A 142,129-nucleotide genomic window follows, 5' to 3' on the forward strand; every position below is an offset into this window, starting at 1 on the left:
GCTCTCTCCTCTCCCGCAATCTCTTTTTTTTTGCCTTTTTTTTTTTTTTTTTCCTCCCCAAGCTGTGCAAAACCCACCTGCGAGGGAGGCGGGAGAGCAGCAAACAGGTGCTTTGCAGCAGCTCTCCCGTTGCTCCGGGGCTGGCGAGTAAAACAAACCACGCCGGGTTTATTTATTTTATTATAGATCTAATTTTTTTTTTTTTTTTCCTTCCCAAATTTTTTTTTTTTTTTTTAACACCTCCGCATGCAAAAGGAGCCGTTCGCTGCCAGCCAGGCAGATGCGAGCTGCTAATGACGGCTGCCGAAGGCGCGGGGAGCCGCTGTCTCCTGCCTCATCAAAGCGAGCGGAGGTATTTTTAGCAAAGGCTTTGCGCTGCGACTGAAGCATCGTCGGGAGAGCGAGAGATGTGCGTGTCTTTCCCCCCCTTCCCCGAGGCTTTTTCTTTTTTTTTTTTTTTTTTTTTTGCCAGGAATGTTCAGAAATCAAACCCTTAACAGGTTAAAAAAAAAAAAAAAAAAAGCCCCCAAAACCTCAAAATGGGCATCCAACGGGCATCGGGCATCGCCTCCTCGCCCTGAATTTGCTGGTTTTGGCCCCGTTTTGGCCCCGCGGGTTGGGAGCGTCGCCGTCTCGCTTTTTGGGGTGCATCCCTATGGGTTTGGGGGTTTATCCTGCTGTGACAAGAGGGGGATCGTGCCCCAGGGATGTGCACGGGGGGGGTGGTTGGTGTGACCGGCTGTGGGACCCTGTTGGCTTCTGCTTTGGTACCTGTTGGGTATTTCCCACTAAACTACCCCAAAATGGGAGTGGGGTGGTTGGTGGGTCTGAGCAGCCAAGTACTGGGCTGGGGGAACACTGGGAGCTGGGGGGGACATTGGGACCTGGGGGGTCTGAGCATCCAAGTCCTGCGCTGGGGGGACTTTGGGATCTGGGGGGACATTGGGACCTGGGGGGTCTGAGCATCCAAGTCCTGGGCTGGGGGGACATTGGGATCTGGGGGGACATTGGGACCTGGGGGGTCTGAGCAGCCAAGTCCTGGGCTGGGGGGACATTGGGATCTGGGGGGACATTGGGACCTGGGGGGTCTGAGCAGCCAAGTCCTGCGCTGGGGGGACATTGGGATCTGGGGGGACATTGGGACCTGGGGGGTCTGAGCAGCCAAGTACTGGGCTGGGGGGGGAAATTGGGACCTGGGGGGGACATTGGGAACTGGGGAGTCTGGGAATCCAAGTCCTGGTCCGGGGGGACATTGGGACCTGAGGGGTCTGAGCAGCCAGAGTCCTGATCTGGGGGGACATTGGGACCTGGGGGGTCCAAGAATCCAAGTCCTGACCTGGGGGGACATTGGGATCTGGGGGGTCCAAGAATCCAAGTCCTGGGCTGGGGGGACATTGGGATCTGGGGTGATACTGGGACCTGGGGGGTCTGAGCAACCAAGTCCTGGGCTGGTGAGGGAAATTGGGACCTGGGGGGGACATTGGGACCTGGGGGGACATTGGGACCTGGTGGGTCTGAGCAGTGAGCATTGGGACCTGGGGGGTCTGAGCAACCAAGTCCTGGGCTGGGGTGGGAAATTGGGACCTGGGGGGACATTGGGAACTGGGGAGTCTGGGAATCCAAATCCTGGTGGACACTGGGAACTGGGGGTGACATTGGGACCTGGGGGGTCCGAGAATCCAGCTCCTGGGCTGGGGGGACACTGGGACCTGGGGGTACACTGGGAGTTGGGGGCTTTGAGCATCCAAGTCCTGGGCTGGGGGGGGACATTGGTATCTGCCGCTTGCAGAGCTTTTCTCCAAGGTGGGGGGGGGGGGAGGGGGGGAAGAGAAAGGGGGGGGAAAAAGAAAGAGCAAAAGAAGGGATGCAATCGCATCTTCCCAACGCACAGATGGTGCAATTAGAGGACAAATCCTTCGCCGAAGATGATACCACTCCAAGAAAGCAAACAGTTCCGCGGGGGGTCCTTTCCCTGGTTTAAAAGGCTGCCAGCGGCACGTAATTCCTCGATGGAAATTGTATATTTAAGTACTTAAGATGGTTATGAGAACAGCGGAGGACGCGGCAAAGAGCGTTTTCCGCCCCGCCGAGTTCAACAGAGCATCGTTCTTGGGGCGCAGAAAAGTGACGAACCCCACGCGGATCATTGCAGCAAGCCAAAAATCTCAGGGGGGGGGGGGGGGGGAAATAAATCAAAAAGAGCAATATTCAGGTGCATCGCCACCCAACCCGACGGCTGGAGGTGGATTTGGGGTTCAGGGGGGAGAGGGGGGGGGGCGGTGGGTGCAGCCCTATCACCCTTCTCGCCTTCTTCTGTCATCTTCGGTCGCCGGCTCCGGAGACCAGAAACAATCTCCCAACGCTTTAAATTAAGTGCTTCCTATATGAGAGTTTAATTAGCACATTATAGGCCGCTTACCGGGCATTAGGATTTTTTTATTTTTTTTTTTTAATAATTATTAATATCATATTCAACAATGAATTATCGCGAACAATTAAAATTAATTACATTTCTCTAAGTTAATTAAATTATTCCTATACTAGGGAGACGAGTGTGCTCCACCATAAAAATTAGTGTCCCTCGTGGGAGAGTCGAATGAGACGTGTCACCGGCAGGAGCGGGGAGGGGGGATATCGCTGCTCCCCAATTTCACGTCTCTCTTAATTTCCCTGCTCATCCCGGTCCCGTCGCCGCATCCTCCTGACGTCTCGCTCCGCGGGCTTGCGTAGGGCGGGTTTTTCAGCTATTTCTCCAAGAAAAGGTTAAAACCCGATGCCTTTGAGGCCATCTACAAGGAAAAGGGTTTTATTTAAAATAAACGACGATTTTTACGGCAGTGGGTGTTGAGCGGAGGCTAAGGGACATGCCCAGGGTCACTGGGGGAGCGCTGTAGCGGAGCGGCCGCCCGTGGTAGCGCGTTTCCAGCGCCACAAGTCCCCAAACACCCCTAATTCAGGCAGTTTTCCCCCGCCTGTGACCCACGCTTGGTTTTTCCTGCACCGACGCGGGTTTAGAAAATTGCTCTTCGCCGAGGGGCTGTTTTCAGAGGCTCAAAGTCCCCCATTCCCCGTGAAAAGAGCCGCGCGACGTTAAACGCAGCGGCAAGGCGGCGTTGCGGCAGGATCAGGCCGTTTGACCTTCCCCGTTCTTGCCCGTAATAACTGTTATCCTCCATAATCGCTCGGAAATAACTTGGGGTCATTATGCACCTTCTTGCAATTTTCCCCCATTTATCCGACGGCGGCTTGTCCCGGCAGGGCAGGGATGGGATGTAATGGCTTTCTTTGATATTTTTTTATTATTCTTATTTTTTTCTCTCCCTGTCTTGGTGGAAATGGCTTAACCCTTTGTGGGTTAAAAAAAAAAAAAAAAAAAAAAAAGAGATATTGAAGTTCTCCACTCCATTCACGAGTTGACCGGTCCTCCGCGAAAAAAATAACCCCGAGGCTCCTGACCTCGGTGGTAATTCCTATTTGGGAACGCCTCTTTTTTTTTTTTTTTTTTCGGTTTTCTGAGTAAATTTGGCACGAGGACCTTAAGAGAGAAGGGGGGAAAGAGAAAAGCTGCAAGTAATGGGAAAAGGACGGTTTTTTCTCTCTCTCTGGGTCTATGATGCCCTGAGATGGAACGGCACAAATCCCAACAGGACGGGATGTTGCAATGGGCTGAAATGAGCATATTTTTGGGGTGTACTGGGTAGCTGGGGGGTATCTCAGCCCCCAAACAACCTGGTTTTAGCTTCCTTAATTGCTTCGAACCTCTCCCGCTGCCGGATTCATCCCCCTGCCCTGGATTTATTTACTTCAAGGGTTTTTTTGCCGCTTAATGACTCGCTTTAAATTATCTCTCTATTTACCTCATCTGTAACGTTCCCATTACACAGCCAAGGGGAAAAAAAAAAAAAATAAAATAACCCAAACCCCTCAGATTCCCAAAAGCCCCATAAATGCGGAAAAAAATCCCGCTCGGACCCAGCCAGCAAAGCGCTTAAGCACCTCTGCGGCGATGCTAACGTCGCTGCTGCGATTAACAAGGAAGAAACGCCTAAATTTTGGCCGGATCCGGCCCGTTTGCAGGCGCTGGGAGGCGAAGGAAGAGCGGTGGGAACGAGTCCCCGTGCCCGGGTGACGGCTTGTCCTTGTTTTACAGCCTGACCTATTTGTTTCCAGCCGCGGCGCCGCGCGAGCGTGACGCTCCTCTTCGCATCGGTGTCACCGAGGCGGTGACACGAGTCGGAGCCGGCCCCGGGGAAACGCCAAAAAAAACCAAACCAAAACAAAAAAAAATATCAAAAATCGCTCGTAATAAAGCACTGGGTGTGCTGAGGGTGGCGCGGGCTCTGCTAAAACCTTGTTTTTATTGCAGCAAAATGTCGCGATAACGGTATGTTTCGCTTTGCAATAGGGCGGAACCACGGGGAGGAAAATGCATATATTGCAAGAAAACGCATATATTGCAAGAAAACGCTTCGGTTTTTCCCTCCGCCCTTTTACAACGCTGCGATTTTCATAACACCGAGATTTTGACAATACGGAGCTCCTTACGATCCTGAGGTTTGTCCCTTTTTCGAGCTGCGACGGGCACCTTGAACACGCGCTCCTGCCTCCCTAACCTTTGAAAGTCGATCTTGTTAAAATGCAACGAGGGAGAAGAGTTTTGCAGCAGGGGAAGAGCAGGAATAGGGGAGGGGGAGGGACGACGAGGAGCTAAGCTCAACCTGAGCTGGATTTAGGTGTTGGGTTTGACCTCAGCAGAACTGGAAATCCTTCCCCAAGGGGCGCTTGCGAAAGGAGGGGACCGCTCCTGCTTAAAAAGCAGTTGTTTTCTTCACTTTCCCTTTAATTTTGGCGGTTTATCCATTAATTTTGGCGGTTTACCTTTTAATTTTGGCAGTTTACCCTTTAATTCTGGTGGTTTACCCTCTAATTTTGGCGTTTTACCCTTGAATTTTGGCGGTTTACCCTTGAATTTTGGCCGTTTCCCGTCAATTTTGGCGGTTTCCCGTCAACTTTGGCAGGTTCCCTTTCATTTTGGCAGGTTCCCCTTAATTTTTGCAGCCCAATCAAGGTGGGGAGGCAGAAGCTTATTGGTTTCAGGTGGAACATCACCTGCAGCTCATCGGGAGTAGGTGGTACCTGTGGTGGTTCCTGAGCTGAAGAGGCTGTTTGGGTTCTTGTTGCTGGTCTATAAAGTCTTTTTTTTCCCCCTTAAAGCTAAGGAAACAAACAAAAAAAAGAGTTCCATTGAACCTAATCTTCACCAGTTTGCTTTGCCCGGTTGCGGGCTCGTGCCTGGAGGAGCTGAGCCACTGGTTTTGGAGAAGAAAACCTGGGACTCGTCTTCCAGCGCTTCACCTCCCGCAGCGAAGGAAGCACGGTACGTTCCTGACCGTCGTTGAAATCTTGGGCCTTTTTGGAGGTGATGATTTTTAGGAAGTGGGTATCGCGTGGCTTGTTTTTTTTTAGGAAGTCTCTTGGAGGAGGTGGGGCTGTGCTCTGTAGGACCTTTCGGAGGAGGTGGCCTTCAGAAAGGAGGTTTTTGGACCTTATCTCATGGGCTTTCCGGGCTGTGATGGGTTTCGTGCCGACTGCCTCTCCCACCAGGGGGGCATTTGCGTCGTCTGGTTGAGCTGCTCCGTACATCCCAGCTCGCTCTGGAGCTTTTCCGAGCTATTGGGATAAACTCATCGGATGGGGGACGTGTCCCTGGGGGTGTGTTTGACGTCCAGACCTGCTTTTTTGGGGTCCCCCCAATGACACCAGTGTCCCGGTTTTTGGGCTCCGCTCTACTTTGCCCTTCCTCGGGCTCAAGAAGTGGTTTAATTAGTGGGCGCTGTAATTAGGGCATTTAGCTGGGAGGTGGGAAAAGCCGCTCAGCATCCACTCCCTGAGGGTGCATCGCATCCCTTCGGCCGCATCCTGCGCTGCAGCCTCCCGTGGGCCCGCCGTGCCGCGATGCACCAGCTCACGCTTGCAACGCGTGCAAAAAAAAAAAAAAGTCAGATTAAATTAAAACTTAAAAAAAATAATTAAAAATGAAATTAAATTAAAATCAGCCCTTTTTGCCTCGTTTCCACCACTCTGAACTGGGGTGAAACACTGGTGCTGGGTGAGGTTCAGTGGAGCAAAGCTGGATTTTTTTCCCCGAAACTCATCCCAGGGCGAGGAGACAAAGTTTCTATGCAACCTCCAATATTATTATTTTTATTTTATTTTTTTTTTTAAATAAAAGCTTGAATTGGGCTGCAGAGGAGGAAAACGCTGCGTTTTCTGCAAATTTAAGTCCCTCCTAAATGCGAAACGTGCCGGGGAATAGTCGGGTGGGAACCGGTGGTGCCATTTAGAGCCTCTGCTAAAAGCTTAATTCGTTTCGCTAATGGGCGCCGAGGTAAATGGGAAGGGATGTAATGGTGCGGGTTCGCCGCAGAAAAGTCACAGGGCTTCGGTAAATGGGGAGGAAGGAGTAATTAATGGGGTAGTTTGGAGGGATTTGTAAGCCAGCTAATGGAGGTGTTACGGCGTGATGTGCTCGTTTAGGACTTGAGTGAAATCGGGCTGTTTTTTTTTTTTTTTCCCCCCTAAAATAGCCGCAAAGTTGGTATATTGAATGGTAGGATGCTGGTGTGAAACTGGGTGTACTGGGCACCTGCCGCCAAACTCATCTAAACTACATAGCCTGGCTTAGGGGTGATAATTTTGAGATTAAAAACTGCTTTTTTTGTTTGTTTTTTTTTTTTTTTTCTGAAAGGATAACCATCCTTTTTATGATATTGTCTGTGTGTCCTTCCTTGACCTCCCGCAAACCACAACTTGGCTTTTTGGGATAATTTTCCTTCTTCCAGGTCCCCAGAGGGGATGAGATGGGGATGCTTTCCCAGTGCTCGAGCTGCCCGGCTCCTGCGCTGGATATTTGTCCCCTCAGAGGTGCTGCAGACCCCAAATTTCGGCTTTGCAGGGAAAATAAGTGTAAATTAGCAGAGATGGGTGCGATTTTAGTGCTCCGGGAGATCTTCCACCTCTTTTTTGCCCGAAGCATCTCCCCACCTACTTTACCTGCGAAACCTGCTTTTGCAAATCTGCGTTATATAGCGATTTTCTCGCTCTTATTTCCACTCCTCGCACCCACCCACGGGGTTGGGAGACGCCGGGAAGAATGTCGGGATTGCCGCCGGACCTTTTTCCATCCCGTTTATCCCCCTCGCTGCCCGTTTATACCCTCTGCGCCTTTTTTTCTTCCCTCTTCTTTCATTTCCCCAGAACACGGTGTACTTTGCTCGCTGCTGGATCAGCACAGGTGTATATATATAGACGCAGGTGGAGTTAATTTATAGACAGCTTTTCTCGGCTCACCCTTGACCGTGAGCGTTTCTGTCGGCGCTCCCTCGCTCGTACCATATAACTTACAATCCTCTATTATTGTCTGCTTTTTTTTTTTTTTTTTTTTTTTTTTTTCCCTACCTATAGTTTAAGTGTTTTATACTAATGTCCTCGATTCCCGGGTTGAATCGTTCGCTTCAAGTGTTACCAGGCGATGGCAGGAAATAAATGCCAAGAACCAGGCTTTTAAGCGGGGAGGAAAAAAGAAGCATCGTTTCATTAAATTAAAATCCACCAATGTAAATACATTTTCATTATCGGGAGGGAAAGTGCAGACAAAGCAAAGGAGACTTTTAAAGATGAAAATGTCTTTATCTAGAGGTCCGCACGCGACGGGGGAACGGGAATTGCAGTAGACGAAGCTTTTGCTGGCTCTGTTGGGGCTGTATGCTTCGGGATTTGGGAAAAGATGGATATTTCCATACTGCTTTACCCCGCCGGAGCCCCGATGGGCTTTTTTCTGGTGCTCTCCAAAAGGAATGAAGAATTAAAGGTTTTGCAAAGGGCTTTGGAGTGGTGGAACCCGAGTGGTGGAACCCGAGTGGTGGAACCCGAGTGGTGGACACCATGGCTTGGTCTGCTGTCTATATGCCTGGAGAAATTGGGGTCTGGGGGTGCTCAGGGAGGGGTTTTGGGTGCCCTGTTGAACGTATCGCAAAGCTCCTCTTGGATTCGATGCTCAAAGCTGGGGATGCGTTGTTCTTTTTTTTTTTCTTAACCTTAAATATCCCTTTCCCAAACCAGAATGAGTCTTCGGCCGTGGGTCACTGGTTCAGCACAGGAGGTACCGGCCCTGGAAAACGCCGGCCGGGATTACCGGCGTGCCCAAGAGCTGCTTTGCCTAATCTGGTTAGAGGGGAGAGAACTAAACAGTCCCTTTGGATGCGTCGTTTCACGCGGTAAATGGTTTAGCGGCGGCTTGGTGGGAATTAGCTGGGCTCGGAGATAACGAGGAGGAATTGCAGCGCGTGGAGGGTCTCCCCGTTTATCTTCCAGCTCGGGCGCATTTTGGTTGAATTCCCAAGATTTTCCGTGTAATCGCAAGGGGGAGAAATTCACATTTCTCTTCCCAAAGCCTGAGCCGCTCGTGCGATGATGAGATGCCGGGAGCCTTAAAACCACAGTAATCACGAGAGCTGTCAAACAGCACATTAAAGTAAGTAATTACAAGCGTGGAGGGTTCCCAATTCTGCACAAATTTTAGCTTAACACAATTTTTCATTAGGGAAAAAAAAAAAAAGAAAAAAGGAGATTGACTAGATTGTGACTGGCTCCACTTGCAGCCTGTTTTACACCTGCGTGCCCTAGACCAGTGTCCCCTTCCTCCTCCTCCTCCTCCATCCCCTTCCTCCTCCTCCATCCCCAACCCATGAGCAGAGCTGAGATGCCATGGCACATGGTCAAGAGGAAAAAAAAAACCTAGTTTGGGTTTTTTTTTTTAAGCTGTAGGGGTCTTTTTCTACTCTTCATCGTCGCAAGGAGAAGTTTGGCTATGGAGCCAAATGATCCCGTGATATAAAAAGCTCCGAAACCTCAAATACAGACTCATAAGTGGTTCAGTTTTCAGAAAAGATCTTTTGATTTGGGAGACAGAAGAGCAGCTTAAATTTTGTCAGTGGTTTTGGATGAACCTTTTTTTTTTTTTTTTTTTTCCTGCGGAGTGCTTTTGTGGAGGTAGAGCAGGGTGATTGACTGACAGCGGCGCTGCTTTGAAGACGTTTCGGAGTGATTGCAATAGGTTTTTATGTTCTGAAATTGTCAAAATGGAGCAGCTTTGTAGTTGCAAATGATTTGCTTTGGAAAGCGAAGCCAGTGATGGGAGGAAATTGAAATCAGGAATGAGCAGAAACATGCCTGGGAGCTGGCGTGCCTCTAACCGATGCAAATCCATCCCCCGTCGTGGGCCTTTAATGCAAGTCTGGGTTTACCTGTTGGCTCAGGGGCAACCCCCTGCCCTCTCTTTGGGAATGCTTCGGGTGACAACGGGGTTGTCGCCACCCCAAAAGCTGTGCCGTGCCTTGTCTGTGGCCTTCTGGTCTCTCTTGGTTGGCAGCGCTGGTGGTGAACGTCCTGGTGATGCTGCAGGGAGCTGCTGGCTCCTGGTTGCACACCCAGTCCCGGTATTTATGTCCCAATTTGGGGGTGTTTCTGCTCACGGAAGGAGGTAGCCATGCTCTTACCTCCTCCACCAGCATCTTCCCCACAAAACTCTTTCTCCTTTCCTTTTTTTTTCCCAGTAGGAAGAGGTTTGCTGGTGCTCAGAGAGCAGAAAGCACCTCCTTTACGACGTTGCAGGTACTGAAAAAGATGCAGTTGGGTAACGCCACGATCCACCAGCTTGTGCTTTGCCCAAAAGTCCCAGCATCCCAAAAAAAGCTCCATGCAACTCAGCTCAGGAGTGTTGATTTACTGTTCAACCCTTGGAAAGGCTCCTGGGTGACCCTGCTTGTCTTCCTCTCCTGCTTGGCCTCTTATTTGGCATCTGGGAAGGAAAGAAAGGGGAGAAATAATCCTCAGTAATTTGGGGATAAACCCCCTAACGGAGTCGGAGGCTTCAGGAGGACCAAGTACCGCCTGGGATGTTTGTGGGATGTGATGCAGACGCCGTCCCTGCCTGCGTCGAGGTCGTTAATGACACTTTATATGCATCCTTCCAGATTGCATACGCTGAAGAAACGGGGAAAATAAATTAAAATGAAATTGGGAGGCTCTTGAGTACGAGCGGCGCGAGGCGAAGCCCCGTTCGAGGCTGTTTTCCTCCTGTCTCAAGTGCGTGGGATTTGCATGCCTGTTTGCTTTACCCGCTCGGCATCGCGCGGATTTAAATGGTTTACGGGGAGAGGAAACGTTTGGGGTGAAATGTTGTATTTTTGGAGAATAATTAGTCGGTAGGGGGCTTGTGCTGCCTGGGGTCCTGTCCCATGACGTGCTGGCTCTCTCCTCTCTGCAGCATCTCGTGTTTGTGGTTTGTCGGGGTTTGTGTCGTTTGGGGTTTCTTTTTTTGTAAACCACCCCATCGGTATCCTACAAAAATAAGAGTAATTTCCTTGTGGGAAGGAAAAGCTTTGCTCGTCCTGGAGCATCGCACCCACACACGAGGATGCACCTCTGGGAACCGGTGCGAATGCTTCGCCAAGCCAAAACCTGCTTTATTATAGATATTTATTTGTTTATCATGATTTAACCTTTTCTTTCCTTTCTTCTTTGGCAACTGATCTATTTTTCATCCCGCTCTGCTCCGACGCTGCTGCCGGACCTCATGGGATCCCCGCCGCACGCGCCAGCAGTGTCGCATCGCTCTCCGCATCTTGCGCATGAATTATTCACGCCGTTTGCAGGCTGCCTTGTGCATCCCGCAGTCGTCCCGCCGTTGATTTTAAGGCTTCGTGACAGGTTGAGGACTGGATCGGTTACGTTAATACTCGGGCGTAGAGCACGGCAACGCGGCGGAGCAGATGTTGTGTAAGTCACAGCATGTTAACGCCGTGATGAGGCGTTGCGGTGACGCTGCGGAGATGATACCACCCCGGAGAGTAAATGGGGCGTAGTGGTAATTAAGGATGCTCTGCACCGGGAGCATCTCTGATGGCCATGCTCTATTAAACCCACTTGAGGACCCGATCCCAGAAGCTTTGGGAGATGGGATGCTGTGGGAGGAGGATGTGCTTTGCCTGGGTTTAGGTACCTGCGGTGAAGATATTGGTACCAGGGTAGGTTGTGCACCTTCCATAAGGATCAGCAGAGAGAAATAAGTGCCTTTAGAGTGCTGTTATCCTGGGCTAAAGTCCTTTTTCTGTGCTTTCTTGCTCACACGTCTCCTTTTTTCTCAGTTAAGAGAGTGAAGGTCATGGCCAAGATGTGAATATTTAAAGACATCTCGGGTGGTGAAGGTGAAGCCCACCTTGCGTTTCTCCTTCGGTTGGGTGCCAGGAGGGCCAAAAAAGTCAAGGCTTGAAAGGTCCGCTCCCCTTGCTGCTTGCGAACTGCCTGTATCCCGCTGGCATCTCTGTAAGGAGCGAGTCAACTGGAAGGAAGCAAAATCTTGAACTTGGATTCAAAGCAGAAACCAAGCTTTGCTGGTGCCAGGCTTGGAAACGCTTGCTTCTGTCACAGCGTGGGGGTTTGTCTTTGCAGCCTTCCCTGCCAAAAAGAGAAAAAAAAAAAAAAAAAAAAAACCCAAACCAAAGATAAAATATCCCAGGATTACTAGAAACCTCACGGAGGACGGCTCACGTTATTTCCAGCTCCTTCACAGGAGGATGGGATCCCTTCCAATGCCCTCACCAGCATCCGGGGTCCTGTTGAGCATCTCCAGTTGGGTTTGGGGGTCTCTCGGAGTCAGGGGAGCTCCGTACCTGGCAGAGAGGGATTTGAGGAGCAAACGACATGCAGGTCTGCTCCAGCTCAGGCGGTGTCCCAAAACCCTCATTAAAATTGCATGAGCTTGGCAGTATATAAATATGAAACTTGGACAAAGATGTGGTTTTTTCCCCCCAAAGTACAATCAATTCCTTCAGTCGAAGTAAGAGCATCTATATATAGCGATGGGAAGATACTTAAGTAGTGCAAAAGGCTCTACTTTGGGGGTGGGTGCGTTCGCCAGGCATGAAGAAAAGCCCCCAAGAGCTGGAAATTTGGGGCTAAAGACCCCCCCCTTTTTTTTTTTTGCACGCTGGCTCTGCAAAGGCGGCTGTGCATCCTCTAGCACTCGTCGTGCAACCTCTTTGCTTTGCTATAAGAGGCGAAAGGAGCCCAGCGGCTCCCAGTTTGGAGGAACTGAGGGTTTGGTTTTTATTAAAAAGGCTTTTTATTTAAAATAGACGTCTGCGAGAAGCAGAAGTCCATAATGGGGTTAATGACTCAGTCGCCGGTTCCCCGCGAGCCGGCAATAACCTGATAAATTGCTGAGTACACTCAAGCTCGCTTCGCCCCAGTCCCGGCTCAGGTTATTTCCTGCACGGTAGAGACCTCCAAGTAGGTCATTACTGCCTAATTACTGCCTAAACGCTCTCATTTGTCCTCCTCTTGTCAGCCGAGGCGCGGGACCGTGCCGCCGGCAACGGTGGAGATCCCTCCTGGCCTCATCCTTCTCCATTTCCCAGGGCCAACAGAACACAGGGAAAAGAAAATAAAATCAAAGGTTTTTAGCTACTTTAAACAAAATTAATTCCATCCCAGCAGGGGCTAGAGCTTTTTCTTTTCGACGCAAGCCGGGAACGAGCGCGTCGCATCTCGCGCGCTCACGGCAAGGCTTGTCCCGTCTTCTTGCTTGCGTCTCCGCAAGCGCCGCCGGCAGCTCCTCCAGCCAAAACCGCTGCAAGTTATGGAATATCTTCCCAGGTTTCATGTTATTGGGATGGATCATTGTGGTTTTTTTCCCCCCATCTTCTTACTGATGTGTGTTTTTTCGCATTGCGCTCACAGCCCGGCTTGTTGTCGCTGGGTGACAAGTTGATGAAAGCTGCTCTGAAAAAAGAGGGCGAGGAGATGGATTCGTGCAAGGGAAAAAGAAGGAGAAAAAAAAAAAAAAAGGGAAAAGGAGGGAGGGGAGGAGGTCGCGGAAGGAATAACAAGACGTCGAGATGCCACTTTGCTGCCAGCGCTCGCCTTGATTATCCGATTGCGGCTCTTCGGAGCTGGAGTGCGCGCCGCCTCCCTCCTCCTCGCGTGGCGTGATTAATCCCTTCCTTCGGTTCTGGTGGCTTTTCCTATTTATATATATATATATTTATATACTTTTATATATTTATATATACATATATATAAGCAAGAGCCATCTGGGCGCCAGCTGCATCCGCGCAAGGTGGGGATGGGGAAGGACAGCCGTGGGTCCCTTCCCTCCATCAAACCTGCAGCACGAATATCCCCAGGAGATGGCAAAACACTGGGCAAAATGCATCTTTTTGGCTTAAAATAATGTGGGTTTGGTTTTGTTGTGTGTGGTTTTTTTTTTTTGTTTTTTTTTTTTTTCTTCTCCCCCCGTTGGAGAAGGGAGGAACTTTGCAGGTTAAGTTAATAGACTTTTATTAATAATATAGGATTTAGCAGAAGTTCAGCTGTGGAAAATGGTTTTCAGGACTCGGGTTTCCATCCGTGGGGCAAAGCGCGCAGGGAATCGTGGTGGGATCCGGAGGGGGTTTACTTTCCCCACCGTTCCCTTGGGAACCAGGCGGCATCGTGCCCTGTGTCTAATCCTCCGTGGGGTTCTCCATCTGGATTGCGGGGAGCTCTTGGCTCCCCAAAACCCGACCCGGAGGTGTCGGTGCACCCCAATTTTACAGCCAGAGGAAGCCCAGCCTCCGATTTTGTGGCACGAGGGTTTGGCAAAGGATGGGATTTCTCTGTTACGCCGGTGGGAGATGATGCAGAAAAATGCAAATATATATATATTTTTTTTATCATCATTATTATTATTTTATTATTTTTATTCCCCCTTTTCTTCTTACCTTGCGCTTCCCCCAAGCTGTCGCTGGCAGCAGCATCCTCCCCAAGGCAGCGGCACCTGTCTCGGGGATTATTTTTACCATCTCTTTTTGGCATCGCTCTCTCCTCCCGCACAAAACCGTGTCCTATAAATAACTCCAGCCTGCGCTCGTGTTCACTTCCCCCCCCCCCCCCCCCCCAACCCCCCTTCTCCGCCGTATCGCTCCATCTTCCTTTCTCCTTGCCTCGTCTGTCCCTTCGCCTGCGGAGAGGAGATGCTTTAAGAACCGGGAGCGGGGGCTCCTCTTATCCAACACCCCCGTGAGCCTTTAAATCAGCTGCATCTATGGCACGTGGGGGATATGCTGTAATAGGATTATGTGCGGAATAACCCGCCCTAATTTTCTCCCCAAACCCCCATAATGATCAATGAATATATGGGATTGACTTTACTTTCTCTCTTCCCTGATGCTCCCAAATCTGGGCAGTTTCTCCCTTCAGATTTCCCACCGTCTGTGTAATTGCCTGTTTTTTCACCCCCAAAACCCCTAAAGGTGAGGTTTTTCCTGAAGGAAAATGCTCCTAATGATGTTTTACAGCCTTTCCCGTACATGATAGAGCCTGGTTTGAACAGACTGGGGGGGAATAGCTGCGCCTGGATTACGAAACGGGGTCCCTTGGCCTGTGGGAATACATAAGATTTCCAGGAACGATTGCTGAGTCTGGATGAACACATAAAGCTTCAAGAAGTAAAAAATACCCCGGTGAAAGCGTGTTAATTTTTGGACCCATCGGAAAAAGCTAAAAGGAACTTGAACTGGGGGAGAATGAATAAATCGGGGTTTGGCTAGCGGAAACTGTCGCACCCCGTGCGACCGCAAATCCATTTTGGGAAAGGAGCCCAATCCCTGGGGAATTGCATGGATCGCAAATTTGGCTTTTACGTTGGATTTTTCCGAAGAGGAAATTTGCCGGGGCTTGGTGGCGGAGGTTGCGGTAATGAAATGCTGCTCACGCCCCCTAATGAAGTGCCGAAAGACTCGGCGCCGGGCTCCCGGCAAATTAGATCTGGATTATTGAAGCAATGAGAATTGAACGATCCGAGATGTTATCGGAGGGGGCGGGAATGCCTCGCAGCGCCAAGCGGCGTGTATTTAATTACCTGGAAGGAAATAAAAGGTATAAAACCCCCTCCAAAATCCGGACTCGAGGAGGATGGGAGGGGAGGGAACATCACCTGCGCTGGGGATGGTGGGTTGAGCGGGGGATGCAGCAACCGCCGTGTGTAAACCAGAGCATCTCCAGCTCTTCGTGAGCTGCACGTCTCCAAATTTGCTGGCGAAGGAGCTTTCCCCCCCCCCCCCCCCCCCCCTCCAATTCCCGGCTGAATTTGGCTCTGTGCTCCTTTCCGAGAGGTCCGCGGGTGCGCCTGCATCCCGGTGTGTGGTCCAAAAGCGATGTGTTTGGGATACGGGATGCTCAAGCGCGCGCGCCGTGCTTGAGTTTCCCAGAAAAAAAAAAAAAAAACAAAAGTGCTTCTTCTTCAAGTTTGTGCCCAGTTCAGCCCCTTTCACCTACGCGTGCTCCCCCGTGCCCCAACGCGCTTGGGGCAAGCAGGATGAGGCCAGCATGTTCCCCGCTTCTCCCTCGCGACTGCGGTCCCCGGGGAAGGGAGGGCACACGGGGAGCATCCTCCCTCCGCCCAATAACGGAGGCTCAGAGCTCATTTAAGAGCAGAGAAAAAGGAGATTTAATTAAACGTAACCTTCCCTTTAGCAAGAAAATAAACCGCCTTCTCCTTATAGAACAATTAGTATTTACAGCCCCCCCCAACCCCCCCCCCCTCCTTTGCCATACTTCCCCCCCCCCCCCCCTCTTTTAATACCTCTCCTTTATTATCCCTGGCTGGGAACAGGCGCCGTTTGATTTCCATAAATTAGCATGAGGAATTGATGGGGGGGTGAGTGGGGGGGAGGGAATAAAAGCTGGGAAAATGGTGTTTTTAAGCAATGAACTCGCTACAGAGAAAGATACAACAACACTCCCCGGCTGGAGGAGGGAGATGGCAGGAGGAGGTGGGAAATGATGCTTTTTTTTATTTTATTTTTCTATTTTTTTTCCCTTTTTAAAGTTCACCCGGTCCCTGGTGTTTCGCGGGAGATAAAAGCTTTCGCCGGCCTGGGCAGGGAGCCAAAATCCGTGTTTATCTGAACACAAATATAAAATATGATCTGCATGACAGCCACTAATTCCCCAGTTTGGTTTTTTGTTTTGGTTTTTTTTTCGTGGGGAGGATCTTCCTCTCTCTGGTTTTTCTGTGCCGGGGAAATGTCAGCTCGAAGCTCCGGGTGTTTTGGCATAAGGAAAACCCCTTCAGAACCCCCCAAGGTGGAGCTTTGGAAGCTCATTTTGCTGCCGGACCGGCTCGTGCCGGGGATTTAAGTGAGGCCGCGTCACGCAGGTGTCACCCAGGTGGAGCAGAGGATGCTGAGCATGGAGGACCACCATGGTCCCATCTCTCAGATGGGATCTGAGTTGAACAAGTCGGATTTATCCGCGTTGGGTACACTGTCCTCCCCGACATCCTGGTCTCTAAATGGGAGAGACACGGATCTGACACGTGGACCACTCGGTGGCGAAGGAACTGGCTGGATGGTCACACTCGAATTGCTGCGGTCAACGGCTCCATGTCTGTCCAAGTGGTGACCAGTGATGAGTGGTGTTCCTCAGGGGTTGGTACTGGGACTGGTGCTGTTTAACATCTTTGGTGACACGGACAGTGGGGTGGAGCGCACCCTCAGCAAGTTTGCTGATGACATTGAGCTGTGTGGAGCAGTCGACACGCTGGAGAGGAGGGATGCCATCCAGAGGGACCTGGACTGGTTTCAGAGGTGGGCCCATGCCAACCTCATGAAGTTCAACCAGGCCAAGTGCAGGGTCCTGATTGTGGGTCAGGTCAACCCCAAGCACAAATCCAGGCTGGGGGGACAATGGCTGGAGAGCAGCCCTGAGGAGAAGGACTTGGGGGTGTTGGTGGAAGAGAAGCTCACCATGAGCCGGTGATGTGCGCTGGAAGCCCAGCGAGCCCCCGGCATCCCGGGCTGCATCCCCAGCAGCGTGGCCAGCAGGGCGAGGGGGGGATTGTGCCCCTCTGCTGCGCTCTGCTCTGAGGAGACCCCCCTGCAGTGCTGCCTCCAGCTCGGGGGGTCCCAGCATCAGAAGGACATGGACCTGGTGGAGCGGGGCCAGAGGAGGCCCCGGAAATGCTGGGAGGGCTGGAGCCCCTCTGCTGGGAGGACAGGCTGGGAGAGTTGGGGGGGTTCAGCCTGGAGAAGAGACGGCTCCAGGGAGACCTCAGAGCCCCTTCCAGTCCCCAAAGGGGCTCCAGGAGAGCTGGGGAGGGACTTTTTTGTAAAAAGGGCATGGAGTGATAGGACGAGGGGGAATGGCTTCAAACTGGAAGAGGGGAGATTTAGATGAGATATCAGGAAGAAATTCTTGGCTGTGCGGGCGGTGAGCCCCTGGCGCAGGGTGCCCCGAGAAGCTGTGGCTGTCCCATCCCTGGAGGTGTTCAAGGCCAAGTTGGACGGGGCTTGGAGCAACCTGGGCTGGGGGGAGGTGTCCCTGCCCAGGGCAGTGGGGTGGAATCGGGTGGTCTTTAAGGTCCCTTCCAACCCAAACCTTCTTATGATTCTATATTGAATAAAAATGACTTAATGTCCCAATTTGCACAGGCAGAGAAAGCTGAATCCCAAACCTGCTCTGTCCTGACCTTAAAAATAAAAATGCTATTTAATATCATTGTGAAGGTGACCTGCTTTGCTGGAAGATTTCACTGCTAATTGCTGGTGACAGAAGACCATCAAGATCTGGGAATTTTGATTTTTATTCTTGGTTTCCAAAGCAGTTACACTGTAATTACAGAGCGAGGACGTGCTGTACTCATCCCTGTCTCTTCATCAAGCCCTTCGGTCCCCAATTTCTAGGCCTTAGACTGGAGCTGGTGCATCAGCAGCTGATGTTCCCCCCTAGAAGGATTCCGTTGTATCGCGTTTACGTGATGTCCCTGTGCAAAGTGTTTGCAATCACACACAAACACACAAAAAAATATATATATATTTGCAATTGCTGCTTTTATGGGTTCTTCTAGCTGCTGTGCAACCCGGCAATGGAGAAATGTGCAAGGCAGAGCTGGATGTGCGTGGTTTTTGGGGGGTAGTCTTCCTTCTGATGATGGTTTCTAGGGGATAAGAGCTGGGAGGTTAAGGCTTGGCGTTGAGGAGATGTTGGGATGATGCTTGTTCCTCTCCCTGGGAGCCCATCCGTTGCCACCAGCCGCCTCTAAACGATGCATCTTTGCGTATCTAAAGACTTGATGGTGGTGGACCATAGTGCATCTATAAATCCTATTTCTAAATCCACTATAACAGTGGTTATTTGGACGCCCTGATGAAAAGCCGCTTGCGGAAGAGCAGCTCAGAAGGTTTTCCATTCTCGATGAGAAATCGCTCCCTCAACCCAATTCATTGCCAAAACCCCGTTGTTTTTTGGGCAGAGATGGACGTGGAGCAGCTTTGGGAGGGAGATCACACCAAATAAGCTGCTCCCTGTTACACGTGTCTTAAAACCGTTGTGTTGTTTGTTCACTTTACCTATAAAGTGGTTTTTTTTTGTTCACTTTACCTATAAAGTGGTTTTTTATTTTCATATTAGAATGTATTATTTGCAGTGTATCTGTTTACGCTCTTATCCCAAACTGTCAATCAACTGTTCTGATTGTGTAGGTGTGATTGATGGGTGCGTGGAGGTGACATCACATCCGCTCACAATATTTGCGGGGGGGATAATGAATGGCGTGCAGTGATTTATGACGACGCCAATCAAGGCGCGTGGTCACGTCGGAAACCCCCGGGCTGTTGCTCAGCCCCCGTCTCGGCGACATCCTTCAGACAGAATTGAAATCTGGGAGATTACCGGTGGTTCAAAAGTTATGGTTTATGTATTTTTGTCTGTTTTGATGACGGGGAAGGTGTAAAACAGCTGAAACGTGTAACTGGATTTGAGGAGTTGTTATAGGAACACCAGGACTCAATTTGCTCTCACCCGAAAGGAAGAAATTCCCAGAAAGCCAATTTAACTGACACGTCTGAATGAGTTTTTAGTTAAAATAGCACGTAAATGCCATTTTCTTCTTTTTGAATGACCTCGGTGAAAGACGGCTAACCTGACATCGCCTTTGGCTGCCCGGGCAGGCCCTCGCCTGTAGACATGTAGAGACAGCAATTACCAAAGTCTTCTTCCCCCAGAGCTTGCCCATCCCCTGACGGAGGGATGTCCTTCGGGGACAAGGGTAGGAACATTTCTCGGGGGGGGGTGTTGCTGCTCTATCTCCTCCTCTGAGGCATTTTTGGGGGATGCTGGAGCATTTTTCCACCTCTCCTTTGGTTTTCCAGGCTGATTTCCCCCCCCGTCCCCCGTCCCCATCCCCTGTCCCCGGGAGGCTTTAATTTGGGCTGCCAGTTTGGGGGTGTTGCTAGGGATTTTTTTTCCTTTTTTTTTTTTTTTTAAATCTGGGCTCGAGTTTGCTTTTCCCTGCGGAAACGCAGTCCTTGGAGGCAACGGCAGAGAGAAAAAGGGATTTTATAGAGACGCTCTCTACTCCCAGTTCTCTCCATGGTCCCCTGGCCACACGCACCACCCTGACACAGAGAAGAGCATCCCATGGGGAAGAAAAAAAAAAAAAAAGGGAGAAAAACATAATCTTTCAAACGAGAGAGAGAAAAAAGAAGGGGTGAGGAGCTGCAAGCTGGAAAATGCCCCTTTTTTTGGCACACTGCCACGCTCAGCATCCCTAAAACTACCCCGTTTCCCTCCAGTTTGTAGGATGCTGGGTCATCCCTCAACTTGCCCTCCCTGTTTTTTCTCTTGGTCCCTATCTTTTTTTTTTATATATATATATATTAAAAAAATATATAGATATACAAAATATAACTAAATTTATATATGTGTAAAAATATAAATATGCAAGATATATAACTAAATTATATATAAAATAAACATGCATAAATATATATACACACATCTCCACATGTGCCTGCGATTTCTCCAACCCTCTCTTTTTTTTAATTTTTTTTCTTATTTTTATTTATTTATTTATGTATTTGTTTGTTTATTTATTTATTTATTTTTAAAGCGAGTTGATTTTTTCACTTGATAATCCTTTGAATGTCGCCTCTCTTCCCCACACAAATCCCTGCAGCTGTTAGGACTTCAAATCCTTCATCCATCAAGAGAGGCAAGGAAAAAGGCGGGGGACGGGGGGGGGGACGACGAAAGAGAGACCTGACACGCACAAAAGCACCAGAGCCTGGGAAAAAAAAAAAGGCAAAAAAAAAAAAAAAAAAGCGCCGGCGATGCGGTTGATGCATAAACTGGGGAAAATTTCTGGCGCTCGTCGTATCATTAATCTGTCTAAAGTGGCTTTGATCTCTTCTGCTTTAATTAACTTATAATTATAATGTGATTATATTATGGTGTGGTTTTGGGGTTTTTTTTTTGTGAGTGAAGTGGTTTTGCGGCAGGGATGGGCTCTGCCCGTCACCGTCCCCGTGGGAACGGGGGACCCTTCCCAAGGTGCCTCCATGGACCAGTCCCTTTGGACTGGGGGACCTGGTTTCAGATTCCTTTCCATTGAGCATCCCTGGGGGACTCGAGCTCCAAAATACCTTCAAAAAAAGACCGTTTAGCAAGAAAACGCTCGCGGCGATTCGAGTTTTGGGGTCACCCATCTCAGCACCTAGCGCCGGCGGCAATCGCCCCGGCGTCTCCCGTACCTGGCAGCAGTTGAATTTGGGATTTGGGGCCAGTTCGCTGCAAAAAAATCTGATTTCCGCAGCGTTGAAGTGATTCGTGAATTTGCCCAGATTTCTAAAATAAAGGGAAGGGAGGAAAGAAATTGGGGTGAGGTGCTCCAAAAGCCGTGCCCTGTGCTCCTGGGGACCTGGACCACAAATAACCCTTTACGGGAGCGACTGCCGCGGGGATGGGGACCAGCTCGTGCTCGTCGGTAGCTCAGTGGAGTTTTTAAACCTTATTTTGGGGTCAGTTTGCCTCCTTTCACATCTCCTGCGTGTTCCGGATTGCTTCATAAGCCTGAGGGCGGATATTTGGCTTTTCCAAATGGGACACCTCAGCCGTGCAAATTGGTTTCCTTTAGGAAGAATTAAGGGGGACTGTAAGGCTGGAGCTGCCGAAAAAACCCAAAACAAAACAAAACAACCCCAAGTCATCCTTTTTGCAGGTGCTGATGGGGTGTGTTTGCCCCTGGGAAGGGGAGAGAGACAGGATGATGTTGGATGATAACCCTTTGGGTGATACACATTCCCTCAAAATCGCTCTCGAGCGGCTGCTTTGCGCCGGCGTCTGGGGTTTGGCGCCGTGGGGAACGCAGAAAATACAGCAAAAAGGGGGATTTGCACCTCATTTTTTGCCTGCAATGATGCGACACTGTTTTGTCCCGAGTTTTTCCTCGTTGGTTTTCCTCGTCCCGCCGAACCGATGGGTATTAGAGCCGGGGATGGAGGGATGCAGAGCTGTGTTGCCATCCTACAAAATACGGGAGCATTTAGAAGCCCTTGTTAAAACCAGAGCCTGAATTAAGGTTGAGTTTGGTTGGGGGTCTTGCTCGTTTTCCGTGACAGCCGTTCGCATCCCTCCAACGGCCCCCAAACCCTCAAAGCACCGGCGGCTGCTCCTCACCTGCATTCTCCCCCCACTTCTTTTTTTTTTGCCGCCGTGCGAGTGGTTTCTGCATCCAAATTGCAAATTAACGCGGGCGGTCGAACGAGTCGGTATCGATTCGCTTTGCGCATCTGAAATTTCGCGTGCCGGTCCGTGGAGGCAGATGCAGGCAGGAAAATTAGGGGGTTTAGCGGGTAATATCTTCAGCAGTGGTTGCCGGGGCGTGCTGGTGGATGCTCTGCGGGGGTTGTATGAAGAAAGCAAAAATGGCATCTCTCCAAAAACCTCTTTGGCATAACCAAGGGCTCAAGGCAGGTCTAGTTCCTCAGAAACTCTTGGAGCCAAGAGCCAGCCCCAACACAAAGACATGGACCTGTTGGAGTGGGGCCAGAGGAGGCCCCGGAGATGATACGGTTGGAGCCCCTCTGCTGGGAGGACAGGCTGGGAGAGTTGGGGGGGTTCAGCCTGGAGAAGAGAAGGCTCTGGGGAGACCTTTGAGCCCCTTCCAATCCCCAAAGGGGCTCCAGGAGAGCTGGGGAGGGACTCTCGATCAGGGAGGGGAGCGGTGGGATGAGGGGGAATGGTTTTACACTGAAAGAGGGGAGACTGAGATGAGATATGAGGAAGAAATTCTTGACTGTGAGGTCAGGTTGCCCCGAGAAGCTGTGGCTGCCCCATCCCTGGAGGTGTTCAAGGCCAGGTTGGATGGGGCTTGGAGCAACCTGGGCTGGGGGGAGGTGTCCCTGCCCAGGGCAGGGGGATGGAACTAGATGATCTTCAAGGTCCCTTCCAACCCAAACCATTCTGTGATTCTATGATGGCTATTTAAGGGATATATCACTGACTGGAGCCTCCTGGATCATCTGCACCCATGGTGCAGATGTGTAATCCCCATCCTTACGTCTTAGAAAAATAAATTATAGCTCTTGTGTTGCCCCAGCTCTCCCTCTTGCAATCAGCGCCTGGACCCTTTGGATGAGCCTGAAGCTGGTGGCACCAGCAAGAGGATGTGGTTTGGGTGGGATAGGAGAAGAAAAGTGAGATTTGGGTGATTCCAAGCTATTCTCGTTGATGAAATCATCTTGCCCTCAAGTCCATGGGCTGGTGGGCTCACCAGAGGCTGGATTGACCTGAGTCATTGACTTGTCTGACTGGGAGGGGATGTACGTTTGTCTGTCTACACCGCAGCCCCTGCACAAGAAGAGAGGCGGAAGCGGTTCCAGATTTCCTGCCCGGCTCAGAAATTCAATTAAAATGAAACGCCTATTGATTTTGCAATCAACGTTTCAGGAGGGCCCTTCTGCTCGCTCGCCCTGAGATAATCGGCCCCGTAGGAAAGCTGGTGCTGCGTGGCCAGGAGGACGCAGCAAAAAGCAGTTGCGTGTCTCTGTTGTGTGCCTGGAGCACTTCCAACGTGAGGAGCAGGGCCAGGACATCCACCTTGGCATCTCCTGGGGATGTTTGATGGTCATATTGCTTTTGGACCATGGGAAATTTAGCTGTTCCTGTCCCGTAAAGGATTCTGTGGTGCGGTGGTGTCCTGTCCCCAAACTCCAGGTCATGGAAGAGCCCAGTTGATCGCAGCTTGAGGAGTCTGGGGTTGTCCGCAAGTATTTGGAGGACACATATATCAGCACCAGGGTGGCTGTGGGACCCGGTTGAGCTACTCCAGCTCTGAATGTTGGCAGCTGGGGAGAACATGGGACTCTCCACCAGGAGAAATGCTGCCGTCACAGCAGCACGGTGCCCATTTCCAAGGCTGTGACATCTCGCCAGAAGATGCTCACGGAGGAGGTTGCGATGAAGATCTCATTCACACCTGACAGGCTGAGAAATAGACATCTGCCAGCAGGAGAAACACCATATCTCACCCCAAAATTGTATTTGGTGGTGGTGGACAGCACTGGGGGCCAGAGCTGGGTGACACGGGTGAGACCAAAAATTAAGGGACGGAGCTTGTCCCCATCATTGGAGCCACCCCCGCTTCACGCGGGCGCTGCGAGAAGGTCCCATTTATAATAAGCATCTCATGGGGGTGTTAATATATTTAGAATTATAATTTGCAAAAATTATAGGAGCTGGTTCCTAAAGATGCGTTTGGGTCCCCGGGTAATTCGTGTCAAATCCAGCCCTGGAGACAGACTTGCGTGAAGGTGGCAGCGGGTTGGTACATCTAACAGGAGGCATCTCGATTGAATTATCTGTATTTTAAAAAAAAATAAATGCCAATACGTTGCGAAAATACTGCTGGTTTTGCCAGGACCCTGTTTGGGGGAGAAAGGTCTGGAGAGAGCAGAAATGCTTTGTTTCATCTTTCTTTTTTTTTTTTTTCTTTTTTTTTTTTTTTTCCCCCAAAACCTAAAGACTTTATTTATTTATTTCCCCCCACTTTGAAGCGTTCGGGTTTCAATTTGGTTTTGAAATACAGAAGCCGACATTTCAGAAAAGCCTAAACCAGCGCTTGCGGAGGAGTTTTCCTCCGGAGAGACGGGGAAATCTGGATTTTTTTTTTTTTCTTTGATTTTCTTTCTTTTTTTTTTTTTTTTTTCTTTGAGGACATCAGTGAAATCCAATTTTCGCGTTCACGGGGCGTGCATTTCTGAACTTGGCGGTTATCTGCTCAGGATAGGTGTTACTCATCGGGCAAAAAAATAAAAAAAAAAAAAACAACCAACCAACCCAACCCTGGATTTCTTTGTGCCGCCTGCTGCTCGCGGGAGATTACAGGTACCCCAAGGAATTTATAGCCATACAGGTCACCCTGCAAGGGAAAGGTGGAAAAATCCTCCCTAGAGAAAAGATAACCAGCTCCTGAATTTTTTCCCTCTGTGCCCAGCCCTAATTTTTTTTTTTTTTTTTTTCATGAGAGAAATTCACATTTTTGGGGTTTATATTTTGCCTTTACCCGCCGCGGAGCAGCTCCTGGGTGGGTTTGCACCCTCAAGAACAACTTTGGTTCGTCTTATTGCCGTCTAAAATTCAGTAAAAGCTACTTTCTCTTCCTCTCCGTGGGACTAATGCCTGCTTTGATTTATTATTAATTTGGGATTTATTGATATTTATTGGTGGACTGTGATCCGCCAAAGGCACGTAGCAAATATAGAGGAGCCGTTCCCCCAGCGGGCGTAAATTGGTGTCGCTCCGTGGCAGTCAATGGGAACTGGAAGGGATTTACACCAACTGCTGCCCATACCCACAAATTGACTGATTTTGTCATATTTTACATGGATTATTGCGCCCTGCTCCATACCAGCGTGTGTGGGGATAGGTAGGGGAAATGGGCGTTTTCTTGCATTGCCCAAAAACATTGGTTCTTGCACAATTTGGCCAAGGTGGATGGGTGTCAAGTTAGGCCGTGCTCCTCCTCAAGGTACCGGGGAGCGGAGGGACCACCGCATCCCAGTAAAAATCAGGTTACTGGTGTGGCTGAGCTGGAGATAAGAGCCTGCATGATGCGATTTGGGATAAAAGGGCTCTGAAAAACCTCTTTGGTGCCCACAGTGGGAGGTACACAAAAAACCCCAAACCCATTGCATGGCCAGGAAGAGATGGGACCATCCAAACACAGCAGCAAATTTCACAAAAGAGAATATTAAAAGGCAAAAATATATATTTATATATTTTATTTTATATACATATAAACCAATGGCTGAGCTCTTGCAAACTCAGCATAAATCCTGGGGCGAGCCGTTACGGGGTCTCGCAACTCGGCGCCGAATTAGGAAGCAGATCAATGTTGGTTTTTTGTTGTTTTTTTTTTTTTTTTTTTTTTCTCTCCCCGAGCAGAATTCATAACGGTTTATGGCAAAATCAATGCAAAACTCCATGAAAAAAAGCAGTGGCACGGCATAGAAAAATAAGAAGGGGACCGAAGGCATCCAAGGGCACGTTGCTCTTGGATGAAGGGGTTTTTTGGGAGCAAGAGTGATGTCAGCCCCGAAATCGCATCCCTACCTCAGCTCATCCCTGGGGAACTGAGACCGAACCCAACAGATGGGATTATTTTTTTTAGGTGAAACAACTCCTGCAGCTTTCAACCCTGTTTTTTTTTGCTTTTTAGCCCCAAAATACTCAGCGGGCTGCCTCTTTCCCGCTCTTGGGATGGAGCTGTGGGATGTCGGGCTCCTTTGCAAGGACACTGGGAAAGCGTTGCGTCTTCTTGCCTGGAAATAGCCAAAATAACCCGAATATTCATAAATCTGGCAGCGCTTCGAGAAGCGGGTGCGGGGTGCTGCCTCGCATCGGAGGAGGCAGCCGTGAGCTTGCAGAAAGCCTTATTTTTGGGAAATCCATCCTGAATCCATGCAGAAAATCGGTTGCATGAGGTTTAACTCCTGGGAAGTAATGGCACGTTGCGTTTTTTCCCCCCGTAAAAGCCACCCCAAAGCGTCAAATTATCCCAACGAGGGATGGGCACGTTGGGATTTTGGGTCAGAGGATGGAGCCTGTTGCTCGGCTGCATCTCCTGGGAGGTGTTAAATAAAAATAATTTTTTTAAAAAAACCAGATTTTTAGCGTGCAAAGGCGCTTGCGGGCTTCGATTCCTGCCCGGTGAGATATCGCCTTCCCCGGGAGATAGCGATCGGGAGCGAAATGCGGCGTCCCCGCTGAAACGGGGCCGATAAAAGGCAGCCGGCGCCAACGGAAATGCGGGAAATGAGGATGGATAAGGGATGGAGAGGGGCTACTCCCGTCCCGCCGCCTCCTCCCGCAGCCCGGCACCCGCTCAGCGCGCGTCTCCTCCTTATTCATCATGATTAAGCCTCGAAATTGGCCCAAAGACAGGGAAAAAGGTGCCAATTAGAAGTTTTATTTCGGCTATCCGTCTTCCTTTCAGGCCCTCGGCTCGCCGGAGAGGGACCGGCGGCAAATGAAGAAAGACTTAAACGCCCCCAAATGACTTCCAAAATGTTTAAATAAGACTTCCATCAGTCTTTCCCCTTTTTGACCAGGCGTTTCGGCGGGTTGGGAAGGGGATGATTTACAGCTTGGCGGCTCCCTAATGGGCTCAGCATCGCCCCGGCGGCTGCGGAGGGGGGAGGAAGAGGAGGAGCGTGAGGGTGATGAAGGCTGAAGGTCGAGGGGGTGGGGGGGGTGTCCCAAACTTCAGAGGAAAAAAAAAAATCAATTAAAGGATTTTTAGGATTCCCCCCCCCCAGGCAGCTGTGTTTAAAATTTGGCGATTTTTTTTCCTTGGAAAAAAATGAAAAGGAAAGGGAGAGAGGGGAAGCACGAAATGCTTAAAGCCGCAGCGAAATGCATTGATTGAACCGTTCAGTTTTTAAAAGCTTTCAGTAGTCAGACTATCTGGAGATTATAAATATATATATATATATTTTTATTTATTTATTTATTTTCCCCCTCTGATTCAGGACAGAAACATTTATCAATATCCCGCGGAGAAACCGCTCCCCTGGTCCCATCCTCCTGGGGCGGAGCTGTGGCTTTAGGAAGCAGAAACCAGCAGCATTTTGTGGCGTGGGGACACGTTTATCCCAAAATTTGGATTAAACCCAACATTTACACCACCCAACTGATTTATCTCCATCACCTATGTTGTTTCCCCTCCCCTTTTTATTTTTATTATCCCATTAAAGACAAGGTTGAATCTCTATTAACAGGATTTGCCGGGGCTGGCTGTGTTTGAACCCCCTCCTTGCCTTAACTCTTTGCCTTTAAAAAAATGGGAATTTTCACCCCAAATTGCCACCCGGTAGCGATTTATACCGTTTTTCCATCACCAGAAATAATACGCAAAAACAAATATTGTGATGGGGAAATTGGGAAAACTGCTGCGGGGTGGGTGACCGCAACCGCCTCCGAGTTCCGGGTGATGGGGGAACGTTGGGAATTTGTGGAAAAAGGGGATTTTTGGGGTGTGGTTTGTTTTATTTTTATTTTTTTAAAAGGCTGCGGGATTTCTTCACCTCTACCAGTCCCTTTTGCCCGTTGTGCTCATGGAGCAATGAACAGAGAGCAAATCCTCCGGCGACCGATTCCCGAGCCGGGATCATCAGTAACAGGAGTCAAAGTAGCCGGAATCAATCTTGTTGGGAAATTAAAGCAGTTTAGGAGGAGACAGGAAGGGTCGGAGGGGAGAAAAAGGCCATTTAGGGATTTCAACCTGAAACGAATGAATCCCGAAGAAATGCAGGGAGAGGGGTGAGATAAATGTGGTTTTGCTGCCCGGGCTGAGGACGCGCTCCGCAGAGCAATATTCCGTTGCATCCCTGCGGGTTTGCTTCATCTCAGCCCCGATTTATGCAAAATTTAGCTCCGAAGCTTTCCCTGGCGTCCTCCTCCCTCTCCCCTTACCCTCAATGGAGGCCAAATCCATATTTTTTTCTTTTTTCTCCTCCCCAAATCCATCTTTTTTTTTTTCCTCCTCCCCAAATCCATCTTTTTTTCCTCCTCCCCAAATCCATCTTTTTTTTTCCTCCTCCCCAAATCCACCTTTTTTTTTCCTCCTCCCTAAATCCACCTTTCTTTTCCTCCTCCCCAAATCCACCTTTTTTTTCCTCCTCCCTAAATCCACCTTTCTTTTCCTCCTCCCCAAATCCACCTTTCTTTTCCTCCTCCCCAAATCCACCTTTCTTTTCCTCCTCCCCAAATCCACCTTTTTTTTTTCTCCTCCCCAAATACATCTTTTATTTCTCCCCCAGATTCACCCCATTTTCTCCTGTGGCCTCTCCACCAACTTGCATGGCAACCCTAGGTTGGTTTTGGGTTCAGAAAGAGGGTTTTGGGGGTTCGCAGTGAGGCTTTTTGGGTTTGGAGTGGCGCTTTTTGGGTTCTGAAAGAGGCTTTTGGGTTCAGAAAGAAGATTTTTGGATTCGGAGTGAGGCTTTTTGGGTTTGGAAAGAGGTTTTGAAGGTTTGAGCGAGGCTTTTGGGGTTCAGAAGGAGGTTTTTGGGTTTGGAGTGAGACTTTTGAGCTTTAGAAAAATTCTTCTTGGGTTTGGGGTGAGGCTTTTTGGGTTTGGAGTGGCACTTTTTGGGGTCAGAAGGAGGTTTTTGGGTTCAGAAAGAAGTTTTTGGGTTCGGAATGAGGCTTTTTGGGTTTGGAAAGAGGTTTTGAGGGTTTGGAACAAGGCTTTTTGTCTTCAGAAAGAGGTTTTTTGGGTTCGGAGTGAGGCTTTTTGGGCTCAGAAAAAGGCTTTTTGCATTTGGACTGGTACTTTGGGGGTTCAGAAAGAGGCTTTTTGTGTTCGGAAAGAAGTTTTTCGAGTTCGGGTGAGGCTTTTGGGGCTCAGAAAGAGGGTTTTTTTGGGTTTAGAGTAAGGTTTTTTCAGTTTGGAGTGGCACTTTTGGGGTTCAGAATGAGGCTTTTGGGTTCAGAAGGAACTTTTTTGGGTGCAAAGGAAGGCTTTTGAGGTTCAGAAAGGGGGATTTTGGGTTCAGAGAGCAGCTTTTGGGATCCGGAAAGAGGATTGGGGAAGGATAGGAAGGTTCTGGGTGTTTGTTGTTTTTTTTTTTTTTCCAGGTTCAGCTCCTGAGCCGGGTGGGCAACACAACCTCCCCTTGGGGAGCAGAAAGGCGGCCGACCCCAAGCTTGCAGAGTTTTGGGGGTCTGCTCCTTAGCCGGGCCATGGCGGTGAAATCCTGCAGGGCTTTTTTTTTAGGCGCTGGGCTGAATTCAAGTCGAGTGTGGACCCCCTTTTCTCTTCCCCCAGGGAGTTTTAGCTGCACGCGGGTGCAGTGGGTGGATCTATCCATCACCGGGTTGCAATGGGATTATTTCCCCCTCCTCTTTTCGTTATTTATAGGCATCCTATGGGGGCTGGAAAAATCTTAATATTGTGGGGTTATATAATGCCTTGCGTGCCAAAGTGCTTGAGAAGGTGGGAAAGGCTTCACCCACCAGTGAAAAGGAATTGCTGCAGGAGTGGGAAGCTCCTCGGCATGCAGCGAGCAGCTGGGATGCTGCAAGTAAGAGTTTTGGGGAGATTTTTGCCAATTTAATGTGTGTCATAGGGTAGGGTTGGCTTTTCCTGGTGTGGGATGATCCGTCCAGATCTGTCCCCAGCAAACCAAGGGGAAGGGTTAGGGCTAACGGTGCCGACGTGGAAAAGCAGGAGGGGAGAAGTTTGGCAGCAAATTTGGGTTCTGTTTGGTTTTTGCAAGAGCAAAGCAACTAATTCGTGCTGGGGCGGCGACAGATCTTGTGTTACTGTAAGTTTGAGACCACCGAAGATGGGATATTTTCCCTCTTTTAATTAACCTGAGCGAAATTGAGAGCAAGCGTTGCAGGGGAGAGGCATCCTGCTGATTCAGCATCCTCAGGAGCTGTGGTTTTGGGCTCTCTGGGTTTCAAGGCTTCAATATTTTTGGCGTCGAGCCCTCGGCAGAGATGATGCTCTGCCAGGAATAAAGGGCAGCGATACAGACCCGGAGGGGAGACGGGGCGCTGAGCCCCTGATGCCTTCATCACACGGATGGGAGTGCGGAGAGCTGCCGGTAACGGGAAGACTTCCAAGCGGGGAGAAATTATATCAAGCCACTGGTGGCTTGAATTAGTTATTCGGAGATGAGGGATCGATGGGCCCTGATCCTAAATGGAGCGTTAATGCATTTGCAGCAGTTCTGCGGAGCGGTGGCGGCCCTAATGTGATTTCCCCGGGCTGTGGCCAGCTGCCTGTCCTGCCCGCACCCCATCCCTGCCTGCTTTCACCTACCTAAGACTAAATTCCCTCTAACTCCATGCTCTCACGCAGTTTAAGAGGTATTTCGCAGCTTTCGGAGGTCTCCTGCACCCAGTTGGGTTGTTTTTTTCTTCCCCTTCACGTTGGGATGTGTGTCAAAAAGCATTTACCTAAACTATTTTCCCTCCTCGTATATCAGATCAGTGTGTCCTCACCCAAGCAACGCCGAGCTAATTAGAGAATTACTGCGTGATGGGTTTTTAAAAAAATACTCAAAATCCAAACCAATATCTAGCAGAGGAATTAATTTGGCAAATGTTTGACTCGGGCACCGTCATCCTATCCTTTCCTTCTCGGTGTCAAAACCGGCGCTGGCTAAAAGGACTTTGAGTAATTTCCTATTAATCAATCTCTTTTTAAGAGGAGCTCAAAGGACATTCAAGGCCAAGGATGGAAATGAAGGCACGGGGCCAAATTAATCCCTGGCGGAACGTTACGGACTCCAGTGAAAGGAAGGCAGCGAGGCACCGAAATCGCAGGGGCCGGGGAGGAACTGAGCTTCCCAAATTCCCCGGAGCACAGTGTGCATGGAAATATTCCCAAGGCAAGGGGAAGAGTAGAAACACGGAGCGATGCTCGGCCGCGATGCTTTGTCGCTGCTCCCATCGGCTGCGGTCCAGCAGCGAACCTTGGAGGTACCCGGGTTTTAGGGATGCTGGGGCAAGCGGCATCCAGTCTAAAGCTGATTTTAATTGAGGCGATGGCGTTCCCCTCGCAGGGAGGCACAGCCCGAGCCGGGAATAGGGCTGTGAAGGATGGAGACGGCCAACCGAAGCTGAAATAGTGAAGAGGATGATGAGTAGGGGAAATAAGAGGTCAAAGGCAGTGATACTCGCACTGCGGGGGACCGCCCTGCACGGGATGCTGTTGGAGCCTTGCAGTGATTTTGGGGGGAGGTGCAAGGGGATGGGGTGTACCTTTGCAAAGCCCAATTTTCCAGGGAGGGTGGGGGGGGGAAAACCCACCACTCCGGCTTTCACGCTGCTGCCTTGCACGGCTTTTGCTGCAAGCACGGGGCTGCGGGGAGCCGAGTTGCGAAGGCAGCGTCGAAACGTGGTGGGATCCTGAGTCATAGGGAAACGGGGCGAGCTCGCGGCGTGCCGGGGGACGCGGTGTGCGTGGGGGAGAGCAGCTAAATCAGGCTGCGCGGTGAGTCACAGCACGAGGGATTTGCTCAGCCGCCTCGGAAGAAGTTTGCTTTCTCTGGGATACCAAAACTCAAGCGGAGAAGAGAGGCACCGGCGATTTCCTAACGGAGATGTGTAGAAGGATGGCTTTGCCCCGGCTGTGCTTCCAGCTGGGGGTTGGTTAGTTATTTCTCCTTGGGTTTTTTTTTTGTTTGTTTGTTTGTTTTTTAATTATTTTACTTTATTGTGTAGTTTCTCAAAGCTGGAAAAAAGACCTGAAAGGAGCCGCAATCGGCTGTTTGCAGATGTGGCCAGAGATGCAGCCACAACCTTCAGCCTCAGCCCAAATTTACCCCCAAAAAACCTAAAAACCTGCTTTTAGGTGAGGTCCCCCCTCGCGGCTCGATGCCGTTTCTATTGTTGCGATACGAAGCATCTCGGCTGGGCGAGATGGAAAAAGGCAAAGTTGATGCACCGCTTTACGGAGAGAGCGGGATTAAAGGATGAAGAGGGGAGTTTCCGTTGGATATTGGATTTTTCTTGGCAGCGCCGTTGCCCGGCCCTGCCCTCTCCCCGGGGAGGAAGGCAGCAGTTCTCCGACAACAAGGAAAACAGTCCGCTTTTGTGCCCGGCCCTTTCTTTTCCTTGGCTGCCGGAGGATTTACCAATTAAATGGTTGTTTAGGGCTCTAAAACCACTAATCAGATCTGCCAAAAGCCTTAATGAGAGCTTTTCACTTCCTTTCCTCTTTGTTTTATTTTATTTCTTTTTTTTTTTTCTTTTTTTTTTGGCGTGTTTAAAGGTTCATTAAAGATCCACAAAGGACGGCAACGAGTTTCTCAAGCCACGCTCCTCTTCCCAAAATAATTGGGCCAGCGGCTCTTGCTCAGCCCTTGCCGCTGCTGCCGCTCGCTAACCTGCCCACTGCCATGCTGGTGGGAACTGGGGATGGGATGCTTTTCCCTGGGAAGCGTTTTGCTCTTCCCTTCCCTTCCTCATTACTCTCCCCCCTTTTTTTTTTTATTTTGGGCCATTTTCCTCCTTTTCTCTTTGCTGTTGCGTGTGCAAAGGTGGCAGCGAGCCCTTAGGAAAAGGGTGGTCGGAGGAGGTTGGGTTGACTCCATCCTTGACCTCCAAATTTCTCCCGGACTTTTTTTGCTGCTCTTATTCCAGCTCCTCTTGCTGCTTCCAGCTTTGGAAACTAAACCTCTCCCCAAAGAGCACGAGCCCTTCAAGGGTAGCAGATGGCTGACGAGGAGAAAAGTCGTGGGCAGAAGGATGCAAATGATCTTGGATGTCTTTGCAATATTCATCTCGTCAAGGCCGTGCTGCTGGGGAAATGCATCATCCAGCTTGGCTTCGGGCAGGTTCTGCCCCCCGACCACCCAGCTTTGGGGTATTTAATGACTATTTTATGTTTTTGCAACCCTTTTAATGTCTCGGCCGCTATCGCATCCCGCGCTAACGAAATATTAAAGCCATTTTGTAACATCACCCAGACTTCGCTGGAGACGCTGCTCCAAAACAGAAGCCCCCTCCGTGTCCGTGGGCAGTTTTGCAATATCTTCTTCATCAGCTGGAACAAACCTGCAAATTTCAGGATGTCAGAATTTCTCCTGGGATTGAAATTCCATGTTTTGACCAGCTGTAATTATTGGACGGCACCGTGCGTTGCTTGTGCCATCCGAGCGTGTAGGCGTTACAAAGATCCCAAGAAAATAACAATCTCTAGTGGGGGTTTAGCTTTCAAAAGTTGGGTTTATTCGCAGCGAAATGGGATCTGCCTGCATCTTGCTAAAAGAAACTCTCGCTGCTGGACCCACTGCCAACTCTAAGCGCGGTGCCGAGCGGATATATTTTGATATTGAAGGGAAAAAAAAAAAAAAACCCAACACCATAATAACGTATGCAAAAAAAATGATGGGGAGTTTCTCAAAGCTACTTATCAGCTGCAAAACTTCCCCAGCCCTCTTCAAAACTGCAAAACTCTGCTCTCAGATGAGCATATTGCACATTTAATTCTCTCCGCACAGATCTCCTCTGCATTGCTAGGCGGCTTAAGATACTTTAATGTGTGCAGCAAAGGCTGGTGGTGACACATGTAATTAAGTCTTGCGGAACACCCTTCAACAGTAGAGATCAAAGCAATTTGCAAAATAAATGTGCGTCATTATCTCGACTTTACAGGGGAAACTGAGGCTTAGAAAGGGGAAATCTCCCAGCAGACAAAGGCTTGGAGGCAGCCAGGGGAAAAACAGGATTCCCAAATCCCTCTTCTGCTGACGAGGCAAAACTGCGGAGCGCTAAAATTGCCGGTGAACGTGTTTGGTAGCCCACGAACGACGAAGGGTCCGATGGGGGAATAATTTGGCTTGGAAGAAGAAACCAATTGAGATGCAAGCAGATTCTCCCCCCTCCCCCCCCCCCCAAAAAAAAAAAGTGACAGCTTGAAAGAGGGACTTGACTTGCTGCGTGGGAAGCTATTTCAAGGAGAAAAGTCAGCATTTGAATGTGTTGATCCAAGGAGCCCCATCCTGCATGAACAAACTCAACCTGTCTCTGGTTTTCATGCTATGAATTGGGGTCCCCCAACCTGTTTGAATCCTGTAGGCTCTACTTCACCCCAAAACTCCTGCTTGCTGCTTTGGTACGGCACCTCCATAGACCACATCTCCAAGATGACGCGGCGGAGATTTAGGATGCATCCACACGCTGGCTTGTTAATGGGTCTCTGGGACCATGTTGGCCAAGTAAGAGTGGACCAAGCCAGGGCTGTCCCTCAGGTCCCCATTTCTTGTCCCTGTGTGGTGGTTCATTGCTCCAGACAATATTTCTTATTCCTTGTTGAGCAGAGCTGGATCCACCGCTTGCTGGCTCAAGGCTCTTTGTTTCCAAAAGCCCTCCAGATAGTACCCCCACGCTTTCTTTGCCATAATTACATTTTGCTTTGCAACCACCAAAAGAAAAAAAAAAAAAAAGAGCCTCCTGACAACGAGTGAAAAATAATTAGCAGCACATTGTGTCATTAAACACTAGACTTTAATTAAATTGCATAGAGATAACTGCCTCTAACGACTGGAAGTCTGGAGCCTCCAGACAGCCAAGCACTCGGCAGAATGGAGTAAAAGACCTCATAAAATAGACACGTGTCAAGTCCTTTCCTCTGGCTGATGAAGCACCTGCCTAAGTAGGGCATCACATTGTATCTTCCACCTGAAAATAGCTTATTACCCCTTGTCCTCCCCTGCTTTTCATCTCTTTGGAGCTAATGGGCTTTTGTCAGGGTTGGGTTTCATCCTGGGAGGACGTGCTGCTCTTCTCATGTTGGCCTCCTCACGTTAGGCAAGTTCTTTTTCAGCTTTGTGCCTTGGCAAAAGGCATTTCCTCTGAGGTGTGAGGTGGTTGGACCTGGACCGACCGTGACAGCAACTCAGTGGAGGTCACCCACAAAATTGCAAGCTCAGAAGTAGTGGCTTTGGTGGGTTGACTACAGAGAGGGCTTCTTGGAGCATGTAGGCCACCGTGTCCTATTGCTTGCCCGTGTCCTTGATGGACTTGAGCTTCTCTAGAGGAGTAGGAAATCTTCAACGGACCAATTTTCAAGGTCGTTTTGCACCTACCCACGTTTCCAAGCTGATTTCCAAGCACGCAGTGGCTTTACTACCTAGCTAGAAGCCTCTCTGCTTGACCTACGTTGGGATCAGTTCGTACCACTCGTGAACTTCTTGGAGTTTCTATGCGCGTTTAGTGGGTAGAAAGGCGGCAGTTGGATTAATAGGGGAGGGAGAGAGGTGCTCCCAGGCTTGCACTGGCTTTTTGAGCTGAAAAGCGTTACGTTTCTCTAGTATTATTGCCTTGCCCTGAATACAATTGCAACCCCCCCCGTCGTTGGCCCACCCCGATGTTTTATGCTGCCGTCTCCCAACGCGGACGCGAAGCAGAAGCCTTCTTCCGCGTGAAAATTTAATTACTGCTTTCTCGCATCTCGCTGCCAGACCTATAAAAAGAGGCTTATCGAGAACGATAAGCCCAGCGGCCTCGGAAATCGCACCGTAACTCATGCACGCAGCCGAAATGCAGAGGGGGCAGCTCCTTTTGTGGCCTTTTTCCAACCGCCTTCTCCTGGCAGCGTTACAGCCAGGCACTTTGATGCAAATGGCCAAGGTTTTGAGTTTGGTTGGGGTTTTTTTCCCCCTTTATAAATAAAGTAAATGTCATTAAAATTCAACTGCTTCTCTCTTGCTTTTTGCTTCGTCTTTCATCGTCACCTCTCCCAGCCGTAACAATGTTCCCCCCCCCCCCTACTATTTCGGTTGTGAATCCTCTTGGGAGAAGGTTTATTTTGAAGGGATCCCGTTGCTGGTGTAGAGGAGCAGAAAGGATCTGGGTCAGACGTTGCCGGTGACTCTTTGCTCGCCATCGTCTTGCAACATCCCCAAAAGCCACCTCTTTGCGAGCCAGATGTCTAGTCAAATCTCCAAAGAGCTCGTAAATAGAGAAAGCCAAAGGAAAGTGAGATGCCTCCTTGCTTAAAAGTGAGTTTTCTGCAAATTCTTCAAGGTGCTTTTCCTCCTCGTAAAACTGCCCATTACGGCCCAAGGTTGGGTCTCCAAAGAAAACAGTCGTGCGCTGGGCAGGGTTGTGGATGTGCCCAGAATTGATACAGGCGCACCGAGCACGATGCTCGTTGTAAAATTGCTGGAGGGAGGGCAAGGTCTCTTCTGAAAGGCTTGAGGGGAGGAAAAAATCCCACGTAAAAAGCAGAATTCCCTCTCTGAGCTGGAGGTGAGGGGTTGCGCTCGTGCAAAGCAACTGGCTCCCGGCCCCTCTTGGCTTTTTTCCTCCCCACGCGAGCTGGGTCGTGCTCTTTCCCTTTTGCCTCCTCGTTGCTTCACGGCGGGTTGCGGCGGGTTGGCTTTGATTTATTATTGCTGGGTTTGCTCAAAAGCGCCGGGGAACGCGGTGCTCTGGCTGTTGTTTCACTAGGACCAGCGGAGGAGCGAAAAGCTCCATGCGGTGCCAAAATTATTATTCAGTATTATTTTTTTTGGAAAACAATTTTATGAAAAAATAACCTTTTTTTTTTTTCTCTGAAAAAAAAAAAAAATACCCAACCTAAAAAAATAAAAAATACTGCTTGTTTCTCTGATTGGTGGGGGAGATGCACAGGACCTGGCTGCTCTTCTGCATCGTTTAAGGTCAGCTCTAGACATTTCCGCTTGCAAAATTTGGCTGCCAGCACCACGGTTGGAGCTGATGCCGAGTTGTGCGTCCAATCGACCAAACCCCTCCTGTCTGAACAGCTCCGTCGTTTCTCTCTTGAAAGGGTCTGGCTCGTTTGCGAGGTCGTTTTTCGGCTCCTCGCCTTATCCCAAACTGCTGCTGGCTGTGATGCACGGAGGTGTTCTGATCCTCGTGCAAAGCATCGCCGCCTCTGTTATTTTCTAAAGGATTTGGGTGGGGGTTTTTTATTATTTATTTAGGGTTTGCTTCCATAAGAGCAATCCGGCAGGAGCACGGTGGCGCGGGTCTTCTCTCCAGGGATGGGCAGGAGCGGGCAGCGATGGGCCATCTGGTAGAGGTTTGTGCGCAGGCAGATCGCTGGCAGGGGGAACGCTCGGTGCTTTCAAAGAAAAGGGGAATAAAAAGGCATTTGGGTCACTCTTGGAAACTTTTTGCGGGCTGGAACGTCTGACATTTACGCCGGGTTTGGTGGAAACATTTTCTTCCAACCTTTGCCCAAATCTAGTGATTCAGAGGGCAAAGGTAGCAAGCGCGGTAACTGGTTGCAACATCGCGTGGGATAATCCCATAAATTGACATTTTGGCTTCAAATCTGAGCTGCGCTCCTATTCCTGCCGTCTCTACGGATGCCAACCTTCCTTGGGTTTGGGAGTTTTGGGGGTGAAAAACAGGGGAAAATCACAGCGTGCTCAAGAGCGTGGAGCGATAAGACACCTACGTGCGCTCGCCTGCCTGTTCCCCTATCAAGGTTTTGCTCGGTGTCGCATTTATTTTGGCTAGCCAGGGGAGGGGAAATAGCGATTTATTCTTTAGGGGAAGCATTTATCCAGTTTGCCTGCCTTGGAAAAAACTGTCTCTGAAGAGCGATTGTGAAGATTGGACTTATTTATTCAAGAGGAGAGCCTGGTAGGAAGGATATTATGGGCCTGGGAAATACAGAATAGGGTAAAGATGAGAAATCAGGCGCCGGCAGTCCTGGAAGTCGGGGGCTGAGAAACGCCGCGAAAACCCAATGGGGAAAACCTGACTTGATAAAAGGAAAAATTTGTGCAACTGGTCCCTAATGAGACTCTCTGCTGTGTTTTTAGCTGTTTTCTCTACCGGTTCCCAGAAATTTTGACCGGTGGGTGCTGCGGCACGATGTATCGGATTTGTTTTTCAATGAGAAAAGCTTCCTCGCCGCCATCAGATGCATTTCTTTCCCCTTTTTTTCCATGCAAACTTCAGCTCTGGTTTATTCCGCTCTTCTCCAGGTACTTGGCGGTGAGTGGATTTAATACTTAACTACAGCCCATTCGCGCACCTCACCTGCCCGAGGAGATGCGGGGAGTGATTTGCATATTTATTAAATATCTTTTAGGAGGATACACAAGCCGCATTGCTACATCTCGCTCGCGATGCTGGGAGGTGAAGCAGCCGTGGGAGGGGGGAGAAAACCCGCCGCAAAAGGGCACGTTAAAAAAAATACCGAAAGTAAAATAGGCAGGGTTGCTCGAGGAGTCAGGATCTTGCTTTTTTCCGCCGTTATTTCCCCTTTTTGCTAAACCTCGAGCAGCGAAACCATCCCGGGTCTCCCAAAGGAGTCGTCTGGAGTCGGAGCAGGCGTAGACGGGCGGTGCGGAAAGCAGTCGGGGTTGTGTTTTTTAAGCTCGAAAGACCTACGCTGTGCTCGAAACGCGGTGCTTAACGTGGCCTTAACGAAGAAGGAGAGCACCCGCGGTGCTGGGATGCTCTCGGAGATCAGAGGGTGATTCATCTCGCTGAATTTTTGACGCCGGCCGCGCGGCTGCTTCGCAGCTGAGCTCATCCTCCGGCTGCTTTTGCATCTGCCGCGGGCGAAGGCGATGGGCAACCCCCGGGGCGGGAGGATGTAGGGTTTTTTCCGCCCCTCCCCCAAATCTGGCAGCAATTTCTATATTCCAGTGCGGCAGCAGCAATGAACCACTGAGCCCTCTTGGGCTTGCCCAAAAAACTTACTTTTATTTTCGTTTTTGCTTCCGTCTGGGTAAGGGGTGAGCCATCCCATAAGCTATTTAGAGGGTCTGGAGTGGGGGTGTTGGAGCGCTTGTTTTAGCTGATTTTCCCTAAGGAAACCCATGTTGTGCCACTGCTCCTTGTCCCTCCTTGTGCCCAAAAACCTGCAATTTGAGGCCGGCTTGGTCGGTCATCTCAAAACCCCCATTTTGAGGCTTTTGAGCCAAAAAACATCCTTTCCCTTTCCCTCACCCCATCCCTCACCACCGGGAAGGCTACAAGCACCACCACGGGCTCGTGCGGCTTACCTGGATGTCGAGGAATTGACCTACATGCCTTCAATTTGGGTCAAAACTGAGGTTTTTTCTGCTCTCTTGGTTGCAGTAGTGTTTGCTAACCCGGCTGCTGGGAGAGTTTGCATAATTCACCTTTCTTCCAAGGCAGAAAGTAAATATATTGCTGCTGGGAAGGAAAAAAAAAAAAAAAGGCAAAAAAAAAAAAAAAAAAAGCAAGCAAACAAGCAAATCCCATTTACACCTTTGGGAAGGAGCCTCAAATGTGTGGAAATAAATGGAAAACCTGGCTGAAAACTTCCCCAGTGCCCGAATTTCACCTGTTTGCCTTGGCGTGCGTTGCTTGTTAGCTGTATTTCTTGCTGGGTGATGGACAGTGCTTAAAGTCAGCATCTCGAGCAGAAAACACACGCTCGCGTCTGAGATGGATGGATGCTCCCCGCTCCGTGAAACATCTTATGTGCCCAAGGTGATACAGACATTGTAAGAGCTCCCCTGACACTACGTAAAAAAAAAAAAAAAATTATAGTTGCTTCAAACCTGCAGATTTATGGGCTGGGGAGGTAAAGCCGCGGGAAAGCGAAGCGGGTAGAGGGATGCGGGAGGAGATTGAGGAGGAGGAAGGTCTGGATGATGCGGCTGGCGTAGGTGGTGTTAATACAGAGGGGGACTTGGAGCAGAGGTGAATTGCAGTGAATTTGGGGGGGGAGAAAAAAAAAAAAAGACAATTTTCACCCCGGCAAAGGTCAGGCTGGGCGCTCGGGGCAGTCCCTTCAGGCTATGGAAGGCAGGAGGGAGGCAAATCTCCTACCGGGGGCGACAGGAGGGGGATACAGAGAGAATTTAGGAGACAGGGCTGAGACGTGAGACGAGCTGACAGCCGGAGGGGAGTCTCGGGTGATATCGCTTCTGCAGGAGCGCAAACAGGGAGGCGACGCGCCCCACAGCGTCTCCATTTAAACAGGCGCCGGCTGTTCTTTGCTCCCGCGGAGTTGGGCCGTGGAGAAGCGTCAAAAATGCCGCTCGCCCCTCTGCCGGCCGGGATTACCCCCAGAAGAGCCCCTCTGCCGTGGAAATCCCTCCGCGGACGTGCTGGGGGGATGTATTCGCCTTGCGCCAGGCAGGGAAAAGGGGGAAGGGGGGGAGGTAGGAGCCAGCCACCCCCCCCCTCTGCTCCTGCCGTGCCGGGGAGATGGGTGAGGGCTGGAGGGGAACCTGTCTCATCGCATTTGGCTGGGTCCCGGTGAGCACTGCCTTCCCAGCCGTGGTTTTTCCCAAGGTTTCGGGCAGCGGCGGAGGAGGTGAGGTCGAAAGGGGACGCAGGAAGGGCTGGAAAGGCTCCCGCTACCATCAGCATCCCTGCCCGCTCCCTGTTTGGGGAGGAAACACCGCTCCGGGTGTGAATCCACCTCGTTGCCCGAGACGCGGCCCTTCTATTAAGTGATTTTTCCATGCCAAAAAAAAAATATATATTGTCCTATTCACGTCCAATAAACCCCCAACCTGGGTTAGATAAGCCCTGGATCAGCCCCCCGAAATACAAGCGAGCGGAACAAGGCACTAGACGCAAAAAAGACCTGACAGCCTTTTGCGAGTGAGCGATAACGACGGCCACCGGTAAATAAATAACGGAGTTCTCCGCACGCGAGATGGCAGTGGGGCCGGGTTCTGCTGACCCTGGCATCTTTGCTACCTGAAGGAAAATAAAAAGGCTCTGTACAACATGGGACAAAAATAAGTAATAGGCAGGAGGAGAGCGCCATCCCAATGGCTTATGGCCACGTGCAGCAGCCCTGAGTCCGTGGGGAGCTGCCTTCTGCTTTTAAAAGGCGGTTGTCCCTCCGTCTGCGTGTCTGTCCGTCATCTTCCGCTGCCGGAGGTTGGAAACACATTGCCTGGGTTGGATTTAGGGCTGGCAAAATGCTTGGGAGGTTTTTCCCCATTGTGCAGAGGAGCAGCTGGGTTTTTCTGCTTTTGCGCTCAAAATTTCCCCCCGTGAAAGTGGCCCTGACCGTTAAGATAAAGAGATTTCTATATTTATTTTTTTTTTTCCAAAGCTGCCAAGCGCCAGGTCTGCAGAACCAGGTTGGGGCTCTGCAAACTCTCGGGATCCACCGTCCCCCCTCCCTGCGACGTCTCCATCCCAAAGGATGCCCCATCCATCCACTGTGGTCCCATTTTATCCCCAACATCCCCACGCCAACGCTTCAAGCCCTTCTCCCCAAGCGGGGATCGATCCCCCGGCACCCATCCGAGGGCAGACTGCTCTCCAGGAGCCCTCAGTGAATATCAAGGATAAATTTGCTGTTATTCCTCAGCCCCCAAATTATAGATATCTATGTTTAAATCCCAAATCCACCTTCCTATGAGGGCGGGAGCTTTGAGGTTCAGCTGTTTGGCTCTGCTTTCCTTCTAACTGCTCACCGTGCCTTGTTGCAACCGGGAAATATTATTTACTCCTTTTCCTGCTGTTTTCTGGGATCCTCCATGCCCTGCCAAAGCCACCATCAGACTCAACAGGATCCGTCCCCGGGGGCTCGTAGCTCGGCTGAAACCCCCCAAGGGGAGCTGTAGGTAGCTCCGACCCAGTGCCAGCTCCATCCTTTACCCTCTCAATTACATGGTAATGCATGTTAAAATTACAAATTTATTTATAGCCTCTATTTTTTCCTCCCCCCAAACTCTACGATTTTTTACAGCTCATCCGCCGTAACAAATTCGACTTCATAAAGCGAAGGCGCAGGTTATTATTGCCTTATGGAAATAAACGGGAGCAGCCGATCTTTATTCCCGGGCCTGGCATTTGTCTCCCTGAATGCTCAACGTGGTCTCGGTCGACACTTCAGATTTGTTCCAGTCACTAAAGACGGCGACAAGCTCAGCTTGGGGGGGAGAGAGGGACAGTATTCCCTCCCTCTCCTCACTCCTTGCGTCGGATATGGCTGGTGAACACCCTGTTGTTTGTTCACTGGGGGGATGCTCCATCAGAAAACCCCTCTAATTTGTTTGCTGGGAGGGTGCTCCATCGCAACCCCCCCACTATTTGTTCAACGGAGGGATGCTCCATCGCAAACTCCCCGTTATTTGTTCGCCAAGGTGATGCCCAGTTGCAAATCCCCCGTTATTTGTTCAAGGAGGGATGCTCCATCGCAAAACCCCCGTTATTTGTTCACTGGAGGGATGCTCCATTGCAAACTCCCTGTTATTTGTTCAAGGAGGGATGCTCTGTTGCAAACCCGCCACTATTTGTTCGACGGAGGGATGCTCCATCGCAAACTCCCTGTTATTTGTTCACCAAGGTGATGCTCCACTGCAAACTCCCCGTTATTTGTTCAAGGAGGGATGCTCCGTTGCAAACTCCCTGCTATTTGTTCGAGGAGGGATGCTCCATTGCAAAACCCCCGTTATTTGTCCAAGAAGGGACGCTTCATTGCAAACCCCCCGTTATTTGTTCACTGGAGGGATGTTCTGTTGCAAACTCCCCGTTATTTGTTCAATGGAGGGATGCTTCATTGCAAACTCCCCGTTATTTGTTCAAGGAAGGATGCTCCGTTGCAAACTCCCCGTTATTTGTTCACTGGAGGGATGTTCTGTTGCAAATTCCCCATTATTTGTTCAAGGAAGGATGCTCTGTTGCAAACCCGCCACTACTTGTTCAACGGAGGGATGCTTCGTTGCAAAACCTCCCGTTATTTATTCGCCAAGGTGATGCTCCGTTGCAAACCACCCGTTATTTGTTCAAGGAGGGATGCCCCATTGCAAACCCTCCATTATTTGTTCAAGGAGAGGCGCTCTGTTTCAAATTCCCCGTTATTTGTTCAAGGAGGGATGTTTCATTGCAAACCTCACGTTATTTGTTCGCCGAGGTGGTGCTCCTTGGAAACCCCCCTGCTATTTGTTCACTAGAGGGATGCTCTGTTGCAAACCTCTGTTATTTGTTTGTTGGGAGGATGTTCCGTTGCAAACCCCCGGTTATTTGTTCGCCGAGGTGATGCTCCATTGCAAATCCCTCGTTTTCTTTTGTTCAACTGAGGGATGCTCCGTTGCAAACTCCACGTTATTTGTTTGCTGGGGGATGCTCCGCTGCAACACCCCTGCTGTTTGTTGACCGGAGGGATGCTATGTTGCAAACCCCCCGTTATTTGTTGACCGGAGGGATGCTCCGCGAGGAGGCAGCAGGGATCCGTGCCGGCTCTTTTTGCAAAACTCTGAGGTTTTGGGGTGGTTTTCTTGCAACCCGCTGATGGAGTAGGGGATGTTGCTCTGGGTTTGGTCACTGCAGGCTTGTGCTGGGATGGAGCTTGCCCCAGAATTGCAAGGGTTGAAAGAGGGATGGAGCCAATGGGATGGATACATCGAATCATAAAATGGTTTGGGTTGGAAGGGACCTTAAAGACCATCTTGTTCCATCCCCCTGCCCTGGGCAGGGACACCTCCCACCAGCCCAGGTTGCTCCAAGCCCCGTCCAACCTGGCCTTGAACACCTCCAGGGATGGGGCATCACCCACCCCCTCTGGGCAACCTGCTCCAGGGACTCACCACCCCCACAGCCAAGAATTTCTTCCTGATATCTCATCTCAATCTCCCCTCTTTCAGTGTCAAACCGTCCCCCCTCGTCCTATCGCTCAGTGACATCTGTGCTGTGCCCCATCCGTTGGCCACCGTGGCATTGAGATGCCCCAAAAATCAGCAGGGTTTTGGGCATCACCCCATGGCGTGGTCCCCTGTCCCCTTCTCCCAAACATGGAGGGGTGATGGGGGAAGCAGGTGATGGCCTCTCTCTGCTCTTATTTTCTCCGCTTGCTCATTTTTATGGCGATTTTCTTTTTTTCTACCCATCCCATGGAGGGAAAAGCCAAAGCGAGCGTCCGGCGTGGTTGGCAGCACCAGAAACAGATCCTAAAATTGTTGCGTAATATTTTTGAAACCCATTTTCAAGGCTGAGGGCCCCTCAGTTGGGCGTTGGTGGGTTGTGTTTTTTTGGAACTGGGATTACTGGAGGAAAACGGGGAAAAAAGGAGCATTTTTGTCTGCGTCTAACATTGATTGGTGACAACAGGCTGGTCCTGAGAAGGTTTTGAGGCCATTTAACCCACCTATGTGCAAACCTCAGTGCAAAAATGAGGTTTGGAGAGGCTGGAGGATGGTATTTTCCATCCTCTCTGCAAGATGTGGGGGGAGGAAAACGCCGTGGAAAGGGTGCCTGCAACTTTTAATCTTATTTATATCCACCCCTTGGCTGTCATCAGCCTATTTATACGGCTGCGAAGACGTCTTCTCCAACGTCTTATATATATATATATCTCGAAGCATGTGCACTTTTATATTTATGTAGCTCCTAGGAGGACTCATTTAGCGATGGGAGATGTTTCTTGGAGGGAATTTAGGATCGTGGGCTGATCGAGGTGGTTTGGGGATGAGTATCGTATTAAAAAAGCAAAATATTTCCCGTAGCGGTTGATGTTAAAGCGATATTTATTTTTTTTTTCCCCCCCTTCCAACTTGGAGGTGCTGCAGGAGCATCGGGTACACTGGGCAAAGCACAGCCCCCAAATACCGCAAATAATTTGGGGGGAATATTTGGGGGAGAAGGGTTATTCTAGGATGGAAAGAAAATACGAAAGTTTCTGGGAAATGGTGGGTTTGGGGGGAAAAATGGGAGCAGCTGAGAAGTTTGGTCTCAAAGGCAGCCGAAATGGTTCAATTTGGTGGGGGTTTTTTAAGGCAGAAGTGAAGGGATTTCTGTAACAAAATGTTCTTTCCAGCTGAAAAACTGAAACCATCCATTTGCGGGGAGGGAGAGAAAGGCCACGCTAATCCTTTCAAAATACTCCCCATTTTTCTAGAAACATGACATTCAAGCCCAAACCCCCTCCCTGAGTGACTTACAGGCATGAAATACTGCAGTGTTTTTAAAAAAAAAAAAAAATAAATGAGGTTTTCTTCACTCCCCCAGATCTTCGGTTTGGTGGAAAACGGCAAATCCAACCTTAATATTGACTCACGGCCTCGGAGGAAGGACTTCTATTCGGAATTTTGCCCATATAGAAGGGCTGTTTTTCCCCCTTGTGCGATGGTATATTTAGTTATCGGATCCCATTTTGGTGCGTAGATGAACGAAATAAGGATTTGTAAAATGTATTAGCCACTGGCATGGATTTATAATTATTATGAGAAATAGTAACGGAATAATTACGGCCCCAAACACCAGTCCTGGGATTTACTCAACGCGCGACGGAGCTGAAGCAAGAGGTTGGGTTGAATAATAGCTTCTTTTTTGAGAGAGATTTGGGGCTAAAAAGCGCGTTTAGGCGCATTTAGGCTGCGGGTTCGGGGGCTTTGGGGTTTGCTCCTGCCCTTCCGCGTCCATGCCGGAGGGTATTAATTATAGTTTATTAATTACGGCGCGCCTGCTATGAAAAGCCCCTTGCCAACGCGCTGATGCTCTTTTGCTCCTCGCGGTTTTCCACCGCTCGGCTTTGTCAAGGGAGGAGAAAAGCATTGGGAAAAAAAAAAAAAAAAATCACTTTAATTCCCCTCCCTCCTCGCAGGACTCGGATGCTTCCCATTACCTGGCCGGAGTGGGCTCGGTCGAGGGCGTTCAGTACTTAATGATACGCTAAAAATAAATGCCATGAGATTATTTTATTTTATTTTTTTTTTTAACCAGGGAACGGGCGCTTTGGCTCCAGCTGCTTTGCTAAGAAAAAACTTCTGGCAGGGGACGCCGGCAAAGCCGCGTTTTGGAAACGTGGTTGTTTCCTTTTTACAATGGCTTTTTATTGTGGAAAAAAAGTAAAAAAAAAAAAAAAAGAAAAAAAAAAAGGAATAAAAAAAAAGGAAAGAAAAAAAAAGGAAAAAAAAAGGAAAGAAAAAAAAAAGGAAAGAAAAAAAAAAAAAAGGAAATTAAAAAAAAAACGGATGTTCCGGGTAGGAAAAGCCGGACCTCGGGCTACTGCGGCGAAGGAAAATGTTTTGGGTTAAATGCAGCGTGTTTGGGTCATCCCACAACGATGTTTTGGGTTTTTTTTTCCCTTTTTGACTGCCGGCGTTTCTATTTTCTCCACGCTTGCGAGGAGAAAAAAATGGATTATTTGAAGTCGGGCACCTGCGACTTGATTTAATTTTTTACCCCGGGTTTTAAGCCGTCGAGGGATGCAGAAAGGGATGAACTGGGATTTGGGAATGCTGGGGGAGGGGCGTGTGTTTTTCCATGGAGTAATTTAGCCAAGGGTAACTGCTAATGGGAATGATCTGCTGTTAATTACCCCTTCGCGTCTCACGGCTTATAACGGGAAAACAGACGGGAGAAGTTTTGCTCTCCAGACGACGTGGGAAATATCTCCTCTCCCTCCCCATGGCTTTGCGATGGGGATGGCGGGATGCGGCCGAGGCCGGGCGCTGGGATGCCAAAGGATGCCCACGCTCTTGGGGTGAATTGATGTCGCTTTAGCTCATAAGCGACGGAGCTTTGCGGATGGAGGACCAGAGATGAGCGTTCTCCATCTCACCTTTTACCGCATAAATTAACTTCTTATTTTAGCCCCAAACAAGCGTTTCCCAGCGCTGGGGACGGGGCAGGAGCGGAGCGTTAGGGACCGGCTGAGACCCTCCATGAGTTACATAGAGATTTCCCACCTACAGGGAAAATTTGGCTTGTTCCAGGCTCAGTGGAGACTTTCTCCACCAGTATCCCCCCAGTTTGGGATTCGCCCTGTTTTGGGAGGAGCTCAGGTCTCCCTGTAGGGCAGGGGGAGCCGCGTGCTGCTCTTTGCCTCTTTCCTCATTAATCTTGATTACGGAGCCCTCGCGCCCGAGTTAATTTTCTTGTAGATGCATATCAGTCATGTAGCTGGGAATCTCTCAAAAGCTAATGAGGAATCGCATCCTCGCCACGTTATTACTCGGCTAATTAGTACACGGGCTTCTTCTGGAAAGGTCAGGAGAGAGGAGTTGAGAAATTTTGCCTTTTTGGAGCCGAATCGGGGTCACCGAGGACAGACGGAGGAGACTCGCCCGCAATACTCCGTCCTGGATTTAAACCGCTCCCGAAGGATGTCGGGGATGAGGCTTCGGACCTCGTTTTCCAGGTTGGATCCATCCCTCAGGAGGATGGGAAGGACTATTTATTCGTATTTTTTGACCGATCTACGCAGAGCCTGATTTCTTTCAGGGTGGCTATTTAAGAAACAAACCATAACCCGCCGGTTTTCATCAGACTGGTGGCACTGGTTGGGCCGAGTCTCAGCACAGGGGTTGTTCCCTCATCCCCATCCCAGCGGAACCTTTCACCCTGACGTTTTTTTTCTGCAAGAATAAGCCCCCAAAGAGGATGCTGGGGTTGGTCCTTGGTTTATTTTTCGCGTAGGTCTGGCTTTGTGCTGCTGGAAACGAGGGGTAGAGTTAATCCGTGCTCGCGTGACCGCACGGGACGGGAAAAAATCAAAAGCCAAAAAAAAAAAAAAAAAAAGCGGATTTTGCGAAGAAAAGAAGCGTGTGCTGAGGAAATGTTTCTTCTCGTGTGGAATAGCAACAGAAAGAGGCCTCCAACCTCGAGGAAAAGCTTCCTCCTGCTCCCTAATCCCTTCTTCTGCCGTGGCTGCCTGCAAGCCCCGGGCCATCCCGCTCCCTACCTGGCTCCTCATAAATAATGCTTGCCCCTTCCCCGGTGTCCAGAAACTAATTAAATCGGGGGAGTTGGAGGAAAATAAGGTCATCTGCGAAGCAGGGCCACGGAGGGGTGCGCATCCCCTGCCGGAGTGGGATTTTGGGGGGGGAGGGGGGGAATGACAGGCTCCAGGGCAGGATCCTGCTGCTGGGGGGTGCAGGGAGAGAATTGCTGAAGGAAGAGGGGGTCCAATGGAAACTGCTGCCCCGGGGCTCCCTCTGCCTACCTGCGCCTGCTCCCCGCATCCCTGCCTGCTCTCCCATCCCTGCCTGCATCCCCCATCCCTGCCTGCATCCAGCATCCCTGCCTGCATCCCGCATCCCTGCCTGCATCCCGCATCCCTGCCTGCTCTCCCATCCCTGCCTGCTCTCCCATCCCTGCCTGCTCTCCCATCCCTGCCTGCATCCCCCATCCCTGCCTGCATCCCCCATCCCTGCCTGCATCCCCCATCCCTGCCTGCATCCCCCATCCCTGCCTGCAGCCCCCATCCCTGCCTGCACCCACCATCCCTGCCTGCATCCCCCATCCCTGCCTGCATCCCCCATCCCTGCCTGCAGCCCCCATCCCTGCCTGCATCCCGCATCCCTGCCTGCATCCCGCATCCCTGCCTGCATCCAGCATCCCTGCCTGCATCCCCCATCCCTGCCTGCTCTCCCATCCCTGCCTGCATCCCCCATCCCTGCCTGCATCCCCCATCCCTGCCTGCATCCCCCATCCCTGCCTGCACCCACCATCCCTGCCTGCATCCCCCATCCCTGCCTGCTCCCCCATCCCTGCCTGCATCCCGCATCCCTGCCTGCATCCAGCATCCCTGCCTGCATCCCCCATCCCTGCCTGCACCCTGCATCCCTGCCTGCACCCCGCATCCCTGCCTGCACCCCGCATCCCTGCCTGCTCCCTGCATCTCTACCTGCATCCCGCATCCCTGCCTGCATCCCGCATCCCTGCCTACACCCTGCATCCCTGCCTGCATCCCCCATCCCTGCCTGCATCCCCCATCCCTGCCTGCATCCCCCATCCCTGCCTGCACCCTGCATCCCTGCCTGCATCCCGCATCCCTGCCTGCATCCCGCATCCCTGCCTGCACCCTGCATCCCTGCCTGCATCTAGTATTCTTTCAATGCCCTCCCCCGCCCCCCTGCCTGGATCGTGCTCCCCTGCCTGGATCACACATCCCCTTCTGCACCCTCCCCTTCCGTGCACCTCATCCCTAAACCACCCTTCTCCTCCTGCACCCTCCAAAACGCCTCACACCCCTTCCTGCACCCCCTCCCTCCTCCTGCACCCGCCACACAGTGCCCCCCTCCTCCCGCGTCCCCTCACCTCCCCCAATACACCGCGTTCCCCCCCCATATACCTCTTTACCCCCCATACACTGCGCAACCCCTCCTATAACCCCCCGTCCTGGACTGCGCATCCACTTTTCTATCTCCATACACTGCTCCCCCCTTCCTGAGCCCCCCCAATACACCTCACATCCCCTCTATATACCGCCTCAATCCTCCCCCCCCCGGACTCGGCATCCCCTTCTTCATCCTGTATCCCCTCCTGCATCCCTCTCTACATCCGCCCCCCTCCCCCATATACCGCTCCCTCCTCCCCTCCTCTTCCCCTTCCCGGACCGAGCTTCTCCTCCATCCTGCATCCCCGCCTGCATCCCTCATCCCTTTCTGCACACTCCCCCCCCCCCCCCCGTATACCGCTCCCCCCCCCCGCCCCTTCCCGGACCAGGCATCCCCTCCTGCATCCCCTCCTGCATCCCGCCTCCATACACCGCTCCCTCCTCCTCCCTCCCCCCCCCCCTTTCCCGGACCAGGCATCCCCTCCTGCATCCCTCTCTGCATCCCCCCTGCCCCCCATATACCGCTCCCCCCTCCTCCTTCCCGGACCAAACATCCCCTCCTGCATCCCTCCCCCCATACACCGCTCCCTCTTCCTCCCCCCCCCCGCCCCTTTCCTGGACCAGGCATCCCCTCCTGCATCCTCTCCTACATCCCTTCCCCCCGTATACCGCTCCCTCCTCCTCCCCCCCCCCTTTCCCGAACCAGGCATCCCCTCCTGCATCCCTCTCTGCATCCCCCCCAGCCCCCCATATACCGCTCCCTCCCGACCCGCGGTACAGCTCTTCCCCCCCCCCCCCCCTTCCCCCGCTCCAGCACCTCCCGGGGGCCGGACTGGGGGCCGGGCCGGGGCGGTCTCAGCGGCGGGGGGGGGGGGGGGGGGGGGGGGGCCGGGGGCGGGCGGCCGCCAGTTCGCTCCGCTCCCGCTGCAATAAATCGGCTTAGGGCGGCAGCGCGGCGGGAGCAGCAGCGGCAGCAGCGGGGGGGGGACACGGGAACCGGGCTGAGCCCCCCCTCCCCCCCCCCCATGGCGATACCCGCCTGCCCCCCGGATAGGGGGCTGGGGCAGCGGTGAGCCCCATGGGGCTGCCCCCCCCGCGGGCATCATGCGGACGATGAGCCCCCTACCCCTCTGCCTGCTGCTCTGGGACCTCCTCGATCTGGTGCTGGGTGAGTGTCATCCCCCACCCCAAAACCACCCCCCAACCCCCCCCACCCCATAGCCGCAGAAATAATGGGGTGCCCACCCGCACCCCCATAAGTGTGCGGCGGCTCCGGGCTCCGCACCCCCCGGGACTTGGGGGGTGATGGGGCGGGGGGGGGGGGTCAGGCACCCAGTTTGGACCCGTTAATAGGACACTGGTTTTGGAGGGGGTAATAGGGCGCTTGCACCCGGTTTGGAGCCGCTAAAGGGGCACCCCCTAAGAGGGAACTGGTTTGGAACCCATTAACAGGGTGCTGGTGTTGGACCCGTTAAATGGGGCAGCTGTTAATAGGGCAGCAATTAATAGGGCACCTGTTTTGGACGCGGTCATCGGGCACTGGTAGACAGGGGGAGAAGATGGGGTGGGGGGAGATGCTCATCCCTCGCCCCCGAGCCAGCATCGCTGCGGGGGACACACACACCAGTGTCCCCCTCCTTCCCCACCGCTCTGTACTGGGGCTCCAGCTGCGAGTCCCAGCGCCGGCTCCGCTCGCTCTGTACTGGGAGGGGGGGTCTGTGCCTTGGGGACCCCCATGAACTATGGCTTTTTGGGGGAGGGTCGCAGCACCCAGGGGCACCCCAGCCCTTGGGCATGGGGGGATGGGGGGGGCAGTCCCTACAGATGGGAGGGAGGGGGTACCCAGGAGGGAGAAGCAGCCCCCCAAATCCCCACCAGCCTGGGGGTTCGCAGCTCGTTCAGCTCCTAAACGAACACCGTGACTCCCCGCTTGGCTCCGCAGAGGCTTTAATAAGAGCCCCCCCCCCCGCCCCCCCTGCGCCGTCCCCAAAAGTGGGGCTCCCAGGAGGGGAAAATTAGCGGGGCAGGAAACTTTCCCCTTCCCGCATCCCGGCGACCGAGGGGTACCCGTGCAATTTAATCTCTTCTACCTTTGAATGCAGTCGTCTTCTTTTTTTTCCCCCCTTTTCCTCACGTCCTCCTCCCCATGCTCTGTGTCGTCCGTCCGCCCCCCCACCGCCCCCCAAAATAACCCGCTGTGGGGTCTCAGGTGGCCGCTCTTTAATGAGCACAGCGAGACCCCGCTGCTCTCTCCGGAGGCTTTACCGAGCGCTTGAGTGATGGAGGGATGAGCGGAGCTTGCTTGATATCTCTTTTATTTTATTTTATTTTATTTTATTTATTTATTTTATTTATAATGTACTTTTTCCTCTCCGGAAAGCCACCGTCAGCTGCTGCAGGGCGCTGGGAGGGGGGGGGAGCGGTGGCCGCGCTCTGCGGGGTTGAACGGGGAAAGATTGACACAAAGGAGCCGATTCTTCCCCCCTTTCCGCCCCGGTGTCGCGACCGGCTCCAAAATCATCCCTGCGGGACCACGGAGCGTTGGGATTAGCCGGGGCCCAGCTTGGATTCGGCTGCACCGGAGGGGGGTGGGGGGGTGGGATGGCATCGTGCATCTCCCGCATCCCTCTTTGCCATCCCCCTGATGGGTTTTATACACCGCCGGGCTGCGGCTGCTGCTTTCCCCCCCTCCTCCTCCCACCTTCCCCGCTTCGCTCCGTGCATCCCGAGCATCCCGCCGGCACCGTGCTGCCGAACACACGGTCCATAATAAAACCCGCACGGCTCAGGGCAGTTGGGGAGAGGGGGGAAACTTGTACCAAATCCAGTCCTACCTCCCACCTGGAGCTCCCCTCCACCCCAGTTTTAAGGTCACGGGTAAATAATTTTCAAGGAACAAATCGTTCTCCCGCCTTTTCCTCAGCGGCGAGCTGTCCATCACCAGCGCGCGGATCATTTTTCCTTCCTTTCTCTTTATTTTTTTTTATTTTTTTTTTTTTTTATCGCTGCAAACCGGGCAGTTGCTCTTCCGCTGCTGATTCGCGAGAGCGGGTGGGGCGGGTATGGGATAAATCCGCGTTTGGAGGGGAGAAAAAGAGGTAAAAGTTGGGTTGTGGTGGGTCTGGAGGAAGCGGGACCCCCGGTGATGGGGGGGGGAGGAGGTTTTGGGTTATAAAGCCATGTGGGAGGAGGATCCCGGCCATCAGCAGGGTCTCGGGGGGAGGGGGGGGGGCTGGGGGGGGGGGTGTAAGTTCGATGAGCAGCGCTTGGGACATCCGCGAGCCGCGTTTTGGCTCTTAAAACCACACTGGGACTTCGCTGCTTTCCCATATCCTAAGGATCTGCTGCTTTAAGGATCTCCAAGCCCTCGGTGGAAAAATGCTCTCCCCCCCCCCCCCCCAAAAAAAAAAGCCAGTTTGCTCTCTGTTTTATCAGCAAAGAGCTAAAAAATCCTGATAAAAACCTGGTTTTGGGGTGGGTGCACCCATCCTGGTGCCTCCCTTCGCTCCGGGCAGCGGGAGGCTGCGGAAGGCCGAGCGCTGTTCCCGAAATTCGATGGGCAGATGGCTTTTCCGTGGCTGAGAGCATCCTTGGCTGGAGCCGCCGGCGTTGTGGCGGGGAGGGAGAGGACGTGCCCGCCGAGGTCCGTCCCCTCCTCAATCCCGACGCTTCGTTCGCACGGGATGGAGCAGGATCCGGCCGCATCGCCTGGGAAGATGCCCGGGGGGGGGGAGGGGGGGAGCACGTGCCCAACACGCAAACTCCCACTGCTCTTCCCTACAAGTGCGTTCGCTCTCGGCGTCTTCCGTACGCCTCCGAAGCTATTTTTGGGGGGAATCTCGCCTATTTTTCTCGGCACTTTATATATTGCGTGGTGCCGGCACGGCGGGCAGCTGCCCCCATCGCTGCCGCATCCAGGAGCAACAAAGTCCCACTCCCAGTACGGAGGAGGGCACCGGAGATCCATCGGAAGCGCATCCCATCCTGCAAAGCCTTCATTGGGAGCGTTTTGGGGGTTTCCACCCGTCGCCTCGTAATGAAAAGCCCTTTTCTTTCCCCGAACGAAGCTGCTTGCTTCCTCGTAGGGCAGCCGGATCCTTCCCGATGTGTTTTACATCCCTCTGGGAAGCATCACCCCTTGTAATACAGCTTTTTGTCCGCGTAACGAGCTCCATTTCTCCTCTTGGCCAGAAAAAAAATAAAATAAAATAAAAAAAAAAAGCCTCTCGGGGCAGGGCTAAGTGGGTTAAGGAGCCGTCAAGATGGAAAAAACGAGGGCACGCGGAGGAGGCGAGCGGCTGGACCACGGATAACGATGGAGCCCCAGGGGCTCATCATCCCAACCCAAATCCTCCCTGGATTTTGGAAAGCCCCATCTGCGAACCGGGGCGACGGGGTTTTTTGACGCGGCCCAAATCGGGGCCGGTTGATGAGCCGGCGCTCGGCTTTGTCGCCCGAAACGGGCGCCCCGTAAACCGCTGGTCGGGATTTGGTTTACAGCCGTGTAAAATCAGAGCTGCGTTTTGCCAAGAGGAAAGGGAGGGCCAAATATGTCAAGTTTCGATCTCGGCGAGATATTTATATAGCCCTTATCGGGGCGATTGGCTTCGGCTTCTCTATTGCCACCCCCGGCGCCTCCTGCAACGGGGGTGGGGGGTGGGAAAAAGGGGGGAAAATTGAAGCGTAGCTCTTTATTTGAAGCTTCTTCTGGGGTTTTTGGGCTTTGCCCCACCAGGGCAGCTTGGCTGGGGCTGGGCTATCCCCTTGCCGCTCCTCCAGCTTAGAAAAACACCTTTACAGTTATCGTTTTTATCAGCCGGTTGAATTTTTCCCTCCTCGGGGACCGCTCCCCCCCCCCCCCCCTCCCCTTCCCCCCGAGGCTTTTCCCCGCAGGGATTTTTCCCAGCTTGCGTACGACCCCCCCTGGGGGGCGGCTCCTCCTTGCGAGCCTGGAAAAGCTCTTTTTTTATTATTTTTTTTTTATTTTTTATTTTTTTTCCCTCTTTTGGGGAGGAAAATAAGGGTGTGTGGCTTTTCCCGGGGTGATGGGAACCACCTGCTCCCCTCTCTGCTGCGCTCATTTAAAGAAAAAGAGGGGTTTTTACGGGAGTTTGTGTGCTGAAAGGGGGGGGGAGAGGGAAAGGAGAAGCATCCTCCGCCGCCCCGCGGGAGACAAAACCCGCTCGAATCCACCTGCAAACGCGCGGCACTGACCTGGAAAGCCGTCCCGCGCTCCCTCCATCCTTTACTACTCGTGCTTTTCCCCGGCAAATTTTGCGTTGGGCTCAGGCTCCCTTCTTTTTTTTTTTTTTAAGCCCTTTCCTACTATTCCCATGAATTCCGCTGTTCCGTCAAGCCCGGGCTTTGCACGCCGGGTAAATCCGGGCCGCGCAGGCAGCCGAAACCCCTTCCGAAAATCCTCCTAACCCTTGCTAATTGCCCTTCCCCAATTAGCCCAATTTTTCTCTTTCCCACCAGCTGCGTTTCGTAGCGGTTTAGAGCTGCCGGTTTGAACCCAAAGCTCTTTAAAGAAGCTTTAAGGCAGGCGAGGACCTTCCCCTCGCCTTGTACCCCTCCCAGCTAATAAGCCCCTTCGGGGTGCCGAAATGCTCCGGGTTTCGTTTACTCCGCGGAAGCCCCCATGCATTCAATCCTGACTGGTCCCCGACCGTCCCTGAGCGTTTCCTGAGCTCCCCGCCGGGCGTCTGAGCTCAGTTTTGGGGGATTTACCTCCCAAATTCCCTCTGCTGCAACAAGCAATCCCTCGGTATTATTAGCACGCGCCCCCCCCCCCAAAAAAAGCCGAGGGATGCTGTATGCCAAACGCTATATGCAATGTGTTATGTGCTATATGTGGTGCGTGACGTGCTATATGCTAAATGCTATATGTGATGCGCCACGTGCTGTGTACTAAACGCTATATGCAGTGCGTTGTGTGCTATATGCCAAACACTATATGCAGCGCGCTACGTGCTGTATGCCAAATGCTATATGTGATGCGCTACGTGCTATATGCTAAATGCTGTATGAGATCCGCTATGTGCTATATGCTAAACGCTATATGCGATCCGCTATGTGCTATATGCGATGTGCTATATGCTAGACGCTATATGGGACGTGCTATGTGCTATATGCCAAATGCTATATGAGATCTGCTATGTGCTAAATGCTATATGAGATCTGCTACATGCTATATGCTAAACGCTATATGTGACGCACTACATGCTATATACTAAACACTATATGAGATCTGCTACATGCTATGTGCTAAACACTATATGCGACACACTACGTGCTATATGCTAAGTGCTATATGCGACGCACTACGTGCTATATGCTAAATGCTATATGCGATGTGCTACGTGCTATATGCTAAATACTATATATGACATGCTATGTGCTATATGCTAAAGGCTATATGCGACGTGCTACGTGCTATATGCTAAAGGCTATATGCAACACGCTATGTGCTATATGCTAAGCACTATATGTGATGTGCTACGTGCTATATGCCAAACGCTATATGTGATGTGCTATATGCTAAACGCTATATGCGACATGCTATGTGCTATATGCCAAACGCTATATGTGATGTGCTATATGCTAAACGCTATATGCAACGTGCTACGTGCTATATGCCAAACGCTATATGTGATGTGCTATATGCTAAACGCTATATGCGACGTGCTATGTGCTATATGCTAAAGGCTATATGCAATGGGCTACGTGTTATATGCTAAATGCTATATGCGATGCACTACGTGCTATATGTCAAATTCTATATGCGATGTGCTATATGCTAAACGCTATATGTGACACGCTATGTGCTATATGCCAAACGCTATATGTGACGCGCTGAATGCAGCGCGCTGCGTGCTAAACGCAAGGTGCTCCATCGAATCGTAGAATCGTCTAGGTTGGAAGGGACCGTTAAGATCATCGAGTCCGACCATCAACCATGCTATATGCTACGGGCGAAAGGCAAGGTGCTACGCGCTATACGCTACGTGCTAAATGCGAGGTGCTACGCGCTATACGCTACGTGCTAAATGCGAGGTGCTACATGCTGCATGCTAAATGCACGCTGCTACATGCTATGGGCTAAACGCACGGTGCGATGTGCCGTATGCGAGGTGCCGCATGCTCTATGCAATACGCTAAATGCTCTATACATCGCAGCCCTCCTATATTCCCGGTGGCTTCTCTGATGCCTCCGAGGCGCTTCCAGGCGAGCTCTACCCTGGGCGTTGCGTCCGGGCTTGAGTAACGTGGAAACGCAGCTCCTCGCATCCGTGGGTTTTCGTGGAGCATCCAGAGGTGACCTCAACCCGGCTCTCACAAGCCCCCCCCATTCCCGTGGGGATGTCTCAGGGCTTCACGTACCCCACCTGCCCTTTTTTTTTGGGTTGTTTTGTTTTGTTTTCGGTTGTCATAGCAGAAATGGTCTTTTCCATCAGAAAATCCTTGACTGGGAACGCTTGACCGGTGCCGGCCTTGCTCCTTTCGCCGAGTGCTTTAAGATCCGCCCAGGAAAAGCTCTCCACCGCATCGGGATAAAAGCAGGTTTTATTTAATCCCGATGCGCTAATGGCTCGGGAATTAGGCTGAGACGGGGGCGAGGATCCTGCTAAGGCTCCTGCAGCGCTTCCCGAGGGAAAAGCCTTCCAGGGAGGTGGGGATGGAGCTGAAACCTCACCCTGGCAAGGATGGAGATGGCTGGGACCTGCCCGGGACCGTTTATAGGGAGGACGACGCATCACCCCACTCGGAACCCGCCCGTGATGGGATTTCCTCAATGCTTTGGGGTTGTTTTTTTTCCCCGTATTTTCTAAAAGAAAACGATTTTCAGTGACGCAGAGTCAACTTTTTGGCTGAGACGTCGGCGAAGAGGAAAATCAAGGGAAGGAGCCCCCAGATCCCCGTTTTTCGGAGGCGGGAGGTGCGGCTCTGGCTTTGCAAACTGCCCCGGCTTGTAAATCCCGCTGGAAGGAGCCGGAGAGCGAGCGGGAAGGATGCAGCTGATGTGGTTGGTTTTGTTCCCGTGCCAAGCTGCTCTCTTTGCCCTTTTGTTTGCTTTCTGCCGAGGCACTTGGACTACTGATGGGCTTGTTTTTAACTAATCACTGCCGCTCACATTATCTCTCCCCACCATTATCTCCTTCCCCCCTTCCCCGCGCCCCGTCTCCTTCCGAAAATAAACCGTCAATCACGGGCTTGTTTTCAACGCTTTTGGGACTGGATTCCCGGCGAGTGCCAAGGGCAGGCGGGCTCATAGCGAAGCGCGGGGACAATAACCCACTGCCGTTGGTTCCTTCTATGGAGTTATTATATAAATTTAGGGGTTTAGGGTCTGCAGAGCCATTTGGAGCAGGGGAGGTGAGCGCCCTGCCTGGTTTCGCTCTCGGACGGCCGACAAACGGGGTTCATCCCCCCTCCACCCCCCAATGCTGTGTCAACGCCGATGTTCTCATCGAGTGGGGTGACCCTCGAGGCCTTTTGGGGTGACCCTCCTTGCGACATCCCGGCGGTTTCGCGGGGTTATCGCTTGGGGTCCGCCTGTGTTTGTGGCAGAAGCCAGCGCTGGAGCCGGTCCTTTGAAATGCAATTAGCGCTTGTATTTAGCTAAAAGCAAAACTATCGTTAATAAGGTCCGGCCAGCCCCGGCGAGGGGGGGATTGAAGGGGGGAAGGAGGCTTTTTCCAGCCCTGGGCTCAATCCCCAGCAAAACCCTGCCTGCTGGAGACCACCTTGGAATTTGGGGGAGAATTTTGGCTGCTGGCTTCGCCGGGGTTTATCCCTCGACTCCAAGGAGGTTTGGGGAAAGTCAGAAAAAAAAAAAAAAAACACATTTCCCAGCAGGGGGATATCGCAACCCAACGGAAAGGGGCTATGGAGGTGGAAACGTGGCATCGCCAAACCCTTCCTGGCCTCCGGACCACACAGTTTGTCTCTCCCGGTGCTGGGAGCGCATCTCCAGCTCAAAATCCTTCTTGGCTGGAAGATTGGGCGTCTCGGAGGGCTGCCGGCATTGCGAAACGGAGCCGGGGAGGTAGGGATTTAGCTCCTCTCCTGCCCAAACCTCTGAATAATTTCCTGTTTATATAATGCCTTCAACAATATACTTCGGAGGGGAGGGCGAAGGGGATTAGCAGCGGTTATTCCAGCCCCGCTCCGCCTCCCCGCGCTCCTAGATAAATCCTGATGTTGCGTCCTATCTGCCCAGGATAGGGAAAACGGGAGCCGGAGACCCCTCCGTTGGGATGCGCCTGCTTTGCATGTGGATTTATACTTATTTGTTTCTTTGCAAAGGGATCCGCAGCGACGGGGACAGGCTGGAGCGATCCAGGGATGCTCCGTGATGGGGGTTTGCGTCTACCCAAATGAGCAAAGCGATGGGTGGGATGCAGGGTGGCAAGGAAGGACGTGGCGAGTGGCACTCGGGTTCGCTCCATAGGTGGCCTGCTGTGCGTGGAAAGGCTTTTTTTCGGGGAGGGGTTTCGTGGAGAACCCTGGGTTGGCTGGTAGCGACATTGCTTTGGATGGCGCTCGCGCTGGGGAGAACATCTGGCTTGTCCCCAGGGCGAGTTTTGCTCTTGGTGCTGGTAACGCTTGGGAAGAGGAAGATGATGAAAGGGGTGATTTTGGCGGGCGGTTGTCATCGTCACGGGCACCGAGTGGTGGCTTTGGGAGCTGCTGGCTCCTCGCAGTGGGCTGAGACGGACCATAAGAGCAGGAGGGGGATGAAGAGACTCCAGTTCAGCGGGATATCACCAAAAGCACCAGGATCACCCCAATTTTGAGGTGGGAGGGATGTGGGTAAGCTGAGCCCTCTTGTAGTGATGAGCATCTTCTTCATGACCAGTTGGTTGTGGGCTGCGTCTTTCCTTCTGCAAATATAAATAAATCCTTGGTTTGGTTGGAAAGGGTCTGGAAGGGGATTTTAATGGCCAAGGGATTTAGGTTTCCATCCCAGCTTTGCACCTTCCGAGAGGGGGTTCAAAACTTGCCTCTAAGTCGCGCTTAGGCAGATTTCCAGCCTGAATTCGGGCAGTCCCTTGATGTGCCGGGATCTGAGATACTTTTTTTCTGCTCCATCGAGCATCTTTCTGGTATCGTAAGCCCAGAAAAGCCCCGTTCCCTGCGGATTTAGCTTCTGCGCAAGCTATTAGAAGGGGACCACACGCACTGCCTTTGCCATCCCACCCCCATGCCCTGCTTGCATCACTGAGAGCACCTCCAGTGGTTGAATTTGGCTGGTTTTCTCACTTTTCTCCTAAAGATATACCTACCGAGTTGCATTGCAGAAGGATGGAGGTGACTCAGAGCAGGGTGGGAGGATTTGGGCAACTTCACCGCGCCCGGCACCCCAAAATATATACAGCAAGCTGCCTGGGAGTGGAGTTTTTTCCATGTCGGATGAATAACAGACTACATCTGCTGATGCAGAAGCACCATACGATGGGTAGATATCGCTCCGGAAAGGATGCAAAAGATGTATCACCAGCAGGAACAAGGCTGGGCGATAACGCTGCTGGTGCGGCTTCCAGACAGACCATCGCTCATGGAGAAAAACCTCCAACACTTCATCTCCATTCGGGCCGTCTTCCCCTTGTGACTTGATGATGAGATGTTTTCCATAAGCGTTGGCCGAGGTGGCTCTTTTTAAGCTACGCTTACGTCTTATTGCGTTATTATGGCTTTTTTTTTTCTTTCTTTCTTTCTCTTTTCGCTTTTCTAAGGAACTCCTTTGCAAGCCGGTGATGTATGCAAACTGGCTGGAGATAGTTGGGTTTCCTCCTGACGGAGAGCGAATTTACGCTGCGGTAATTATAGCAGCGGCGTGGGAGCGGCGTCGACGCTCAAGGAAGCGCGGGCGAGCCCGGTTTCCAAATTAAACCCTTCTGCTCCTAGAAATGTGGCTTTTATATATATATATATATATATATATTTTTTTTTTTTTTTTTTTTAGAGCTGGAAATCACATCTGGGTGACTTCATGGTGGGAAATGATTTGGAGGGGGCAGGATTTGGGCTCTTGGATGCCAGGGATGCTCGTGCCCCTGGGTTTGTTGGCGCGTACCATCCCTCCTCCGCCTCCTGATCTGCTCAAAGCTCCCCGCCGCGAGAAAACAACCCGGCTCTTTAAAATGGAAAGGGCTTATTTAAACAATGTTATCTCCCTGGTGAAGGGAAGAGAGCATATTGAATGGTTATATTTAGTGCCGGGTGTAGGACAAAGCAGATGCAGAGAGATTTTTAACGCGGGAATGTTAATCGCTTACGCCACACCGCCTCAGAGATGTGTGTATATATATATATATATATTTATATATATATATATGCACCGCGCACGTGCTCAGGTGCCCGTGTACTTGTTGAGGATGAGGATGGGAGTTGAACATCCCTCCTTGATTTGCTTTTTGACCCTTTTTCCACCCGGGAAAACCTGTCCCGGCAGGGCGAAGCGATGCTGCTCTGGGAGCAGCCCTGAAACACGCAACAGGAGGGATGCGCTTTGACTGTATGGGGGCATGAGCAGCCCCCTCCTCTTTCTGCCCCCACCCCTTCCAAAATTGGGATGAGGATGGGAAGGAGAGCACTTACAGCCTTGCAAATGTGCTCTCCCCCCGCCGGCGAGCCGCGAGGAAAGCCTTCCGCATTATCCAGCCTCTACTGCCCACCCTCGCGGGAGCACTGAATTAAAGGAAATATTTTATGATCCTACGCTTCGTTATGTTTTATTAAAAGCAGAGCATCGGCTTCCCCTGCCACATTCATCATATCAGAGGCTCTGTTGGGTTTTGTTTTTTTCCCGCCCCCCCCCCCTCCCTCCCAAGCTCTGGCTGCCGGCGCTGTTGTTCCCAAAGCATCCGACTGCTTCGGTTGGCTGTAGGGCCGGTCCAGGGTCTCCTGGAAGAGGAGGAAAATATGCAATGGGGTGAAAAATGGGGCTGATTGGTGAATCTAAGGATGCTCCGTATCCAAACTGGCTTGGGGCTGTGGAGCCGTGCCGCAGCAGGAGCTGGTGGATGCAGGAATAGGGCTGGACGTGGGAAAAGTGGAGTCACTTGGAGATGTCATCCCACGGAGGGATTTGGGTCGTGGCTGGAGATGAGCACACCCCCGTGAAAAGATGCTCAGAAAAACCTCCCCTCCTTTGTCAGCTTTGCTCCATCTCGGGGAGATCGAGCCCGGGCTGGGAAAACCTGCGGAATATCGTTGTTTTGGGGGAAAAGACCTCCAAAAATCCCTTTTGCAGAGCTAAAGGAGCGAGCAGGGCTGGAAGTTTGCTCTATCAACCTTTGAGATCAGACAAATATAGATAGCCAGGCATATCTGGAAGAGGTTGGGAGACAGAAAGGTATTAATTAGCAGTTGTTTCTCAATGGTGCGGAGATGGATAGGGATTAAGGTAACAGCCATGTGCATCCTCTCCGTAAGAGCGGCGAAGTAACGGTAAATCAGCGTTATGAATCAGTGCTGTAAGAGGGAGATATGTTTTAATCTTATTAGCAGCGCGGCATTACTGGGAGAGCAAAGGGATTATTAATCACGGAGCATAAATCGGGGAGAAGAGGGTAGCTTCAAATTAGCACTACCGCTTTGTACAGCTCAGAGGGGTAGTGGAGAGGGAGGATGAGCCGGGGGGGATGTACCGGGGGAAAGGGCAAAAAGCCCGTGCCGGGGGGATGAGGGAGAGGTTGGGATGCGGCTGCCCCCCCGCCTCCGCCAAATCAGTGCCTGGGAGTGCGTGAAGGGGCATCTCTGGGCGGGTGCCAAAAGCTCAGAACTGGAAATCACTGTAGGTTGTGGCTGTTATATTGTAGGATATGCAGGTATCTGTCCCACCAACCCGTCCGTCTGTCCCTCCCTCCATCCCTCCCTTCCTTCCTCCATCCCTCCCTCTACTGATCCCTGTGTTGCTCCCTCCCTTTCTCCAGCTCTATCCCTCTGTTCTTCCATCCATCCTTTCCTTCATCCCTCCATCCCTCTATTCCTCCATCCCTCTGTTCCTCCATCCCTTCCTTCATCCCTCCCTCCATCCCTCTATTCTTCCATCCCTTCCTTCATCCCTCTCTCGATCCCTCCCTCTATCCCTCTATTCCTCCATCCCTTCCTTCATCCCTCCATCCCTCTATCCCTCCCTCTATTCCTCCATCCCTTCCTTCATCCCTCCATCCCTCCCTCTATTCCTCCATCCCTCTATTCCTCCATCCCTCCCTCCATCCCTCTATTCCTCTGTCCATCCCGTCCTTCATCCCTCCATCCCTCTACCCCTCTCTTCTTCCCTCTCTCCCTTCCTTCATCCCTCCCTCCATCACTCCTTCCATCCCTCTCTCCGTCCTTCTGTCCCTCCCTCCATCCCTTTTCCCCCCATACACAACCAGTAGCAGACACCGGCTGCCACCAGAGTGCTCCCAGTGCGAGCCCAGAGGGTTTTGCAGCGGTGGAGGAGAGGCGCAAGGCGGCTTTGGCTGCTTTTTATCACCCAACTCCGCTAACAACGGTGCCAATCCGGCTGCCCCAGGCTCCCCCGAGGTCATTTTGGGGGTAAAAAGCTGAGCATCACGCTCTAAATTGTAAAAAAAAAAAAAAAAAACAAACCAAAAAAAAGAGGATTTTGCACCTCTTAGGACTTCTGGGTGGCACCGGGCTTTATTTTCCCCCTTGTTCTGCCCAGGGTTGTGCCTTTGGAGAAGTCGTTCAGAAGGAAAATGGGGAAAAAAAAATTAATAATAATAATAATCCCTTTCCAGTTACCCGGCGCAGGAATCGATGGTGCGGGCAGAGATCGCTCCCGGCAGACACCCGGGGAGGGAGGGGGAGAATCGATGGCTGCCTCGTTTGTCACCAATCAGAAATATGGGATAATTGGATTTCCTGCAAATAGAGAAATAAATAAGCAAATTCATCATCTGGGTCATGGTCACCTCCTTCTCCCGGGCTACCTTGGCACGGCAAAACCCTGCCTGCACCTGGCTGGGACTCTGAACTTGGTGGGAAACTCGTTGGCAGCATCTAAACCTAAATTTTCACTCTTAATTTTTGGTGAAATTAATTCTTTTTCCCCTTTCTGCCCCCTCCCCACTCTCCCCCCCCCGCCTGTGTATCTCCTGCTAAAGCTGGAAGAAGAGAAGGTTTAAGGAGGATTTGGGGGTTTCACATGGGGAAAAGTCAGAACTGTGCTTATTTTTCCAAGGAGCAGCATCTCTGATAACCCCTGTGGTTATCGCGGGTTGGGATTTTTGCCGGATCTCAGATGGGTTTGTAAAGGGTCTCGCCTTCCTTCCCCCTTGCAAATGGGGAAACTGAAGCACGGAGCAGGACTCGCTCCGAAAAGCACCTTCCGAGCAGCTCCCTGCTGCTTCCAGCTCTGCTAATTAACCCTGGCTGGGATTACGCTCCAGCATAGATTAATGCCACGAGCAGTGGTTTCAAATAATTAGCTGCTGGTGGCGTAATCCTCACCCCGCCGGAGGGCGAAGCAGCAACAAAACCATCGGCTGCTGCCGGCAGGTCCCTCCCCAGTTCGCCCAAGAAGCGGATCAGGCTTTGCCGGGAGCTCGGCATCTTTTTTTCCCGGGTTTCAACATCTGTATCGAATCCATCAGCTCCAGTTTGGAGCTCTGACAAACCAGGCCGGATACAAAGAATTCGCTTATTTATTTATTTTCTTTCCTGAATTGCATCTCCGGGATGGTTTTCGCTCGCCAGCGCTTTCGGCGCTGGCTGGAGACGAGACCCGTCATCCCAGGTGAGGTTTTCCATAATCCCCCATGCTCGGGGGCAGCGTCCAGATGTTGCGTCTTCCTGATGCCAATGCGGAGAGCGATGCCAGAAGGGATCCGGCTGATGGGGGGATTCTCTTCTGTATCGGGATGGAAAGCCGAGCCCCGTGCTGGAAAAGGGGATCTGGGTATTTGCTGGTGGGGGGAGCGAAAAAACCACCATTTCCGATCCTTTGCAGAGCAGGATTACAATACGGCATCTCCTTCTCCTGCCACACTTAATTCCGGATTAAACCCCACATCTGTACTGGGATGGGGCCGGGGGGGGGTGGGGGGAGCGTTGCTGGAGCTTAGGAGATCCCGCCGCCCTCGCCGTGATGCTGCTTGATTAAAGATAACCAAAAAAAAGCAGAGGGGGTGGGAATTCGGAGGCTGCACAAGCCCTGCGGAGGATGCTAAATTAGACGGGTACGTGGACATCCCGACCTCCAGCGCTAACCCGCATCGTGCCCGGGCGTTGGGGAGGTACCGCCGCTCTATTGCCAGTTTTTTGGGAGGATGCTCTACCGTCCCGGAGGCGTTGCGTTGAATTTGGTGGCCGGCGATGGCTCCCGCTCTGCAAAAGTGGGATTGTAGGAAAATTCCTCGTCCCGGCGAGCTCGGGATTTGGTGGGGGAAGTCAAGACCCCGCCACAAGTCTCCGTGGAAATACATGCAATTACCGCAATCGGCGGAGAAGCGGTCCGCGTTGCGCGGTGCAACACGGGGGAGAGCTGGTAAAGCGATACCGGGGCAAAACAAGAAAGAATTGGGGTTTTTTAGCAGGTCGCGAGGTTAATTAGGATCTGCAGCGAGGCGCTGTTAGAAAAAGGAGAAAGCAAATCTCTCCTGGGAGTTATTAGCAGAAGTGGCGCGCGGGAGGGAATTATTGCTCCGCAGTTGAGGTTGGGGGGTGGCAGCAGTTTTGAGCGGAAAGCTTTGAGGGAAATCCAGCTGCCGTGGAGGAAATCCGCAGGAGAGCGAGAAATCCTGCAGGAACGGGGTTTGCTTAATTGGGGAAGGGGAAATTTGGGGCGGGAGGGGGAGAGATGCGCAACTTAGAGCCGGCGCGACGCGGCGCGCGCGGGGGTGGGTGGCATCTCCCACCCGTTGCACCTCGTTTTGCCAAAATCGGTTGGCTTTGGCTCACGGGGTGGGAATAAAATTGGGGTGCAGTGGGTTTAGAGGGCTCTGCCTTAAATAGCTGGTGCGGGGTTTTTCAAATAATGTGAATGGCAGGCTGCGCTGCAGGCAATCAGCCCCGATTTGCATATATGCATACATGCAAATGAAGAGCACGATCTCCATTTTAAAAAAATGGGGCATCTGAGGCCCAGGTTGACCCGGGCGCGTTTTGGGCTTCATTTGGCACCGGCAGCTGCTTGCACAGCTGGGGAGAGACCAAGAGGTGCCAGCAAAGCCATTGCTCTGAATCAGCGATGCCACCGGGTTTCGGGGGGAATTCAGCTCTGCCGGACTCGGTTTCCCTCCTCTCCTGGGACGAGACATCATTTGGGACTCTGAAACCCCCCCAAAAAAAGCACTCAGGATGGCCAAATCCTTAAATAACCCATAAATGGGGATAAAGGAACAAGACTGATGAGCAACGTAACGATGACAAACATCCTCCCCTTCCAAAAAAACCCAAATCCAATGACCCATCGCAGGTCACGGCCACCAATTTTAGCAGCTACAAAACGCAGCCCGGTGCTTCAGCGCTGCGCTAAAGCATTACGGTTTAATGGCCATATCAGTAGTGTGAAGACGCGGTCGTAAAATCTCCTCCTCCCCGCCCCAGCATCGTTAGGAGACGGAGGCGTGCGACGTAAGCCGTTGGCTTTACGGCGATGCGCTGAGCACGCCGGCGAGTGTGTGTGTGGTGGGGGTGGGGGGGAGAAATTATAAATAAAACTTTACTGCGCTAGAGTAAACGCTGCTAAACATACTTCACGTCCGCGCGGCGGCGGGAGATAAATATTCAATCTATAATTTACGTAGACGGCTTCCCAGCCTGTGCAGGGGGGTCCGGGAGCGGCTAATAAAATACGATATATCAAGAAGACTTATCAATGCAGCAAGCGCAACCCTGCTGATAATCTGCGTGGGGTGGCGAGACCCGTCTTCTTCACGTTGACTGCTCTTTTTTGGGGGTTGATTTATGAGGTTTCGGGGTTGGCTGGGTGTTTCGCCAGTGGCTGCTGGTTTTGGTTGGGTTTCTGGTCTTTCTTCCTGCGTGTGCGTGTAGAGAAATGCTCATTTAGGAATGACCTCAGTCTTCAGCCTTTGGGGTGTTGAAATGTTACCTATATGGAGGATATTTCCTGTTCATCCCAGTAAGGTACCCACAAAACTGCTCCCAGTTGTCCAGTGCCTGTTGCTTCCCTCCAAACCTCCTTTTTCTTGCATTCACTCCCAAATTCACACTTAACCATCTGGAGCATCTCTCGTTTCGTGGGTTTGGCTTCCCAGTGGCTCATGTCTCTCGGGGTGGGCAGGATGAGGACCTTGGCTTCATGAGTCCAGGATTTATGCCTCCAATGTTGCAACTCTGAGTGTCTTTCCGGGAGATCACCTGATTTTTAGGTTGAGGGATCCATTGAGCATCCAAATGATGCATCCAAGGTCATCCCGGGTGTTTGTAGCAGGGCATGGGCTTGCTCTGGCTGTTTTGCCTCAAAGCTTCCATCTTTTTGCTGGAAGAACTGATTTCCCGAGGATTTCAGGCAAACGCCTTGACGGAGATGTAGTACAAGCACTAACTTGACGCCACGAGTAAAAAGAAGTGGAGCTGGAAATGGGCTTTCTCATCTTGCGCTCCGATGAGCTGGAACAGCCTTCCCGATGAGCCTGAGCTTAGACAAGGTACGATGAAGACGTTAAAGTGGGTTTTGTTTCAGTCCGCGCCCGAGCCGCGGAGCTGATACGGATGGCTCCGTCCAGCACGGGTTTGTTTGTCGGGAGAAACGCACCGAAGGTGGCAATGGGCTTGTAAAAAGCTGGCGGTTACATCGATTTTATTAGCCGGTGCTCGGTGATGGATGAAGTTGGTGCTTGAGTAGTTGATAAGAGTCCCAGGAGAGGGAAAGGTGGAAACGCTGGAAGGAGGAGATGGAGGAGAGATGAGAGATGGGAGGAGAAGGAGACGGAGAAGGAGGAGAAGGAGAAGGAGAAGGAGAAGGAGAAGGAGAAGGAGAAGGAGAAGGAGAAGGAGAAGGAGAAGGAGAAGGAGAAGGAGAAGGAGAAGGAGAAGGAGAAGGAGAAGGAGAAGGAGACACCGCAGCATCCCAAGGCTCCCACGACCCAAACCACCATTGCATTTGCGTGCCCGAAGTGGCCCAAACTCTCCCTTTCTGTGTCCAAGGTCATTTACCGTACCGAAGTTGTGCTGACATGCATGAAAACCCCACTGAGCCAAAGCATTTGTAACATGGTTTTAGCCCAGCACGATCCATTTTGAGCCTCGCTCTTCATTTCTCTGCGGCCTGCGGTGTCGCTGCACCATACCAGGGTTCAGCTATAGGCGCTGGTATATACGAGCCAATCTCTGCCCTTAAGGATGTAAAAATGACTGTAGTGTTCGTAATGAGGGGAAAACTGGTCTAAAAATTGATTTTTCTGAAGATATATTGACATAACTCTTTGGGAAGCCCTTACGTGATCGCGCAGTGTTGAAGATGCTCTCCGGGATGTTGCGATGGCTGCACGCAAGTGACGGCATGGCACAAAATTAGGCTTTATTTCTTTTTCTTTCTGGCTAGGATATATTTTTTTCGGGAGGAATCCAAGATTTAAGGAAAAAGGGAAAGCTGCGGGCAGTGTTCAAAAGTCCCAACTCAACTGGATTTTGTCACCAGCGTTGAAATTGTTGAACGTTGGGTTTGGTTTTTGCATCGTACCCCCCCCAAAACTAAGGAAAAAGGTTTGGATTGGGACCTGGTGATAAATTTTGACCAGTAATGCTTAAAAACCCCATCATTGTGTAGAGTTGTGACAGATTTTGATCATTAAATCCTAACCGCAGCAGACCCCTAAGGGTCTGTCTGTTCCCAGCAGCCCCGATGAAGTGGTTTTCTCAGTTAATCTTGATTTAAAAGGGGTCGAAAGGCCAAACCGGCCACGCTCGATCAATGTATCGATTAAAATTATTGATTTACATTACAAAGAGCTAACAAGACGCATCCGTAGGATCTGTCAGGTCCGACGTGCCTATTGCATCTTATTTAGGTAGAGAAAAAAGTACCAAAGCGTATTCTACACCTACTCCCTATATATTCCGTACGTTTTCTCCCCGGCTCTGCAATACCTAAGGATTTAGGAGCTGGTCCAGCAACCCCCGTAAAGAATAATTAGAGGTACAGCTGCAAAGTGTTTCCTCCCACTTATGCAAATAGGTGAGGTAAGAGGCATCTAATTAAATGTTCGTACTTTAATTCACCGCGGTGTGAAGGAAGATGAATTTTAATTACCGGCTCTTAATTGTTTGGTTGGCCTGTTAATATCCTATTTACTCAGTATTAATACAATTTGCTCTCTGCCAGCAGGGCTCTTCCTCGTGGCGGGCGATGCCGGGTTTGGTGGTTTTATCTCACGCAACAGCCCCGTTTCGCAAAAGCCAGCCCAGTATTTGGGTGGGCAGCGGTGGGTTTGGGGACGCTCAGCCCTCCTCTTGCTCAGCTTTTGGTTTTCTTGCAGGAAAAGCTGGAAATTCAAGCAAAACTCAAGCCATTCGTGCCTTTAGAAACACAAACGGGCTTCCCCCAGCCCCATTTTTTCCTGTGCAAATGGACCATCACCTTTGGAAGCGTGATGCTGACTCCATCTGTCACATCCCATTCCACTTGCTGTTGTTAAACCTGTGTTAAAACACTTACTCCTCCATTTAAAAAAAAAAAAAAAGAAAAATCAATGCAGCAGCTTTCTAGGAGGAAAACCTCAAGATTCAGCAAAATTTGGCCACTCCGCATTGGGACAGGTGCAAATCCTTCGCCGGTTCGTGGCCCTCGCAGCCCTCCTGGGTTAGCACGGAGAGGCAGCTACACATTATAATTGTAAATTGTCCTGGAATATCATAAATAAGGCATCGCCGGAGCCGGGGAGGGGGGAAGAAGGCATTTGCTGTGCTCGCAGGGACGAGAGCAACTGCTGGCGTTTAATCTTTAATGAACAAGATGTTGCAAAGCGCTGCGAGTCAAAGCGCGTTTGCTTAATGCTCCTCAGCCCCGGCGTGCGGCGGGTGACATCCCTGTCCCCGGGGCGGGCGTCGCGCACGGCCGTGAACCCTTGCACACCCGTGATCTCGCCTTGCGCCAACCATCGTCTTCCTCCAGCTGAGAACGGGGAGCGGAATCGCTCCCCGCTTTTTTGGGGGGCGGTTTGGAATCCTTCAAGCAGTCCTGTCGGCTCTCTTGCGAGAGGGAAAGCGTCTCCTCCAGCAGCAAACGCCTTAAATTCTGGAAAATTATGAAAATCAGCCCTGCGCTGATGAGGGGGGGGTCGTCCTGGTCCCCTTTTCCCCCCTCCCTCCTCGTGTTTGCACCCCGAAATACCGTCCCGGCCCCAGCTTGGAAAAGCGAGTGCCGGAAGGCGGTGGAGGAATTGGTGTGAATTATGTATGAGCCCCACTAATCACGGGCTGATTAAAATGATGATGTGTTAATATTATCTCTCCCCGTCACCTCCGCTGAGGGGGACGTGTCGGCACCTGAAGGATGGGGGGAACACGGCGGGGGCAGATGGGGCAGCTGCGTCCCCACGTGGCCTCTCCTCCGACTCCATCCCCACGCGTTGCTCCGCTCTGATCCCTGGAAATGCCGTTCGACCGTCCCCAAATGGAAGGATGGGAACAGGCTGAACCTCGGGGACATGTCCCGCAGGGGTAAAGCCCATCAGCGGTTTGAGGTTAACTTGTTGGAAAGCGCTGGAAGGTGAGAAATCAGGGAAGAGGAGCGCCGGTCGGGATTAATAAATTAATATTTAATTTATATGTAGCTTAAAAACTACCGGGCACGTGGGGAAGATGGGGTGGGGTTGTTTTGCGGTGCTGGGACACGCTCTATCCCCCTGAGGTCTTCAAGGGCACCCAGGGGTGTGGAGGTGGGTGGCCCATGGGTGGCTGTCAGCCGCCCACCCAGCCGCTCTCTCGCTCCCCCTGTCCTCGCCAGGACAGGGGGAACCTCAGCCCCTTTGGGGTGGGGAAGGGGGTTCAGCCACGCGTGCTGCATCCCGAGAGATTTCCATGGGGCGACCGGTTGGTCCCGTGTGCAAAAATCCCCCATGGGATGCTCAAACGGGGCAGAAACGGGGCTTTCCACCAGCGCCGCGGTGGAAGCACCCGGCCGCGTCCTCCGCTCGCACGGCCGGGGCGAAACCTGCCTCCTCCCTCGCAGCTATTTTGTAATTGAAAGCGCTGAGCATGTTACAATGTGCTCCTTTTATTAATGTGTCACTCCTGATTTAAAAGGACATTTCATTTATCTCTCCCTTCCCCCTCCTTTTTTTTTTTTTTTTTCCTCCCCTTAAACTGGATGGCGCAAGAATTCCCACCGCTCACTGGCAAAAATACTCTTTTCTCCTCAGGGATGCGATCTAATCAGAGGGCTGAATTTCCATAGGTCAGAATCTAATCAGAGGGTGGCCCGGCTCAGCTTTCAGTATGAAATATGTCTTATTTAAAAAGAGCAAAGGGGAAGGAGAGGAGCTTCGGGGTTCAGAGCTGCCTTTGGGATGCCGATAATGTGAAGGATGACGGAGATGTTGGGTAGGGCTCCTCCTTTGGAGGTGCAAATCTGGTGCTCAGCCCTCCTTAAAGTCCTTAAAATTTAGCGATACCCATCACCGCTGGCTTCTTCCTCCCAGCAAATCCAAAAAAGGGACAAACCCAGGGATTTTGGGGACCGGTGACACTTCGCCATCCTCCGTTTTTGGAAAGCAAAGGGAAGGGAGAGGACGAGGGATGAGATTGGCACGTCAGCCGCAGCAAAACAGCAGGTTTTGGACAGCTCCATCTGGATTCCCGCTTTATTTTTCAACACCTGGCTTTATTATCCCTGCTTTTCCCTCTCCTCTGTACACATCCTTAGCGTTTTGGGAGCTGGCTCCTCCGGGGACCACACATCTGTTTCTCTCTCTGTTCCTCTCGCTCGTGCTCTTTCCCTCTTTCTTTTCCCCATCTTCTGGGGTGATTTTGCTCTGAATTTGGGCCACCTGATGCTCTTCGAGTAGGTGGGGGGTTTGCCCTCCCTCCCTCCCCTTCCGGGCATCACTGGGGCTCTGGCACCAGTGGTCCCTGTCCGTCCCCCCATCACCGGTTCAATAAATCGCAAAGCTCCAGCTCTTCGGCTTTGCCACGCAGGATCTGCTCTGGAGGAGAAGCGCAGGAGCATGCCGGGTATTTTGAAGGACCTGATGTTCTCCCAGCATGGCCGAATCCAAATTACTGGGCGTAGAGGTGGGAGCTGGTGGGCTGTAGCCTGGCTGATATCTCAGAGCGGTTTTGCAACACGTGGAGGGAGCAGAGCGAAAATAATAATGATTAAAAAAAAAAAAATAAATAAATAAAGCCTATTTTGGCTTTTTTTGAGCCATCTAGAAAGTGCGGGTTTGAGGATGTGTCTGCAGGGGAATTTGCCCAGGTAAATCCTTGTGCCGATGTATTTGCTTGACGTGAGCGGAGGTGGGTGGTTGGGGCCACCCCAAGCTTGGCCATTTTTGACTTTCAAAAGCCGCCAACCGTCAGGAGACGGTCGAAGCGCCGCCAAAACACCTGGCTGGACCGCGATGGGGGATGCTTCAGCTTCCCATTGCCCTGCACAGGGTGGGAAACGCGATGCCCCCGGGGAGAGGGATGGAAAACCATCCGGAGATGCTGCGGTTATGAGCCGGGAACTGCCGGATCTCAAATAATTGGCGGCTGCGAGGGAAAAAGCAATCTTAGCTCTGCCTTTGTCACCCCTCGGTTCTGCCGCCGGCTTTGTTTAATCGCCCCGTTGATCCGCGCCGGGGGCAGGAGGGAGATGTAATCTCGCCCGGCGGCTCCCAGCGCTGGTTGATGAAGAGGCAGAGCTTTTCCCGCGCCGGTGGAGCCTTCGTCCCCGGCGCGGATCCCTCCCTCCCTCCCTCCCTCCTTTTGGGCAGATGCCACCGCGCTGCGAAACATTTGCTCATCCCCACCCCCACCCCTCCCCCCTTTGCTTTTGTGCCTGTTGCTCATCTCCCTATCGGAAATGGCAAAAGCAAAGCGGGAAGGAATGGGGGCACCCGCCGCGAGCCCTCGCCTGACCTTCCTCCTCTCCCTCCTCTTCCTCCCTCTCCCATCGCTGCCTCTCCACATCTGCGACGCCCCGAATTCGAGGGGACCGCGCGCTGCGTCGGCAGCCGCAAGGAATTAATCCCTGCTTTAGCCTGCTAAAATAAACCCTGTCCGGGCGAGGAGAGAGGCTGGAAAGAAGCCGGCTCCCAACGAGCGGGGCCGCTAGCGGGGATTTGGGTCGCCGGCAGCGAGGACGGAGGCGTCGGGCCGCAATTTGCAATATTGCCAAGGCGCAATATTAAAACCCGTCTGAGAAGAGCCCTTAATTTAACCCCGTGTCCCTGCTCAGCACCGCTGCCTCCCACGCGCCCACGGCATGATGCTGCACAACCTCCTCCAGTACTCACCGCCACCACCCCCCTAAAAAAAAAAAAAATCCCCTTTTTTCCAAATTGCTTTGCAACCGGGCGCTTGCGGCAGCCAAGCTGCTTTTGCGACCCTCCCTCCTCTCCCTTCCCTCCCCCCCCCCCCCCAAAAAAAAAAAAAGCAGCGCAAAGAGGGTTTCTTTTGAATTTTACAGCCCCGCGCTCAATATGCCGGGCCACGCGTTGTCGCAGCAGGCACGCGCGCGACGCGCTCTCCCGCAGGTCACGGCCGAGATTTATTGCGAAAACACCAGCAACTTGTTTTACAAGTGCTGCGAGCCTCCAATCGCCGGCTGCGGGACGGATAAAATCCCCTTCCCCTCTTTCGGGGGAGGGGGGGGTGGGGGTGGAATCTCGGGTTCCAAACCTGCTCCCCTTTTTCCAGGCGCTCCAGGGTTTTTCAGTGTTGCTTTTCCCCCAGATGCGAGCAATAATTTAAATAAAAATTAAAAAAAAAAAAATTAAAAAAAAAAAAATGGATTTTCCCAAGGAATTGAGGGCTGTTTTGGGGTGTCCCCGTTGGAGGTGGTGTCAAACTGGTGCAAGTCAAGGCAAGGATGCTCGAGAAAGGTCTGCCGGGCTGTCAGTCTGCCGTCTTCCAGCAGTCAGAGGAAATAGGGGGGAAATAAAATTGAAATGCAATCGCCTGCCCTCCTGACCCTGCCTGTTCCACGCTCCGGCAATAGTTTTGCGGCAAATCAAGGGGAAACGGGCAGAAAACGGCCAGACGGAGCCTCCCGCGCTCTGATTTTCCCTCTGCTCCGAGGCCGGGTCCTGCCTGCCGCTATGGGGGAGATGGGGAAGGAGCAGGCTGTCGGCCAAAGCTGGGCTGGAAAAACCACAGGTTGGGCTTTGCCCGTCTCCTGATTAATCCGTTGGACCCGTTCCCGTAAGAAATGAGTAATTTAGAGGGTTTTAAGGCAAGCGTGAGTGGAGGAACTTGGTCCTCCATGGGGAGGGAACAGATGCGGGGTAGGCGATGGTGGAGACAAAGTCGAAGCCGATATCTTCGTGGGAAGGATGGGATGAGTTTGCAGGTGGGGAACGGTGGCCGGAGGGAGGAGGGCTTGGTGTACGAATCAAGGCGAGCCTCAAAATCCGGGCGCTCGGGATTTCTCCGGGCAAACGTGGGCAAAGCCGAGGAGAGAAGCAGCGAAACGGTCGGTCCTTGTCTTTTGGTGCCGTAAACTGGGAAATAAGGTCAGGAAGGATTTTTTCTCCCGGGGTGGTGCTTTTTTGGGTGCTTTGGGAGCAGCTGAAATTCATCGCTGCAAGGGGGCGAGACGTCACGCCGATGGACTTACCCCTATGTGGGATGCAGCCAGCGTTTGCTCCCTGTGGCGGAGCTATTAATACCATAAAAGCATTTGCAAACAATATTTTAACCCCCTGTCCCATCCTTCCCCGGCAGCTCACGTCTCTTTTTTTCTCCTTTTTTTTTTTTTTTTTTTTTTTAATAACTTTTCCAGCCTACCTGACGGTCAGCATCGAGCCGCTGCCGCCCGTGGTGGTGGGAGATGCCGTCACCTTGAAATGCAACTTCAAGACGGATGGGAAGATGCGGGAAATCGTCTGGTACCGGGTAAGCGGCGCCGGGTACCTCTTTTCCGCCCTTGGGGACGGGGACGCGAAGCCACCCGGCTGCTTTGCTCCTGTCCAACAGAAGGTCAAGGCTGGATGGCGGAGAGAAAGGCAGACGGCGCTCTCGCTGATGGGAATATTGATTTTGGCGGAGCAGGCGGGCGGGCTGGCCTTTGAAAACCCGGGGAGGGGAGAGGAGAGGGGGGGGTGGGAGACACGTAAAATGGTTTTGCAGTCATCCCGAGGGCTCCGTGAGGCTTTCTCCAGGCGTTTTGTTACGTTTTCCGGGTGGATTTGGGGGTTGGCAGGCTCGTGCGCGGCACTGGGGGGGGGGGGGGTTGCGCCCAGGATCGCGGTTTGGGAACCGGGGGTCGGGGTCGGCACCGCCGTGCAAAGAAGGTCTTCTTGTTGGGTGTGAAATTATGCAAAAAAAAAAAAAAAAAGGTGGTTTTTGTGCCGCGGGGGAAATTATGCAAACTTGAGGGTGTTCGGGGCTTGCGGAGCAGCGCTGAGCTCTTCAAGCCTCCCCCCAAAAAACTTGCCCCTTCCCATCCCCGTCCTCAAAATCCTCATGGCTGTAGGATGCTGATCTGGAGCAAAACAAGAGCTTACAGCCTCAGGTTTTATTTGGGGAGGGGAGATTCGGAGGCTGTAGCTTTGCCCCCTCCCAACATCACTCCCATCTACACCGAGCCTGGATCCAACCTCAAATATAACAGCCCAGAGCAGCATATTTTGCCTTTTTTCCCGGGGAATTTCAGAGTAAACTGCCGAAACGCGAATAAAAACCCCCCAGCGGTTTGATCAGAGAAAACTCAAAAAGTTTTCCAGGACGGGGGGGGGAAAAAAACCTCAGCTCTTTGCTTGCGCGTTGGCTCGCGGAGGAGGCAAAGAAAGAGCTCATTTGGCCGGTGGCCTCGGCCCAAGCGGTCGCCCTTTGCTGTAAAATATTTTTTCTCGGTTTTACCCTCTTGTTTCCGCTCCCTGAATAAGGAACGTCTCTGCCTTAAAGCTCTTCTTCGCATCCGGGCGGGTTTCTAAATAGGAAAAGGTGCTCTCGGGACTGATATATATTCAGTTGCCGGAACGCGGTGCGTGCACGGGAATATTTTCACCGAGTGCTGGCTGTTCGCTATAAATATGTGTATTTAGATGTGTAGGGAATGCAAGCAGAGAAATAGCAACGTATAAACCAAAAACTGACCCGAATCCTAAATTCTCGCTGTTGGCTTCGTCTCCCTCTTTTTTTTAGGGGGGAGGGGGGAGAGGGGGTGAAGGAGGCTTTTTGCGTGGTGCTCCTTCCGCCGGCACTGCCGTCTCCGCCGGGTTTTTCCTTCCCTTTTCCACTCGGTAATATTGGATTAACCCACTTTCTCGCGAGCTGGGGCTGGATTTGCATAATCCCCCCCCCTCACCCTGCGCTGAGGGATGCTGGAGCCCTCGGCGCGAGGCCGACGCGCCGGGGCGGCCGAGCAAATTACGCTCCAAGAAACCACGGAGAGAGAGGGAGGGGGGAAAAAAATAACCCGGCTTTTATTTTTATCGCTGCAAATCCCTCTTTCTTCCAGGTTTTTTACCACCCCCACCCCACCCCCACCCCCTTCCCTTTTTCTCATTTCCCGAGGAGCTTCCCGCACTTGGCAAGTTGGGTTTTTCATAGAGCATCTCGGGATTTCCCAAATTCCCTCCTGATTTTAGGGTTTTTTCTCATTTCTCCCCCCCCATCTTGTCTCATTCATGGACTTTTGCAGCTGCCCGAACCCCCACTCGCAGCTCCCTGCGGCAGGAGGTGACGGATGGTGTCGAGCGAGCCGGGGGGGGGGGGATTTGGGGGGAGACGCTGGGGCTGCGGAGTTATATTTATACCGTTTGTAAATCATCCTGACAGCATCTTTGTACGCGGCACCGGAGCAGTGGAGTGCGGTGGTGTGGGGACTCGCTGGGGCTCCCGTTTCCCCATGGTTTATTTTACAGGGAGGGGAGCGAGCCCGTTGAGTTGAAGGATGCGGAGATGCTCCAGCGGCACGCGTCGGGTTGCCGGGGGGGGGGAGGGGAGGGGGAAGGCAACAGAGGGGGAGCATGGCAGCAAACTCAACGGCAGCAGTTGGGTGTAGGGCGTTGGGTGGGTGCATAACCCATCAGGGTGGGTGCGTAACCTGTGAGGTGGGTGCGTAACCCATGGGGGGCATGCATGACCCATGGGGGGCATGTATAACCCATCGGGGTGCGGGATGGGTGCATAATGCGGGGGGTGCGTGTGTAACTCATCCGGAGTGTGCATAACCCATCGGGGTACATCCGTAATCCATCGGGGTGTATCCATAACCCATTAAGGTGCATGCAAGATCCATGGGGTAGGTGCCTAACCTGTCGGAGTGGGTGCATAACCCATCAGGGTGAATAACCTGTCGGGAGAATCCATAACCCATCAGAGTGCATCCATAACCCATGGGGCGTGTGCCCCAACAGGGTGCATGCATAATGAGTCAGGAGCGTGCATAACCCATCGGGGTGCATCCATAACCCATGGGGTGCATCCATCACCCATGGGGTGCATGCATGACTCATGGGGAGCATGCATAACCCATCAGGGTCCATCCATAACCCATGGAAGTGTGGGCATAACCTGTCAGGAGGTCATGTAACCCGTCGGGGTGGCTGCATAACCCATTGGGGTGCACGCATAATCCATCAGGAGCATATATAACGCATGGGATGTGTGCATCGCTCATCAGGAGTGTGCATAACCCATCAGGGTCCATCCATAACCCATCGGGGTGCATCCATAACCCATGGGGTGCACGCATGACTCAGCGGGAGCATGCGTAACTCATCAGGGTGCACGCATAACTGGTCAAAGTGTGCGTATAACATGTCGGGAGCTTGTATAACCCGTCGGGGTGGCAGCATAACCCATTGGGGTGCATGGATAACCCATCGGGAGCGTGCACAATCCATGGGATGCATGCATCCCTCATCCGGAGTGCGGATAACCCATCAAGGTGCCCACATAACCCATGGAGTGTGTGCATACCCCATCGAGGTGCGTGCGTAACCTGTCGGGAGTGCGCATAACCCATCGGGGTGCATCCATAACCCATCGGGGTGCATCCATCACCCATGGGGTGCATGCATGACTCATGGGGAGCATGCATAACCCATCAGGGTGCATGCATAACCCATGGAAGTGTGTGCATAACCTCTCAGGAGTTTGTGTAACCTGTCGGGGTGGCTGCATAACCCATCAGGGTGCATGCATAATCCATCAGGAGCATATACAACGCATGGGATGCGTGCATCACTCATCAGGAGTGTGCATAACCCATCGGGGTGCGTGCGTAACCCAACAGGGTGCGTGCGTAACCTGTCAGGAGCGTGCATGACCCATCGGGGTGCATCCGTAACCCATGGGGTGCAGGCATGACTCATCAGGAGCATCCATAGCCCATGAGGCGCGTGCATAACCGGTCAAAGCGTGTGTATAACCTGTCGGGGGGTGCGTATAACCCAACGGGGTGCGTGCATAACCCACGGGATGCGTGCATAACTCATCAGGTGCACGTATAACCCGTCGGGGTGGCTGCATAACCCGTTGGGGTGCAGGCGTAACCCATCAGGAGCGTGCGTAACCCATGGGACGCGTGCATCGCCCATCGGGAGCGTGCATAACCCATGGGACACGTGCATAACCCGCGGGAGCATGGGGTGCACGCGTAACCCCTTGGGGTGCGCGTGTAACTTGCCGAGAGCGCGCATAACCCACCGAGTGGACGAGTAACCCGTTGTGGGGTGTGCTGTGAGGTGCGAAGGGGCTTCTTACGGTGGGGAAGGTGGGTAAAACCCCACGGCGAAGCACGGCGCTGCAAAGCGGTACCCCCCAGGCCACCTCTCCCCGGGAGGAGCTCCCCCCGGGAAGCCCCACGGCCAAGGGCCAGCGGGAAGGGGTGGCAGCGAGGGACAACACTTTTCTGGGGTCAGGAAATCCCCTCGGGGTGAGCCGCAGCTCCGGCTGGCTTGAAACGCAGAAGACTTGAGGAGAGCTGGGATGAGCGAGGGGGAATTTTCACGGCATAAACAAGAAGAGGCACCGTCTGCAGAGGTGTTAATTAACACCCAACCACCCCCCTCCGCGGTCGATTCATCTCCAGAAGGTGTGATTTGCCCAAGAACATGTACAAACATGGGTCCCAACACCTCGCACGTTAGGCGAGCGCCCAAAAAACCCTCGGAGGAGACGTGGGTGGTGGCGATCCTTCCAAACGAGCTTGGAATGAGTCTGGGAAGACACAGAGCCGTCAAGCTGGCTCCCAGCGCAGGCGTCCCCCGGGGGGTCGCGCTGGAGACCTGATTAGTATGGTCGCTGCCACGCCGCAGCGAGGGCTGGGGAGGGAGAAAATTACTTTTTGCAGCAGTGCAGAGCTCTAAAAAATAATAATAATAATAATAATAAAATAATGCAGAAGCGGGAGAGGGAGGGAAAAGCCTCCGAGTGTGCGTTCGGGCTGCGTAGGGCCAGCTGGCAGCGGCGGGGGGAAGCAGGCAGCAGCCAGCCCGTACGCACAGCCGGGGGCTCACAGGAGATGATGGGAATTGTGGGGAAAAAAAAAAAGAAACAAGTGTTTTGCAGGTTTTTTTTGGGGGGAGGGGGGCAAGGGCTGGTCACAATTCCCCGGCTGAGAGCAGCGCTCCCACGCTCACCGTCCCTCTGCCCGGTGGGGAGTGGGGGCTCGGCCTGGGGATGCTCGGCAGCGAGAGGCGGGGAGGGACGGGACCCCTCAGGTCCGGGGGGAGTCGCTGTGTCTCAGTGAATTAGGGTTTGGTGCTCCGTCTCATTAGCAAGAAGGAGGATAAGTCAGAGCCGGGGTTGGGGCTGCAGGCAGTGCACGGGCGGTGCTCCCCATAGCACCCATCGTACATGGGCATTGTTCTCCGTAGCACCCATCGTACATGGGCATTGTTCTCCATAGCACCCATCGTACATGGGCATTGTTCTCCATAGCACCCATCATACATGGGCATTGTTCTCCGTAGCACCCATCATACATGGGCATTGTTCTCTGTAGCACCCATCATACATGGGCATTGCTCTCCATAGCACCCATCATACATGGGCAGTGCTCTCCATAGCACCCATCATACATGGGCATTGTTCTCCATAGCACCCATCATACATGGGCAGTGCTCTTCATAGCACCCATCATACATGGGCAGTGCTCTCCATAGCACTCATCATACATGGGCTGTGCTCTCCATAGCACTCATCATACATGGGCATTGTTCTCTGTAGCACCCATCATACATGGGCATCGCTCTCCATAACACCCATCATACATGGGCAGTGCTCTCCGTAGCACCCACGGCACACGGGCATTGCTCATTGTAGCACCCATGCATGAGCACTCCTCTCCATAGCACCCATCAAGGTGGCCTTTGCGGGCGAGGGAACATCCACCAGGAGCCTGTGGGTCCCCTTCATCCCTTCTGCAAACCGTTCTCCCCATCCTTCCCGCAGCAGCTCTTGTTTTTAAGCTCCCCAACTGCTGCGTGGGCATTGCAAAGCATTTTGCTGTGTCGAGGGGCTCGTTGGGCCGGTCCCTGGCTGGCAAATGCCTCGGGCTCCAAAACCCATGGCCGTGGCAAGCGGGGGCCGATGCATTACAGACGTTGGCGGCGCCGCTCGGAGCCGCCTGATCGATGGTGACAAAGCGCGGTCCCCGCAGGGGCTTCCTCTGCCACTGCCCATTAGGAGAAATGAGACGTTACAGCCCCGGCCCGGTGGCTCCCGCGGTGGCTCCGAGCAGGAAATGTTGCTGGTGACAGTGATAAAATCACTGCTCGCAGCAGCATCGGCTCCAGGAGAGGGCGAAGACGGGATGGAGGAGCCAAGCAAAGAGCACCCCACGTGCTGAGGCTGTTGTAAGCCCTTCCTACGCTGTACGGTGCTGCTGGGAAAGCCCAGAGCCTTGGCAAATTTGGGGATGCTCGGGAGGAACCAGGCTGGAGGCACTGGGATGCCGTTTTTTTACCTGGAAAGCAGCTCCCAGAAATTCACAGCCCCCTCCAAATTTTCAAGCCAACCCAATTCGCGGCGGGTTGTGCCTCCGATTTATAAACCTGCTCCCCTTTAGGGAAAAATCTCGAGTTTTTATGGCTGCAGAGAAATTGTCTAAAATCTGAGCAAAACCGCTGATGGAGAGATCTTGGGCCGGTAACAGCAAGAGGTCTGACTCGTGCCATTCATCTACACGCCAGCTGGGTCGGCTCTGCGCCTCGGAGATGATAATTTAAATGTCAGGATGGGGAACTCTTTTAATTCCTCATGCTCAGGCGGGGAGAGAAGGTCACAAGCATCAGCACGGTTTATTGAGCTCTCTATTACTGCCGGGCGAGGGCACCGCTCCGGCTCCGGGAAGGCAGCGGGGAGCCTGGGCTGCTGCTCCCAAAATTCACGACCCTCTTACGACATCAATTCCATCACACACGTGGCTTAGCGATGCTGGAGAGCGGGTACCAGCACGGGTGCTGCCCTTTGGGGGATGGAGATGGGTCGCGGTGCTCATCCTGGGATCGAACCATTTGGGTTTGGGCAAATAAATCAACTACTCTGTATTTTTAGAAGCTAAATTCACCACTGGTGGTGGTTTGGGTGGCTCCAAGCGAGGTAGGACCGAGGGGTCCAGCAAGCTCAGGGTGAGAGGAGGAATTTCAGCCAGCTGAGCTGCACTGGGGAGGGGGGCAGAAAAAAAGTTTAAAAAGGGGGTTTCCAGTATGATGCGTTTCTCCCAGTGCCTACAACATAAAGTGATAGAATCATAGAATGGTTTGGGTTGGAAGGGACCTTAAAGACCATCCAGTGCCACCCCCTGCCCTGGGCAGGGACACCTCCCCCCAGCCCAGGTTGCTCCAAGCCCCGTCCAACCTGGCCTTGACCACCTCCAGGGATGGGGCAGCCACAGCTTCTCGGGGCAATGTGACCTCACAGTCAAGAATTTCTTCCTCATATCTCATCTCAATCTCCCCTCTTTCAGTGTAAAACCATTCCCCCTCACCCCATGGCTCCCCTCCCTAATGAAGAGGCCCCCCCCAGCTCTCCTGGAGCCCCTTTAGGCCCTGGAAGGGGCTCTAAGGTCTCCCCGGAGCCATCTCTTCTCCAGGCTGAACCCCCCCAGCTCTCCCAGCCTGTCCTCCCAGCAGAGGGGCTCCAGCCCTCCCAGCATCTCCGGGGCCTCCTCTGGCCCCGCTCCACCAGGTCCATGTCCTTCTTATGTTGGGGACTCCAGAGCTGGACACAGTTCTCCAGGTGGGGTCTCCCCAGAGCAGAGCGCAGCAGAGGGGCACAATCCCCCCCTCGCCCTGCTGGCCACGCTGCTGGGGATGCAGCCCGGGATGCCGGGGGCTCGCTGGGCTGCCAACGCACATCACCGGCTCATGGTGAGCTTCTCCTCCACCAACACCCCCATGGGTGGTGACATGGGACGCTGCAAATCCCGGTGCAGCCCTCCGAGGATGCAGTCACCCCTTGCAGCCCCTTTAGGGTATTTTCCCTCTTGCCGTAGCAAGTGCCTGTTGCATTCGCTTGGACAAAGGGTCTAAATTCCACCCCAGGATGAGGGCGGTTGAAGGAGACTGGACCGGAGCCCAGCACCCCCCACCCTCCTGGGGCGATGCCCCGTGTCCCAGGGTACTACGGAGACCTCCTGTCCTTTATCAACCCACTTTGGCCTCCAAAACCCCTCGCCCCCTCCCCTCGCTCCCCCATCCGTCGCTCCCCGATGCTTATCTAACCCACCGAGCATCCCGGTGACAGGCTCCAGCAATATTAATAGTGTCAGCCTATTTTGGGGACGGCAAACCGCCGGGTAGCCGGCGAGGTGAGAGTGCTGGGGGGGGAGGGAGAAGGGGGGGGGAAAAGGCAGGAGGGGGGACCGCCTCTGCGCCAGCGGGAAGGAGCAGGAGGTTAATGTCTCCCCGCGCAGTGGCAATCGCCGGGTTTTTGTCAGGAATAAGATTTTTACTGGGGTTTATAAATAATGCAGCAGGCAGCCTTGGGCTGCCCGAGCTCGGCTCCAAGTGCCTTAAATGTGCCTTTTCCTCTCCCCGTGGCCCCTTTTCTTCCCGTTCCTCAGTGTGGGCACATAATTTGGGGCAATCACCATCGGATGCTGCCAAATTATCATCCTTTTTCTCCCCAGTAAAGAAGCGTTGGGCTTGGGCTGCTCCTGTCCCCCCTTCCCGGGGGGCTGCAACTTTATATGTAGCTCCTCTCCAAAAAAATTGACCCCAGGGCGCAGATAAAAGGCTGAAAGTAGGTCTAATCCCTGGAGAGAGACTATTTTCTATGCGCCTTTTCATCGGAGCCTATTAGCCGCCTGTAATCCCTCGAGGATGCGCCGGGGCTGTAGCATCTTCCCTTGCCGTGCATCCTCGGGAGGATGCGAGGGGTCCCCCGGGGGGGGGGGGCGGGGGACGAGCGTCAGCATGAGCGATGCTTAGAGCTGCATTTTTCCCATTCCCATCCTCGGATCTAGCTCGATGCTTGCCTGCTTTGCCCACATCTGTCCAGATGTGCTGGGGCGGGGGAGGGGAACCTGTAGCTGCAAACTCCTGGTCCACGGGCATCACCTCCACCTCGCCCCGAGCATCCCCATCCTCTCTCGCATCCCCAAAATAACCCCTGGAAAAGCCTTTGAGCTGCTACGTGAAGAGCTGCTGGATGCGGGAGCAGCTCCAAGGTTTCTCCCCAAAACTCACCCCGGGGCGTAAATAAAACTCGGGAAAAAATCGGACGTGTCCTTGAAAACTTCCCCTCGTTCCCAAGGCTGGAGATTTACAACTTGGATAATTCTCCTTGCAGTTCCTTACCCCGTGTCCGTGCCAGCGTGTATTTTCTTTGCAATAAAAGCCTCAGCCTCGGCTAATAAATTTGAAGAGGTGGTTTTAGTGACAGCTCTTTTTTTTTTTTTCCCCCTTTTTGCCATAAAAAAAAAAAAAGGGGGGAGTGGGGGGAAGAGAAAATCTGGAATGAAAGTTGATTTTTGCCCAAGTGGGGAGAGCAGTGCTGGGTGGGGACAGTGGGGTATCCCCTCCTGAGAGATGCTGGGTTTGGGGGGTTAATCCCCAAAATCCCCTTCTCCTGTGCCTGGGCTTAAAAAAAAAAAAAAAAACAAAAAAAAAAAGCAAAACCCCACAACTATTCTAACCCTCCAATGGATCGATCTGAGCTGTTCTAGACCCAAAATGTCCATCTCTCATCGGCATTGCATTCTTCTGCCTTTTCCTCCTTAATTTTGTACTAAACTTTGCTGCTCACAAGAGGGGGAGATAAATCTGAAGGCACTGGGGGACACAGGGAAGAAACGAGTCCTCCCCAGTCCCCAAAAGAGCCTTTTTCCACTTAAAAATTACAACCCCAGCAAGCGGCTGGAGACAGGAGGTGGTGATGCCATAACCGGATAGAAACGCGCGGGTTTTGCTTTTAATCTCAGCAGCTCATAATAAAGAACTAATATTTATTGAAGCTTAATCAAAATGTTGAAAATAAATATATCAAAAAGAAATATAATTACAAACAACAATCTTATAAACAATTAAAAAGCCGATGCGAACTTCTTTTGCGTTTGCAAAAGTGACCACGGGTGTCTCATATATGTTTTTTTTCTCGCAGGTGACCGATGGTGGCACCATCAAGCAGAAGATCTTCACCTTCGATGCCATGTTCTCCACCAATTTCTCACACATGGAGAATTATCGGAAGAGGGAGGATCTGGTCTACCAGTCCACTGTGCGGTAAGTCACCCTCATTATCGCCTCCTTTGACACGTCGGCTGCTTTTTAATGCCTATTTTTAGGATTTTGTTCCCCATTTTGGGGCAGTTGAGGGTGTTACGGCAATGCTCGACGTGTTCTCTTTGGCTGTCGGTGGGGATTTGTTGCGTTGCAAAGAGATTATTGTCCCTGAATGAGCTGTCACCAAATATCCGAGGTCTGTCCCCATGGTCCTGCGTGTCCCTAGGGAAAAGGTGATGGCGGCGGCGATTTCCAGGGGTGAAAATGGGCAGAGATAAACAAAGCTTGGGGAAAAAAAAAAATTATATATATATATATATATAAAACACAGGCAGCATGGAAGCTTGTCTTTGCTTTTCTTCCAAGTGCGAAATCACTTGCAGGAGTGTCAGCTTTATTACTAATTACACACTTGCTTTATTGCCGGTGTTATAAAAACAAAACTGGAGCCTGAAAAAAGATGTCAGGGGGAGACTTAATTCAAGGCAAAGAGGCTGGGGTGAAGTATTCATTTTTCATGATTTTTTTTTTTTCTTCTTTGTTTCCTTTTTAAATTAGAATTTACCGATCGGATTTCAAAGCTAATTTTTTCCCAGCGTGGGGTAATAAAAATTCTGGAAATGGTGGGGAAAATGAAGTCGTTTCCTCAAGGTGATGTGACGCTTTGCACCTGCAAATGTCTGTGTATGGGTTGGAAGGGGCTCAGCATGGCTTGTCCCATTGGATGAGCATGAAATTCTTTCTAATTCTTTGAAATCTGAATTTTATTCTTTTTTTTTTTGCTGGTTTTTCTGCTACGCTCAGAGCTATGTTTTATTATAAGCACAAGCAATTGCATTAGATGGCTGCATGGGAATAAATGGGAATACAGAGTGGAGAAAAGAAGCAGGAAAGCAGGGCTGGAGAGGAGATGATTGGGGTTACTCAGGAGATGCTCAGAGGATGCTCAAGGGTTGCTCAGGAGGATGCACAGGGGTTGCTCAGGGCCATGCTCCAAGGATGCTCAGAAGGGTCAGGAGATGCTTGGGATGCTCAGGAGTTGCTCAGAATGCTCAAGGGTTGCTCAGGAGGATGCTCAGGAGGATGCTCAGGGGATGCTCGGGCAATGATCAGAGATGGCTCAGGGAGATGTTCGGGAGATGCTCAGGGGTTGCTCAGAAGATGCTCAGGAGGGTCAGGGGATACTCAGGTCACTCAGAAGGTGCTCAGATGATGCTCAGGGGGATGCTCAGGGGCTACTCAGAGATTGATCAGGGGGATGTTCAGGAGATGCTCAGGGGTTGCTCTGAGGATGCTCAGGAGGGTCAGGGGCTGCTCTGGAGGATGCTCAGGGGTTGCTCAGGGGATGCTCAGGCAATGATCAGAGATGGCTCAGGGAAATGTTCAGGGGTTGATCAGAGGATGCTCAGGAGGGTCAGGGGATGCTTGGGATGCTCAGGAGTTTCTCGGGATGCTCAGGGCATGCTCAGGGGATGCTCGGACAATGATCAGAGATGGCTCAGGGAGATGTTCAGGAGATGCTCAGGGGTTGTTCAGGGGATGCTCAGGAGGGTCAGGGGATGCTCAGGAGAGGCTCAGGAGAAGTTCAAGATGCTCAGGGGTTGCTCAGGAGGGTCAGGGGATGCTCAGGGGATGCTCAGGGGATGCTCAGAGGATGCTGAGGAGATGCTCAGGGGGATGCGCATGGGATGTTCGGAAAGATGCTCAGAGGATGCTCAGGAGGGTCAGGGGATCCTCAGAGGATGTTCAGATGATGCTCAGGAGGGACAGGAGATGCTCAGGGGGATGCTCAGGGCATGCTCAGGTGATGATCAGAGGTTGCTCAGGGTGATGTTCAGGAGATGCTCAGGAAATGCTCAGGAGGGTCAGGGGATGCTCAGGAGATGCTCAGAGGGTGCTCAGGATGCTGAAGAGTTGCTCAGGAGGATGCAGAGGGCTTGCGCAGGGGAGGCTCAGGAGAAGCTCGAGATGCTCAGGGGTTGCTCAGGAGGGTCAGGGGATGCTCAGAAGATGCTGAGGAGGTCCTCAGAGGATGCTCAGAAGGGTCAGGAGATGCTCAGGGGGATGCTCAAAGGATGCTCAGGAGGGTCATGGGATGCTCAGGGGATGCTTAGGAGGGATACTTTGTTGCTCAGAAGATGCTCAGATGACACTCAGGAAGGACAGGAGATGCTCAGGGGTATACTCAGGGGATGCTCAGGCGATGATCAGAGGTCACTCAGGGGGATATTCAGGAGCTGCTCAGGAGCTGCTCCATTCCTTGAGTTTTGTTCCCCCAGGTAGCACAGGCTCCGCTCCGCTGCTCACTCGGATGTTGTACAAATTTCTGACACGGCTAATTATTGTTTAGAGGAGGTTTTGGCAGCTTCACAAACAGATTACACATTCCCTAACTCAACACCCTTGCTTCCCTGCCATAAACCCAGCGGTTTTGCTCGGCGCTGGATTTAGCCATTGCTCTCCTCTAGCAGGCAGCACTGGGAAAATTGGGGAATTGAACCAGAATAAAACATGCCCCATGCGCAGAGCAAGACATCCCAACCACGAGCATTCCTTGAGGAAGGGACAAGGGCATTGCACTGTCCCGGTGAGGCAAAGCAGATGATTTATTATTTTTTTTTTTGCTCAGAAACCTCCGTTTTTCTCCCTTTCACCGCATATTGTAGAACTAATAGAATTTGGGAGCAGAAAATTTGGCCGCCCTAGGACCAGGCACTTAAAAGCGTTGGTAATCGTCAACCACGGCGCCGGCAAATTGTCCGTGGAGCCGGGGATGTTCGCGGTAAAAGCGTTTTCACGCGGTTGTTTTCAGAGGAAAACAGCAACACGCCTGGGGAGAAAGGAGATATTTCTTGGAGGGTATGAAAAGAGCTTGTTTTCTGACTCGTTGGCTTGATGGTTTGTTTTTTTGGGGGGGGGAGGGTGTTCCTGCCTTATTTTGGGCTCCGGTTAAGAAGAGGAGCAATATTGGGAAGTGTTTGGTGACAGGTCAGTCGCTTTACAGCCGTTTCCGCTCAGGTTTTCTCCCCCTTTCATTTTACCCTTCTGTATTTTCACCTTTTCTTTTCTTTTTTTTTTTTTAAATCTTTTTAATGGCACGGTCACGTCAGTGCCGTCCCACGGAACGTTATCCCGGGCGGCGCAGCTCTTATCTGCGCGGCGCAGAGGGCTGCCGGGGCTGCCTCTTTTCATACCGGCTTTGAACGCCGCCCGCTCAGATGTGAAGAGCAAAGCCGGGAGATATCCAACCCTGGATTTTTTTTTCCCTTCCTCTGATTAAAATCCCACCCTCGTCGAGTAAGGCACCGCTTTATGAATATCTCTATAATTTTTTCCTTATTTCCACTATGCTTAGAGGACGCTAAGGACACGATGGGCAGCATTTTGGCTTTGCAGGGCTGGGGGGGCCCCTCTCTCTGGTCCCTACCGATGGCAGAAGCATCAAACCAACCCGATTAGGACCGTTTTAAACCCAAATCCGTGCTCAAACCCAAAGGGCTTGTCCCTCACGGCGAGGGGCAGCCGCCAGGATGGAGAGGGTCCCCAACTTGGCGGGGACCGAAACCGCCAGCGCCGCTCTCGCGTGCCGCTAACGAAGGGTGTGGATGATTTCCCGCTCGGTGCGTGGGTAATTAGAGGCTGGAACAGATGGCGAAGGCTTAGTTGAAAGCGTCGCAGCCATTAAAAGGAGCTGCCAAGCGACTGTTCGCTTCGACGGGGGCTCGTTCGTGCTGGCGGGGGGCTCGCATGGTGAGGAGGAGGTGTGGGAAGGCGGCCAGGGGCTTTCAGAAAGGATCCGGCAAAGCAGCACTGGATTTTCGTGCCCCCCCTCCTCCAGGCTGGGGAAGCTCCGCAAGGTGCATGGCTGGGTTTGTCTGGAAAAGTGAGGGGGATTTTAAGCCAGCGGGTGGTTTGCCAGGTGCTCGGTGTGGGAATTGCCCCCCCATCCTCATTGCCACAGTGGGACGCTGCCGGTGGGCAAAGCGGCTCCTGTGCAGCCGGCGGGAGCAGTTCCACCTCCAGCAGCACCGATCCTTTCACACATCTCTTCCTCTCCTGTTTGTATATATATATATTAAAAATGTATTATTTTTTTAATGTGTATATATATAAATGAGGATGAGGATGGAGATGGGGATGGATACGGGGATGAGAAGAGGGAGGGGGATGGAGATGAGGATGAGGATAAGGAGGAGGAGGAGGACGGGGACAAGGATGGAGATGGGTGGGTGTGGAGGACACCATGCGAACACCCCGGCTCTGCTCCCCGACAGCTCCTCTGATGTGTGTGTATATATATATAAAGATTTTAGCTAATGTATCGATCGAAGCGCGTTCTGGATTTGCGTGGAGTTTGGGCTTGTGACACTTTTTATCCGCCGCGCTTCGCTACAGCCGTTGCATCGCCCAAGCGGTCTGTAACGTCCCGCGCTGAGCCTTTTACATCGGCGTTTTGCAGGCGTTTAATGTCCACGCTTCGTGGGTTTTTGCTCTCGGCAGTGCCTTTACCTCCCGTATGCTTCTCCTTTCAATAATGCAATTACTTACCCTCCCGAGGAGCTGTCAGTGCCGGTAAACTCCAGCTGCTAAACCGCATTACACAGCTCTCTCCAGCAGCCTTTGCAGTTATTAATAGTTTATTGATCCCCATCACCAGCGAAAAGCAACCCCATCCGACGCCTTGATATCCGGATGCCGATTGCTGCATCCCCCTGGGAAAACGGGTTTGGGGTGGAGCGGGGAGCAAGCAGTGAGCCCCCTCTCTCCTCCCCAGCCTCCCCGAGGTTCGCATTTCGGACAACGGTCCCTACGAGTGTCACGTGGGGATTTATGACCGAGCCACGCGAGAGAAAGTGGTCCTGGCCTCCGGGAACATATTCCTCAACGTGATGGGTGAGTGCAGCCCCCAGCTGGGTGGGACCGCAGGGGAACCGGCTGCGGGGTCCTTGGATGGGGTGACAACCAAATGCTCATATTCCCATATCCAGGGATGGAGACAGGGATGAGGACGGGGACAGGGATGGGGTCAGGGACGGGGACAGGGATGAGGATGGGGATGGGGTTGGGAATGGGGTTGTGAACGGGGACAGAGATGAGGATGGAGATGGGGATGGGGATGAGGATAGGGGTGGGGACAGGGACAGGGATGAGGACGGGGATGAGGATGAGGATGGGGACAGGGATGAGGATGAGGATAGGGATTGGGATGAGGATGGGGATGGCGTCAGGGATGGAGATGAAGATGGGGGTGGAGGATAGGGACGGAGATGGGGATGGGGGTAGGCATGGGGATGGGAATAAGGATGGGATGGGGATGGGGATGAGGACAGGGATGGAGACAGGCATAGGGTTGGGGATGGGGATGGGGACAGGGATGGAGACGGGTGGGTGTCAAGGACACTGTGCTAATACCCCGGCTCTGCTCCGCGGCAGCTCCTCCGACGTCCATCTCGGTGCTTGCTGCCGACACGCCGGCGCCCTTCAGCCGCTACCAGGCACAGAACTTCACCCTAGTGTGCGTGGTCTCTGGCGGCAAGCCCGCCCCGCTGGTGAGCCCCCAGCATCTCTAATCTTTCATATATATATATATATATATATATATGAAGCAAACATAAAAATATATAAATATTAAAAATATATATGTGCTGCTTTTGGAGGCAAAATAAGGCAAACAGCTGCCTGCTACCCAAATCTTGCCCTGCAGCATCTTTCCCTGGGGACCTTGGGAAGGAGCCCAGTGCAACGCTACCCAAAGGGATGGGTTGGTGGGGATGTCCGGGGTGGTGGCTGTCCCCATTGGGCTTACATTCCCTTTTGTCCCCACGCAGGTGTACTTCAAGCGGGATGGGGAGCCCATCGAGGCCACCCCGCTGCCGGAGCCGCCGGCCGGCGCCGGGAGCTGGGCACCCCGTAACCTCCTTCACCGTGACCTGGATGACACCAAGGTGCCAAAATCATTGGCGGCTGAAGGGGAGGTGGGAGGCGGGCGACCCCTGGCCACGGCGGACCCTCCGCGAGGGCTGGCGGCTGAGCGGGGTCCCGTCACTGAAACCATCCCTGAAACAGTGGTGAGCCGGGAATTCCCACGGTGGGTGCATGTGGCAGAGCCCATCTACTATTTCCGTCACACGCACGCGCCCGTCAGCGATGGGACGGTGGAGGCGCGGGCCACCCTCACCTGGACCCTGAACCCCCAAATCGACAACGAGGCGCTCTTCAGCTGCGAGGTGAAGCACCCAGCGCTCTCCATGCCCATGCAGTCCGAGGTGACGCTCGGTAAGCACCGCCGCCGTGGTTGGGTTTGGGGGGATTTGTTGGCTTTTTTGTAATTTTTTCCAATTTTTGCAATTTTTTTTTTTCAATTTTTTTTTGCAATTTTTTTGAGGGTTGAGGTCGGTGGGTTTTGGAGGGGGGGTCATCAGGCAAAAGAAGAGTTTTGCTGTGTGTTGTAGGGGAGACAGAGCACGGAGGGGCTGTGTGGGGCAGGATAGGGTGCAGGGGAGAGGAGGACAAGGGCAGTTTGGGGGGGCTGAGCCTGGGCTGGGTGCTGGCAATGGGGGTGTTTGGGGGGGTTGTCCTGGTGTCTATGGGGTGCAGAGCCCCTCGTGCATGGGGGAAGTAAGGAAAGAAGCTATGGGGCTGCTGTCCCCCAGGTCCTCATAGCCTCAGGGTGCCCCATAGAGGGGAGTGAGACCTGGCCCTGCAGAGGGGGGTGCAGAGGGCCCCCCCAGCTGTGTGGGATGCTATAGGGTGGGGTTTGTTGGGTTGATTGAGGTCTGGGGTTGGACGGGGGCTGTTGAATCATGCTGTGGGGGTTTGGGGTGATGTGTGGGGCTGGTAAGGGGGGAATTGAGGTTACTGGGGTATCAGAGCAAGGCAGTGATGTCAGTGGCAGGGGGTAATGTGGGCACAGCTCCAGATTTGGGGGGTAGAAGGGGCTGCGCTGGGATAAGGCCCCTCTATGAGAAAGGGATGGGGATGGGGGGTGGGGGGCATAGGACCGGGTCAGGGGGGACAACAAAGGGCTGGTTTGGGGGGAGCCAGGGCTGTGTGGGGTGTAGGCACGAGCAGGGAGGGGGGTGTTAAAGCTGGGGGTAGAGGTTCTGTTGGGGGACCAGGTGTTTGGTGGATCTTTGCCTTGGTTGCCTGCAGGGCAGGTGGGGAAGTTGGTGGCCCCTTAATGTTACCTCCTATGGGGTGTAACTCTGGGAGGGGATGGGACGGAGGAGCTCCCCTGGACTGGGGTCATGTTGGGGTGGGGGGAACACCTTCACCCCATAGTGATGTCACCTCCATCCATCTATACTCCATCTCAGGAGACCTGAGGACATGCCATCACCCTTGTTGGCCATCACCACCCAACTCATCCCAGCGGAGATTGCTCAGGAGAGGCCAGGTTGGCCCCTGCGCAGGGGCAGCCTGTGGGGCTGGTGAGGCCCCAGCTGTGATGGGGTGGTGAGACTGAGGTTGGCGCTGCCCTGTTCTCTCCCAGCATCCCCAGGACCCTAGAAAAGCAGAAGCTCCCCAAGTTGACCTTGGGAGCTGGTGAGCACAGTAGGTAGTGAAGCCACTCACTTCTGCCCCACCTTGGCTGATCAACTTGCCCCCAGGTAAGGCTGTGGCTCCACTACCTTATCCTGGTTCCCCATCAGAAGCAGCTGCCACCAGCGTGGCCCCAGCTTCGGGGCACCCTCCCGGGCAGGCTGCTCTGGCCTTCCTCCCCTTGAGCTGGGTGGAGAAGACTGAGCTTTGCTCCTGGCCAAGTAGGGCACTTGGCTCGCTGCATCAGCGATGATGCACCATCTCCTGGAGAGTTTCGCCTCGTTGGCTTTCCACCCGTCTTTGGCACAGGCTTCAGTGTGCCCAAGCCTCTCGGCGCTGGTGCTCCGTCTCTTTTCCTTCAGCTCATCAACCACCTCAATTAGTGGGAGGTTGGCAGCAATGAGGAGGTCAACGGGAGGCTGGCAGTCAACAAGAAGCGCAGCAGCTCTCTTGCTAATAGATGGCCCTCCATTATCTGTTCCTCCCCACTGAGCATTAAAGGTCTCTCCCAGCATACAATTGACCAAAAAATAACCTAAGTCCTGCATTTTCACATTTTCTGCAACTTCGGTGTCCACTCTCTGGGCCTCCCTAGAGATTTTGATGGCTTGCTGCTTCGTCCCAAATAGCGCCAATACCTGTAACAGCAAAGCTCACCCCACACAGCCCCCCCCCCCCCTTCCCCCAAATCCACAGCTCTTCTCATCCCCTAAGGTGCCTCCAGCCTGTGCACCTCACTGGGCGCCCCACCACCACCATCCACAGACAGTTTTTTGGCACCCTCACAGTAGCTCCCCCCATTAACCCCCTCCCTATCTATAAATAGTATATATACACTCAGTAAAAGCCACATTGAAACCAAGAGAAACCATTTGCTTCAGTAGAGAAAGCATTCTTTCGGTACAGACCCCAGCATGGTGTAATCACCAGCAGCCCATCACCCCTGCTTTAACACCAGAGGGCCAGATCCTGCATGGATACTGCAGTCCAGGTGCACAACCGTGGTTTCTGGCGCGTGTCCATGCACAGCATCCTGGGACATGGATGCCCTTTCCAAGGGCCACCACCCCGCAATGCAGACCAATGTGTTTTCTGGTGGCTCTTTGTCCCTTTGTGTCACACTGTGGTGGTGGCCAAAGTCATCCTGTCCCATCCACAGCGGCACTTGGATGAGACACTCACTTTCAGCAAAGAGCAACCCCCTTCCTGCTCATTTTTCCCCTTCAAGCTGCAAAGGCTCCTTCCATGCCAAGCCTAGGCACCTCCTGGGGTTGTCCCATCCCACCCATGGCCTCAGAGGAACATCCACACAACCCTGACCCAGCTGGGAGCAAAGAGCAGACCCGATGTCGTGTCATCCCACCATGGCTGGTTGCATCACTGCTTCTCCCCGCAATGCACCAGGCAAGGGCACCCCAGGTCTGGTGTGGGAAAAGGGGCCCCCTCCTCTTTACAGGGCTGTGCTTGGCATTTTGTGGTAGCAAGTCTTTGTGGCTGTCTCCCATGCCAACAGCGCTTGTGTGTGACTCACCGAGGCCACCTTGTCCTGGGGCTGCTTTTCTGAGGTGTCCATCTCCATGGCTTCGAACCAGCCTGACCTCTCTTGACCCCTGTTTCTGAGCAGAGAGGGGCTTCATTAGGAAATATGTTCTTCACCACCAATGCATCCCATTACAGTCACCCATCAATCTTCCCGTTCATCCACCTGTAGGATCCTTGCCTACCTGTCTATCAGTCATTTGGACGTCCGTCAGCTTGTCCATCAATCACTCAGCCATCAGCCCCATCGGCTGGCACACACTGCCACCCCCTTGCCATGATTGTTCATCAAACCATCATTAACCCCGGCCAAGGGCACCCACCAGCTCCAGGAACCCCTTGCTTGGCTGATGTCCCTTCTTGTCCCCTTCCCTTGCAGTTGCTCCCAAGGGCCCAAAGATCACGATGACCCCGACGAGAGCCCGTGTTGGAGACACTGTGCGGATCTTGGTGCAGGGCTTCCAGGTCAGCATCCCCATCCATCCCCATTGCTGTGGGGCGATGCCGTGCCAATAGACAACCTTGCATCCAAACCAGCACTTTATGGGGTTGGCTTGGTGGCCTTGGGTTGCATATCGTGGTCCCTACATTGGTGCACCCCTCAGCATTTGGGTTGTACCCCATCCTTGCTCCAGTTGTGAGATGGGGTTTGCTCACCTCCTACACCCATCTGACAGCCCCTCATCTCCCTACAGAATGAAGTCTTCCCCGAACCCCTCTTCACCTGGACCCGGGTGGGGAGCCGGCTCCTCGATGGCAGCGCCGAGCACGATGGCAAGGAGCTGGTGCTGGAGCGGGTGCCGGCTGAGCTCAATGGCTCCATGTACCGCTGCACCGCCCAGAACCCCCTGGGCTCCACCGACACCCACACCCGGCTCATCGTTTTTGGTACGGTGGCACCGTGGGGGGGCCACCCCTCCCTCCATAAATCCTCACTCATCTCCCCCCCAATAAAACTGTCTCTCTGTTATTTCTTCCCCATTAGAAAACCCAAATATTCCCAGAGGAACAGAGGACTCCAACGGTGAGTAGTGGTGGCACCGGTATTTCAACCCAAACCCGTCCCAGGGAGGGAAGGACCATGCAGAGAGCATCTCTCCTTGCATCACCCCAAGCCCTTGAACATCTCTTTGCATCACCCCAAGCCCTTGAGCATCTTTCCTTGCGTTGCCCCAAGCCCTTGGCAGCAGGGATGTCCTTGTGGATGCTGCTCCCTGCACCTGACCTGCTGCCCACCCCGCACGAGCTCCATAGCAAGTTTGGGGGCGGGATCCCCTCCAAAAAAATTGTAGTGACCCCATCCTAGTTCAAACGCAAGCGGCAAAACACGGCTCCCTAAAATCTATCCCTTTTCTTCTCCTGCCTAGGTTCTACCAGCCACTGCGGCTTCAGACTAGTTTTGGCGCTCACCCTAACAGTGATCCTGGAGCTAACGTGAAGCTTCACCTGCCTCTTCCTCCTCCTCCTCCTCCTCCGTACGGCTCCACCTGGCATTTACACCTCCGTCAATCGGTTCTCTTGCTCTCTTTTTTTTTTTTTTTCTATACTATTTACAGTCTCGGTCTCTTTCTGTCTGTGTCTTGGCTTCCTCAGACAATTTAATTAAAAGGAAAAAGAAAAAACTCCCCTGGTAGAAGGCTGTGCTTAATGTTTTGCCTTGCGCTGGGGTAGCCAGAACCATTTTGGGGTACCCACAGGCTTTGCAAGGTCTTGGGGGGAGGGGAGAGTGTCTATTATGCAAGGGCCAGATTTCCCCTGCAAAAATCTATTTACAGTATTCCCACTGCACCGAGTTGCTCCAGGTCTCAGCTCCCCAGGGTAGGGACCGCACATGTCCCCGGCGTGAGAGCCGTTGGGGACGAGTCCTACACATGGACGACGACACTGGGAGCCCAAAAGCCGCGGATCACTGGCCTTATACCCCAGGACCTTAGTTGGGGCAAATCAGCTTTGCTGGAAGACGGGTGCCATGCGCGACACTTGTCCCAGGCTGGACAGTCAATCTCTAGTGACAGACGGCTCCCGACCCCAAATGTCAGCGCTCGCACATGAGTGGGCAGCACGCATCCCGTCGGGCAGCGCCAGCACGGAGGCACCAGCCGAGTTTCAAGCACTGCACCCACGTTTGGTCCATGCCACCCTCCCCATCCCTCTTGGCTAATTGTCACCATGGAAACAGATAAAGGTGCAGCATGGCCAGATCCTGGCCATTCCTAAGGTACCCTGTGCCGCCGGGCATATCCCGGTACAGCATTAATCCTGCTGCAGGATAGCTCTTTGCAAAAAACAGGTGGGTTTGCCTCAATCCCGCCCAGTGCTGGGGGATGCTGGTGGTTTGCCCGGCTGTTTTCCCTCCCTGTGGTGCCCTGAGAGCATCCAGCCCCGGGCCGGGATCCCTGGGGAGTGGATATGGGGAGAGAGGAGCCCGAGGACAGGGCTCTCCCCTGCCTTTTCCTCCAGGAACTCTTAATCCTAGAGGATTAGCCAGCAGCCATGTGGCGCTTCATCTTTGCAAAGCCCCGTACGAGTGCTAAGCATTATTATTACTATTATGATTAATTATTATTAAGCAGATTCAGTCCCTACCATGCTCCATTGCCAACCTCGCTGCGAGCGATTTCCTGGTCTCAAAGGAGCTGAACAAACACACAGCAGCTCAGGAGTTTCTTTCCATACGCAATAATTTGGGCTGGCAGCAATGCAGGGACAGACTGGGGCTGACTGGGATATAGGAGGTTCAGTGGTTCTGCTTTCATCCCGGAGCAACAGCATCCGAGCATCTGTATCCCTTCGGACCAGCTGCCCGAACCCCTGCTCCCTCCCCAACCGCTGTCACTGCTCCAGCCCATTGCACCTCCCTGGGCGAGAAGGAACCTTCATTTTTTAGATGAATCTTCATCTTTTAAGGGAACCTTTATTTTTTAGGGAAATCTGCCTGATTTGGTTTACCCTTATGCTCTCCAAGCAGGCAGGAGAGCTCCCACCACCAAAGCGTGGGTGCTTCTCGCCCTCCTTGCTGGATTGGAGGTGCTCCAGGGGCCTCATCCCAATGTGATTAAACAACCATTAGGCCTTCTCGCTTTGAAAAATGGGGATTTACAGACTCCCAAACCTCCATTTAAATGCAAATGTGGTGATTTTTAGCCCGGAACCATGGACATGAGGAGCATTAGAGAGGCAGTGCCACCATCAACCAGCTCAGCTTGGTTCCATCTCAAGAATGACGTTACCTCCCCATCCAGCGGCTGGGAGAGGACCGATGGGCTCGGAGGTCCTGCATACCGAATCCACCCCTCTTTCTGCATTTGGGATGCTTAGCTCTTTTCCCATGGTGATGGATCAGGCTATAGGATGGGACCTTCTCAGCACCAGCACAGCCAAAGCAATGACCGAGGGGACAAAGGCATCACTCCTCATTTTGGACAGAGATGCTGCCTGCTTTCCCAAAGTACCCCCAAGGTGCCACGGGACATGAAGAGATGCCACCTCACCAAAGTAGTGATCCAAAGAAAACCTCCCATGACGTGCTGGACCATGCCTTCACCTTCTGCCTCCTTTCATCCTTCACCTACCAGCCCTGCTTCCCCATCCCCATCCACCTTCCTACAGGTAATTACTAAGGACATCAATTAAATCCCTGGGTCGTCCCCCCCCCGCCACACACACCCCCGTTGTTTGAGGACCTGGCAGTGAATAATGCAGAAGGCTGGAAGGGGAAAGAGCTGCTCAGGTTGTTTCATTATTGATGAGAGATGACAGATCCGCGGCTGACAACCTGCCTAAGAGATATGATTAGCTTGTAAAAAATTAATCGCGCTTCTTAGGGATGACGCGAGCTGAAAACCCCAAGGAGCGGCGTTATCGATGTTCCCTAATTTCAGGGGACTTTGAAAAGGTTTTAGCAAAATTTGGAGGAGGCAATTACATTCAATTAGAGTCACAAGTGCCGAGACGTCACCGCTGCTCGGAGACGCCACGGCCGCATCCCCTGCTCCCCTACGCTGCCGCTCATCCTCCTTACCGCAAGGCATAGATAAATATACGTTTCTACGGCGGACCTGCATTTTTGCTGTGGGGCTCCTCCTTCCCCACATAGCCCCCCCCAGCTAAAGCTCAGTGGTTGAGGTCTGGTCCTTCCCATCCCACTATTTGTGACGGCAACAGCACCAAGAGCATGCTGCCCACCGAAAACCCCCTCGCCTCCCCCTGCGCTCCCTGTCTCACCCTCCCAAGGTCCATAAAAACCCACCAATGAGGAGGATAACCGCGCTCAGCCTGGCTCATCCAAGCCCCCAGCCCTTTGGGATGTTAAGATGGGGATTACAAAACGAGGGATGCTCAGGCTTGACAAGGCTGGGAATGCCGGCGGGAGCAGCGGTGGGCTTTGCTCAGTGCTTCCCCTGCTTCCCTCCACCTCGTTACCGGGCACAGTCACTGCCGTGGCCAAGTTCACAGGGCCACCAAGCGCATGCATAATTCATACTTCCCAGCTCACGGACGCAAGGATCTTTGCAGATCTACCTGCAGGTTAAAAACCGCAGCAGTGAGAGATGAAGAAACCCAGGGTCATGGCCACACGTAGGTGGCCAGAACCTTTGCCAACGAGCTGAGCCCCAGAACACATGCCCAGCCTCCATGCACATCCCCGGTGCCCCAGTTCAGGACACTCCACATTTGCAGACAGGCAGAATATGCCTTCCCTGAGGTTTTGGGCAGACCAAGCCTCCCCACCCCCAGCCCAGCAATGGATCTTTGAGTCCCCATGCCAAAGAGGATGGAGGGGAGCGGCTGGGTGGGATTTGGCTGGTGATGCTTTGGCCCCTGCTCCAAGCTCAAGTTGCAACCAAGCAGGATGCATCAGTCCAGCTCTTAATCTAAACATCCTCATTCCTCCAGCCTCTTCCTTGCTTGCACCCATACAAGGTGACAACCTCCCAAACAACCCCCTAAAAGCCGCTGGTGGGCTCTCCCCATTCACAGCAGGGATGTGCACAGGTGTCTCCAACTGCCGAGCCATTCTCTTTCTATATATGTATGAATATTACACCGCTTAGCACGTGGTCCTCCACCTCACAAGCATCCATGGCAAGTCTAGTGGCACATATACAACCACCCCCATCTCCTTTGGCACCACCATGTCCCAGTGTGACACCCTCAGGTGAAAAGCAGCATCTCAGCATTGGTAGGGAGGTCACCTCAGTGCTTGCAGATGGCGGTGACGGTGGGGAAACGTGCCCCAAAGAAGTCCTGATGCTCCTCCCCGTCGCAGAAGGCAGTGCCTGATCTCATGCTGGTGAAGATCAGCAGCTGCACGGGATGCGGTTTGGGAGGCTGCAGACTCTGGGCATGAGCTCACGAGCACTCACCACCCATTAAAAACCCACGGCAAGACCTCATCCCACCGCACCAGCCCATGCAGTCAGGACCCATCACACCCACACCTCATACAAGGAGTTGTTTTTGCATCCCCTGGGCTCATTTCACCAGCAAATCCCATGGGATCAGGACCAAGCTAGCGAGGAGCGAGTCCCTGCATGCAAACAGGAGCAGCTGCCCACCCCCACCCACATTTTGGCTGTTTCTTTGCTGCCTCTCAGGGCCTCGTTTCTTTATGCATCTCTCAGCATGCGAGACATTCCCCTCGGGGAAAAGGAAATTAATTTTATCCCTTTGAATTCAGCTCACTTAGCGGCAGTTGCAGAGGGATGCCATTCCCCAGGCCCCCTCCTTTCCAACCCCCCCCCCCCCTGCGCTGTGGTCTAGGCATGGGGACCCAGCTGCCTCGGGGGGACGATGAGGATGACAGTTCCCTTAAATCTTTGAAATTCAGATCAGAACCAGCCACATCACCAACATCTTTCCAAGGGGAGAAAGAAGCAAACACGACACTGTCTGGCATCCTCCGTGCCTCAGTTTCTCCACAGCGACTCCAGTCCCCACGGACAACCCACACGCAGCAGCACGTCGCTTCAAAACGATGACTTGCACCTTTCCCATCCCTTTCCATCCCAAATTTATTCCCAGTCCCAATGCTTTTGTTCACTTTAGCTCATCCCTCTCCCTGTGCACAGGGATGCAGCTCTCTGAACAGAGTGGTCACCAGCAGCAGTTTCACTCCTGCCTTTACTTGCTCTTCGGTGTCAGACTTTACCCCCTCCCAAAGACCCCAGCTCCTTTCCCACCAGCTCTTAATTCCCCCGCCGCTTCCAAGCTGGCCCCAAAGAGACCCCCAGAAGCTTTCGGGCTATTTCCCGTCACCCTTCGTTAGCTAGTGTGCCGCAAACGAAGGCTACCAAATTAGTCACCCGCCTCTGTCATGGAGCAGCTGCTCGGCATCAGACCAAAGGTCTGCCAGACACTGGGCTGCTTCTCCCTCCCTTCCCCACGCCTGCACCCAGGGATGAGACACCTTTCCTGGACAAAACTACTTATTTTCCCCTTCCATTGCATGAGCCCTTTTAAACAGCAAAAGAAACGAGGCGGCAGCACCATGGGGCTGCTCAGAGGAGATCCTTTTCCTCCCTTTGTGCTTCCTTTTGCTTTTCTCTGAGCCTCTCTGTTTACCAGGCTAATAAAGCCGGCTCTGTGCCGCCAACTCTGGGCTGCACCTTTTCCCGGGAGCCCAGCCCAGCCCAAACATGCAAAACTTCTCCGGAAACCTCCTACCAGCTTTACTCGCTCAAAGTCACCTTGCCCCGAACCTTCAGCCGCACACTCCGGGCTCGCTCGGCAATCATTAATCGGCTTCTCTGCATTCCCGGCATGGAAAAATGCCCCAGCGGGTAACCCTGCCCTGGCAGTCCGACATGCAGCTGGCCAGCAAGCTCGTCCTCTCCGCCGCCGCTCTGCTCCTCCTGACTTTGGCGTACAGGTTTTATAAGTCCCGCTCGCTTGCCGGGGGCAAAATCCCACCGGCCGAGGCGGGAGGAGAGCAGAGGGAAAACACTGCTCGGGATGGGGATGGGGATGGGGACGGGGATGGGGAAGGGGCGGTGGGTCTGCGACGAAGGAGGGTGTGTGTTGGGGAGGAGAGGAGGGATGGTGGGGTTGGACAAGCGAGCAGTCAAGCGAGTGTCCCCGCAACACGGCGCACACCTCCCCGGGGGGATCGAAGTCTGCCAAGGGGTGAGGAGAAGGAGGAGGAGGAGGAAGGACAGGAGATGGTTTCAGATCCAGGGCTGATTGGCGAGAAAGTGGGGATGGCCGGGAGGGGAAGTGAGCTGGGAAGCAAGCCGGGAAGCAAGCTGGGAAGTAAGCTGGAAAGTAAGTCAGGAAGCAAGCCAGGAATCAAACCAGGAATCAAGCTGGGAAGCAGTCTGGGAAGCGAGCCAGGAAGTGAGCCAGGAAGCAAGTCAAGAAGTGATCCGGGAAGCAAGCCAGGAAATGAGCCAGGAAACAAGCCGGGAAGCGAGCTAGGAAGCGAGCCGGGATGTAAGCTGGCAAGCAAGCCAGGAAGCGAGCAGGGAAGTGAGCCAGGAAGCGAGCTGAGCTCTTATGACCTTTGGGATGCAGCCGAAACACCGAGCAGCCGCCGGGAGGAGGACACTGGGCTTTCCGCTGGGATTGCTAATGCCCAGACAGCAGATGACGGACACGCACAAAGCACAAAGCAGGATTTGGCTGGCGGAGGCATGAGCCAGGAGGCCGAGGGGTACAGGGGGACGATCCAGACCCTCAGTGTCATCTCGGACTTGGGTCTAACAATGACAGCAAGCAACGTGGGGTTGGACACCACCTACTCTTTCTCCTCAGTCGCGAAGATCCAGGTGGAGGAGAACTACATCGCCGAGCGGCAGGTGAAGGACGGGGCCAGGCAGCCAGTCCCCGGCCTCAGAGGCAAAGTCTATGACTACTATGTCCAGTCCGTCTCCGAGTCAGTGTCGAAGAAGAGGTCTCTCCCCTACATCCCTCCAGGAACATCCCAGTGCCGCAGCTTGGAGCAGGTCAATGAAGAGCTGCAGAACTTTGCAACCCAGGAGCTGGACCCAACTTTGGCAATGCGGGATCCCACCAACTCTTTCTCCATAGTTCCACCACCTACACAGAGCTTGGAGATCTCCCCTGAGCCACCGTCTCCTGGCCGCAAGGACAGCATCCTCCAGATCGCCGACAGCCCCCACCTCCAGCTGCCCATGGAGGGTTTTGGGGTCACGGTACCAGCCAGCACACCACCTGCAAGTCCCCGGCCAGGGCTAGCGGCCAGTGCTGACCGCTTCCAAATGCCACCACCCACCCACCTGGACCTGGGGAACTGCTATGAGGTCCTCTGCACAGCCAAGGCGCAGAAGCTTGGTGACCTCCAAGAGGCTGCCTACAAAGTGATGAGTGACAACTATCTGCAGGTGCTGAGGACACCCTCCATCTACAGCCACCTCAATGCCGGCGAGCGGGAGCTCATCCTGCGGCAGAGGATGAAGGGGAAGATGTATGTGGCCGTGGCAGATGTCAACGTGCAGGAGCCCGGCCTCCACACCAGCCGCCTCTGCTACTACGATGACGAAAGGGACTGCTGGCATCACCTCTGCCACGTGCCACCAGAGGTGGTCTCCCGGGGGTGCGCCATGTGCAGCATGTTCAACTACCTCTTTGTGGTGGCTGGCTGTGAGGGCACAGGCCGGACACAGAGACCCTCCAACCGTGTCTTCTGCTATGACCCCCTGACCAACATCTGGAGGGAGATCTGCCCCCTGAACCAAGCACGGCCGCACTGCAAGCTCGTGGCCTTGGATGGCCATCTCTACGCCATCGGCGGCGAGTGCCTCTACACAGTGGAGCGCTACGACCCCCGGCAGGACCGCTGGACCTTCACCGCACCCCTGCCCCACGACACCTTCGCTGTGGCCCACACAGCCACAGTGTGCGATGGGGAGATCTACGTGACGGGGGGCACCTTGCGCTACGTGCTGCTGCGTTATGCCGCCCGCTCAGACAGCTGGATGGTCAGCCCAGCCGGCGGCAGCAAGGACAGGACGGCTGAGATGGTGAGCACCAATGGCTTCATCTACCGCTTTGACCTTCACCGCAGCACGGGCATTGGTGTCTACCGCTGCAGCGCCAAGGCCAAGCTATGGTACGAGTGTGCCACCTACGCCATGCCTGACCTCTCCAGCTTCCAGTGCACCGTGGTGGGCAGCCTGGTCCACTGCATTGGTCGGCACTTCCACATACGTTTCCTGGCTGACCACATCTCACCACGCTTTGGGACCAAGGAGCTGCAGCCCTTCCCATCGCCCCGCGGCAGCCTTCTCCCGGCCATCCTGGTGCTGCCGCAGGGAGGGACACCACAAACACAGGTTTGAGGGATCCAGGCTAGGGTCTCATGCAGTAGTGGTGGTGGCTCAGATGTGACATGATGGTGAAAGCTGGTAGAAGAAGTCACCAGCCCACACTAGACGACTTAGCATGGGACCAACACTACCAGGGCAACGTTAACCATACCCACCATTAAGCAGGCATCCTTCCAGTCCCCGTAAGTAAGGAAGGAGACAAACTGCCCTTGGACACTGCCAGTAAACCCAGCCTTAAGACACAAGGAAGAGCAAAGAAGGAGCTGGGTGGACTTGTTTGCTTAGAGGTATTTAAACATAGGCGTGCTTGCTCGGATACAAATAAACCACGTCTCACTGCAGGTTCCCACCTGTGCACTGCCCAATCAGTAGCTACTTTACACACCGGGTGTTTAATATTGACCTGGACACGCAACACGCGGGATTTTAGGGTGGAGGAACACAGCAGGCAGGTTTGATAGCTAAGGAGGTATGACCTAAAGGTCAGCCCATCGGCATCAAGCCAACGTTGAGCCTTCAAGCTTGACCGTACCCATCATCCCGGGGTTGAAGGGTGGGGGCCAGAGGGTGCACTGCTCCTACCACTGCCTTGTTATCTGTTTCCTTCTCCTCAGCACAGGATTATATATCAATATATATATATTTATATGCACCTGATGTAAATAGGCGCTATAGATTTATAGACAGCTGGTCTTAAATGAAATTAAAGCGAACATTTGGTAAAATTAACCACGGGCTACTGTTGCTCATCATTTCAAGCCGTAGCCAAGTCTAATGGGAACAAAGAGGCTGATGCATGTTTTACATCGCTAATTACTGCACAAACAATGTCTCTGAGGAGGCAACCAAAAGCAAACCAGGGCCTTGGATGTGAGCAGCCGGTCTTTCATCCCCTTTTCCCCGGGTTTCACCAACCTCACTCTGCCGTCTCTGTGTCCTGCCAAAAGCCTACTTTGGGTAATTGCATTTTCTTCCCCTCAAATGGCTTGTCATCCGTCATCTGTCAGCCCCAGACAGACAAAAACAGCTCCCAGACAGACAAAACCCTCCTGTACCTGCCTCCTTGGTGGCAGCAGGTCATGAGCATGAAGTCACGGATGCGCTTGAAGCGCTTGAAGATAAGAGACGGTGCTGGAGCAGCCCATAGTATCACTATTTACGCCTTGCTGCTCAGGTGGTTTAGGAGAGCTTAAGTTAATGTTCTCCTAAAGTGCTCCCAAAAGTATTTATTATTTCTCTCGGCTACTGCCTGGAGACCCCGCGATTCTGCCTTCAAGGGCTTCCTACGAAGGTCAGTGTCATCCACCCATGTTAGGACACCTTGGGAGGCTGCATTAATTGAGGTTTACTCATTAGCTGTAGCGTGTTGCTTCTGCTGATGGAGGGTGGGTGACGCATCTTCTCCTCATGCTAAAAGCTGCCACAGTCCAGCCTCTTTCACCACTCCTGGGGCCACCTCCTCCTACCTCAGGAGGACCAGGGTGTGCCAGGGCTGCAGCCTCCTGCATCCCAGCATCTCTCTGTGCTGCGATGCCTGGGCTGGTAAACCTTATGAGTCAAAAAAACCTCTATATTATCATTATTATTTAATCCTTTGTTATTTAGCTACCTCCACAGCCGGTGCTCAGAGCAGCAAGCTCAACAAGATGGGCTCACACTTGCTCCAACGCATTTCTACTTCTCCCCCAGCAAACCCCAGGTATCGGCTGCTTCACCGGAGCAGCCCACCCCCTTTGCAACCTGCAAAAGCCTTTAGTCCCCCTCAGCATCCCGGTTTCATGCCCTTCGGCATCCCTGCCACGACAGGCTGGGCACTGGGGAGCAGAGGACACGCAGGCTGGGTGGGAGCCGGGCAGCTGGAGCCCTTCCAAGTGACAGCCTTTTTTTTCATCCCCGGAAAAGCTTTCCTGGGATCCTGCCCTTCTCAGGGTGCCTCTTTGCTTCCGCTTAATATTTCACCTTTCCTTTAACTCCTTGCTGCCAGGCTGCAACGTCAAATCCCAGCAGCTTTTCCTCATTCCCCAGCGTGACGGTGAGCGATGAATAGCAACGACTGTGGGTGGGCAGCTCTCCCCCCGCTCCTGCACTCTCCAATATTAACACAATTCTCCTGGGGAGGTATTTTGGAGATTAAAAGCATTGGGGACATCCCGTGCCAGAGCACTGCTTGTTCTGCAGGGAAGGACAACCAGGTTTGGAGCAAAAAGCACGTGGTGACCCTGTGGTTGATGGCAAAATGACTTTTGGCTGCGGTTAAGAGAAAGCAAAGGGGAAAGGACAAATGCAAACCGATACTTAGACCTGGATGATTTTTTTTTGCTCCCAAATGCCAGTGCAGGGGAGGAGTCTTTGGAGGGCTGGCAGGCGCGGTGGCAACAGCAGTGTCACCCTCTGACTCCTGCCACCACCGCCGGATCCTGGCCATTGATTTCCAACACTGCCAGATACCCACCTCTGTGTCTCTACCAATGGGCAGTGGCTTCAAACGGTGGGCTTGCAGCTCTCAGGGTGACCATAAGACCATTGAGCAGTTTCAGTGCCACTTGCAACATTGGGTTATTATTTATTTTTGCTGATTGGGTTGGCAAAGCAGCCACAATTTACAGGGAAAAGGGTTGGGAGGCACACGGGGCATCCTAGTAAAACTCCGCAGCGTGTCCCACGGAGCTACAAACCACCTCGAGCAAGTTCAAGTAATGATAAATATCAAGAGGCTGTAATAAACCCTTCTGGGATAAGGGTTTACCTGGAGGGTCCTGCTCTTGGGAGCCTCTTCCCTTGCTGCAAGACCAGTCGCTGCAAGCCAGGATCCTCACCAGGTCAGGGACCACCAGGACTGGGTGCTGGAAGAGAAAATAGAACCACCACCAGGCTCATGAGAGCTGGGAAAACCAATTTCCATCATCCACTAGCAATTCTTCCATCCCTATAATTCCCTCAAAGATGCCACCAAAGATGCTCTCAGCTCCTTCATCCTTCCACCAGTGCCTGGACCCACTGCCACCCTCTGAGCCCCCCTGCTTGGTTTATCCCCCAAAAGAAGGGTGTAACTGCTAAACCGCACTACTTTGCAACCGAATATAACCTTTGCACTAAATTTGATATTTTCTTCTAATCAGGAAGACCCATTATCTACCCCCGCCACGTTTATTTAGGCAATTACATAGTTTAATGTACATTGATTCAGATTCTTAATTTTTACATTTTTGATTATGGTAAAAAAACAGCAAGTGACGCATTTCTTATTTGCTCGGCACTCTTTTTTCCTTTGCAATATGCCAGGCTGCATGTGAATGGAAATTGGAAGTCAATTAAAGAAGTGCAAAACCAGCATTTTAAAATCTTTTTTATTAGTTAAACACAGCTACCTTCAATGTGTCGACTGCAGCAGGGTGGAAAAAAAAAAAAAAAACCAAAAAGCAAAAAAGTGAGCTTATCCAGACATGTTTTGCATTTAAAACTGACGCGATACATGAAAGAAATATTAAGCGTAGCCAACTGACAAATTAAGTATCTTGTTCCTGACGAGCGGAAGCAAACTCGTGTTGGTGGTTGAGGATCTGGGTGGGAATTCAAAGCTAAGGGAAGGGAAAGACCCATCACAGCATCTCTAGGTGCCGATACAGGAGGTGGGACCTCTCAGCTCCCAGCCATGGTTTCTCCCAGACACTATGGAGAGTTGCCTACAGCAACATCTATGCTGCTATGGGTTGCGTGGCCATCAGGAGAACATCCATGAGATGTTTAAAGCTAAGAAGAGATGCCATGTCCTCTCCTACTCATTTCTTCACCCCTCCCGCACCCAATCCAAGCTGACCACCCACGCACGGCCACCGGCAACCTCTGCAGTAGAGCAGATCCCAGAGGCGTCAACCTCAGCCTTTCTCAGCTTTGGGTTGCGTAGACAGGGAGCTGTACCCAAGCTTCGTAACCTCATTTGCAAGCAGACATTAACGAGCCAGGGCTCCACAAGACACCATCGCTTGCAAGACCCAGACCTGCTTGCCCGGTGCCAAAGGGACGTTTCTTGGCGAGATCCACAAAGCACCACTGCGGGAACGTCAGCCAGCTCCTTGCGAGCGCTGAGAGGTCAGTGCTAATGAAAGATGCTATCGGAGAGCCGGCGGCCGGCCAGACAAACGTAATTAGTGGTATTTGCGGAAGATGAACCTCGGTGAGGACAGGGGGGATGGGAGCACATCCCCTTGTGATCATTTTGGGGAAAAAACACGGCCATTTGGAGGCCTTCCAAGCTAGAATAACAGCCTCACCAATGACTATTTAATTAAAACCCGCACAGCGTTCGAAGGGAGAAGGGCTGCGAGTGAATAAGCGCGGTGATAAAATATGCATCGACTCTGGCATAAGTTCTCCCTCCCCGGCACAAGCCTTTGCTTAAGCCGTTGATGGTTTTTGATTCACAAGCTCCAGCGAGGAAGGAACGTTTGCCAGCCACTATTTCAATCCCGCCGGGAGTTTTTCCGGAGGTTATAGCCATGCTGTAGTTCAGGATGTGTCAGCGCTGGCATCATAAACACAGATCAGAAACACTATAAAAGAGGGAAAAAAAAAAAAAAACCAAAACCACACTCCTAGATGGAGTTTAGTGACCTGCGAGCTTGGGCCAAAGGCAAATTATTTTTCTTTTACTGAAATCAAATCAATAAAGCTCATTTTTATTTACAGAAGAGCCAAAGAGGGGGAGAAGGGAAAACTCCTTGAGCTGCAGAAGGGGAATAGGGGTGTTTATGGTTTTCAGCTGGTTTTCAACCAAAACCACAAGGCACCGGGCAGTGATTTCAAGGCAAAAGCAGAGGCTGGGATCTTCTCAGCTGCCTTATTGAAAATATCCCCAGGTCCCTTAGAGGTGCCAAGCCTGAGGTGAAACCCCTTGCCCCCAGGCAACTTAGGGAGATGCTATCTCTCAAGAAGCTACCATCTAGCTAAATAAAACAAGATGTGTAAATAAAACAAGGGTGAGGATGTGGTTTGGGGATGACGGACTCCGTGCTGGGCAGCTGCCCCAAAAATACCTCAGTTCCCATTGGGGCAAATAACCTTTTAGTTCATCACTGTTTTCTGAAAGCAAAGATTTTGGGTGATGCTCAGGTTTCTTCGTATCAATATCATTTGCTCAGTTCGCACCTCCTGAACGCCAAGCTCCTTTTTTGGCAGAAATTGCCTTTTTGCCCCAAAACAAGTGGCCTGGCGAGGCGGCACAGTGTTTGTGCCAGGGCCAGGTCTGCCTGCCTGCTTTCCCCAGGTGTTTAAATTTAGTGTTTAGTTCAGTTCCAGCTTGCAGCCCCTGCTCAGGGAACAAGTGGCAACGTACCTCTCATGGATCACTGCATGGGCATCACCCAAACCCTGCCCATGAAAGCAGCCCTCGCCCCCTGAAAGCCCCTTAACCCATCACGGGGGAACAAGGCACCTCACCAAGCCTCATCAAGGATGAGGGACAGGACAGAGGTCATCCTGAATCCGACCCCAAGGAGACAGCGGGCACTGCAGCCGTATAGGATGCTTGATTGCTCCATGGCCAAGGGATCTCCCAACCAGGTGTCCCATCTCAAGCCAAGGTGAAGCCTATCCCTTGATCCCTCCACTTCAGGATCTCAGAGTCCTCCCAGCTTGCTGTTGTTGATTCACTAAATCTCTGCTGAATTTATGATGTCTTTAACCGAAATCATCATGCCAGAAGCAACCTCACCAGGCTAAGAGGAGATGGAGCAGACCCCCCACGCGCACGGGCAGCCAGGAAGACCATCCAGCCTCTTCCACTATTGCACAGCAGAGCCAAGCACCAGGACCATCTATCCTGCGAGCGGTCCAGGACAGATGGGAGCAGTGAAGCGTATCAGCCATGCAGGGATGGGGTGGCCAAAAGAAGTCTGAGTAAGGGGCTGTCTCCCTCCAAAACAGCTCAGAAAAGGCAGCTTGGTTAACGCTGCGGGGATGCTGTGGTCCCTGGTTAATGCTGCGGGGATGCTGTAGTCCCTTCCCTACCACCCTTTGCTTGCAAAGGTAGCTGGGGTTTCCCAGGGCTGTGCCCAGCACCAGCTCCACGAAAAAGAAGCAGCCTGGACATAAAACCAGACAGGTCTCAGGGACTCAGGCGCCTGCAGTGAGCTGCATCCTCCACCTTCGTGGCTGGTCCAGAGCCACCAACCCCACCAGACACCCCACCAGATCCCTGATGCAGCTGCCATTGCCACAAGTACCAGGTTTAGTCCAGCATAGTTTCAGCGATGGATTTTGAAGATGTCATTACTGGTCAGGAGGCACTGGTAGTATCTAAGCCGCACTGGCAGCCCCTCTATACGGCTCACAGCACAAATATGGTGTGCGAAAAATTGCTGGCAAGCTACATGAGGTTAATGTGATGCTTATAGCAGAAAAGCTCCTTGTCCTGTGCTTCTAGCTGCTGCTCAGACCCAGGTCATAGCCCAGGGATCACACCCGACATGAAAATCCCATAGCTCCATCACCTCCAAATCCTCCAGCTCCCACAGGCATTTCGCGTGCTCAGCATGGACCTTTTCATGCCACCTCCACATACCTGCTGCCTCGAGCCCTCAGCTCTGGGCCGAGGATTTTTCCCCCCCTCCATCCCACTCCCCTGCCTTATCTGCGGGCAGGAGGCGAAGCGCCAGCCTTGGCATCAGCTGGCGACGCAGCCAAGCTCGAAGGCGCTCAGACTGGCCACGGCTGATAAAGGGCTTAGGGCCCATGCCAAGAGCCAGCAAGGCTCCGGGAAGGGTCCCAGGAGGGGGGACACTGGCTCCATCCCAGCCATCCCATGGAAAACCCAAGCCTGCGGCAGCTCTGCCAGGTCCTGGGTTTCCCTTCCCAACAGCGTGCACTTAGGGAGCTCTTCTCCTCTTCCTCTCCTGGGGAGAGGATGAAGATGCTGGAGGATGTGGCAGGGGCATTGCATTTATTGCAATACCTTTCAATACCTGACAGCTGCTGAGAAAGCAGCTGGAAAGCCAAAAAAAAAGAGAAAATTAATATAATTATGAATCAATAGAGATACCTTCCATATCAGGAAGGAGCAGAGCGACTGGATGCTGCGGGGAATAACATCCCAGTGCGGTTTGAGAGCTAAAAGCCATCAGAAGTGGAGGAAGGAACACGTCAGCTCGGCCGCATTTCAGTGGCGAGGGGGTTAATTTGCCGCGGTGATGGATTTTCGGTGCCCGCCGTCGATAAACAGGGCAGCAATTATGTTGCATTTCTCTGATGGCTGCAGATCTTTAGAAAAATCAACACAATAGCAGTTCACTGAATCTCAGCGACACGCAAATTCGATCCGTCATTTTGCTCATGGCTGAGGCTTCCCAACTCCACTGCCGGTTTGTTTTTGGTTGTTTGTTGGGGTTTTTTTTTCTGTTTAAACCTTCAATAAAAAGGTTTACATCGGTTTCATGCCACCGCAGCCCCCTCGGTTTCAGTGGGAGGCATCCAGGTTTATGCCTCCCTCTCTCAGAGCAAGAGGAAATGCCGGCAAAGTGGCTTTTTTACAGCATGCGGTAGAGAAACAATCAAAATATTCACAGGGAGAATTAAAAACCTCAGGCTGGAAACAGGTTTGCGCTTGGTTTGGTGACAATAAAGCCTCTTTTTCCTTTTTTTCCCCTCCTAAAAAAAAAAAGAAACTTTACCAAAATATCATTTCCATCACAAAGCACCACCGTTTTCACTCCCAAGGGGCACAAACAGTCCTAAAACATCCACATCCTTCTCACCGCAGGTCCAATTTTGCATCAAACCAGGTAAAAAAACCCAATTGTATTCTCCCTTTTTCTTCTTTTCCAATTCCCAGCCAGCAAATGAACACAAAATCCAAAAGTCAGCAAGGTTAAAGGGAAACCCTCTTGATGTTCCGTCAGTTGAATTTGCAGTGAATTAATCGCATTTCATTTGAGGCTGAAACTTTCTGTGAGCCCCGGTACACGCTATCAATTCGCAGCTGCGAAGCCTCTGGCCCGGCTTTTCCAGCCGCTCCGCTTGGATGCGGATCATCCCGGAGGATTTATTATACATGGATCCCACCCCAGCCATGCCACCACCGAGGATGGAGGATGCTTCAGGTGACCAGCCCCAACACAGCCGCCTCCATCCCTGCCATCCAGGTACCCTGTCCCCCTGCTCCCTCCTTGCACTGTTCCACGTGGACGCAGACGTGAGACACCAGCATCCCCAGCCGCGATCACAGGCGATGCTCGCCCTTCACTCCCCTCCAGCCTGGCAACGTCACACCAGCACTACAAACCCACTAATTGACACTCCCTCATTAAAATAATTCCACGGATATAGGCAAGTAACACACATGGAGAGGCCCGGACAGCTGAAACACCAAATCGGCACTGTCGGCTTCATCTACAAACCAGATTCCTGTTAAATTTGAGGGGGTTTGACTCTGTGCTGCTGTAGGCAGTAATATTTTTTCATGGGCTTCAAATTCCAGGCTTGCCTGGATTGGGAAGGGCACCCTTGTGCGCACTGCCCTGGGAAAACAATACCCTGTGGATACAAGCACCAGTACTGGGGGAACAGCCTGCCTGTTGCACCCACTTTTTGGTACCTACTGCCGGAAGGATGCAGCTTCACCAAAGTGGCAGCATCTCTCCGGTACCCGACTACTCACCCCACTTAATTTTCATTACTATCCTCCTCGCCTGTGCAGGATGAATCCCAGCGCCCTGCCAGGGGCTCGTCCCCAGCAGCAAGGGTGATCCATCTGGGTGTTTGGATGCCCGACTCCTGCTCCCCGCATCAGCTTTAACCCCCTCAATTTTCACCCCCAGAGGCCCCCGGCCCGGGGCCCCCAGCCCGACATCCAGTCGAGGTGAGGATACGGCCACGCTGGCACCAGATGTGCTGCGAGAAGATCTCCCGGGTTGCTACGCAGCTGCTCTCCCCCTTTTTCTGTGCAACCAAATAAACAGAGATGAAGCCATAACAGCCATTTGCACAAAGAAAAGCATCTGCACCAAGCCAAGCATCCGAAATTTTTTATTTCTGCATGATAGGCCTGTTTGGAGAGCTTTTTATTTGTAATTAAAATGCAGCCATTACAAGTATTTCGTTTCCAGCTAATTGTTTTGGGTTTTTTTTTTTTTCCCCTCCCCTCCCTTCCTCATTTGGGATGATAGACGAGGGCTGAAATAGCAGGTCGGGATGGCTGGGAAACGCACCCGCAATAAAACCAGCCCTTAATAAAAGAGAATCATGTTTTCCTGATGCACAGCTGTAGTTTCTGACTTTTTTTTCCTTTCCCCAGCCTGTAAACACGAGCTCGTTAGGGCAGGGTGGCTCATTAGCAGGGGCCTGTCTGCCTTGATGTTTCCATCAGCAACGCAAGGGCACCGGGCTGTTTAAGCCGGTCTATCATCACCAGGTGCTGCAAATACCTTAATCCTCATCAGGCAAGAAATATAGCTCTCCGGAACGTTGGCTTTAAAGATAATAAACAGGAGTAACGCGCAAAGAGCCACCTAACAGCCCAGCTCCTCGCAAGACGAGATGTTCGCAGCCATCCCGAGTCCTTTGAGCCACCAGTCCTCCGCTTCCACTATGGAGCGGGGGAAGTTTTCCACTTTCCCCACCTTCTTCCCAGAGCATCCAGCTCGGAAAAGGGGTCAGCAAGCTTAAAAAAAAAAAAAAAAAAAAAAAAAAAAGATGCATTGCAGCATCCAGCTGCTTGCAAGGGTTATTTGGATGGGTAAAGCACGGCAGCAGACGGGCGATTCCCCGCCAGGACGGGCAGGGAGAAGCCTGCAGCCAGCAGCTGCTTCCATAAACATGAATTTTGGGCCAAGATTTGGGGCGAGCATATGCAGGGAGATGAGATATGCGATGATTCGGGGTGAGCCAGGTGGATGGCAGAAAGCAACGGGCACTGTTTGCTTCCAGCATCCTCAGTAAGTCACAGCACCTCGCTGTGATTGAGCAGCCGGGTGGGGAGCAAAGCCCAGATCGGGATCAGGAGAGCGGAGCTGTGAAGTCACTGCCTTTTTAGCTTAAATATGTCACTCTGGGCTGTTACCGCAGACCTCTAACACTGAGTCCAGCACTGACTGGATTAACTGACTGTGTAAATGCATCAGCTGCGGAGATATCCTTGGGTTTTGTGGCTCCAGAATAAAGCAACTACAGGCAACGGGGGGGGGAAGGACTTGGCACTTTTGTGGTCTGCTCCTACCCCAAAGAAAGCCTGGTCAAATTCAGGCCGCTGAATCCCAAGGGAAAAGTCCAGAAACAGCCACCGAGATGCAGGAGAGCAATGGGTATGAGGCTTGGCATCTCAGGAGCCCTGAAAGATGGGGAATCCCTGACTTGGTGCAGTAAATGGGACCTAGAAACCTCATCTCATGCCTTGGGGGCTCATGGGCTGCTCCCTAACCCCTCACCTGCCAGGCTGGGGCTGACAGCTAGGACTTCTGAAAGCTGGGAACACCAGGAACTGCCTGAGCTCCCCGGTAAAGTTAATGCTGGACCCAGAGAAGTTAATTTTGGCCGGGGCAGAGCTGTAGGAGGAGGCCCCCACAGCCACCAGCAGCACGAACGTCACCAGCCCTGTCCAAACGCATTAGGCGCTTCTGCCCCTTAACTGGCAGCAAGACACACTCAAAGCCACCTCAGCACTCCAGTCACTTCTGCTTTACAGCCTTTTTTTCTTTTTGCTTTCTTGGCACCAGCCCTTCCGCTTTATTTTTCCTTGTCGTGCTGCAGGGAAGGTGCAAAGTTGCCTCTTGGGGAAGGTCAGCAGAACGGAAAGCTGAGGAGCGGAAGAAGAGCTGAGCTGGCTCCAGGTTAGCCTGAAAAGTTTTGCAGGGGAAGGATGCGGCTCTGCATCCCCACCACTCATCAAAAAGGTCTGAGTGGATGCTCAGGGGGTGTCAGGGTACCCGGTCACTGATACATCCCCCTCTCCTCCATTGCAGGCTCCATCCCTGAGTCCGCAAACCAGGAAGAACCAGCCTCAGAAGGTCGTCATCCTTCTTTGTAAATGAGCCGCTGGAATCAGAGGGAAAAAAATGGATGGATATGATATTTCCAAAGGCATCACACCAGGACGTGAGGAAGGCAGAAGTTTCTATCTCTACCCTGGCAGGCTAACACATATCTCACAGATATCTACCCAAGCACTAAAAGACCTCCACAGGGGAATCTGGACATGGACAAAACCGCCTCCGACACTTTCCTCCACCACTAAGGCAGTGTGCAATGGCTGTATCTCCATCTGAAGAGCCAAATCTTGGGGTATTTACTCATTTTCTATTCTGAGATGTGGTTTTCAGGGTTTTGCTTCACCAAAAAGAAGGAAAACATCTTCTGTGCTGCTGACAACCCTCACACATGACCCCAGAGCAAGGATGGAGCAGAAAGGTGAGGTGCTTGCTCCAAACCAGCTCCCAGCTCTTGAACCCAAGCCCTGTGCAAGGGGCCCAGACTGAGCTCCTAAAAATCGTCTGCTTGGGCAAATGTCCAGCAACGACAGGAGGAGGATGTGGAGCAGCAAAGCCCAGGTCTGGTTTATCAGTGGAGGCTGCAAACACCTGATCTGCATCTTCCTGGGGGCACCATCCGTTTGTCCAACACTCCCCCCCCCCCCCATCCCCATCATCTGCTGCAGCCTCCTGCTTTCAGCACGGTTCACTGATTAATTACTAATTAGCAACTGGTTTGTGTCACTTCCCTGCCCTCGCCAGCCAGTGCCGGTGCGAAGGTCTGGCATGGTCTAAGCCATCTGTTCAGGCCCTGAACTCAGCACCGCCACATCCCCTTCCTGCAGGAGAGGAGAAAGAAAAAGCCACCTTTGTGCTCAATCCCCCCAGCCCATGGAAGGACAGAGGGGCTGCGGACAGACAGAAGTCTCTCTCCCAGCCCTCTCCGGCTGCTGGATGTTTTGGGGATGGGGATTTGCATCCTGAAGCCTTGCTGGAGCTTGGCAGAGGGAAGCACTGTCTGGGGCAGGCAGCACTGCGAGAAGAGGTTTAGGGGAGCTGAGGGCTCCCCAGTAATCAGTAATTAATGGCACTGGTGTCACAGCCACGATGCTAGAAGGCAGTGGTATTTTGAAACCCATACACCAGGTAGTTTGGCAGTAATATCAGCCGGCAGCCAAGCGTCCCTATCACCAACCTACCCCACACCGCCTCTGCTATTAATCACCACCTTTGCCCACCACAAATTATTTCACTGCAGGGCCAAAGGGATGATGGAGCTCCCCAGAGAAAGCTGATAGTGCTCATCTTAACCACCCTAACGGGTACACCCAGGGCACCAACTCAGTCCCCAAGTCTGCCCCAGTGCTGAGGTTGGTACCAGGATGTGCTGAGTGATGGTGGCGCAGAGCAGCCGGTGCGCTGTGGTCGCCCCCTCCCCTGGTCCCTTGCCCGGGTATCTCCTGCCTGCTCCCCTCCCAATCCTTGGGCTGTGCTGACCCCTCCTGGGCTGCAGCCTGCACAAGCAGCTGCCTGTCCTTCCTTCCCACTATTAGAAACCCGAGAATGAGTCCCAAACAGCTCCCAAAAGTGGTTCTCCTCTCTCTAAAGAGCATCCCGGAGCTGCCTTCAGGCCAAGGCATTCATGTGCTGCTCAGCCTCCGTGCTCCCAGCTTGCTGGCTGCATTCCAGGCATGGCTGTGGAGCCCTTTGCCGGCAAAAAGACATCAGGAAGATCACGGAGCAGGTGAGATGTATATCAGGTTTTCTAGCTCCCCCTTCCCAAAGCAATAATAAAAGGAAGAAGAACAGGAGAACTGCATCCACTGATAACAGCCCTGGACCACGTCCTGCAGAAACCACCACCAAGCACTGGGTAGTTCTGGATAAGCACCAGTTTGGGGTGGGGGAATGGGGCAACCATGGCTTCTACAGTGTGAAGCAGAGAGATGCTACAAGGATGTAGAAGTTAACAGGTGCACGCGGTTTCCATCTCCCAAGGCCCCCCCACCGCACACTCCCTCGTCTCAGTCGTTGCCCTTGAGTGAGATAATGAACTCCCGAGCGCAGCACTGAGAGAAGCAAGCACTCGAACAAGAGCTCTAACAGCAGCTACCAGAGAAATCATTAAAAGCGAGTACTGGACTTCAGAGATCAGTTGCAGAAGTAGTCTAAATCCATACCTGCAGCCTTTCTGCACTCACCAGTGAGCTGCTGCTTGCAGAGGTAATTTAGCATCGGCTGGATGCCCAGCAGCTAAGCAGAGCCCCTGATGGACAGGTGCCAGTCAAGGGCAGACCTCTTGCACATGGCACAGGGAAGCCCAAACCCCCAGTTTGCTCCCCGTGGGCACCACAACCCCCTCTCAGCCCTAAAGCCCCCCAAAACACAGCTGCTTTTCTTCCTTCCTCCCTGCCCTGATGCCCCACGAGTTTCACAACACCCTCATCTCCTGCAGCTGACGTGAAGGATGGCAAAGCAGTTCAGCAACACAGATGTTTGTCACCTCCATGTAGAGTAACCCATTTCCTTCTCCGCGCACCCCCAATTCAAGTCTAAACCCTCAAAGGTGACTCTCAGTTGCCATTTTTTAGCACTTGGCCAAAGCCGCTTTAAGCCAGCACCAGCATTTCCATTCCTTGGAGGTGCGTAAAAGGACAAAGACCAAGAGCCGGTGAGAAACATGGTGTTTTAAGGGTTGTAAAAGGGGCAGCCACCTATCTGCTTATGGTGCAATAAAGTGTTGCTGTAGTGGGAATTTATGGCCAATAAAAAGCACGCAGCACTGATCGGAGATGTCTTCGGTAGTTTATAAACACATAAACCCACATCATCCCCTTCCACACATCAGTGCTTATCCTCAGTGAAAAATGAATGTGCCTTGAAGAGGAGATGCCTGAAAATTCAATTACTATCACTGGTCCTGAAAAGGAAGAGGAAACTCTGAGCATCCCTGTGTCTCCCCAGGGACATGGGGCAGTGCAGGAGAAGGACCCAGCACGGGACATGCTCTCAGGGCAGGCTGCAGAGCACCTTCTTGTAAGGGGCATCAGGGAAAATGAAGCCACAAGTCCCCCTTCCAGAGGGACGGATACCAGCTGTGGTTTACTACATGCTTGAGATCCTGTTCCCAGAGTAACACAGGTCTTGGATAAAGAACTACCAAAATCAAGCTACCTTTTAACCAAACTACATGGACTTTTGTACTGCTTAGTCCTGGGCTGAAGCACTCTGCCATGGAGATTTTGGAGTCAGCAGACAAGGCTGGAAGACCTGGGCTGATGCTATTTTCCTCCCTCAAGGTAATTAGACTTCATAAAGAGGGTATATAACTGGATAAAGCCAGCCCACCTCACTCAGCAGCTCTCCAGCAAATGGGTCAGGACCCTAAAGCAGAGCTTGACCTGCATCTTGCCCCAGATGCTCCCATAGCCTTTATCAGGGCCAGATTCATTAGCAGTGTGGTACTAGTCATCTAAATGGAGGATCTTCCCTAAGACAGAAACAATAGCGAAAGGAGAAATAATCAGGTGGCCCCAAAAATAAGCGTGAAAAGAGATTTTAAAGTTTGCTGAGACCACTGACCAAGCCATAGACCATCTCTCCATCACTGCAGCTTCTATCTGCTGCAGCACTGACAACCTTGCAGCATCTCAGCATCTTCACCCAAAGAGCATTTTTGTCAGTGGCTGTGACAGAGCACAGCATCAGATGAAGAGTTCTCCCTGCCCAGGTAAGTACTTGATCAAGCAGAGGAGTTAAAACACCGTCCCAGACCTCCCATGCAGATGTTAGCGACACTGAAAATGCAACAACTCGAAGCTAAATGTCACAGCAATATGCTGGATGCACTCAGAGACGATGCTGGAGGGGAAGAGACACTCTGACATTAAATGTGGCTCAGGATCTCCCCAAAATTCACCACCACAGCACAGCACAGCTGTCGACTGCTGGCAGGGTATTCTTGCCATCTAGTGGCTCCTCGCTTGAGTGCAAACACTAAAAAGGGGATTTCTCCCTCTCTTCCACTATTTCCATCTTTAAGCGACGTGAGACCAGGGGATACATGGCATTTTTTTTTTGCTCTTCCATCTGTATTTTTCCCTACTTTATTCGCAGCTTGGGTCCTTCAGAAGCTTTCCTTCAATCTTACTGTAGTCAGAGTTTTTTAAGGTTTATTACCGCCGCATCAGAGGATTGCATGTTTCCACAGGAAAAATTTGAAGGTACAGAAGGACACCCTTGAGGTTCAGGTTGGGCCATAAAGCTCTATTGCCAAAAATCCTTTTAAGCCACACAATAATTTTTGTGTCCCACCACAGCTCCCAAACCCTTGGTCACACCAAGACCCTTATTCCCTCTTCCACTCTACGATGGAGAAGGACACTCATTTCTTAACACTATTCATCCCACATACAAAGGAAAGGGCAGAGTACAGCTAAAAAAAAAAAAAAAAAAAAAAATCCTATAACTTCAGTAGATTTGGGCCGATTTATGACCTGACCCTTGGCTCTAGCAGGACAAGACTGATTTAGAGGACCAGGAGACCCCATGCACAGTGCATTATGTGATTTCCTCCCTCTCAAGAGCCCCGTTCAGCCTAGAAGTTGTCAGAAAGAGCACTTCACGGCATACTAATAAGCTTTTTCACAGGCAGTAGCTCGCCTTAGTCTGCCATCATGTAGCTTGTATTGGAAATCACTATTTGACAAGGCTCAGTGCTTGCTCAGTGACATATTCTTCCTATCAACCCACTCAAAACCATGTTTAGGAACAAGATAATACTTGCTGCTGTTAAGTGAGCATGCAGGAATACTACTCCTCCTCCTCCTCCTCGGTGTGATGTACCTCACTGCTAATTTCTCTATGTATTTTCAATTTTAAGCAGACAGAAAACACTTAACCCCTTATGCTCATCTTCCAAAGCTGTCATGGTGGGGAGGGGAGGGGGAGAACAGACACAACTTTGCTGCAGATGTTCTCTAGAAGGAAAACAAACACTAGAAAATAAAAAAAAAAAGTTAAATACAAGGAATGGGAAGCTTAGAGGAAAACGCAGCTTAGCAAATTGATGGGGCACAGTCAGATAGATGAGAATCAAAGGGCATCTCTGTGCAACATGAGAGGAGATGGGACAGTTAGAGGTCGGGGGGAAGGAAATCACACAACATACTGGGGGAAGCAAAACAGGGAAAAGCCTCCAGCCGGTCTTGTCTGGAAATTTCTAAAGGCCATCTCTCCCCACATCCTTTTCTCTTTTTAATCACCAGGGCTAGGAATTGGCCAAAATATCAAGTTATTGGTCATCTTGAAAGCAGTGGACGCACTGGCTCTTCTTTCCTGGCTTGATGGGGACCTCCAGTGGAAATCAAGCCTTGAAGCAGCCTCTGGCAGAGCAGCGGGTCAGGGCAGGTACATGACATTTTGTGACTTTTCTCCGTGCTTGTACTGCCCAGTGCAGAGGAGGTCACCAGGGAAGAGAAGCAGAAGACTCTCCAGGGCAGCCTTGAGAAAAGACCTCAGATAAGCTGCTACAGACAAGATCACCCCTTAGCCAAGGCTAAACAGACATCTTGACCCCAGCTAGGATGCGCTGGTGGAAAGAGCATCTTAGTCTGCTCCAGCAAGCCAGGAGGGACAGTGACTGCAGTCAAAAGAGGACCAGAAGGAAGGAGAGATGCTCCTCTAAGCCCCTTTTGCACTCCCTTAAGCATCAACCCAACAGACTTCACTCCTAATTTCAGAAGAAACCCCGAGGAAGGCAATAGCTCTTCTCAACACTGCAAAGAAGTTGTTTTTAAATCAAGCCTAGGGACAAGTTTTAGGTCTAGCTGCATTTCCTAGAAGATGAGAGTACACAGATGGGGAAGAGAGCAGTGAGGCCAAATACCGCAGCTTCCTTCTTCAGTCCTGACCTGTTTGCAACACAAGAGCTTCAGCAGGACAGCACACAGTGCTGTTGACTTTTCCTGAGGACGCACCTGCCTGGTGTAGGGATAAGTGTACCGTTTGCACTGAACTGGCTGAACACAGCTGTGGGAGCCAAATTGATACTTCTGGAAGCAAAGAAATCCGCATCACCTCCTTAAGGTCAAAGGGTCCTGCAGGTTATTCAAGGCTAAGTGGTCAGGCGACTGTTGTGCTATTTCTTTGCTCTGAGCTCAACGTACATGATATATCGAGAGTGTCACCTCATCTTGTTAAAATAGTGCTCTCCAGTGTCCCACCTACCATTTGGCTACCAGGCTCCAAACTGTCAGATCAGATGAGCAACTCCAGTGCCAGATCCAGACACCCAGACCTCTAAAACCCCTGCACAGTAGATATTCAGCCAACAGCGATCTTTATTACCAACCCGAAGCTTTTAAGAGGCAAACTTCTCTTCCTGAGGATTACAGAGACCTGACTTGACATCCATAAGGTCTTGGGACCAGCAGCTTCTACTGTAGCATTGACTGCAACCCTCCATCAGTGATAGGACAGATCGGGAGAATCACTGTTGGATATGGTCCAACGTAATTTATTCCATGATATATTTCAGAAGGAGCCAAAACATCTATTTATAGGCTTCTAATGCTGGTATCTGAGATAGCTCTGAGAACTTCCCATCCTCCCCTGGGGAAGATGTGTGCCTCCTGGTGTGCCTTTAATGCGAGATTGTTTGAAGAGATGAAAAAGCATGTTACAGACTGGGAAAGCGATGCTAGCAGTATTATATTTAACTGAGCTACACATTCCAAAGGTTAGAGAGTTTCATGCATATGGAAACCAGCAGCTACATTGCCTCACCATTCCTGCCTGCAAGGAATTAACTTGTTTGGAGCACATCTCATCCAGCCACCTCTTCTCAAGTGATCCATCTAGTGCCCGTGTTAGACTTCTGCTTTCTTTATTGAGGTCTTCCTCCAAGCACAGAGGTACCCAGGGCTTACATAGGAGCTACAGCAGCAGAGCACTCATTAAAAAAATAAAAATAATCAGGATTTAAAAGCCTGCATGAGTAGATAGCTTTTCCCCACACTTTTCCCTATAAAGCAATGAAACTCTGCTCCTAACCAAAGGAAAGGGTCTCCTGTACAAGGATGACTACATCCTTACCACCATCAGGAAGGATTTTCCTGAGCTGGACAAAGCCTTCCTGCCCATAAGCACAGCTGCAGCTCCTTCGCTTGACATTTATCACTAACCACCCAAGTGAAAGCAGGATTCAAGCAAGGGTGGCAGCACATGGCTGACCTTGGAAATTTAAAGGCCAGGGAGTTGTTGAGTAGCTGTTCTCCTGTGGCTAGGCATGCCTCATTGGCATCGGAGCAAAACTGAACAAATCTGGCACCCTCAGCCAGTGGCATAAATCTGCCTGGTTCCAGTTCACATATTTGAGCACGCTGCCTCACCAGCCGGCAAGTTTGCAAGCACAAGCTATAATTTACAGCCCCTGAGACTTGGGTTCCTTATCATCCCTGCAACCGCTGATCTCCACCAGCTGCATGTGTAACAGTGTGCTGCAATAAAAAGCCTCACACGGGTATCCAGAAGGTGGGGGCATCTCACGCTCTCCAACCAAAGAGGAGATACGAAGACATCTTTCTCCCCATTTCTGCCTTTTTCTTTTTTTAGGGAGAAAATTATTTTAATGCCTGGATATGAACCTTAAGCAATGCACAGCAAAGGGATCTGGCCCTGGGGAAGGGGCCAGAAATAGGACAGAAGGCTGCGATGTGCTGGGAAGTGATAGAAATAAAGTATTTCTGCTTATTTGGGTGGACTTGAGACGGACATTGCTGACAGGTGCTGAGCTGCAGAGAAAAATACACAGAGCTGCCCAGTGCAGGAAGAAAAAGCAGAGATTCCAGCACCCATCTGGAAAATATAGTCCTAAAAAATAAAATGAGGTCTCCTGGAGCCACATGAGGCCACACTTAGAAGTATATTTGAATTTTAAGGGTTTAACCCAGCTGTCCATGCCCGGCATTTTCTCTCCAAAGGAAAGGCTTTGCCTAAAACCACATGGGTAGACGGGCTTCACACCATCTGCTTATGCCCCAAGTACCTGTGAGAGACAGCCTCTGCTGTCCCTCCACACCCCATCATGTGCATCCCCATGCACGTGTCAGGCTAATAACCTACCTCATCATCTAGCAAAGGCCCCTGTATTTGTGGTTTTTTCTTCTATTGCACTATTTTATCTAATGACCAGAAGGCTTTCTAATTTCTCTTGCCCGTTTAAGGCTTCCCCCCTGCTGTCCCCAATTCATTTCATGTCAGTCCAAAGGACTCCATGCAGACAAGGGCTCCCTGTGAAAAGTCAGCTTTGATGGTCTCCCTGACATCTTTCTATCATGTGTCAGCAGCATCCACCGTGACCAAGGCACTACAATAACAAGTCTATCCAGTGCAGAGGCTGGGTCACATGCATGGCTGCAGGGAAAGGAGATGAAGAGCAAAGTCATTATAAATATCTTCAGATCACTAATTATTCCTCTTCCTTACCCTTCTGTACATGCAAGCTCCATTTATCCAAGCCAGACACCAGACCAGAGGCTACAGGCAAGGAAAAACCTGGGTCAGGGCAACTTTTTATAGCCTTGAGTAACAAGAAAGGGGACAACCTTTTCCTATGGAGTCATTTCTCCTTGTCACATGGCATCCCCTCATGACATGCACGATCTATATCCAGGCATTGGCACAAAGCTTTTATCACCAACTGGCCCGTGCAAGTCTGTCCCACAGGATAAGCAGCAACACAAGACCTTCTTCAAAATCTCTGGCTACTGAAGCACTCACATAGAAACAAGAATTTATGCGAAGAGCAGGTCTTGTGGCATTAATAAGCCTACCCGAATACAAATGGCTACACCACAGGTTTTGAGTATTGGTCCTGTGTTTGTCCCTAGTTAGTGAGTGCCTGAGCACAAATCAGTGCTGCAACATCACTGCAGCAGGTTTTAGACAGGTTTTCTGCCCCAGTCCTGCAAATAAGCTCACACTTGTGAGCTGCTTAGAGCTAAGGATGTGTACTTAGTTACTGAATCACGGCTTAAAGAAATTAGAGCCAAACAATGACTCAAGTTATGCTCATTGATGTATATAAGCTAATTTATCTGCGTGTTAGAAGTTATTTCCAGAGTGTGACCACAGACCAGACAGGAATATGGCTACAGCTTCTGCTCTTCATGCCATTAGTGTTCATGGATACAAGGTAAACTCACACCCAATCTCAGAGATCTTTGTTGACAGCTTCTGCTGTCAACTCCTCCAGACTTAACGGCATTTTGAGTGGCAACATAGCACCCACAATGCTTAACCATGACAGACTGCTTCATTTCAGTGGCCGTGTGCTTGCCAAGCATCCCTGGCCATGGCTTGGAGCTGATCACAGCTACCTCCGAGACCGAAATAGAAACTGTTTCATTTGATAGATGTTTGTCTCCCACTTCCCTTAGCCAGAGGCTGCACAACACGAGTCAGTGGAGACCCATGGGCTCAACGGCTGCTCGTTCAACAGGCAGCACGCTGATTAGGGACAAAATTCTCAGAAGTTTTTGTGGTCCAGCAACAGATCAGAGGGAGAAAAAAAGCCCCAAATGTGACCTTTGTACACCAGCTAGTCTCAACTCGTTTGACTGCCCTGGCCCAGCTCCAGCTGGTTTCCTACACAAGATGTTTTGAACTGGTGTTTGATGTTCTCACTGCAGCACCTGAAGGCTGTTCAAGCTTGATTCCCCAAACTGAGCCTCAGAGTCCCCCAGGACAGGACATAAACCTTCCCTCCCATGTCAGCGGAGGCTGCTCCAAATAGCATGCACAAGACTGATGGCAACAATTTGGGCTAGAGCCCGGTTTACTGGTGATTAATTGTACTCCATAAAAGACACCAATTAATTGTACTCCATAAAAGACACCAAGTCAAGCAGCCCTGCACCAGCAGACCCAAGAACCAGCCTCTCTGCTCAGCCCTGCCCCAGGCTTCTCCAAAGCTTACCTTCATAGCTCAGAACATCTGCCTCTCTATACCTCATCACCCCCAAAGCAGTTCGAAGCAGTGGCTACCACAGCATCCCTGCCACCACCTACCCTCAAGCCTGTATCCTGCCTCTTAACCTGATTTCAGTCCACTTGGTAGACATTTGATGGATTTACTCTGCTTGTTGGAGCTGTTCAAGAGGTGCTTCTGCTGATAGGAGACAGCTGCTGTCTGGATCCTGCAGTTGGTGCTTATGTAGGTTTAGACATGCTCCATCTGCCCAGAGCCCTTGAAGGAGAGCACCAAAGCTTCACAGACTGTCCAACAGGAACTGAGCAAAGCGCAACACCAAGGACAGGAATAGCAAGAGGGAAGTGAAGGGTTTCGTCCTTTCCTTGCTTAAGCCACAGGCAGCAGTTAAAGAATGGTCACTATTCAATCCAAAGGGAAATTTGAGTATTTCTTGTTGAGGGTTTGGTTTCCTCAACCTAAGAGCCCCCTGTGCCATCCGCCCCTCACCCCCCCAAAATTAGGAGGTCCAAAACCTCTGCCCACCTCCAGCTGCCTCCATACCCAAGAGCCAAAGACATTACTCAGAGCACAAACGCGCATCCCCTGGTTGCCCACTAGGGATTAGAGAGAGGCAACGCCTCATTAGTCAACCTCAGAACATGAGGGACATGCAAATAAACCCACTCAGATCCATGCTGTGGGACTGCAGGTGGAGGATGCTCCCTCTTATGAGGCAGAAGTACATCCACCCACCCACCAGCCCTCACCACCTCTCGCTTTCAGTGCTCAGTTTCTCATGGTCAGCCAGCCCTGACCTTCACTCCTCCTGGCCAGGCTGGATGAATACAAAGGATATTGCTCACCAGAAGCTCATCACCTTGCCAGACCACTCATGCTTGGCAGAAGACACCCATCCTCAAGTAGCGATGCTGCTTCCTGCCTTCAAGTGACCCTTATCATACTAAATCACGAGAAATAAAGACCCAGACAGCAGCCTAGGGTGCAGTGTTCATAAGCTGCTGCAGAGCTGCTCCAAACAAGCAGACAGTGTGACAGCGCCTTTTCCTTATGTCTGCACCTTATTTTTCTCCCCCCTCCTTGTGTTTCCCAGCTTAATATCCATTCACACTGATCTCTGTGCCTTGACACTAACATGACATAGCAGGTGAGACATCTGTCTTCCAAATTTGCCTGCTCCCCTACCTCCCTTTTGACATAATCTTGGCACGGGAGACCTACCAAAAAAAAAAATCCTCTGTTGGAGAAACAAATGACTCTGCCCAGGAACAGGAGCTCTGAGTAGGAATGAAGGGCATTTCTCACAGCAGCTGACAAACACCCCCAGCCCCTCTTTCCAGAGCTGGAGGTGTTGCAGGTGCTGAGCAGAGGACAGGATTGAGTGGAGAAATGCGTGTGGTGAGCCAGAGGAGAACGGGGCTGTGTGTTAGGTGGGATTTCACTTGTCATTATTCACTCCTGTGTTACAGCTACCAAGCAGGGCTGTCAGCTGCCTTCACCCATCTCCCACACCCCTTCTTCCAGACAGAGATAAATGGCACGGGAGCGCTCTTACCAGCATTGCTATTTCACGCCCCTAACTGAATCCACATGAACCTCCCAGCGACACATCCTCAGAGACCCCCACGCTGCGCTTTGCTACCTCCACGCATTTCTGACAGCAAGAAGGAGAGATGATGAACACAGCTCCCCACATGCAACCATCCTGCACCCAGTCCCACCCTCTGCTGCAACCTGGCACAAGTCTCTTTCCCTCTTGTGCACCTCCATTACACCCCCAAGGCTTTTTATTCTGTCTATTTAGACCACCAGCTCATCCAAACATGCAGCCCAGAGGGTTTTTTTTCCTTGTTTAAGCCCTTGCATGCCACCAACAGCAACAAATATGGATCAGCTGAGCAAAGAATGCCAACACTGACTCATATGATTGAAGCCCTGTGTGCATCTCATTAGAAGTAAACATCCTGGGGCTGGCTATAAATACACTTCCAGTTATTCAGAAGGACCACAAAGCACTTTTCTGTTTCCCCTGCAGGATTTGAGCTGCAGATGGGAAGCTCCCTGCCCCACAGCAGAAATGCGACTGCCCCAGGAACACTGTGGGCTCCATCCTGCAGAGATGCTCCCAGCGGGATGCAATGAGCAGCAGGAGCAAGACGAGGAGGACACTTCCCAGCCCAGCTGATAAAGTCCTTGCAGATGTTTTTCCCCAACAGCACAGGCAATGAGAAGCTCACAAAGCACCCACCCTCCACAAAAGCCCAGCTCAGGAGGTGGCCAGCTTCCCAGCTCCTGCCTGGTGCTTTGATGATGCCAAGCATTGCAGCAGATCAGAGCGTATCGGGGCTTTGTGCGTTGCAGTGATTTGGAGCCACCTGGTACGAAGACGCGGGACTCTCCAGGTCTCCTCCAAAAGCAGCAGCACCTTGATGCACGCTCTTTCATGGAGCTGCCCAAGGCAACAAGTTCTGCATCTCCAGCAACATCTAACCCCCAAGGCAGTTGGCTGATGGCAAGCGGCAGAGATAATGCACTAGCAAGGCATCTCCCGGCCCATTGAAATGGAGCTCATCCACCAACTTCCCTCAGCCCCGGCCCCAAGGAAGTCACTTAAGTCTTGGCTCAAAGCCCTCACTCCTTGACTCACCTTGGTGCTCTGCTTCTCCTGGTGGAGAAGCTGCCCTTTCTCCATCCCAGCTTTTGCATGAGAGCCGCCACCACCATCCACCCCCTTGTACGTTCTCCCTCATTTACTCCTTCCTTACCTGCACATCCACACAGGTGGCTTGCTACAAGCTTCGAGAGGCTTTTCCCCCAACACACATGTTGTTTCTTCACTGCACACAGGGCAACCCATCTAAAAAGCAACAGAAAGACACAGCTTCTAAAGGCACTAGGTTAAACGTCTCAACTGCATCAAAGTTGCTGAAATTTGGCCTTTTACAAAGCAATGGGTCCATGCCAGGTTTCCTGTGCTACAGCACTTGTGGGTCCGGTGGTGTTGGTCTCCAAGCACGTTGTAAGGACTCATGATTTGGTTTTCATTAAGAGGTCAAGTGGGAATGAAGGGTTTAAATTGTTTATCATCTTGTGACCATCAAGGAGAAGTGTTTGAAGTCAGTCTGGGGAAGGGGTATGGAGTGAAACTTCAGCCTTTGACATCTCTCTACTGTTTAGGACATTTCATAACAGGATTTGAAAAGACAAAGTCATTGTTTGAATGCACAGCACCAACTCTGAAGCGAGGTTTCTAGCAAGACCAGGCAGGAGACGAGATGCACGTACAGATATCATTTGAGAGGAGCTTTGCCCTTGGAATCCAGTCCCATTTCATTACTATTCCCTACATTTCTCTCCCCAAACTACCCCCTTGAGCAGAGTGCTCTCACATGGAACAGCCTTCAGAGAAGAGAAATGCCCAGATTAGAGCTTTTCATCCACAGTGAATGTGGTAAATGGACATTTAGTCTGTTTCCATTCTTAACACTTACCCACAATGAGATGTTTCCTACTCTGACACTAACACTGGGAACTTAGGCAAAACATTACACCCCTTAATTTTTTTTTTTCCTTTGCCTTAATACAGGAAAAGGTCTACCCAGATGAGGTGAATTCCCTTTTGCTACATACTATAATATCCCTCTAAAATAACTGGAAAGCCTTAAGGGGCATTTCCTCTGCCTTTTCATGCTCCGAGACCTCCTGAAACCAGGTGACCATACCCAGAACCTGCATGATGAAGATACTGGTGCTGTGAAAGCAAGTCACACCTACATGGACTTTCCACCCATTTTTAGTGTTTTTAAGTGTCTCCATAGGAAGGAAGAGAGAAGAGCCGCATCACAAGGTGGCTTTCTTCCTGCTCCAACCCCATTAAGGAAGGTTAATGAAGCCCTAGTGTCTACACAAGACCTTCTGGGTCTGATGTTTGCTGCATTAACAGTGACATTGGGGAACCCATTGACTCCAGAAGAGGCTGGAGCAATGAACCTGCATCTCCTCTAACCAACCCAGGCCTTCTGGAGAGAGACTCAGCTCTCAACCATAGCTGATATATCTATATTGATCTTAAGTGCTCTACACCACACCAAAGCTGCTTTCTCACTTTGTTACGTGCCTTATTTCACACTTGCTCAAAAAAAAAAAAAAAAAAAAATCAGTGTCTTTGTGTAAGTACTTTCTTGCCATCCGTTTTGATGACTCCTGCATGTTGATGCCTTCATTGCAGCACTGAAGAGCTCTGCTATGCCAGAGAAGTGATGCTCTCCAGCACACTCCATCCCAGCTATTCCCACTCACATAAAATCCCAAAAGCCAGCAACATTTCACCTCTTGGTATGTGGACTTTGCTTTAAGCAATCCTGTTAGCTGGTGGAGATAACCACAAATCTGCAAAGTTCAAACCTAACCTCAACCCGGATACGACCCAGAGAGACCCAAGGGCAGGCAGGATACGCTCGCAGTAGCTCGACAGCTCTGGAGACGGAAGGAACATGATCTGGGTGTCGCAGAGAGGGATGGCAGCATGCCCAGGTCAGGGTAAGGCAATAACTGCGAAATGCAATGAGACAGCCTCGCTCTACCTGACTTGTTCACCTTCAGCAGTTTGGCACAGGCTTTCAGCTTTGAAACACTGCAGGGCTGTTTTCACTGCTGCTGAAGCCTTCCCATGTAATCAGTATTTTTTGAATAAATACAGATTTTTCTGGAGTGCCACTCCTTTGAGAAAAAACTGCACACAACTCTTACCATTATTTTAACTGCTTGTGTTGTATAAACAAAGCTTTGAACATTATAGCCGCTAAACGAGGCACAAGCTCCAGAAATAACTTGGCTAAGATAGTTTAAGAAGGGGTTTGGGGGTAAGGGGAATAAAAGCTTGGTCATGCATCATGCTTTGCCTCCTTCTGTGTATATAAAGGGCCTGAGCAAGAATGGCTCCGTTTTTCCAAATCACCCACTAACAGAGCAGGGTTACAACCAACCTGCAGCACTTCAACCCTTCCCACAGCTGTCTGTACTAAGAGTAACGCAGCTAAGCTGGAAAAAACAGGTCCCACAACACTTAATTCTTCACTTTGCAGAGGGTGACACCTCTGGCAGGTCCTTCCCAGCCACAGCTCCCTTCTGTGCAAGTACATTAGACACCGATGCACGCTCTAACCCTGCTTGGAGCTCCTGCTAGAGGCCACAGCTACACTCAGCACCCAGTAATGCCTCATCAAGCCTTGATATCAAGGCTTCATTACTTAGACACAGGGTCTGGGAAGAGTCAAGGCCACACAACGTGCTGTCCAGGGCTCCTAGACAAGGATGTCAAAAGGATTGAGGACTTAAGTGGCATTTAACCCATCAAAACCGGGAGCTCTGTGCTCTGAGAGGAGGGATCTGAGGCTTCAACATTGCTAACTACACCAAGTCCAGCATCCTCCAGCTCCACAAGGCAACTGGTACCAGAGGAAAGTCTGACAGATCTCATTCACACACAAAATACTAAACCCTGACCCTAAGACACCCCCTCTCAGGGCTTTCACCCGTACCTAAGGTAACTGAGAGTATTTAAAGCATGCTTAAGTACCTTTCCTCACCATTACATCCTGCAATCAGATACTCCAGTAACGACAACATTACAAAAGGCAGAGTAAACCTTGTGGCACACTGCATCCCATGGTCTGCAAAGCAGCCCCGGCCCATCTCCATTGCACATGGGTGTCAACCCATCCAGTCCATCAGGCACTGCAGGAAGGGTCTGAGCAACCAGGACCATGTTTTAGCACCTAAGAACATCCGTGATGATGACCGGGTGATGTACCAAGGACACTGCAAAGTGCAAGAGGGGCCATCTCCCCATCCCATGAAGGGCTCAGCGACCTCAAGCTTCTACAGTCTTAAGGAGCTTCAGATTCAAGCACAGCAAAAGGCAGGTTAAGAAAAAGATAAGAAGCAAGTTACTGGTCAGGTCTGGATGATTGTCTTGGAAATCCACCCTGTTATAGCCCTAACTGTTCCCTCCTAGGCCAGAACAGACTTCAATGAGTCCTCAGGTTTGCCAACAAACTCCTGGCTGCCAGGAAAGCATGCCTTGCACTTTGCAAAGTGCCAGTAGAGGGGGGGGGGGAAAGTTTAAAGCCTGTGGGATCAAAACAGGAATCACTTCACCAAGCATCAGGGTCTGCAGGAAGCTGCTCGCCTTGACCCCAAGCCAAAAGCTTGCCCAAACCATCCTGTGTCATGCCCACTGCTCACAATTTAAAAGTACCACTTCTGGGCTGCCAAGAGAAAAAGAAAGGTTAAACAAAATGCTTCTGGCTCCACTGCATTGCCCTGACACAGAACAAGCAAAGCCCAAGCTCCGACAGCCCCAGACATCCCGTACAGGAGCCTGTTGCGCCAGCCCAGGAGCCAAGCGCCTCCCTCCCAAACCACCAGCGCTTCAGAGGGACACGTTTTTAAAGCCTTTTCGAAAGAGACCCCTTTCTCTTTCTTTCCTGAGGGTATTGAAAAATCATTATCAACAGGGGAAAAAAAAGAATTCCTCCTTTCATTCTCTAAAATTAACATGAGCTCCTCTAAACGCTCATTGTACTGGTTCGATTTTTCACACACCCTGGAGTCTAACCATGACAAGGGGAGACACAGCAGTGGTTATGACCCAACTTTCTGGCTAATTAAGAAGCTTGTCAAAGAGCAGCTTCTCTTCCCGGAGAGCCCAGGGCAGGAAATGAGTGACTTCCCACGGCACGTGAGCCAAGCTCGCGGCTTGTCTGCAGACCTGCTGCACTCTCAGCTCCTGATTTACAAGCTGAAGTAGAGAGAAGGGCCACCACCCTGTGCTGCGGCACCCAGCACCCACACAGAGACCCTCAAAGCCGATTTTGGCATGCGTCAGGAGAGGAACCAGGGCCAGGACCTCCCCTGGTCCCACCCTCTATTCTGTACCACTGTATTTAGTTCATTGCGTCAAACTGAGAAGCAGAAAAAGCTTCTCATTGCGTCAAACTGAGAAGCAGAAAAAGCACCGAGGTTTCCTTCTGTCAAATTTAAGTCAAGATTTAATTCAGCAAAATGCATGAGTACCTGTTTTAAAAGCAAAGCTAGGAGTGAACATGTGCTCGAGTACCCCCCCAAAAAAACACAGAACAGAAATAGACTCAAACCGAACCCCAAAAAATCCTTGGGGAGGAGGAGAAAACCTTGTCGCCAGGCTATTCACACACCCTTATTGCAATGGCCTAACTGAAGAGCAGTTGCTTCCCAGTCCCACGGGCACTCAGCCTAAATCTCCTCTCCCTTAAACTTACTTGGGGGGCAGCTGACCCTCTTGCCACCCCAAGGAACCCATTAAATACATGAAAAAGCCCCCCAGACTGCAAGTGGAGGAGACAGAAAGACAAGCTCAACCAGTTCGGAGAAAGCAAAGTCTCCAAATCACACTAAACTTTAATATGAAAAAAAAAAAAAAAAAGAAAACTTTGAAAACATCAGTTTTCTTCCCTCCCTGGTCCCGTCCCATGTCCGTCCATCCGTGTCCCCCCCCCCCCCCCAAGTTTTCCAGACTGAAGAAATCACCTGGAGCAAAAGTGCAGGAATAAGCCTTCATGGAGCTGGTTGATACAGGACCAGTTCAGCTCTAAACCCAACTCACACAGACCAACCCTGCTCCTAAGCTTCCGAGAACTCCGTGAAATCTAGTTTCTCCAAAACATCTCCTTCTTCACCACTACAGACTCCCTACACCTGGGAAGACAGAGCCAGCAAATCCCAGACCTCTGTGTCTCAGGGATGGTCCATGACTGACCCAGGTCCAGCCTGGAGGTGCTCAGGAGGAGGAGGATGGCGGGGAGAAGGCAGGAGGGCATCGCTCCCCGAAACTTCCCGGCCGAGGCCACGGGGTGGCAGCAGGCATCTGCTGATGGAGAGCCGGGCACCCAGCCGGGGACCGGCGCCCCTGAGGACCAGCAGATGCGATGCTCTGCTTCGCACCAACTCCTCTCCCTTCTCGAAGACGGCAGAGGTGAGAAACCGAGGAGCAGATCTGGCAAACTTCGGGCAGAGCCGAGCAAAGGTCTTCCCTCTGCAAAAGGGAAGGCGAGCATCCCTCCACAGCTCTGGTGACGCACAGGCTTTGCTGTTGAGCACAGCTGGTCACTGCTGCAGGACAAAGGGGACACACTAGTGACCTCCATGTGATAACCCCCTCCTCCCTGCAGGTGGGCAAGCAGGGCCAAGGGCACCATGGCCAGGAGGACAACCAAGCCACCAGCCTCCTCTGCTCTCTGCACAGCCCTTTTGAACACACTTTGCTGCCAAGCTCCTGATGTGTCCAGATGCTTCACCACATGCTAAGATTGTAGCATCAAAAAGGCACAGATATATTCTTAATGCTGCAGAGCGACTTAAACTGGAGCCCCATCTTCACTGCTCAATGAACAGCAGCAAGAATACAGCAGCCTACAGTTGTCCCAGGCTCTGCAAAGGGGTGGCCTTAGGGGCAGGAGGCTCAAGGAGACTTTCAAACACTCCTCCATCCCCTGATGGGGAGTTGTGTCTGAAGGCACAGCTCTCAGACCATGCATTGGTCCCGCATGAGCTGTGGCTCCAGGTAGAGGCCAGGGTTGCAACCCTCAGGTTCTGCATGAGCTGCAGCTCCGGGTACATGCATCCCTCAGGCAGCAACAGGGGACAGGGAGAGGCTGGAGATGTGTGCAGTCAGCAAACAGTGAGGGACTGCAAACCCGCTTTGAGAATTTGGTGGGTGTATTTGAAGGCACCGGTGGTTGAGTTGGCACAGGAGACACCAGCAAATTTCACCCCAGACCCCATATTGCTCATCCCATTCCTCCTCTCAGGGACGTTGGTGGGGTTGGGACCCCAGCAGTCAAGAGCCCAGCTGCAAGAGGGGAGCTGACTATCCTCCCCGCTCCGCATGCTTCCCAGCGGGACCGCACAGGTCCTGCCTGTCCGCACCAGCAAGCCTGCTGCTCGCCACAATGCCGTGTTTGTTGCACAACAGAGACCTTTAAACATCAAGGCAACATGACATTTTGGAAAGGAGAGATCTTAATAAGACATCTGAGCTTAATCATTCCACCCCTGTCAGAAATGCACTGTAATTTATCACCAAAAGCAAGTGTGGGGACAACATGGTGCAATGCCATTGAAGTCAATAAAAACGTGTGCCAGGCTCTATTTCCATTCCTATTCACACGACCTCCCCTAGAGTTTTTATTAGCAATTTATTTTCTATCTCGCTCTCGCTGCATTGGTTATAACAATGTCTTTCGGCTTTGCTGGAGCTGGCCAACTGCTATTGTAGGGGAAAGGAGCATCTCGGCGACTCCCATGCTGAAACCAGCTCTATCCAGAGACCCCTTTGGGATTACAATATGGTAAATGTACTTCCAAATTATTCTTTTTTTTCCTAGCTGTGGTTCTTTGACCCAATACGTCTTGTCCCATTCAGGAAAGTATCTTTCCAGGGAGGTGGGGTGAATTAAGCCTGCACTTCAGGGTGCTTTTCTAGACTTGTTTCCAAGCCTGGTGTTGTGAAGAAAACCAGATGAAATGCTGGACTGTCAGCTTCTGACTGCAATAGAGCCAGGCCAACTGATAACAAAGCAACTCTGCTTTCTAGACTTAAAAACTCGGGGGCAAAAAAAATAGATTTACAGGGAGCAGCTGGCTACCCTGACTGCCCCTGATCTGCCTCCATGAGTGTCTCCTCCCAGCAGCACTCCTTCCTTCATGCCCCGCAGCCACAAAACACCTACCTACCTCCAGTAGGGCTCCCTCCCCTGCTCCATCAAAATCGCTTTAAGCCCAGCTTAAATCCCCCTGAATGTCAGAGGACACCCTGGAGGCATCCACATCTGCTGACTGAGCAGGGACAGAGGCACAACGCTCTGCTGAGCCAGCGCTGAGAGAAGGCAGGGCTCTTGGCAGAGGTCTCCAGTGCCTACGTGAGGTGTAGGTGGTTTCACCAAAGTCCAGGAGCCACTTTTAGAAGGCTCAGCTTAAAGCTGTGCTATGGTTTTGGCTCAGCCAGCCTTGCTGGACAGCAAAGACAAATGCAGCAACGTGCTGGGTGCTTTTGGCATTGGCACAGCCCAGCAAGGTCAGCCCAAAGACACACTCCAAAGCGGCCAGGGCTTGTGATATAGCTTTGCATCGCACCACCTTTCTTACCTTCATTAGGAATGCATCTGATCCATCAGAGCTACTGCACAAAAGCTTTAAGTCTTCGGGGGGGGGGGGGGGGGGGGGATAATAAAAATAAAACACCACCCCAAAACACAACTTGGCCAACCTGAGGCTTTCAGCTCCCCAGGAACAGGGCAAGACCAAGCACAAGCCTGATTTTAATTCTGTACAAATCCCATCCACCCCTCCTCCAAGGATTTCCACCCTTTAGAAGTTAATTCCCCAGCAACTTTATTTTAGAGCAATTTTCAGTTCCCATTATGTCCGCCGTGCTGGGCGATAAGTGTGTGGCATGTCTACTATCTGGCTCTCTCCAGCCTAGGAAGATAGCTCTACCTCTCCCCAGAAGAGGGGAGGTGATGTTAGGAAAGTGGCTCTATGGATTATGATAAGGGAACGGGTGGTTTTATATGCTGAGCAGAGTTACTAACTTCCTTCCCTTTACTTGGCCTTGCGCAGGCTATTTTCCATGCTGCTCTATCTCCTATCAATAGGAAACAGTCAAGTGCAGCCAGCGTGTTAGACCAAAAGACCCTTCTTTTACAGATGCTGCATCATTCAAGGCTAATATAACCATGGGCTTAAAAAATTATACAGGTAATGGCTTCAAAAAAATATATCCAAAAAACCAAAAGAGTGGCTTGAAGACAGAAAGATTTTAGTTTTAAGGAATAAAGGGGGGGGGGGGGGGGAATAGCAATTTTCCTGTTACAGGAGAAGAAATCCTTTTGGAGTCTTGTTAATTTGTTTTTCTTAATGCTGAGAAGTAACTTGTCAATGTTAAATATCTGCTTTTAGGAGGGAGGCCCCCCAACCCTGCCTTCCATTACACCGGGCATCCAGCCAGCCAGAGTAACTGCACTGAAGTCAACGGGTTACTTTGGATTTTGGCCAAAATAATTCAGATCAAAATCTCCTCCCATGTTTGTGTTACGGGGACCTGATCCTGCACCACTGCTGTCCAAGGACTCAGGTATTACCATGTCCTGTTTTACTTCTCCCAGTACAGGGATGGACATCTCCATAGGCTGTAATGGTGCCAGAAACAGGAGGTCACTCTTCAAATATTAAGTATATTGAAAGTAAAACAATTAAATTACTTACTTTCAACAATTTGTCACCTATGTCAAATAGTAAAGCAAAACAATTGATTATGGAGAAGAATTAAGAGGAAAGAATAAACCTCTCCCCTCCTTTCTAATGAAAATTCAGGAAATTAAAATTGACTCTTGGGGGAAAAAAAAAATACCCTCCTGCCTTATTTACTGGCATTTTCAGTGGATTTTTTCCCCTGACTTTATGGCACGTTAGTGACCAGATTGTCTTTCATCTCAGGCCCCTGAGCTGGTCTCAACTAAAAGAAATTATGTTTAAAAGTCAGCACCAAATTAAAACAAGCCCCCACAAGCTGCACACCAAGGGGCTTCTCTGAGCCAAAGTCTATCCTTTGCTTCCTTAACGTTAAATATAACATTCCCTCTCTTGCTGTTTCCAAACACTTTTTCAGATTTAAAGCAAGTCTGCAAAGGATCTCATGGACTTTGCACACAGTTGACATCTCGGCAACAGGCTCAACCAAGTCAAGAGCATCTTCAATACACTGCGGTACAGCAGCATAACGTAGATCAAAGACCTTGTGTCCACGTTTGGCTACACACAAGCAAACCACTGATCTATATGAACTTCAGATGGTTTAAGAGGTTTTATCCTACCAATTGCTCCCATGGACTCTACAGCTGCAGAGCTTGTACTGGTGCAAACCCCACCACCACTCTCCAACTCCAGGTTCTTGCACCAGGGATGGAGAAAACCCACCCAGAGAAAGCTCCCCTTGACTTCTCTCCCCGAGACAGTGGTTCAGATGTTGATCACCCAGGGTTCCTATTAGATTTCAGTGACAGCCGATCGCAATTTTAATATCTGTTTAATTATTCCTCTGCCAACCCAAGCAGCAGCGATTACTGCATGAGATTAAGCACTACGAGGCTGAGCCGCGTGCAAATTTCTTTCTGTGTTTCTGAAGACTTATCTCCTTCAGACAAAAAAATTATGCATTTCTTAAACTGGGATTTTTTTTCCCCTTTAATGTTTTGTCTCACTGTGAATTGGTGTAATCACTATCATGGGATGAGAAAAAATGGCTAGAAAAGTACATTTTAAAAGGAAGACAAAACACTATGGAGTCTCACATTAGAAAAGCAAACAGCTTCATCTCGAATTTAGCAAGATCTTACAATAGCACTCAGAGAAAGCATCTTACAGAAGCCGGACGTACCGCTACTGCCTGCACAGGAAGAAAATAATCCCTCATCCCAAGCGTTTCTGGGCAGAGATGGAGACAGAGACATGGTTTCGGGCTCTACATGCACCATTAATGCAACCAAATGCAGCTCCAAGAGCTTCGAAGTGGAGAGAACTACTCTTCTCCATGCAATATTGCCCAAACTAAAGACACTGCGTTAACCTAAATTGATATAGAAATCACAACCCAGCATTAAAGTTATGTAGAACCAACCAATATAGCAACTTTTTTCCCCCAAAACTTAAAAAAATACCTGGCCGTCAAAGGTATCACCTACAAGAAATAGCTCAGCATTGCTGAGAGTCTTAAGCTTGCAGAGAGTAGCGGGGTGCAGGGGTACAGCTGGGCAGGGGGTGGGAGCCCTTCACTTAGTAGCTAATAAAACATTTTCCTCCCTATTGTGGCAGCCTCCTCCCACCTCCTGACCTTTTTCCTCTTGGAGTAATTAGAAGCTACCTGGTGGGAATGAAAGAGGGGGAATAGGAGGTTTGTTCAGTGGGATTTAACCTTTTCTTCCCCTGTGCTTGTTTTTTCTCTCTTCCTCAGCACTGGAAGCATCCAAGATTCAAACTGGCTGATGGGGAAGAGGCATAGCCTCATGCAAACCACACCAGGGAAACTGCACAATTACAACTCTTTGGAGCTCAGGAGCAGCCCCTGGGAGGCTCCGCAAGCCATCACTGCCCTACAGACCTCATGCACAAGACATCAAAGTTAAATAGAGAAATCTATAGCAAAAGGAAGAATGAAACCAGTTAGTTTTAAGGATAAAGCCAAGTCCCTCAACCAGAAGCACTCTTTCCCCTACTGCAAACCAGCCTCCTTCAAAGCAAATCATGTTTAGCAACAACTTGCATTGGTTTAAAACCAGTTTGGTTTTGGCTCACGCTACTCACCCAGTGGTTTTTAGATTAATATTAAAAATATATAACTAGTATAAGAAATAGTCCCAAGAAGCTCAGTATATTCCTGCATCCCCATCTTTATCTGCATTGCTGATGCTTAGGAACACCCTCTCCCAAGCTTCCCTCCCCAGCACAGGACTCAGCAGAAAAAGCCCTTCCAGCCTGTCTGAAACCACCCATAAAGCCCAAACCTTCCTTACTACTACCTTACTCACTGTAAGGTTACCTACTATGGGGTATTCCTTCACCTGAGCCGCCCTCCCAGCACTAACCTCAGACACTCCTACAAAGGGACAGCAATAAGGAGTCAGTTCAACCACATTAAATTCATGACAACAACAAGAAAAATGCATTTCTTTTGAAAGAAAAACTAATCTTTTTAAACTAGTTTAACAGCATTGTTATATAAGGCCTATCTTGAGTTTAGAGACCAAGAACCCAAACAGCAAAACTACAAGTTTTCAATTTTTAAAAGAAGAAATGTAAGCAATGACACACCTTGATGTTGTAGAAGCCAGCCCAGAAAAAAAAAAAAAAAAAAAAAAAAAGAAGCTTTCCAGAGCTTGCACACCTTGATTACTTCTACTGCTTCGCATGTACCGCAAAGCTTTAAGCTTTCTGGTAGCCTTAAAAATAAGGTTAAGAATTATATTAAGCACTGCCCAAGACCCTCGTTCATCTACTTGCACTCTTTGTAAGCCCTAAAAGCAACTGAGCCAAACTCCCAGCACCTCCCCAATGAGCCCCACAAATAAACCCAGGTGAAACCCATCCAGCCCAGGTGTGACGTGCCCCCTCTTATACGGTGGGCTCGAGAGGGCTCCGGTGCTATAAAAGTCCATGTTTCCTCCCTTTCCCTTCCCCACACCTAGGCAGCATCCCAGTTTCCAGTCTTTAGTATGTGCTTTACTCTCCACCATCAGCTATTTAAGCGACACGATGTTGTGATGTTGTTTTGTGATGTAGAATCTGAGGTTTGTTAGCCATAGTTAAGCTATGAAGTTGTGTTGTGGGTTTTTAATTCCCAATGTTGTAATTAAGCATTAGAAGAGGATTTTTTCTTTTTTTTTTTATTACTGTAGCAATACATTTGTGTGATGTTATAGTTGCCAGCAAAGCAGGTCTACTTATACAGTGCTAGAGGTAAATGCCTGACCTCAACTGAGATGGGAATAAAAAGCAGGTTTTACGCCGAAATGCCAAAGCTGCTTTACATGAAGAGCTTTAAATGAGGGGGTTCTGAGTAACTAGTTTGGGTAATGTTGGAGTTACAGCAACAAGCCTGATAGAATTATGTAATTATTCCTGAAGGCTGATATGGTTCGTGTGGGTCTTACACTATTGTTATTGCTTGATTTTTATCAATATCTTGGCTTACTGAGTTGTTCTGGCTGTGTTTCCACCCAGTACTCCGTAAAGACGTGCTGGTTACAGGGTACCACAGGGTTACAGTCACCTTATGCTTAAATGGTGCCTCAGAGAGAGGGTCTGGTGGTGTTAAGTATGTATGTGTGTGTTTGGCAAAGTTTTTCCTTAAATCTTTCTGTTTCCTTGCCTTCTTCCTCTTGGAAATCCTGAGTTCTGCTCTTCTCTTAGCTTTCCAACTGACTTAGGGCCAGGCTTTGCCTAATTATAACTCACCTAGTGGAACAGGTAAGCTGTATCTGCAGGTGGTATCAATAATTAACCTTATTAATCCCAGTTAGGCTGAAATACCCCAGCTGTGAACTGGGAGGGGAGCAAAGGGCTTCTCCTGTCTATCCCTTTCTCCTCTGCAATGAGAGGAACTGGAGGTGAATAGTGCCATGGCTTCGAATGCAAGTCTTCAGGACACAGGTGAGCTGGAAACTATAAGGAAGAAGGGGAAGAAACCTTTGCAAATGCACTTTTTGATCTACCTTAACAACTGCTGTAGAGAATTAAATGGAATTCATTTCTGTGATGAAGGAATTAATGGCAATACGGAGTATCAGGCTCAGGTAGGAGACTTGAATCCAAAGAAGGGAATAAAGCCTTGAAATTCAAATGAAAAAATTATTATATAAGCATAAAGGGGAGCTATTTTACACCTGTAAGACTAAATGTATAAATATGAAGCAACTGCTCCCTCTGGGAAGAGAGGATTGTGCTTTTAATTCACCTAGACAAATATGCAGCTTGGCTCCATCTGATTCCCTCCACTTCAAGAAAGACCAAACCAAACCCATTGTGTTTTCTCCCCTCTATGCTCCTGACTTCTTCCAGGGCTTCTTCTTGCCGCTGCCGCCATGGTCTCCTCCATGCTGGCATCCTCCTGGGGCCAAACCAGGCCGTGAGGTACAAGCCCTGTGCTAGGGTCTATCTGGCTTTTCAAGGGCTTGACGTTCCCTTTGCCTACATAAAGCACTGGAGCTGTGGTAGCTTCAGCTCCCAGCGAATTCGGACAGCTGTGGAACCACAGAGAGTAGCTGGGCTGTAATGTACAGGCATCTGGGTGTACTTTCTTTACCCCCTCAGTGTAAGGAAGGAAGAGTGATGTCTTTATGGGGGTGAGAAATGTTCTGGCCCCAAGTGCTGGAGTGGGACTAATCTGGGAACAGGTGAGTTATGAGCCAGATAACAAGGGATTTGGATCTATATCCAGTGCGGAGGCAGCTTGAATTATTTGAGGGCAGGTGCTCTGCTCTCTTTTGTAAATCCATCTTTAGCATGCCTGAAGCTGAGTGTCCCGAAAAGAAAGGCACTCAAAAATCACCATCCCCTTTGCTCCCAGGCTGTCCTCTTTCTTCTTAAAGCACATTGGTCCCTAGGTGCTCAGCATCGATGCTTTCCCCCTGGGACCAGTTGTGTCCCATGCCGCCTTCTCCAGCAGCCTGTCCCCTTGCAAATACGTGATTTGCTAAATTCCAGGAAGGTACAAGTTAGGAAAACCCCCTCTTACTCGTACCCTCATTCTGCTCCAGCAGCATCTCTATGTGATCGCTCTCCCAGCACGGTCAGGTCCCATTTTAGCGTGTTATTTCTAATCCATAACACTAAACAAATCAAATGCATGGAGGAAAGTATTCTCCCCATCTTGAAAAGCCACATGAAATGGGAAGCGAGGCTGGTAACAGGAGTACAGGAATCCCGTTGTATACAGGGAAAACCCAATTAGTCTGTGCACCCTGACAAAAGTAGAACTGAGCCTTTTAGCAAGGAGTAGTTAATCTTCTTTAGAAAAACTAAGCAGGGACTACCAGTGGAATAGAAGTTGGTGCGGTACTGTTGAATATCTCTAAAGCCACTTATAGGTTCAAAGAATGAACAAGGCCATTGCCAGCCTTATTATTTTGATTTGTTTAATGAAAATACTTTGCTCATTCCATAGATGTTATGCTTTGATAAGGTAATTGTTCAAGGGCGCAGCTTACATCCTATTAATACTGCACTCTGGGCAAATTAAACCTGACCCAGTGGAGAGACAGATCCAAGGACCCGGTGGTGTTGTGACACTCTGCCTTTTGTTCGGCATCTTGACGGGGAGCAGAGTTGGAGGAGTTTTAGTCTTGGGTTTGGGTCTTGCCTTTCCTGGGGCGGGGGAACAAATGAATTCCTGTTACATGCATAAATTGACAGCACGGCTAACCTGGTTCCTTGCAAAGCTGTAGAGTCTGTCGTGACGGTGCAGGAGAACTCTGCATTTAAAAAAAAAAAAAAAAAAGGTGCAAACTTTTGCTTTAGAAATAGTCCTGGAAGTAAAAACTGTTTTCTCCCTGCTTTAGAGCTTCAAAAGCCCCATGGTCTGACTGCATGGAACTTCTTTTCCCTCTTTAGCAAAGAAGGTAAGAGCAGCTCTGGCAAAGAAGCAGAGCTGTGTTCCCCTAAGAAAGAGGAGGAAAGAGAACTGGACACCAGCATAATGTTCTCCTTACAGCTTGAGGGCCACGCTCTGGAGCTGGGGAACCCAGCAAAGACCTTAAATTTCCCTTCCCAACCCTGTCTTTGCTTCTTCTCACCCACCTGTAACCAAGAGCAGATCTTAGCAACAAAGGCAGTTCGTTTTTTGCCTCCAGCCTGCTTTGAGGAGCTGCTTTGCCCAAGGACCTCTGATACCTGGGGACGCTTGGGGTCTCCTGGGATGTGGGAGGGCACTTCTGCATCAGCGGGTCAGGGATGCTGCAAGAGGCTTGAGTGGGATCAGGCACCAAATGTCTGCACCCAAATCCCATCTGTTTCGTTTGGCAGCTTCTGGGCTGTAATGCAAATAGGAAAAATTAATTTTTTTTTTATTATGTCGAGGATGTGTGAACTTGGCTTCCTTGGTCCTGGACCAGGAGCTGCTTTTCCATCTCTCAGTCCCCTTTTTAATCAAGCTGCCCGTTTTTCTTGAGCCTGCCTTTGCTGCAAATATTCCTTCTCTCCTTTCTGGGTTTTCTGAAAAAACAAACACTTCAGGCTGAATGTGTTACTCTTCCTTTCACGATTTTTCAATGGTCATTCTAAAAAATGCGGAAGTCCCTCAGAAATATTTTTTTTAAATCCTCGGTTTTCAAGGTGGATTTATCGCCCTTTAAAGAGAGATTTATTGGATAATCGCTTAAAAAAATAATGCTTATTACTCCGGGATCTCAAATGGAAAACCTTCCCACATTAGTAATCTTCTTGTAATTGCAGAAGGTAGCAACTTTTCATTAAATAATTCATCCCCGGGCGGTTTTGGTTTGTTTTGGTTTTTTGTTTTTTTTTTTTTTTTTGCATCCTACTTGTGGAGGGGGAGAAATAAAATCGTGATCAAATTCTTCAGGTTTTAGTTGACCAGATGAGATGCATCTGGCTTATCTTCTAAGGAGATTTCTTATTTCTAGACCCGTATCACTCTAGAAATGGGATGGCATCCCCCCCCAAAAAAAAAAAAAAGTAGGACTTTCTTTTGAGGATAATCATAATTAATAATAATTGATGACTGGGGCTGCTCGCCTCCGGTGCAGTGCTTCTGCCCCAGTGATTTTTCTGGGCAGGCTTAGCTAACCTGTGTGCATCTTTTTCGAGTCGAGAATTGGATATACAGCCCTTTTTCTCCCAGCCTGGTGGTGTTAGACATCTCCTTGGAGGGGTCTAACACCTCGCACTTGAGAAGCCCCTTCCTCTACTGGAGGATGCAGGGGATGGATGCTGGGGGCGAAAGATGCTCCTAAAAAATAATTAAAAAAAAAAAAAAAAAAGCCAACCCCATTCCCTTCTGCTTATGAGTTGGCTTTCAGCGCTGATTTACAAGCCGTTTCTCCAAAGGGAATAGCGATATACGGCATTTATCAACCAGAAACATACCTTAGGAAACCATGGAGATGCGCAGGGAAAGGGGAAAGCGGGGAGGAATTCTGCCCCTGTTCCTTTAAGCAGTTACTTGCTCCTTTCCTGATTGATGCTTGTTTTAATCTATTGCTCGCTGCTCCCAGGAGAGAAAAGAAGGGGTCTCTCTTTTGTGAACACGGGTAATGAAGCAGAGCAGTGGGCAAAAAAAGAAAGGGGGGGGGGGTGTAAAAAAAAAAAAAAATTAAAATGGGGTTCCCCCTTTCTCAACTGACTGCTTGGGTGTGCAGGTAACACCCCCCCCGGCCCCCAGATCTGCATGTGAAATCGCCATTTCACCCCTGCACACTCCTTAATTGTTAGAAAAATGATTTGTGAAATTGCTTTCCAGCAGGAGTGTCCCCCTCTCCCTCCCCCGGCTGTGACAGTCCCCTGTCACC

The 142,129-nt window shown here is 51.6% G+C and overlaps 2 protein-coding genes across 3 annotated transcripts; both read left to right on the forward strand.

Moving 5' to 3' along the window:
• Positions 1-49,963: 49,963 nt before the first annotated feature.
• Positions 49,964-94,216, forward strand: IGSF21 (immunoglobin superfamily member 21; the record flags this gene model as incomplete). Of its 2 annotated transcripts, none has more annotated exons than XM_082493613.1 (10): positions 49,964-50,057; positions 73,800-73,912; positions 83,576-83,697; positions 88,472-88,590; positions 89,131-89,246; positions 89,526-89,973; positions 93,158-93,243; positions 93,474-93,666; positions 93,764-93,802; positions 94,146-94,216. In XM_082493613.1, 10 exons carry the CDS (start codon positions 49,994-49,996, stop codon positions 94,214-94,216), a joined length of 1,371 nt encoding a protein of 456 aa, XP_082349739.1. The 2 variants fall into 2 exon arrangements, with proteins under 2 accessions (XP_082349739.1, XP_082349740.1); XM_082493614.1 differs by having other exon boundaries at positions 49,994-50,057; positions 93,764-93,809; positions 94,156-94,216.
• Positions 94,217-99,548: 5,332 nt separating this feature from the next.
• KLHDC7A (kelch domain containing 7A) lies at positions 99,549-102,077 on the forward strand (the record flags this gene model as incomplete). Its single annotated transcript, XM_082493494.1, has 2 exons — positions 99,549-99,698; positions 100,356-102,077. The coding sequence occupies 2 exons, from the start codon at positions 99,549-99,551 to the stop codon at positions 102,075-102,077; spliced, it is 1,872 nt and encodes a 623-aa protein (XP_082349620.1).
• Between the last annotated feature and the right edge of the window lie 40,052 nt (positions 102,078-142,129).

Source organism: Vanellus vanellus, assembly GCF_965231255.1.
Source record: "Vanellus vanellus genome assembly, chromosome: 20".
Classification (NCBI taxonomy): Eukaryota; Metazoa; Chordata; class Aves; order Charadriiformes; family Charadriidae; genus Vanellus; species Vanellus vanellus.